The sequence below is a fragment of the Peromyscus californicus genome, unplaced genomic scaffold, assembly GCF_007827085.1.
Source record: "Peromyscus californicus insignis strain IS unplaced genomic scaffold, ASM782708v3 Scaffold_14__1_contigs__length_90479793_seg_1, whole genome shotgun sequence".
NCBI classification, from domain to species: domain Eukaryota; kingdom Metazoa; phylum Chordata; class Mammalia; order Rodentia; family Cricetidae; genus Peromyscus; species Peromyscus californicus.
In genome coordinates this window covers 1,749-145,927 of record NW_026294435.1, presented here as the reverse complement: position 1 = coordinate 145,927, position 144,179 = coordinate 1,749, and the positions used below count along the sequence as shown (strand labels likewise).

Sequence of the window (144,179 nt, the reverse complement as noted above, 5' to 3'; positions counted from 1 at the left end):
GGCCTGAGCTAATGGTCAAGCAGTTTTAATTAATATAGTCCTCTGTGTTTACTTGGGTCTGAGTGGTTACAGCACCAGGTTGGACATAGAAATTTTTTTTTTTTTTTTTTTTGGTTTTTCGAGACAGGGTTTCTCTGTGTAGCTTTGCGCCTTTTCCTGGAACTCACTTGGTAGCCCAGGCTGGCCTCGAACTCACAGAGATCCGCCTGGCTCTGCCTCCCGAGTGCTGGGATTAAAGGCGTGCGCCACCACCGCCCGGCTTGGACATAGAAATTTTAAAAGTGCCTGTGGGACCTTGGTGTCAGGCCAGCACAGGAAAACTTCAGCTCCAAATGGTGCCAAAACATAGGACCTAAAACCTGAGAAAGCTTTAAAAAAAGATTCTAAAATTGAGCTAAAAATAGCTTCCTAGTTGTGTCCCTCAGGGCAGCTGTGAATTACTATATGGCAGGTTTGTAGTGGCATGTGCACTTGAGTGCGCCATGGCGGGTTTCTGCCATGTAATGGCATCTCCAAGCCACACAGTGCACTGCATCATGACAGATTTAGCTTTTTGCTAGTACAGAAAAAAAAGAGGTTTCTGGGCTACAGATTGCTAAATGGAAGCATAGATCAACTGCATTACATAGTTCACAGTGAGCCTGGTACCAAGAGCTATCGGTAACCTTAGTTCTGTCATGTTGGGAAGCTGAGGTGGGTGGAGCCAACAGCTCAAGCTACCATTTCAGTCCTAGTAATATTGCAGTTTAATGAAATACATTCAAAATAAGGCAAATTCAGATGGAACAAGACTTTAAATGGTTTACAGTGTGTGTAAAAATGTACATAGGCTTGACAGAGAGAAGAAAATGAATATAGATAGTTGTATAAAGAAACAGTTTTAAAAAGTAAAGTCTTTAAAGAGACATTAAAGGTACTTTAAAAAATAAGCCATGTAAAGATGGGCATTACACAGAGAATCTGGATTGCATTGTCTTTGATATTTTTAATGGCAGGAAGACATTTGTTTGTAAAGGCTGCACAGTTAAACCAATACATATATTTTAAAGGTATTTTGACTTCAAAATTTGTACCTAAGGATATGTTGCTTTGAAAAGAAGGCTATGCTTTTGTTTCCACAGGAGGCAAGAGGCTATGGATTTGTTCCAGGTTAAGATGGATCAGATTTGATTAAGCCAGACTTACTGAATCTTAACAGATGGTACCTATCAACAAAGGTTATAGCTGGTCTTCCCAACACTTGACCATTATCTCCAATTTTTTCAGGATCACCATATCAGCACCCCCTATCAGCAGGAAGTAGCCTAGAACACTATGCCCATATTTCCCCCAAAAATAGATTATGAATGCTCGTATTTGTATAGAGATTGGTTATGATGTTATTGGTCATAGTCAATAACTTTCTAAAAGAAGTAAGAGGGACATGATATGGAAATATAGGATATAGATATGATAAAAGGGTACATTGTTGAGCCTACTTTTAAAGAGAAATTTGTTTAAAATGTTATACATTGGTATAGATTTTATTTTATTTTATTGATACAAATTTAAAGTTAATTTTGTTACACTGTATGTATATTTCTACTCTTGTTTGTGCAACTCATTTGATATTGTAGTGTATAGTTGAGAAAATCAGATTAATAATTAGTCATCTATGATAGTAAAACTCATAGTCATATTGTTTTCTAGGTATGCACAGATACAATTCACTTAGGTAGGTAATCTTCAAACACTTCAAAGACCTACAGAATATGGCATTTAAAATATTTTAAATACTTTGACTTTCTGGACAGTGAGACACATCTGCTCCCAGCAGCACTGATTTATTTCAAAAAGAAAGGTGGGTGTTAAAGACACTCCATATGGAGTTTATCTTCTTGGCAAAAATAGTTATTTGGGCAAGAAGCTGTTCTGACCTGGACTACTTGATAAAATGTTGTATTGACTGGACATGCAGGATTCATAGAAAGGAGACCACTGAACTTTGCAAGGCAAGATGGTCCTTAAGGTTCCTGCTTCACAGATGAGACTGCCAGACATTCTTCCATACACAGAGGAAAAAAATGACAGAGATTAGGCCTATGGGCTAAAGATGGATGCCCCAAATTTACAGAGTAACTTTAGGTAAATGTCCAGATGGGCAGCTGTCTCTGTCATTTCCAGAATTTTGGAGGTTGCTTACAGTGAATTTTCTGTTTATTTAGTTAAAATTATATCCTTCTGTGGTCTTTGATGTAGTTGAAGACTAGATAGTTATAATTATAATTTTCCTTGGTTATGATAAAAAATAAATTAGATATGAAACTTTAGACTCAGAAATATTGAATAAATAGAATGTTTTCTTTGAATTTGCCAAATAAAAATAGACTAGATATTGCAACTGTAATTCTTGCTTGATAACTGTTTTGTTATATATAATTTTACAATGTTAAAGTTATAACTTTCCTTTTTAATTAAACAGAAAAGGGGAAATGCTGTGGGATGATGCTTTTGTACACTGGTTTAATAAAACACTGAATGTCCAGTAGCCAGGCAGGAGGGATAGGTGGGATAAGCAGACAAGGACAATTCTGGGAAGAGAAAAGCTGAGTCAGGAAATGCCAATCCACCATCCAGGGAGCAGTATTTAATGGCACACAGGTAAAACCACAGAAAACATGGTGACATATAGATTAACAGAAATGGGCTGAGTTTAAGTGTAAGAGCTAGTCTGAGTGCTAGTCAGTGGTAGGCCTGAGCTAATGGCTCAGCAGTTTTAATTTAATTAGCCTCTGTGTGTGTACTTTGGTCTGAGCAGTTACATGACCAGTTGGGACATAGAAATTTTATAAGTGGCTGTGGGACCTTGGTGCCAGGTGAGCAAAGGAAAACTTCTTCAGCTACAGTTAAAAATTATATTTCAAGATTTATATGTTAGCAGAATCCTGACAACTAAATGTAGTAGATTCACATTTTATTATTTTTAAATTTTAGATTAATTAATGGACTCTCTCATGAAAATTAAAATAAAAAAAAACAGGAATAGCTTCTAAAATAATTAACATAAAATTTTTATTGAAATTCTAGAAAAATGTACTGTCTTTTGCTTTGTAGAGCTAAAGTGTATAATGATATCAAAATATTAAATATTTCCCCTTTTCAAGTACTTTGATCTCACACTTCAGTGCTATGGATATTGCTCTGTATGCTATGAATATGTTGCTCTGATTGGTTAACAAATAAAGTGCTGGTTGGCCAGTAGCTAGGTAGGAAGTATAGGTGGGACAACGAGAGAAGAGAATTCTGGGAACAGGAAGACTGAGTCAGGATTTGCCAGGCAGACACAGAGGAAGCAAGATGTAAAAGTACCAGTAAGACATAAACCACATGGCAACTTATAGATTAATAGAAATGGCTTGATTTAAGATATAAGAACTAGACAGCAAGAAGCCTGAAATGGCCATATAGTTTACAGGTAATATAAGTCTCCATGTGTTTACTTGGGTCTGAGCAGCTACAGAAGCCAGGTGGACACAGGAAAAAATCAGCTGCAAATGGCACCCAATGGCTCGAGTTTCCACCTGAAACCTGGAAATACATAATAAATAATTCTAAACATAGCCAAAAAACAGGTTCCTGCTTCATGTCTCATGCAGGTTGCAAGATGCTTCAACATGCAGGCTTGAGCTACTCTATGGCAGGTTTGCGGCATGCAGACTGATGCTAAACCATGGCACATTCCTGCCAAGTTACACAGAGTTTTCTGCAAGCTGCACAACATGGTGTGTGTTGTATATAGCTTTTGCTACTAAGAAAAAAAGAGTGGTTTCTGGGCTACATGCTGCTTTGATAGAGGCATAGACCCACTGTTTCTGAGAGTTGATGGTACATATGGCTCCCAGAGACAGAGCTGGCAATAAATGTACCACCGCCATGTTGGGAAGCTAAGGTGGGTGGAAAATGCTGCAGTTTAAATCAATAGATTCACAATAAGACAAATTCTGATGGGATTAACCTCTAAATGTTTTACAATGTGTGTAAAAATGTATGTAGGCTTAGAAAAGAAAAAGTTATACATACATACATATATATATATAAAGTTATGTGAAGAAATAGTTTTTAAAAATTAAATCTTTAAAGATAAAATAAAAGTAATATAAAAAAAAGCCACATAAAGATAGATATCACACAGAGAATCTGGACTGAGTTGTCTTTGGGATTTTTAACTGCAGAAAAACATTTGATTGTAAAGGCTGCTCAGTTAAACCAATAAGCATATTTTAAAGGTACCTTGACTTCAAAATTTGGATCTAAGGATATGTTGCTTTTGAAAGGAGGCTCTTCTTTTGTTTCCACAGAAAGCAAGAGGCTATGGATTTGTTCCAGATTAAGATACATCAGGTTTGACCAGCCAAGACCCCCTGAAAGGTCTCCGATGACACCATGGCCCAGAGGATCCAACATCCAGAATAGTTTCAAGGCAACTAGCTCAGATGATACAGCCTTATTGACTACTACATAATCCTAAAATTTTTCTTTGTGTCCCCATAAGAATATAGTATGAGAAGCTATGCCCAAATTCTCAAATATACCAAGCTGGCTTTGGAGATGGAATTGGCTCACTCCTTGTCTAAACCCAAGCATATTGCAAAAAAAAAGGTTGAGAGAGTCTTCTGTCCCATATCAAAAGAGCCCTCTGGTGTGGGACAGAGAAAAACCAATATTTTTATTTAAAACAGGTTGGTTATAAATGTGATCTCTTTCTAAAGAAAAAAAGGGGATCATATAGATATGATAAGATGAAAAGGTAGATTAATGAACCTACTTTTAAAGAGCAACAACTTGTTTAGAAATGTTTTACATTGCTATAGATTTAGTTTAAACTTAATTTTGATATACTGTATATATATTTCTACTCTTGTTTGAGGTATTATGTTCATGCAACTCATTTAGATTTTAATGGATAATTAAAAAATAATTAGTCTTCTATGATAGTCAAACTTATAGTCATGTTAAGTTTTCTAGGTATACATAGATATAATCAATTAGGTAGGTAATCTTCAAACAATTCAAAGTCCTACAGAATGTGGCATTTAAAATGTTTTAAATATTTACTTTCTGGACAGTGAGATATGTCTGCACCTGGTGGCACCAATGTACTTCAGAGAGGAGGATGGGCATCAAAGACACTCTATATTGAACTTATCTTCTTCTTGGCAAAAAATAGCCATTTGGACAAGAAATTGTTCTTGCCTGGACTGCTTGACAAAATGTTGTATCAAGTGAACATCTCACTTTTTACCTTTGATCACCATTAGACACTATCAACCCCCATACTTGAAAAAGAATATTCACCTTATTCGGATACTCTTTGACCATGCTTACCTTTTCCAGATTTCAATTGAACATGCCTCTAAATTCATATAATGAATCAAAAAATTTGCAATACTTTACTGAATCCAAATAAAATACGTACTATAGATTTAAATAATAGCTGATGTCCAAGAACTTTAAACAAGTCTTAGTGCATTGGATCCTCACAGGTGGAACTGCTTTTTCAGGTTCATGGCACATTGAAAGAGCATGTGGACACTGTGTAAGTAAGTTTCAGAACTTTGGTCCAATATACTTTCCTTTTAGAAATTCACTTTGGTTGAATTATCCATTCTAATTTGTTAGATGTTAAGTGATAATTTATGTGTAAAATAAATTTTATCCAAATAAAAGCATGCCTATCAAATATTTGTTTCATTCATTGCTCCAGAGAAAGTATGGCCTAGACCCTCATTTAATCTTCCTTACCAGGGTTTTGTTGCTGTATGAGCTAAAGGAATGTAGCTGATTGTTAATTAGTATCCTGGAGTCTGATTATAGTGGAGAGTTTTATTTGTTTTGAATTGTCTAAAATATCCCTGTAACATCCTCTCTATGCTCTATCACTGTCACATTTTATCTAAAATGTCCCTCTTGCTTTCCCAGTAATAGATGAGCATTTTAGCCCTGAAACAGTCTGTTACAGGATGGGGAAGAATCCACATGAGTCTCTTCTACTGCTTTTGTTACTTTTTGCATCAGAGTCAAGAAACACAGGTTTTACTTATAAATTTCTTATTTAATTCGTGCTTCTTCTCAATTCGTTTTCTGGGCTAAAATTCTAAATCTAAAGGCCTGTAGACAAATTTCTAAATGGTCTTATTAAATACAAAACATGGAGACAGATATAGGGGTGAAAACGTGAGAGACCAGAAAAATAGGGAAAGACACAGCTAACCTCACCTCACCAACTCCATAGCTTCTAAAGGCAAGCTACTTCCTGTCTATACACATCTATATGCCTTTTTGTTCTGCCATCTGATTGCTCTCAGTGTCCAGCTACATCACTTCCTCTTCCTGCCCAGCTCTGTCAATTCTGATCTGGAGTCTATATAGACTCCAGACCTGCATGTTTAACTAGTGTTGGGATTTAAATTATGTGCCACCATACCTGGCTTTTCCCTGTGTGACCTTGAACACACAGAGACCCAGACAGATCCCTGCCTCTCAAGAGATAGGATTAAAGTTGTATGCTACCATTGCCTGACTTCTATATAGTAGCTGGCTTTTTCTTTTCCTTTTTAAGTTTTATATCTAATTTATTTTTTATCTTAACCAAGGGAAATTATAACTACCTAGTCTGCAAATACATGAAAGATCCCATAAAGATATATTACCTAAGTAAATAGCAATTTCTTTGTAAAGAACTTCCAAAATTCTGTAAATGTCAGAAACAGCTAGCTGCCTGGACAGTCACTCAAATTTCCTTTGCAATATTGGGGTATCCATATTCAGCCTATAGGCTTAGTGTCTCTCTATTGCTTCTCACTGTGTCCTGTAGAATGTCTGCCAGTCTCCTCTGTGAAGCAGGAACCTGAAGGTAAATTTCATTGGGAGACACAGTATTTTGGGGGACACAATACATCACCACATTTCACCTTTCTTGTCTAATAAAAAATAAAAAAAGTTATAACTAATACAAGAAAAACCATATACTATAAGTACAATAACTGTATACAATATATACAAGCAATAAATACATCAACAATTTCTACTCCATTTGTATTTGACAAAATCAGCAAAAATATTCCATTATCTATCCTATTTTGGTGAGTCCAAAATGCACCTAATTCACTTTCTATCCTAACTTATATTACCAAGAGAAAATTATCTTATGATGTCTTTCAATTTTATACACTTTCCACCTCTTAATATGTTTCTTTTCTGACATTTCTTAACCAAGAAAACTATAACTACAACTGTCTAATCTTGAATTCTCTCAGAGACCTGAAGGAAATAATATTGCCTAGTAAAATAGGAAGTGTAAATAACAACTTCCAAAAAATGTGAGTTATGACAAAAAACAACCAGTTTCCTGGACAGTCACTCAAGTTTTCTCTGCAATGTTGGGGCATCATCTTTTTCAGCATTTTATTTATACAGAGCGATATCCACAGCAGCCTACAGGCCTAGCATATCTGACAAACTCATTTGTGAAGCAGGATGTATACAAGCCTACATACACCATGCACCAGATAAACTTGAACTCTGCCAGTGTCCTGTCATTATTCAGGATTTTAAATTCTGGAAATTGCTGGTATTTTTGGAATTTGACTTCCCATTCTTCTTGTCTTGTCAGCTACTGTTGCACTGCACACCATGAGCCGTCTGCACACTCTCTGTGCACATGCCTTTGAAAAAAGGGGCACTATACCTTATCTGGATTGTAAAAGCATTTCAACAATGGTGTTATATCAGAGGATGCCCATTGACAAAGCTGCAACCCCACTTGTTTTGGCAAGGATCAGTAGTCTTTTGTTTTGTGTCCTGCATGTTTATTTTGGCAAGTTATATATGATTAAATTAAAAACATTTATTAGTGGTATGAGTTAATTTTAAATTGGATGATCATGCTGGTTGATGAACTCTCACCTCTTATAATTAAGAGATTTTTCTGTTCAAATTGAATCTTTTTTTTTTTTTTTTTTGGTTTTTCGAGACAGGTTTTCTCTGTGTAGCTTTGCACCTTTCCTGGAACTCACTTGGTAGCCCAGGCTGGCCTCGAACTCACAGAGATCTGCCTGGCTCTGCCTCCCGAGTGCTGGGATTAAAAGCATGCGCTACCACCGCCCGGCTCAAGTTGAATCTTTATCAAGTTTGATGGTATCCACAGCCTTTCTTATTCTCTAGAAACAAAATCAAAACATTGTCCCCAACCTAACACATATCCTGGTTTCAATTCTGAGGTCAGCACATTTTTTAAAGTATATAGGCAGATTTAATTTCATATTTTTTTTACTATTATCCAATGTCTACTCACAGCTGTTGTTCCTTTCTCATTAGCATTGAGAAAATTCAAAGTTAATAGAGCATTATGTGATCTATTTCTGGAGTTTTCTGTCATCCCTTCCTGTTTATTTAGCATATACTTTAGAGTTCAATTTTATCTTTCTATGACTGCTAAGGCTATGGTATTATGGATTATGTGGTAGGTATACTTGTAAAATGCTTTATATTGCAGTATGCAAAAAAACTGTTTCGTTTCATCAGAGATATATGCTGAAGCACTGTCACTTTTAATTTGTGCACACATACCCATGATGGCTATAACTTCTAGCAAATGCGTGAATCAGACTTTTCAGAACTCAAAGCAGTTGCCAACTGAAATCCTGAATATGTATCAAAGGTGTGGTATACATATTTCAGTTTTCCAAATTCTGCAAAGTGAAACATATCCATCTACCATATTTCATTCCTCTGAGTACCCTTTAGGTTACATCTTGCTGGTAGTGGTGTTTGGTTATACAAATAACAAGTAGGACATTTCCTTAAAATTTCCTTGGCTTGTTGCCAGGTTATGGAAAAATCCTTTTTAGACCCTCACTTTTGACATAATGTTTTTATGTGATTCTGAGGTCTCCAGCACATTTCACATCAATAGTTTATCAATCTCATCATTACTATGTACAGGAGGGCCTGAAGGCCCATATGGGATCAGATGTGATTTATATATAAAGGGTGCTTCCTATTCCTGATTGTAGCTTGTAATTGAACATATAACAAAGTTAATTCTGACTTGTCAGAGATAAATTCTGCAGTCTCAATACATAAGACCATGCTTTCAGCATACTGAGTCAGTAACTATGTTGAGAGTTTCCAAAAAATCCATTAATACCAACAGGATAGCATACAATTCTGATAACTGAACCCAATTATAAGGACTTTGAACCACTTTACTTAAATTTTCTGATTTGTAACCTGCCTTTCCTTGTTTGTTTGCATCTGTATAAAATGTACGGTCTCCAGACATGTGTGTTTCCCATGCAATGTGATCAAAATTCAATCAGATCTCTTTATAAGTTGAATTCTATCACTTTTGGGATATTTGCTGTTAATCTCTCACCCCAAAATTACTGCAAGCTCTTTGCTAAGGTTTACTTTCTGCCCATAATTTGTCAATGTCATCCTTAGTTAAAGGTATGACTATTTCTTCTGGGTCTATTCCTGCTAATTGATGAGGACTCAATTTTCCTTTTAAAAATCCAGTCAGAGGTCTTTTCCACATAAGTTTCTAATTTTTTACTCTGTTTATTTGATAGAAATATCCATTCCAGTATAATATCTCCCTTCTGCATTAAAATTCCTTTAGGAGAACCTAAAGGACATGAGTAGTTGTGGGGGATAGACCAGAATCTCGTTTTTGTGCAAGGTGGACCCACCTGCATGGCTGGGATTGCTAAGGGTAGCAAAGGCCCTGGCCATGGTGGCATCTTCAGGACCCATCCCAGAATCCAGCTGGTTTTTATGGTCCATTTGCCTCGTGTAGAGGAAAACTTCCTTGGAAGATGACAGTGCAAGGGACATCATCCTTGACTCAGGGGCAGACATAGAGGAATCAAGCATGTTGCTGCTAGTAGCCAGGGAACAGAGGCCAGGGGCAGGACATGTGGAGGTGAGGCTGACAGGATGGCAACTTAGCTCCTCCTGGTACCCCTCACATCCATAGAGTGACCTGGGGAACATAACCAAACGATGTGCCTTTGGTAGGTAGAGGCCAGGGCTGGGAGGGAGGAGTTGGGAGGTGATGCCATCTAATGTTGGAAATGTGGAATGTGGCAGACAAAGCTGTGGAACTTGGCACATCACTAATCACCCTGCCTGCTCATCCCTGTGGCTTCCAAGTCTGGGCTCTGACGTGCTTATCTTTATATAAATATAAAGTCTATTGCATGGAACTCCAAAACAGAATATGATTGACAAGACTTTAATATTATGTGAATAAATGATGGTTAGTATTAAAGGAACATCAGGCAGAAGCTGACAATAATCTAATGAAAATTCCATCAGTGCTAATGTGCCTCAAACATGAACAGAGCTTTTGTTCAATATCCCCTCAATCTCTGTGACAGCCTGTGTGGCAGGCCCTATCACACCCCCATTTCACAGAAGAGAGGTCACATGAACCGTCACCTAGGCATACACCTGGCCAGTGTCCAGCCTGGCACTGCTCTCATGACTGATCAATGTTGGGATGTATGCAGGAGGTTCGTGCCTTGCCACAGGGGGCAAAGTGGACGGAGAAGATCAGGAGTGAGAAACATACCAGCTGCTGCTCACTCCATGAAATAAAAGCCTGACCAAATAGTCAGAAAAAAAAAGAATACAAAATCAATCCACAATGTCAAGACCCAGCACACAAAGGACTAAGGTTAAGGTTAAATTATACTCTTCTCTCCACCCAAAGATGGATGGGACCAAAGAGGAAACATGTCCCATGGACTGAGTTGATGGCACTACCTGAAAGCTGTGACTGTAAGGTTGTGCTGTCTTCAGAAAAGTTCACAGCCAAGGACTGCAATCCATGTGATTCTTGGGTGGTCTCTGGGGACTGTAGAGTCCCACTTCCTTCATATCCAGCTAAAAGTAGAGCAGAGAGAGGGGTGCAGTGGGTCTTAGCCTCCTTCCCAGCTGAGAGCAGCTCCACAGTAGCTTGTCCCTTGGTCTGACTTCAGTACAAACCAACAATTCCAAACCTGGAGATTGATTCACTTCCCAGATCTACTCATTGTCCCCTCCTCACTATGTCAATCCCCACCTTCAGACACCCACAGCCATGCCATGGTCAATCCCGAGTCAGCTAGATCTTATAAAAATCAGCCCTCAAGAAGCCCTTGGGCTCCTCACCTGACCGCTGAGACACAGTTGCAGACTCGTGGTGGTGTTCTGAAAGTGGCAGTGCTTCAGGACCACTCTCATTTGGACTGGAGACTTCTGATGTGGCCTCCTGATTTTCAATGCGCAGGACACAAGCCTTCTGACGTCGCCGATAATTGGCGAACCACTTGTACACTTGCTCAGGAGTCAAGCCGGTCTCCAAAGCCAGTTCCTTCTGACCCCCAAATAAGACAATCATCCTTGAGTTACAAGGGTGCACAGAGGTGACTGGGACAGCTCATATTCACTAAGGAAGCACAGCCCAGCCTTACCCCTGGAATGGTGGCAGAGATGGTGATCAGTAAACTGATACACTGGAAACAGACTGTCTACTTAGCACATGCTGAAGAAGTAGAGAGCAATACACACATGCCCCACCTCCTGCACCCACTCCTTTCTAGGTCAGCTGAAGCTCTAAGACCCAAGACCCTAAGACAGGAAAAGGGCTAGATTGATGCTACCATGAATCAGTGCCTGCACTGCTCTCAACCGGGAGCCATCTTCCTTGCCCCATTGTGACCTTCACTTGGGGTCACAGAGCACAGGACTGGGGAGCATCTGAGAATGAACCAGGGTGAGAACTAGGCAACCACCATGAGAAAACCAAGCTTGGCAAAAAAAAAGAGGTCAGGAAAAGGTGGAGTCCACCAGCACCCTGGGAGAGGGCTGGGGATCCCACTGAGCTGAGGAGAAAGAAACAAAGACAGCTAAAGGAGCTACATAGTGGAGGGGGACACCTGAAAGAAGAAGGACCTGCCTAGGAGAAGGACAAGAGTACCTCAGGGAAGATAGAAGGGAAGTCAGCTGGAGAGAAGTAGGAAAAGCTGCCTGGGAAGAGAAGAGAGTTACTCAGGAGGAGGTGAGGAGACTTAGTTATTGGATGAAGGAAGGCTTCTGGAGTGTGGCAGAGAAGCCACTTGGAGTGGGCTGTTGTCCTTACCAACTGGGCCTTCTTGGGATAAGTGCTCACACCTGTGGCAAAGTTCTGCAGATGGCGGCGGATCTTTGGGAGGAACTTCCGGCTCTTAAGGCCCTCAGGGCAGAGGTTAAGAGGTGGGGGGTTCCTGGATAAGGAGGGCCAGGAGGAATTATAACGTAAGCTCCACCTGCTCCCTTCTCAGGTCCTGGCACTTCACAGAGAAGGGGTTCTGAGATGCATTCTCCAGTCCACCCCTGCCTCCCATTCCAAGTCACCTCAAAATGCCTAATTCCTACTTTCTGGGAGGCCACTCGGTCTACCACACTCTGCAGTCCTCCAGTGAGAACAGGATACCCCAGAGCTCAGCTCAGCAGGAACGCTGACTCCCTGTACTGCCCTGTTTACAGCAGGTTTAACAAATTTCTTCCAGCATTTCTTCTTCAGGGTCATCCCCATGAGCTCTTAAAGCTGGGACTCTCTCACCTTATACATGAATCCGTCTATCTGCCTCTCCTGGCTCACTCCTTCACAGCATAACTTCTCAGAGAATAAGAACCTTCCATATACTGATGCTGGCTTCCCCTTGGCTCTCTCACTCATCCCCTGAACTCAGCTTCCTAGCCCCTTGTATCCTCCATTCTCATCCTCCCGCCACACTTCCCCTTTTATGCTCTGTGTGCAGAAGCTCCTGCACCATGCAGGAGGACCATCATTATTCCTTCTTCTCTCGGCACTGCATGGGGATTTCTGAGTCACTGAGGGGACCCTGTAGCTATCTTTCTCTTATGTCTAGGCTGATTTTCCTGATCTTTCTTTGAATTTCTTCATAAAGGACATAGGACATGTATAAATGTCACCTATCTGTGGAAGAGATGATATCCAGATGTATGGCATGTGTGCACAGCCCAAGAGTATCTCATCTAACACATCCCAAATGCAATCCACCTAGGACTCCAGAGCCTCCACCAGGCCAAGCACATCCAGAATGAACTACCCTGCTCTGGGCAGTTCCTAATCAACAGAGAGCACCTCCTTCTTACACTTCAGCTCTGGACCATAGCTGATCTCCAAGACACTGCAGTGCTGACCAGCATATTCGCAGCATATCCATGTTCTGGTCACTGCTCACATGCTCCTGAGGTTGATTGTCTGTCTCCAATGACTGATTACCTACTGAGCTTCCAAGGACTTATCTCATACTGTCAATATTTTTTAGATTGTAATTAACAATAAAATAAAACAAAAAACAAAACCCAAAAAACTCTGTTCTTCCTACAGTGAGTGGACCCTGTGACTCAGAAAGCCCAGATTACTTGGAGCAGCAAAGGGAAGCCTGCAGCCCTCCTTCTCCACTGAGAGGCCCCAGATGAAGAACAAAAGCTCCACAATCTCAGTGTCTAGGCATCCCTGACCTTGTATCTCCCATGAAACTCCTCAGGCATGGGACTTGACTATTTCATGCAAGATTTCTCCTCCATAAATGATAAAGATGAGACTAATATTGATAACTTTCTCATCCTGCAGCCCCCTGCCCCATGTCTAGCCTAGCACCTAGATGTGGGGAATAGATGATCTGAGAAACAGTTGAGCAAAACTCAGTTGCCCTTCACACTCACTATTCTCATCCACAGGCTTCTTGTCTAGTGATGACGGGAAGTACAAACAGTCAGGATGTGTCAAGGTGCACACAGCAATCCACTTCCAGCCACCACAGCACTGTGCTGTCAGGCTTGGTGATGGGCACACAGGGGTTGCAGTCACGATGTTCATTACATTTCAATAAATACTGCTAAGGTGACTTCCTATCCTTGTTTCCTCAGCTCTGTTGGGTGTAGTGGGTAGCCATTCCAGCTTTGATCTGGAAGTTCTAACCTCCATTGAGGCTTCAGTAACTGTCACGCCTACAAGGCGGGGCCAAGAGAGGACCCTGAAGACCTGAGATCCAGATGAGCCGGCTCTCTTGGTTCCTGGACCCTGGACGCTGGAGGTAGACCGAGCAGAGTTCTCCAGAGAACACCGCTGGACTGCGCCACGCCTTCCCCAGACTCTGTAAACTATCCATTCACTTGTAAGTTACCCCACAAAATAAACCTCTCTTTTAACTACGTGGAATGGCCTTAATAATTTCACCAATAGTTGGGTTTTGGATGACACATCTAGCTCCTGGAAGACCCAAGGATCCAGAACAGAGGAGAATTAGCAAGTACCTCTTCCTGCAGCGAAACTTCTGCCCTTTGCTCAGCATGGTGACACCCAGCTTCTTCATGGTCAGGTGGTAGTGAATGTCATTCCAGTGTTGTATCAGCTCCTTGCTGCCTCCTGGCACCCGACACCCCTGTAGGGAAAGCCTGCTGAAACCCAGTCACCCCTATAGGCCCTGGAGTGTGTGGAAATCTGTCATCCACACCAACCCAGCCTATGGGAAAGGCAGTCATCTATACTTGAACCCACTGGTCAACAAACCACTAATGTTAGCCAAACCTACAAGCCCTCCAATTCCTACTAGTCCCTGAGGAAGTGTGACCCTGGGCCAGCCAGTTACCTCAGAGGCCATGGTAGACATTTATGCCAGCAACAAACAGATCTAGGGTCTGGTTTCTGATCTTAAACCCTTCGGCCCTCCAAATAAATAAGTAAACCCAGTCATCCAATGAATCATACAAGTACAGAGAGCAAATATAGCAGTTCACTATGTGCTGGTTCTCCTTACCTGGCTCTGGGCAATAACTCCCTAAATGAGTTCCTAGTCCCACTCCAGAGTTTCTAATCACCAATGACACTAATTGCTACTGATTAGTCACCTCAGTTCCAACTATGTGCTCCCTATTTGTTGATCTCATTTTTTTCTGAATGGTTTTGTGTTATCATTTTGACACAGGCTGGTCCACAACTCGCCATTGCCTTTCCTCTGCCTCCTGAGTGCTGAGATTACTGCTATACACCATTTTATCAACGCTTTATGCCAGATATCTAGGTGTCTATGTCAAAGGTGCTACACAGCATCACATCAACACATTTGATCACTGCCTGGCATAGGATCACCATCCAATAAGGATTTTCTAAAAGGTATTTGTCAAGGTCACCAAGGAATGTCTTGGTCAAGTGAGAGTGGGCCATCCTTCCTGAGCTTATGACATCTTGGGGATGGTGGAGGCTGCTGTGTCCCTACTACTCTCTATCATACCTCTAGTATCTGGAGGGCTGAAAACTGCTGCTCCTGCTGGATCAGGACCTGGGTGCACACCAGTGCCACATCCGCATTTTCTAGAAGATGCCAACGATGCCGGCTGTCCAGAATGGCTTCCACCAAAGATAGCACTTGAACAAGGTCGTGTTGGAAGTCCCGACATAGCTTGCCTGCGAGAGTCACCAGCTCTTGTGGGGGAGAGGGGGTGTCCCCATGCTCCCTCAGCAGCCTCAGGAAGTTCTCCATCCTGCAGGAGGAACTCTGTCAACACAGAACGTTCAGAATAACATCGATACCAACTGTGTTCCTGATTCTTCAGACCAATTCCAGGAGGCAGGTGTTACATGAGCCCGAGACTTTATCACTTCCAAGGTAGAATAACCCACCTGAGAAAAACTAGGGTGTTGCCGGGCGGTGGTGGCGCACGCCTTTAATCCCAGCACTCGGGAGGCAGAGCCAGGCGGATCTCTGTGAGTTCGAGGCCAGCCTGGACTACCAAGTGAGTTCCAGGAGAGGCACAAAGCTACACAGAGAAACCCTGTCTCGAAAAACCAAAAAAAAAAAAAAAAAAAAAAAAAAAAAAAAAAAGAAAAACTAGGGTGTCTCACACATCCTTCTTCTAATTCACCCAAATAACTGTGTCCCTAAGGAAGGCAGCTGTGCACAGACCATTGAGCAGGGCACAACCATCCAATCTCACCTTTTGGAGCCTTGACCCTTCTCCCTGGACTGATCCTTGCATCTCTTTTTCCTCACTATGCTCCAGGCTCTGATATAAACTATGATCAAGTTTCTCTTTGCTCTTTGCTGTGGCCCCAGAGTTTTCCAGAGACCCTTGCTGGCATCTGCCACATGGGTAACAAGGCACTCATCTAACCACAGGCAGTTGCTCCTTTCACAGAGCCAAGGGCACAGACTTCCAGGATGAAATGCTGAAGCATTTGAAAACAGAAGGAACCCACTAAGGGAGAAAATACAATGATTTGTCAGTGAATTCACAAGCTCTAAGAGCTCCCACCTTAGGGCATTGGCACAGCATGTTGATGATACATTTTTCAGGTATAAAACCTAATCCCGCCAGCGGTGGTGGCGCACGCCTTTAATCCCAGCACTCCGGAGGCAGAGCCAGGCGGATCTCTGTGAGTTCTAGGCCAGCCTGGGCTACCAAGTGAGACCCAGGAAAGGCGCAAAGCTACACAGAGAAACCCTGTCTCGAAAAACCAAAAAAAAAAAAAAAAACCTGCCGGGCGGTGGTGGCGCACGCCTTTAATCCCAGCACTCGGAGGCAGAGCCAGGCAGATCTCTGTGAGTTCGAGGCCAGCCTGGTCTCCAAAGCGAGTTCCAGGAAAGGTGCAAAGCTACAGAGAAACCCTGTCTCGAAAAACCAAAAAAAAAAAAAAAAAACCTAATCCCAGAGATCTCATTTCTGTGGAACACGGGGCACGAGTGAGAATGAGTACTGGCTGTGCCTTGCAGTCAGCTTACTGGGCTTGCTACCAAGAACCTCCCTGCAATTGGTTTCTGTGCACACTGGGGTCTTCATCATGTGCCTCAACAGCTCCCAAGAGAAAGTTCAAGGCTCTCGTAGATGAGGAAGAAAGCTATCTTAGGACTCCCGTTTTGTCCAGTACTCTAACTCCCTGCTGGCTGGGACCAAGGTCCATTCCTGATGAGACCCTTACCTGAGGAAGAAAAAGGCTCTCTGAATCCCCCACCCAGGCTGGAACCACAGGCCAGCAACACGGTGCCGGGTACCTTTTCAAAACACTGTTCTTTTTCAGGAAGAGGCTGGCAAATGCTGGACTCCAAACACCAGAAGTCGAGACAGAACTGCGCGGTGCTCAGCCCCACAGCCCATCTGGCTTTCCGGACACCACCACCCACCCACACACCGGAGGCGCCTTCCAACAACACCCTCCCACTGTGTGCTCTTCCTCTAACTCCTGGCTGACATGCTCTTCCCACCCCCCACGCCCCACCTCCCACCTTCCACCCCACCCCCGTGTGCCTACTTTTTGTTTTTCCCAACCGGTGCCCCTGGGCTGTAAGGTATAGCTACAAAGTATCCAAACTTCAATCTCTGCACTGCCCAGGCCAGAGGCCCATATGAATATTGAATGTTGGGGCAAGAAAACAAGACCTGTGCTTTGGGCTTTCTAGCAGGATGGGAGAAAACTGACCCAGGACATGCCCTGTAGCAGCATCCTCACAGTGCCTAAACCATAAGCGAAGTCGGGGCTCTTTGACTTGTCTCTGGCCACATGGGAGTGTAGGCACCCTGACACAAACTCTGAAGACAAGCAACTTTGGGGGCCTTGCAGGGATGGAACAGAGCCTTTACTAGGGTTCCCAGATATTCAGAGGGTTCACACTCCATATTCACACTGTGGGTGTGGGATGAAGCAAGCTTGGGGGCTCTGGGCAAAGGTGACTCCTCCAGCCAGTTTTCAAGGGGTGGCTGAGCCTGGTGGGAGAAAAAGATAGTTTAGCAAGTACATAAATGGCATTCAAAAGCCAGGAGGAGGAAAGTGGTCTATCCAGTCAGCCGGAGAGTCCAGCCCAGGCACACTGTATGTTGACAGCCTCAGAAGAATTCCCATATCCCACCTCTTATGTTAGATTTGCATAGTAGAATTCTGAGGGTGGGATTCTGGTTATCAGTTCTCATGATCAGGACACTTGACCATGCTGTATGGCACAAGCAAATGGATGAGTGTTGTGAACCCCTATGGAAAGCAAAGGTGAAATTATACACAGCACATTAAACCATATTGATACCTGCTTTGTTCCTTGCCCTCCTAACATCAGATGGCTAAATCTCACTTGGCAGGTTTTAGACACCCATGGAAAACCTGGTCAAGCAGATCTCTAAAGCCATCCAACTGGGGATATGGTTTCCTGACATTGTTTTTGACATTTGTAAAATAGCAGGCCCTCACTGGAAAGATAAGCCTGGGATATTTGGTGTACAACTACATGGGCACCTGATCATTTAAGGAGGGCATGTTTTTATGTCTGTCTAGGCTGGGAAAAATTAAGAGCTAACAAATTGGGGGCCCATCTGACGAACTTTGTAAGGTTTGGAGTTGTGAGTCCACTGAACACATGTGGTAGAAGCACCCGGTCACAACAGACCTCATCTCACTCCACCAAAAACCTAATAGTGTCCCCACTGATCCTAAATCTGATACCATTGTGACATAATTTGCCCAGGACCTGTCCCACACCTCTGTAAGCCTGTAAAAATAACCTTCAGAAAACAAGGTAAAAAGGCAAAAGATTGGAATATCTGTAAAATATGGGGCATTAGACTATGTGAGTCTGGATATGATGCAGGGGCTCTAGTCACTCTTCAGTTTGTAGCCTTAATCCCTACCCCACCCCAGGAGGGCTGGATCCCCAAAAGATAGGGCCCAACAGAGTGCTGACACCACCTGAACTGGCCCTTCTCCCAGAGAGAACACACTGACTAGTCCCATGCCATCCCAGCTCCCCTATCAGATTGTGACACCCCTCGGGCACCTCACCTCCCCACTATGCTGTCTGCTCAGACCATACCAGAGCCAGTCCCTCTCTTAAAACTGCTAGAGGCCCCTACCAAGTCCTAAATGCTTCTAAACAAAATCTCTCTCATTCTTGTTGGTTATACTTTGACACTAAGGCCCCCTACTATGAAGGAATAGCTGCTATGGGAAATTATGCTGAATCTGTCCTACCTTCTCAGTGCTGTTGACAGCAGAAAGGAGAGGGCAGGCTCACTCTATAGTCTGTTGTGGGAATGGGACTCTGCCTAGGAACGTGGCTGCCTCTAACAAGCCACTATATAATTAGTCAATTCAGAGCTTCCCACAGATATCTCCTTCCCCCGGAGGACGGTGGTGGCCATGCTCCTGCAGGTTGGCCCCCTGTGTCCACTGGCAGGTATTGAGTCAGACAAAAGACTTTTGCATATTGGTATGTTTGGTTCCAAAAATAATCTATCATCAAGAAAAGACATATGCCAAAGGCTAGAGTGGAACCAGGCTTGACTAAACTGAGAGCCCATGACAGCCCTCATGTTAGGTGACCTCCTAAACCTGGGACTGGCAGCTGCAGGGTCTGGGATATCATCTTTAAAGGTACAAGAGAAATATTACAATGACCCACGAGCTGCCATCAACATAGACATAGAAATGCTTGAAAACTTTATTGCCGACCTACAAGCCTTGCTGTCTTCCATTGCTGAAGTGGTGTTACAAAACAAATGTGGGTTGGACCTCATATTCTTACAGCAGGAGGGGCTATGTGCAGCTCTTGGAGAAGAACGTTGTTTCTATGTTGACCTTATGGGGTGATAAAGAGTCTTTGGCAAAGGTCAGAGAGGGGTTGGCAAAAATGTAAATGGGAACAAGAACAAACACAGCGCTGGTGGTCACTGTTCAACTCATTCTCATGATTGAAAATCTGATTTCCACCTTGCTGGGTCCCATACTGATGGAGTTACTCTTTCTCACACTTGGTCCCTGTATCCTGAACAAATTAGTTTCCTTTGTAAAGGAATGGATAAATACAGTACAGGTGATGGTGCTGAGGTCTCAGTACCTTCGCTTAGGGACCCTCAGAGAGAACCCATGATTGGGTCCTCTTAAGTAACATCTAGAGGGGGAAATGAGGAGCCTAGGCCCTTGCCCAGACCTTGCTTTGGCCATTCTGCAGCCATGGCAGACTGCAGAAAAGACCCAGCAAGATGTAGGCCCCTGGTTCAGCAAGATGTGCCCTTGAGCCACTGACCTTGGGCCTAGTTCTAGTTACTAAAGAAACTCCATCACATGTCCCCATATGGTAAAACTAATTAAAAATTACAACTAGCAGGCTCAGGACAAATATAAAACGTAGTAACAACAGCAAACCCTGTAAGAGATAATAACTTTCCTGCAGCTGCAACTGACCAATTAAGCCAAGGTCAGCACCTCTGGCTGGGAGGTACGCCAATCCTGAGTTTGTTCCTATGCAGCCCAAAGACCCCCAATACTCCCTTGCTTTACTGCTTATAATTACCCTGCCCATTGCTATTCAGGGTCTCCCCTGCTCTACTGCTCTAAAAGATGGAGGGAGAGGACCAAATTAACTTTCAATAAAAGACTATTTGCTTTTGTATTGGATCTGGTTGCTTGCTGGTCTTTTGAGGTCCAGACTTTAGGAGCACCACCACCATGTGGATCCCAGGCTCAAACTCAGGTTGTCAGACCTGGTAGCAAGTGCCTTCATCTGCTGAGCCATCTCCTCAGCCTTCCTCCCATTTAGTTATTTGTTGTTTTTTTTTAAAGATTTATTTATTTATTGTGTATACAGTGTTCTGACTGCACATATTCCTGCGGGCCAGAGGAGGGCGCCAGATCTCATTACAGATGGTTGTGAGCCACCATGTGGTTGCTGGGAATTGAACTCAGGACCTTTGGAAGAGCAGCCAGTGCTCTTAACCCCTGAGCCATCTCTCCAGCCCTATTTGTTGTTTTTTAATCCTGGTCTTGTACATGTATGATTTCAATTCTGAATTGAAGTTCTTAAATCAAGAAACTTCTCTAGTTCAGACTCAATGGAAATTATTATTTTTATATTTTTTTCTTGGGCCATTACTAAATGTTCTATCTCCATTTAACTAAGTTTGAAATCAATAAGTTTCTGCAGAGAAACCTAAATATATTTTTATCTCCTTTGGTGATTTGGACTCAACTCAAACCTAAGAGAATTTACGATGTGTCCATCTAAACCTTAACCTGTGAGTCTTAACTAACAGCAGTGACATATTAGACATCCTGAATATCAGATATCAGTTATGAAGTATCAGATATCAGTTATGAAGAAGCAATGCTGTTTAAGGAAACAATTTACAAAAATGACATCCACTGCAAAAGCTGAAGAATAAAGTGGAGTGATAGGTGGATGTAGTCTTGGAAAAGGCAACTAACAATTGCTCAATTGTGTCAAGTTGTTGCCTTTGTTAGCTGCTCTTCGAGAGCATTTAGATGGCATTAACTCAGGGGAGAGAGGCATTTAGATGGCATTAACTCAGGCTGCTTTCTCACATGCTTCTCCTGTTAAAACAAGAGTAACCATGAGTTTCATAAGTGGGAAGCTTGCTATGCCCACTCTTTTGCATCCTGTGATAGTGGACAGGTGTGCCTGTGTCTGTGAGTTCTGAGGTGGCCATTTGTGGAGCAAGTGACAAGGGACAGTGAGAGACCTACTCTGGCTGTGGGGAATTTCTTTTTGCAGGAGATGCACAGTTCTATAGTTAGATTCTAAATCAATGGTTCTCAACCTGTGGGTCAAGATAGGGCTCAGCCTTGCATGAAGGAATATTTAATTGTTATGAGATGGTTTTTGGTTCTAGCTTGAGAACTTGAGCACCATTTAGGGCTTAGATTTGATGATAAAATGAATTCTTTTCAAAGGGTGACCAGTGTTCAACAAAATACCTATGACCTTGACAGCCATACACTTAAAGAAATGGCCTCCCTGCACCCTTTCCTAGTCTCCTTTTTTTTGGCTTCTTGATAGCCTTGGGAGGCATCTCTAGGCTAAAATATGGGTTTGCTCTCTTTTTAAAAATATTTTATGTGTATAGATGTTTTGTCTGTGCACAGTATTCATGCCTGGTGCCCAAGAGGCCAGAAGTTGGAGTTGGATCCCGGGAATAGGAGTAACAGATGGTTTTGAGCAGCCATGTGGGTACTGGATTCAAACCCAGGTACTCTGGAAGAGTAGTCAGTGCTCTTGCTACTGAGCTGTCTCTACAGGCCCAGTTTTTCTCATTCCTTTCCCTGTCTGGAAGGATACAACTACAAGTCCAGCTTGAAGATTATCTGTGTGCATGCTGTTAACACGAGGGTTGTGGTTACATTGTTAAAAACTAACACTATTATTTTCAGGTCAACTTTTACCATTATGTCTTGGAACCAGAGATGTCTTTCTCTTGAGGCAATAGCTTTGCTAAGGGTCTAATATTAATTTGGGGATGTGCCCACATAATGTTTTGGTTTGCATTTGAACACCTGAGAGGTGAACAGCAGAACCAGTCGGAGCACTGTTTGATCTTGATAATGTTATGTAGCAGATGTAAGAATATCATTGTTATTAATTACCCAATGATGTATAAAATCTGCTTATGATGCAGTTAATGGAGACTGACATCTTTGTTCACTTGTAATGTGCTCTGTGCACAGGAGTTGTGTTCAGTAAAGTTTGCTCTTTCAGAGTGTTGCATGAGAAGGTGTACTTTTTTCATAGATCTGTGCTGCTGTACCTTTTTAGTTTATTTTCATGGATTCAGAAGACACCCTCTACCTGTTTTAGTCTCTTTTCTTGTTGCTCCAACTGAATGTGTGACAAAAAGCAATATACTTACCAAGAACAGTGTGTGGAATTAGATATATAAGTAGGTTTCAGTAGGACAAGAGTCATGACTTGTAAGTACATCCAGAGTAGACAAATAAATAAAACACAAAGGTGCAATACTATTTAGTCCTTTAAGCTCTGGAACTCCATAGAAAAATAATACAACTTATGCATACTGCAGAATGGTATTTGACTGTTGAATATATGGTTTAAAGCAAAGGTATTGACAGAGAAGTACATTTATATATAAATACAACAGAGACTACCATTAAATATTTTTTTACAATTTTTCCTAAAAATGATAAATATTCTAAGCATTATTCAGAGAATTCTCTGAAGTTATAGGTTCATGACATTTTATTCTTTTGTTCTTTTTTTCCTGATGTCCTGGTCTTATAATAGTAAGAAAATAATAAAAGTTTTGTGCTAAAAAGTACTATTAAAATTTATCATGGAAGTGTGACAGTTAGAAGCATATTGAGGAAGTAAAAACGATACAGTAAAAGGATCCAAGCATTCTTATGAAATGATATGTCTCTGTGGTGAAGGTTCTGTCTTAGTGAGTGTTCCATTACTGTGAAGAGATACCACGACCAAGGCAATTCTTATAAGAGAAAGCATTTATTTGGGTCTTGCTTACTGTTTCAGAGGTTTATTTATCATTATCTATTTTCATCATGGTGGGGAACATGGTGGAATGCAGGCAGATGTGGTGCTGAAGAAGTAGCTAAGAGTTCTTCATCTGGATCACAGGCAGCATGAAGAGAGAGAGAGAGAGAGAGAGAGAGAGAGAGAGAGAGAGAGAGAGAGAAAGAGAGAGAGAGACTGAGCCTGGCTTAGGCTTTTGAAACTTCAAAGCCCACCACTAATGGCACACTTCCTCCAACAAGGTCACACTTACTCCAAAAAGCCAAACATCCTAATCTTTCTCATGTAGTCTACTCCCTGATGACTAAACATTCAAATATATAAGCCTATGGGGACCATTCTTATTCAAATCACCACAAGTTCTGAGCACAGGAGCCAACTTTGGCTGCCATCAATCAAAGGGTATGTTATAACTTTAATAGTGATTTTCAGGTGAGACAAAATCTATCACTAGATTATAGATGAAAACTCTCATGTTCAAGTATCACAATGTAAAATGAAGACTGTCTTTATTCAAACAAAGATGATATTATCAATGCACATTAAAAAAAAATCTGGGTGGGTAGTGGCACACACCTTTAATCCCAGCACTCAGGAGGCAGAGGCAGTTGGTTCTCTGAATTTGAGACCAGGCTGCTCTACAGAGTGAATTCCAGAATAGATAGCGTCTTGAGAAAAAAATATTATCAAATATTATCAGAGGCTTTCCTCTGCTTCAGGATAAAGTGAAACCTTAAATGTTAAGTAGAAGCATTTCCAGAGAATGAATGAGATTCCAAATAATTCTTTATAATTTTTATATTTTAGTTGAAATTTAATTACATCTTTTCTCCAATTTCCAATTCTCACCCTCTCAAGTTGATGGCTTCTTTTACTTTATTTCATATACATATATATATATGTATATGTATATGTATATATATATATATATATAATAGTGTGTGTGTGTGTGTGTGTGTGTGTGTGTGTGTATAAATACAGCTACCTGAGTCCATTTAGTGTGGCTTGGGTGTGTATGATTTCAGAGCTGACTACTTCACATTGAATAGCCAATTATGGAACAAATCCCTGGAATAAACTAATTATTCCTCCTCACCAGTCATTAATTACCTCTAGTTTTTTTTATTTATGAGAGGGGTTCTGCAAAATTGTCCCCTTTCATATTAATATGTTTATTGATATTACTATGGTTTACATCTTGTTTAGGTAGCCATACTTTTGTGGTTTCTAGTGGAAATAACTTTCCAATCATTTCTAGGAGACACAGTCTTACAGTAGATTTCTTGGTTCTCTGAACCGGAAGTGCAGAAGTTATGTTGTAGATGTCGCCATTAGGACTGGGCACCTCACAATCAATTCATATCTGCATTTTGACTAGTTGTAGTTTTCTATAATCAGCTCAGTTTGTTGCAAAGAGTAGCTTCTTTGATGTGGGGTGATACCTACACTAATCTCTGAATATAAGGATATGTTTTAGAAGCAGTTAGGAAATATGTTGCTCTAGTGACGTGACCACAGTACTTTCTCCTCTAAGACTCATGACCTCACTAGGCATGGGTAAATGCCTAGGATTCCAGTACTAGACATGATTTTCTTCCTGTGAAGCAGGACTTGAGTCCACTTAGACAGCTGTTGGTTACCACAAAGACACGAGGCAGGCAGATCTCTGTGAGTTCGAGGGCAGCCTGGTCTACAAAGTATGTTCTAGGACAGCTGGATCTGTTACATGGAGAAATTCTGCCTCAAAAAATCAAATACGTAAATACATAAATAAATGAATCCACTGTCTTGTGACACATCATTATGGCAGCCATTTTTCTTTTTCTTTATGCTGGTGTCCCTTTCTGCACAACAGCCTATTAAAATTTGCTTCACTTTTACTAGTCTCTTTCATTTATTGAAGATTGAGTAGTCTTGTTCCCCACATGCTGGGATTACAACTGACCTGTGATGAAATGCCCAGCTGATTTGCATCTTCTTAGCACTTCATTAACATTTAGGGCCTTTTGTTAACTTCAATGATATTTTAAGCCAGCTTGCAGAGACATGTATTTCTCTTGTCTTGGTTTACATGTCACTAAATTTTCAATAACAGCTTTGAGATAGAGGTACTCTCCCTACCTCATATAGAGGGTGGGGGATGTGGATGCAGGTACATATTTTGTATATTCCCTTGTGTGTGCATGTGTAAAAGCCAGACTATTAGCGTCCAGTATCTTCCACTATTTCTCTTATGATTTTTTAAGAAAAGGTCTCTTAGTGAACCTGGACTTTATCATTTAGGCAGGACTAGATTGTAGACAAATTTCTAAATGGTCTTATTAAATAAGAAACACAGAACCAAATATAGGGGTGAAAGCCTTAGAGACCAGGGCAATAGAGCCACCAGCTAACCTTAACTCACCACACTGCCGTAGATTTCTAAGAGAGCTAATTCCTGTCTAGCCAAGCTTGTATTGCTTTGCTGTTCTGCCCTCTCATTGGCTCCTAGCCCAACTACCTCACTTCCTTGTCACTGCCTGTCTGTACAGACCTCCAGGTCTCTATGTTTGATACTGGAATTAAAGGCATGTGTTACCACACTTGGCTGTTTCCTTGAACACACAGAGACCCTGCCTACCATGTAATCGGATTAAGGGCATGTGCTACCACTGCCTGACGTTTATGTTAATGGCTGGCTATTACCTCTGATCTCCAGGCAAACTTTATTTATTAACGTACAAATAAAATATCACCACATTTCAGCACAAATAAAATATCACACTAGATGATCAAGAAGACCCCAGGATTTGTGTCTATATCTACCTCTGTACTTCAAACATAGCAAGTGCCTTACCCACTGAGCAATCTCCTCAGCCTACATTTTCTCTCCTATAAGTTTGATTGTATGGTGGAAGTGCTTTGGATGGGATAACAAGGATGGATTGTTAATGTAGAAAGATGAGCAAGAAGGCATTTACAACATGTCTTTTATTGTAAGTGGCATTTCTAGTGAAATTATTAAGCTGTTAGTTAATAACTGGGAAAGGAGAAAGGTCTTAGGCAATAGTTAATTGTACTGGAATTATTGACTCTCAAATAGAGAGAGAATTCAAGCCAATTCCTGGATGAAGGGCTCCTGTCTCTTCCCATGTCCTATATTTCCCTGATTCTTTGTCTTATCTCATATGCAGCTGTCACCAAAAAAGTTGATCTGGAAGAGAAAGGACCACAGAATGTCCATTACTTAGAGAACAATCAGATCTAGTGTGTCCATATGTTGTGCAGGGTCAAGTTTATGACATTTGGAGGACTCTAGTTGCAACTTCTGCTTTGAACCATGCTCTCTTGCAGTCTGTATATCCAGAGTCTCCCCAATATGCTAGCATTTCAGTGACTGTAAGAATATAGGTTTTCAGTCTCAATTCTCAAAAATGTCCAGTTGCCCTACTGTTCACTCAATTCCTGCCTCACCATAAATGCACTGCCAGGCTCCTCTTCTAGCTGCCTTCCTTCTTGTGGGATAATTCATCTTCCAGGGAGAAAGAGCTAATCACCAGTCTTACCATGTCCCCCTTATTCTCAAGAAACAGGGACCCTCAGACTATTGACTGAATCCCTGCAGCTACAAGTGTGCTGTGTAACAATTTCCTATGAGTTCATACATCCATTTCTGGGAATAAGACTCAGGAAGTACTATTTGAAACATTCTCTTCAAGACAGAGGTTCTCAATCTTTCGTATACTGCCATCCTTCAATACAGTTCCTCATGTTGTAGAGACCATTAACCATAAAGTTATTTTCCTTGCTACTTCATAACTTTAATTTTGGTAGTGTTGTGAATCATAATGCAAATATATGATATACAAGATGGTCTTTTTTTTTTTGAGGATCTTGTAAAATTCACCAGGGAACCACTCCATTTATACTCTCACTTTTTTTTTCTTTTTTTTTTTTTTAATTTATTTTAATTTATTTTGCAATACAATTCAGTTCTACATATCGGTCACGGATTCCCTTGTTCTCCCCCCTCCCGTCCCCCTCACCTTCCCCCCAACCCCCCCCCCCCATTCCCATCTACTCCAGGGCAAAGCCTTCTCCACAGCCACAGACTGAGGTCAACCTGGTAGACTCAGTCCAGGTAGGTCTAGTCCCCTCCTCCCAGGCCGAGCCAAACAATCCTGCATAGGCCCCAGGTTTCAAACAGCCAACTCATGCAATGAGCACAAGATCTGGTCCCACTGCCTGGATGCCTCCCAAACAGATCAAGCCAATCAACTGTCTCACCCATTCGGAGGGCCTGATCCAATGTGGACCCCTCAGCCATTGGTTCATAGTTCATGTGTTTCCATTCATTTGGCTATTTGTCCCTGTGCTTTATCCAACCTTGGTCTCAACAATTCTCGCTCATATAAACCCTCCTCATTCTCGTTAATTGGACTCCCAGAGCCCGAACTGACCTACTCTGGTGATGGGATGGCCAAACACCCTAATTGTTGTGCTAGAAACCTCATCCAACTACTGAGGGATCTGGATGCAGAGATCCATGACTAGGCCCTGGGTACTCTCACTTTTTTATGTAAGGAGATTTAAAAAAATTACTCTTTCGCCCAGCGCCGGGGACACGGCGCTCGCGCTCACGCCCGAGCCGCGGGGAAACGGAGACAAGGAGACGCCGCCGCCGCCGGCGCCCCGGCCCTGCGCCCGCAGCATGCCGGCAGCGGAGCCGAGCGCTGCCCTCCTCCTGCTGCTAGCGGAGGCGACGCCGCCGGCCTCCGGGCCGCCGCTGCGAGGGTAGCGGGGCTGGAGTCGGCTACCCAGGCACCGCGAGGTGGGCGGAGCTGGAAGAGGAGCAGGCATCCTCTGCGGCGCGGCGGCGGGCGGCGGCCCTGCTGCCTGGCGCGCCCATGGCCCCGGAGCACGGAGAATAGGAGCCGTGTTGCGCGGCCACAGCCCAGCTCCGCGCCGCTTGCCCGGAGCCCCCCAGAGCTGCCCGCGTCGCCGCCGCCGCCGCCCCCCAGCTGCGGGCGCCCGGCCGCTGGCTGCGCTAGGGACCCACGGCCGCTGGCCGCGCAGGGGTGGTGGCCCGGGAGCAGCGGGAGCCAGAGGAGGGCCCGGGCGCCGGCTGGGGTGCAGCGCGGCATGCAGCTGCGGGCTCCAGTGCCGGCGTGAGGGTTGTCGGCGCGATTCACTCGAGTCCCCCGACGCCCCCCAGCTGGTGCTGCCGGCCAACATCGGGGACATTGAGGTGCTGAACCTGGGGAACAACGGCCTGGAGGATGTGCCTGAAGGTCTGGGGTCGGCTCTGGGCAGCCTTCGCATCTTGGTCTTGTGCAGGAACCGCTTTGCCCGGCTGCCCCCTGCGGTGGCGGAGCTAGGCCATCACCTTACGGAGCTGGACGTGAGCCACAACCGGCTGACAGTCCTGGGTGCCGAGGTGGTGAGCGCCCTGAGGGAGCTGCGCAAGCTCAACTTGAGCCACAACCAGCTGCCGGCGCTGCCTGCCCAGCTGGGTGCCCTCGGCCACCTGGAGGAGCTGGCTGTCAGCTTCAACCGGCTAGCGCATCTGCCAGATTCCTTCTCCTGCCTCAACCACCTGCGCACCCTCGACGTGGACCACAACCAACTCACCGCCTTTCCCAGGCAGCTGCTGCAGCTGGCTGCCCTGGAGGAGCTGGACGTATCCAGCAACCGGCTGCGAGGCCTACCTGAGGATATTAGTGCCCTGCGTGCCCTCAAGATTCTCTGACTTAATGGGGCCGAGCTTGGCACCCTGCCCAGCGGCTTCTGTGAGCTGGCCAGTTTGGAGAGTCTCATGTTAGACAACAACGGGCTGCAGGCTCTGCCCCCCCCCCCCGAGTTCAGCCGCCTGCAAAGGCTCAAAATGCTCAACCTCTCTTCCAACCTCTTTGAGGAGTTTCCTGATGCGCTGCTGCCCCTGGCTGGTCTGGAGGAGCTCTACCTTAGTCGGAACCAGCTCACCTCAGTACCATCTCTTATCGCCGGGCTGGGCCGGCTTCTCACCCTGTGGTTGGATAACAACCGCATCCGCTACTTGCCGGATTCCATTGTGGAGCTGATGGGCCTGGAGGAGCTGGTCCTTCAGGGCAACCAGATCGCTGTTCTGCCCGACAACTTTGGCCAGCTCTCCCGGGTGGGCTTGTGGAAAATCAAGGACAACCCCCTGATTCAGCCCCTTTACGAAGTCAACATGAAGGGGATCCCCTACATCGCAGCCTACCAGAAGGAATTGGCTCATTCCCAGCCAGCTGTGCAGCCCCGCCTCAAGCTGCTCCTGATGGGCCACAAGGCTGCAGGCAAGACCCTGCTCCGACACTGCCTCACTGAGGACAAAGTGGAAGGAGACCAAGGAGGAGGGGACAAGGAGAAGAACTACCTGCTTTTCCCTCCCCTTGGGAGCAAGGGCATCGAGGTGACCAGCTGGACTGCGGATGCTTCCCGGGGCCTGCGGTTCATTGTGTATGACTTAGCCGGTGATGAAAGCTATGAGGTGATCCAGCCCTTCTTCCTCTCCCCAGGAGCCCTGTATGTGCTGGTGGTCAACTTGGCCACCTATGAACCTTGCTGCTTTCCTATGACCGTGGGCACCTTCTTGCACCGGGTGGGGGCCCGGGTGCCTCACGCCGTGGTGTGCATTGTGGGCACACACGCGGACCTGTGTGGGGAGCGGGAGCTTGAGGAGAAGTGTCTGGACATTCACCGCCAGATCTCCCTCCAGGAGAAGCACGATGCAGAGGGCCTAAGCCGTCTAGCCAAGGTGGTGGATGAGGCCCTGGCTCGGGACTTCGAGCTGCGCTCTGCCAGCCCCCACGCAGCCTACTATGGTGTTTCAGACAAGAACCTTCGGAGGCGCAAGGCCCATTTTCAATACCTGCTCAACCACCGCCTGCAGATCCTCTCCCCCGTGTTGCCCGTTAGCTGCAGGGACCCCCACCAATTGCAACGCCTCCGTGACAAGCTGCTCTCTGTAGCTGAGCACCGGGAGATCTTCCCCAACTTACACAGAGTCCTGCCTCGGTCCTGGCAGGTGATGGAGGAACTCCACTTCCAGCCACCTCAGGCACAGCGACTGTGGCTGAGTTGATGGGACTCGGCCCGCCTGGGTCTGCAGGCAGGGCTGACGGAGGACCGGCTGCAGAGCGCCCTTTCCTACCTGCATGAGAGTGGCAAGCTCCTCTATTTTGAGGATAGCCCCGCCCTCAAGGAGCATGTCTTCCACAACCTCACCCACCTCATTGACATCCTCAATGTCCTTTTCCAGAGAGATGCCTCTTTGCTGCTGCATAAACTGCTCCTGGGGACCAGTGAAGAAGGGGAGGGGGAGGGGGAGGGGGAGAGCTTCCTCACTCCGGCAGTGCCCACCCCGGGTCAGGACCCACTCCGGGCCACTCAGCTTCATCATTATGTGGAAGGCTTTCTGCTGCATGGGCTCTTGCCGGCCCACGTCATCCGGTTGCTGCTGAAGCCTCACGTCCAGGCCCAGCAGGACTTGCAGCTCCTCCTGGAGCTGTTGGAGAAGATGGGGCTCTGTTACTGCCTCAATAAACCCAAAGGCAAGCCGTTGAATGGCTCCACGGCTTGGTACAAGTTCCCCTGCTACGTGCAGAATGAGGTGCCCCAAGCAGAGGCCTGGATTAAAGGGACCAACCTGGCTGGGCAGTCCTTTGTGGCCGAACAGTTGCAGATTGAATATAGTTTTCCCTTCACTTTTCCACCTGGATTGTTTGCGCGCTACAGTGTCCAGATCAACAGCCATGTGGTGCACAGGTCGGATGGGAAATTTCAGATCTTTGCCTATAGAGGGAAAGTTCCCGTAGTGGTGAGCTACAGGCCCGCCAAGGGGGTCCTGCAGCCAGACACCCTGTCCATCGCTAGCCATGCATCGTTACCAAATATATGGACGGCATGGCAAGCCGTCACCCCTTTGGTCGAGGAACTGAACGTGCTGCTTCAGGAATGGCCTGGACTGCACTACACCGTGCACATCCTCTGTTCTAAGTGCCTTAAGAGAGGGTCCCCCAATCCACACGCTTTCCCAGGGGAGTTGCTGAGCCAGCCCAGGCCAGAAGGGGTGGCAGAGATTATCTGCCCCAAGAATGGCAGCGAGCGAGTGAATGTGGCCTTGGTTTACCCACCTACACCGACTGTGATCAGCCCCTGTTCCAAGAAGAACGTTGGTGAAAAGCACAGAAACCAGTGACATTCGTGGCTGTGGAATTTCCATGGAGTCAACAGAGCATGGGAACTGACTGGGACATCTTTTGCCCCTGGTGAGCCCGCCATGCTCCCAAGCGCCTTTGGGGCCCAGGGTGAGACCATGCACCAGGTGCTTGCAGAGGACCGTTGGAGGGAGGTTGGAGGGGGCTGGGAAGATGGGAGCGAACATTGGAGCAAACGATTCACAACCTGAACCTCAGAAACTGTGATCCTCCAAGGAGAGAGCTACTTGAAGAAAAGTTAAAAAAAAAAAATTTCGAATGGCTTCTCAGGGATTTTGTTTTCCGTGTACACATAAGCCATAGTTCCAGTCCAGGTGGCAGCGTCCAGCACACTCAGATTTCAGTTTTGTTCAATGTGAAGGAGGGATCGACTGATGTTCATTGCTGTTCCGTCACGAGTGTAAAATATGTATATGTTAATCTTTATTTTTATAATATGCAAATACATTTAAATTTATACAGTTTGACGCTTCTAGCATTGGTTAACACTGGGTGCAATATTCTGCATGAGAACTGTGCCAAGATGGGGCTGGTGTCTTCTTTTAGTGTTAGACCTTTTGTTCTTTCGTCGTCCCTTAGAGCTAACCGCCTTCTCAACTGAAAAGGAAAGGGAGAGCTAACCTCTTCCTGTTAGTTCATGGATGGATTCAGTGTTGGTTCCTAGAACTCTGATAATCACCGGGAACGTGCAGCCCATTGAGACAGAGCCCCTCCCATCTTTTCATTACACCCCCTGCCTGTCAGTCACCGGACATGATGGTAGATTGGTTAGTTCTCTCTCCCTACACATCGCCACAGCTGGAGCAGAGGGAGGCCTTCCTCGGGGCCAAATGAGGTGAAGAATCCGTGAAAAATCTGAGTCTTGGAACAACCTGAGATAATCCGAGGTCAGTTCTCAATCTTGCAGTGATTCTGTTATGCACCCTTTCCCCCTGGAACAGTGTGCATGATTTAGCAGAACCCCATGTGAACTTCCACATCTGCCCGTGGACCTGCAGGTAGGAGCGTGCTTTCACGGAACTCCGTGCCTCGTGGGCTGTTGATTCATTCAGAGCCACTTGGAAGACATCTGCTGCCAAGATCTAGTAAAGCCCTTGTTTTGAAATCTCCGGAAGGTAAACACTTAAAAACAAGCCCCCCAAATCGCTCTCTAGTGTCCTCCTAGTTGGGGCCAAACGGCATATGCTGTCGTAGTAACACATTCTCTGCAGAACGTAAAGGATTCTGTTTACATCTGCCTCCTCCGTGTGTTGACAGGAAGCATGTAAAACTAACTGTTCCCCATAAGAAAAGTGAGTCAGCTGGTCCTACTCTTTGGCTTGTTTATAAAGTATTGACTCTTAGAATGCCACAGCACACGCAGTCACCACGAATCTTTAAGAGAAATGCAAGCAGGCGGCTGCACCGTGAGAAATTACTCATCAATTTGTGTAGAATCTGTTCCGTTGACTTCCCTGTCCGCCTCCCTCCCCCAGCCTGTTCCACGACCATGATTTCTTAGAAATCAGAATTGAGTGGGAATCTTCTTTTTTTGTGTGTGTTTTGAATACTTAACTATGACAAGTCCAGTTGGAGATTTCCTTTTAGAACACAGTCACAGGATGGATCAGAATTTGATCTTTTTTTTTTTTTTTGTCACAGTTCTCATGTGTGTGTATGTGTGTGCAAGTATAAACTGAAGGGTTAACGTCTTGTTGCTTTTTGGACCACTGAATTATTTGGGCCATAGGTTTTTTTGTTTTTTTTGTTTTTTAATTGGCACCAGTCAATTCTGACACTGTCTATCAAGAAACTTTGACCAGTCTTATAATGTTGTGTATGACTTTGGGCTTACTCCCCAGAGGACCGTGTTAAATAAAAATAAGGCTCCGCCGGGCGGTGGTGGCGCACGCCTTTAATCCCAGCACTCGGGAGGCAGAGCCAGGCGGATTGCTGTGAGTTCGAGGCCAGCCTGGGCTACCAAGTGAGTTCCAGGAAAGGCGCAAAGCTACACAGAGAAACCCTGTCTCGAAAAACCAAAAAAAAAATAAGGCTCCTTGGGGAGCACACCCTGTAAATGGTTGCTATTTTCATAAACACAGATGCCCACGTTCTGAATATCTGCTACGTTTTGACAAGTGATGTTTTTGTATTGTCATCTGAACCCTAGAGAAGCAGCGGAGAGGAGAGAGCCTTGGTTGTCACGTGTGTTGTGGCCAGGGTCGACATGCTCAGAGGGTCATGGGCCTGAAAAAGCTCCAGCAAAGGATGAGAATTTGCCTCAGTGTGGGGGGGAGGCTTGGAGATACAAGAGCCACTCCGCTCAAGAGGAATTTCAGTGTCTGCGTAGGAAATTCTGTTTCCTCGTTTCAACACCTGGGAAGACTCAGCGGCCAGCAGCTGAGGGGGCCGTCCACTAAGCACAAGAGGCATCCTTCTACCCAAGGAGCCCCTTGCCTGTCAGATGCTCTCCAAGTTTGTTATGGTTTCTATTCCTGCAACTATGGTGGTATTCCAAACCACTTCCTGGGATTGTAAAAGTGATGCCAGAATAAATGTTTTCCCCTTCCAAGGAAAGGAAAAAAAAAAAAAAAGACAGCGCTCATATTTGACATATGTCCTGGACTCTTTCGAATGAATAAAGAGGAAAGGCTTGACGAGATTCCAATGGAGTGTGTGTTTTTCATGCTGCAGTCTGTGAATTGTAATTGTGGTTTCCCAGTTCATTGTCCTAACAGGGCAGAAATTAAAAAAAAATCAATAAAAATACAATGAAATGTTTAAGCCAAAAAAAAATTACTCTTTCAATCTTACCTCTTCTTGTTTCTGATCTATTCTAATTACTGCTTTCATTATGGTATATAAATGTTTCTAGAAATCCATACTTTGTAGCATGAATATTAATGGTACTTATTAATAAAATCAAACCTGAGGCCAGTTATTGGGGTGAACTCTGGAAGATCAGAGAAGCAGAAAAAGCCACAGCCACCTCACCTTGCCAATTCCTCAGCTGATTCTGTTTCCTCAGACTGGAAGCCTCTGAGTCCTCATCTGAATGAATCTCAGCTGAACTGCTGCCAGAAGCCTAAAAGCTTAACCAGCCAAATGCTTAACCAGCCAAATGTTTCTAGTTTCTGGTCTCCACGCCTTATATATCTTTCTGTTTTTGCCATCACTTCCTGGGATTAAAGGCTCGCTTTCTGGGATTAAAGGCATGAGTCACCATGGTTGGCTGTATCCTTGAACACATGGATTTCTGCCTCTGGAATGCTGGGATTAAAGGTGTATGCTACCACTGCCTATCCTCTGTGTTTAATATTGTGGCTATTCTGTCTCTGACCCCAGATAAGTTTATTAGCATGCACAATATTTTGGGGAACACAATACCACCACAATACTTCTTTTCTCAAATTTTGAATTTAATGAAATAACATTTTTCAGATTTTCTTCATAATTATCTGGATTTTATGTTCCTGGATCTTCATGATGTCATTGCCATCTCTAGTTTATCAATTTGGGCATTTTCACTTTCCTTTGGTGGCTTTGTCTAAGGGTTTATTGATGATGTTTTTCCATTCAAAGAACTGAATGTTCATTGATTCTTGGTATTGTTTTTCCCCAATTACATTTCATTAACTTTTACCTTCCACCTATTTCTCTCTTCCTTTTTATTTTTCCTACTGATTTGGTGTTTGTTATGGTTTTTCCAGTGCTATAAGTTGTATCATTAAGCCATTTATTTAAAGCCTCTGTGACTTCTAAATTTAGGCACTTAGAAGCATAAATAGCCTTCTTAGACTGTGTTCCCAACATACCACAAGTTTTCATATTTTTTTACATTTATTTCTTTATTTTTGTTTCATGTGTATGGGTGTTTTATCTGCATTTATGTCTGTGCACCACATGCATGCATTGCCTACAGAACTTGGAGTTGCAGACGACTGTGTGCCTCTATGTGGGTGCTAGTAATTGAACCCAGGTTCTCTGCAAGAGCAGCTAGTACTCTTAACCCCTGAGTATACCTGTTATTTATAATAAAGATTTATCAGCACTTATGTTCTAAAAACTCAACCCAGGTCCCCTATAGGCAAACTGCAAGTGCGCACTCTTAATCGCCAAGCCACGTTTTCATTCCTCAAGGAGTGTGTATGTGTGTGTGTGTGTGTGTGTGTGTGTTGTTCACATGTGTTTGTGTTGCTTGTGGGGAGAGGTGCATTTGCATATAAGTTGGCATGCATTTGTATGCCCAAGGTTGGCATCAGAAAATTCCATCCATCATTCTTCACTTTATTCACTGAGGTAGAGTCTGTCAGTTGAACTGAGAACTTGCTTGTGCAGGCTAATTTGCTCTGAAGATGCCCAGTCTCCTCTTTCTATGTTGTTGAATTGTTGATGGGCTATCAAGCCCACCTAGCATTCTGGGTTTTCAATATCTGAACTCAAGTTTTAAGAAACACCTGGAAAGTACACTATGCATCATTCTCCCTAGCCTTATTCCTGCCTTTGCATCCATTTTTATAAGTATGTGTGTTTAATTTTTAATTTTATATGCTTGTTTTATGTGAATGGGTGTTATACCTGCATGTACATCTATATACCACTTGCACTTCTGATGTCCATGGAGCACAGGAAGAGTATTGAAACTCCTGGAAATGGAGTTACAGATGGTTGTGAGCTACCATGTACATCCTGGAAATGGAACCTGAGTTCACTGGAAAAGAAGCCATTGCTCTTAAACACTGAGCAATCTTTGCAGCCCCTGATTAGTCCTAGATGGGGCAATTGAAAATAATAATAATAGTTGTTGTTGAAAGTTGTATAATTCTTTTGTGGATTTTGTTTGGTGTTATCCTGCTCCTCTCTTGCTTAACTTTCACTCATGTGTAGTTTATTCTTGCCAATGACCTAATGGATGTGTTTACATTTCTCTTCAATGTGAAGGGTACCTTCCAGAATCTTATGTAGTTGTAGCTTAGTGGATTTGATATCATTTTTATAGAATGTTTTCTCTTCTTTCTCTATCATGACTGAACAACATCTGTGTTTGTTATAATAATCTAGTTTCCTAGTGTGTTTCAAAAGTTGAAATGCTCAATCCCAAACTTTTCTGGATTAAATTTTTTCCCTTGAGAATTTTGCCCCTCTCTGGAGTGTTAGTGCCTACATTTAATCCCAACACTTGGGAGGCAGAAGCAAGCTCTGTAAGTTTGAGGCTATATTGATCAACATAGTGAATTCCAGGCAAGTGAGGGGTACATAATGCCACTCTGTCTCAAAATTAAGGGAGAAAGGGAGAGGCACTGGAAGGATGGCTCAGAAGTTAAGAGCATTTGCTGCTTTTTCAGAGGACCCTGGTTTGCTTCCCAGCACCCACATGGGTAAAAGCCCAGTCCCTCTCTCTACTCATTGAAATGTTCTAATTTTGCTATCTTGTCTTCAAGTTCAAAGTCTGCCCTGATACATTTTATTGGCAAGGCTTTCCACAAAGCCCTTTGTTACACTGAATGTGTTCCCTTCAAGCATTTCAGTATGCTCTTCACTGAATTCCTCTTTCACGTTTGTTTAATTCACTTTCTCCTTTTCATTTAACTGTTTCTTTGTGTCATCATGTGATATATTGTTGGGTTAATTTTCTTCTTTAATTTTGTTGGCAATACATATAATCATTCATTTGAGGACTATTGTATTTCATCTAATCCATTCTGATTGGAGGTCATTTTGGGGAATGGATAATTTTGGGAGGAATTTTTTGTAATATTTGTTTCTCCTGTTATCTTGTTTTTTTCCCCTAATTTCCTGGTGATGAAATCGCTCCGTTGTAACACATCAGGGTTATTTGTAATACCTTCCCTACATGAGTTCATGAGCTCAGTTAACCCACACTCTTGTCAAGGCTACGTGGTGAAATTGTTGGACCTGTGAGCACATTCTGTTTGTAGTAACTTTTAATGAGTGTGGGAGTACTTGGGCAGAGTGCAAGTAAACGTGTCCTAGAAAACTCTGGTGCCTCAGAGAGTTACTCTTCTGATCCCTGATATTACGCAAGTTTTTCCCTGTTAGAATTCAGATTTATAAGCACGCTCCCCATTTCTTGGTTTAATGGCTTCATCATTTTCAAAAGCTTCTTCCAATGTGTCTGTTTTCACATCTTTAAAGTAAGAATGAAAAATAGTACCAGCACTACTTATCCCACAGATGTGATATATGGAACTCTTTTTTTAACTTTTCAATTTATAAAAAGTTTTTTTTATTATTTTAAATATTGTGCTCATGTGTTTATGTGTAGGTGCATGCACATGTGCCCACAGAAACCAGAGGTGATGAATCTCCCTGAAACTGCAGTTACAGACAGTCATAAGCCACCTAATGTGTATATTAGGAACCAAACACTGTGCCCTTTGCAAGAGCAGAATAGTCTCTTAACCAATGACTATCTGTCTAGCCCCTGTACTTTCTTCCTTTTTGTTTAATGTTCATACATACTATATAAAGTGTTTTGAACAAATCCTCACCCCATTCCCTCACCTCCAGTTCTTCTACTATATCCTCCATAATGCTTTCCTCCACATTTCATGTGTTTTGTTGTTGTTGTTTAATATCCACTGATTCCATATAGGCCTGACTGTGTGCCCATGGGTACGAGATTTGGGTAGTACTTTAGGACTCTACAATTTTATATTACTACAAATCCCTAAGACTAAAAGATCACCAAGGAAGAGGGGATAGAAGGATTGTTGAGCCAGAGAGAGCAGTTGTTTGCAGAGAAACAGAGTGCAGTTACACACATGAACTCATGGGGATTGTGACATAAGATCAAGCATGCCAGTACCTCAGCATGGATGCAAAAAGGGCTCATGCAGTCCCATCTTTTTCTTATAATTTTGTATTATTAAGAAAATTTCTATTCATTTTACATACCAACCACAAATCCCCATCCCTTTCTTCTCCCATCCTCAGCTTTCCTCCCTCCCATTCTCACCTCCTTCAAGACAAGGTCTCTCGTGAGGAGTCATCAGAGCCTGATAGACTCAGTTGAGGCAGGTCCAAGGCCCTCTTCTTACACCAAGGTTGGGTAAGATGTCTCACCATGCACACCAAAACACTCCAAAAAGCCCACTCATGCCCTAGAGATAGATCCTGACCCCGCTGCCAGGGGCCTCCTTAAGCAGATCAAGCTACATAACTGTCTCACCTATGCAGGGGGCCTAGTCCAATCCCATGGAGGCTCCACAGTTCATGAGTTCCTACTAGTTTGATTTAGTTGTCTTTGTTTATCCATCATGATCTTGATGCCCCTTGCTCATAGAACCCTTTTTTCTCTTTGCCTGGACTCCTGGAGCTTGGCTGTGGATCTCTGGATTTGCTTCAATCAGTTACTGGATGAAGGATCTATGATGACAGTTAGGGTATTCACTAATCTGATTACCAGGGTACCTAGTTCAGGCACCCCCTCCACTACTGTTAGTAGTCTCAGGTGGAGTCATCCTTGTGGATTTCTGGGAACTTCCCTAGCACCCAGTTTCTCCATATCCCCATGATGTCTCCCTCTGTCATAGTATACTTTTTGTTGCTCTTCCACTTCATCCCTATTTCTGCTCGACCATCCCATTCCCTTATATTCTCATTCCCCATCCCCTACCCTCAATTGCATCCCCTCACCCCCAGTCTACTCATGAAGATCTCATCAATTTTCCCTTCTGAGGGCAGTCAATGTGTTCCTCTGGGGATTCTCCTTGTTAGAAAGCCCCTTTGGAGCTGTGGGTTGTAGTCTGATTATCCTTTGCCTTTCATCTATTATCTACTTACAAATGAGTACAAATCATGTTTATCCTTCTGAGTCTGGGTTACCTCAGTAAGGATGATATTTTCTAGTTCCATCCATTTTCCTGCAAATTTCATGATGTCACTTTTTTTCATGCTGAGTAGTATTCCATTGTGTATATGGACCATATTTTCTTTATCCATTCTTCAGTTGAAGGGCACCTAGTTTGTTTCCAGGTTCTGGTATCATGATCAATGCTGCTATGACATAGTTGAGCACGTGTCCTTGTAGTATGATAGACCTTTCCTTAGGTATATACCCAAGAGTTATAATGCTGTGTCCTGATGTAGATAGACTCCCCATTTTTGAGAAACCACCATACTGTTTTTCAAAGTGTCTGTACAAGTTTGCACTCCCACCAAAAATGGAGAAGTGTTCCCCTTGCTTCACATGCTCTCCAACAAAATTTGTTATCAGTGTATTTATTTTAGCCATGATGAGCGATGTAAGTTGGTATCTCAGTGTTTTGATTTGAAGTTCCCAGATGACTAAGGATGTTGAGCAATTCCTTAAATGTCTTTTGGCCATTTGTGATTCTTCTCTTGATAATTCTCTGTTTGCTTCTGCAGCCCATTTTTTAATTGGATTGTTTGGTATTTTGGATGTCTAGCGTCTTAAATTCTTTATATATTTTGGAGATAAGCCCTCTGTCAGATGTGGGATTGATGAAGATCTTTTCCCATTCTCTAGGCTGTCCTTTTGTCTTATTGACCATGTCGTTTGCCTTATAAAAGCTTCTCAGTTTCAGGAGATCCCATTTAATAACTGTTGTTCTCAGTGTCTGTGCTACTGGTGTTCAATTTAGGAAGTGGTCTCCTGTGTCAATGCATTCAAGGCTATTTCCTTCTTTATCTTCTGTGAGATTCAGAGTAACTGGATTTATGTTGAGGTCTTTGGTCCACTTGGGCTTGAGTTTTGTACATGGAGATTGATATGGATCTATTTGCAGTCTTCTACATGTTGATATCCAGTTATACCAGCACCATTTGTTGAAGATGTTTTCTTTTTTCAACTGTATAGTTTTGAATTTTGTTCAAATTTTGTTCATATGTGTGTGGATTAATGTCAGGGTCTTCAATTTGATTCCATTGGTCCACATGTCAGTTTTTATGCCAGTATCAAGCTGTTTTTATTACTGTAGCTTTATTATAGTAGAGCTTGAAGTCAGGGATCATTACGCCTACAGAGGTTGATTTATTGTACAGGATTCTTTTAGTTATCCTGGTTTTTTTTTTTGTTTTTCCATATGAATTTGAGTATTGTTCTTTCCAGGTCTGTGAAGGATTGTGTTGGGATTTTGATGGGGATTGCATTGAATCTGTACATTGCTTTTGGTAAGATTGCCATTTTTACTATGTTAATTATACCTATCCTTGAGCATGGGAGATCTTTCCATTTTTATATCTTCTTCAAATTCTTTCTTCAGGGACTTAAAGTTCTTTTCATACAGGTCCTTCACTTTCTTAGTTATAGTTACCCCAAGGTATTTTATATTATTTGTGGCTATTGTAAAGGGTGATGTTTCTCTGATTTTTTTTCTCATCCCATTTGTCATTTGTATATATACACGAGAGATACTGATACTTTTGAGATAGTCTTGTATCCTGCCACATTACTGAAGGTGTTTATCAGTTGTAAGTGTTCCTTGGTCGAATTTTTGGGGTCATTTATGTATACTATCATGTCATCTGCAAATAGTGAAAGTTTGTCTTCTTCCTTTCCAATGTTTATCCCTTTAATCTCCTAGCTAGAACTTCAAGTACTATATTGAATAAATGTGAGGAGAGTGGACATCCTTGTCTTGTTCCTGATTTTAGTGTAAGTGTTTTGAGTTTCTCTCCATTTAATTTGATTATGGCTGTTGGCTTGCTATAAATTGCCTTTATTATGTTTAGGTATGTTACCTGTATTCCTGATCTCCCCAAGTCCTTATCATGAAGGGTTGTTGGATTTTGTCAAAGGCCTTTTCAGCATCTAATACAATGATCAAGTGGTTTTTTTCTTTCAGTTTGCTTATATTGTGTATTACACTGAAGGACTTTTGTATGTTGAACCAACCTTGCATCTCTGGGATGAAGCCTACTTGATCAAGGTGGATAATTGTTTTGATGTGTTCTTGGAGTCCTTTTGCCAATATTTTATTGAGTGGTTTTGCATCAGTGTTCATGAGGGAGATTGGTCTGTAATTCTCTTTCTTTGTTGCATCTTTGTTTGGTTTGGGTAGCAGAGTAACTGTAGCCTCATAAAAGGAGTTTAGTAATATTCCTTCTGTTTTCATTGTGTGGAACAATTTAAAGAGTATTGGTATTCGCTCTTCTTTGAAGATCTGGTATAATTCTGCATTGAAACTATCTGGTCCTGGACTTTTTTTGGTTAGGAGACTTTTGATGACTGTTTCTATTTCCTTAGGGTTTATTGGTCTATTTACATAGTTTATCTGGTCTTGATTTAACTTAGGTATGTGGTACCTACCCAGAAAATTGTCCATTTCTTTTAAATTTTACAATTTTGTGGAGTACAGTTTTTTGAAGTATGACATGATCATTCTCTGGATTTCCTCATTGTCTGTTGTTATGTCTCCCTTTTCATTTCTGATGTTGCTAATTTGGATGCTCTCTCCCTGCCTGTTGGTTAGTCTGGATAAGGACTTGTCTATCTTGTTGGTTTTTGCAAAGAATCAATTCTTTGTTTTATTGATTTTTTGTATTGTTCTCTTTTTTTCTTTTTATTGTTTTCAGCTCTTCAATTTGATTTATTCCTGGCATCTTTTCTCCTGGGTGACTTTGCTTCTTCTCCTAGAGCTTTTCAGGTGTGTTGTTAAGTCACTACTGTGAGATATCTCCAACTTCTTTATGTGGGCATTTAGTGCTATGAATTTTCCTCTTAGCACTACTTTCATACTGTTCCAAAGTCTGGGTATGTAGTACATTCATTTTCATTGATCTTTAGGAAGTCTTCAATTTTTTCTTTATTTCTTCCTTAACCCATTGGTGACTTAGTTGAGCATTTTTCAGTTTCCATGAGATTGTAGGCTTTCTGTAATTTTTGTTGTTGTTGAACTCTAACTTTAAGCCATGGTAGTCTGATAGAATACAGGAGGTTATTCCAATTTTTTGTATCTGTTGAGATTTGCTTTGTTACCAAGTATCTGTTCTATTTTAAAGAAGATTCCATGGGGTACTGAGAAGAATGTATATTCTTTTGTGTTAGGGTGGATTATTCTTTAGATACCAACTAAGTCCATTTGAGACACAGCATCTGTCAGTTCCCTTATTTTTTCTGTTAAGTTTCTGTCTGGCAGATCTGTCCATTGTTGAGAGTGAGGAGTGGAAGTCTCCCACTCCTAGCGTGTGGGGTTTGATATGTGGTTTAAGCTTTAGTAATGTTTGTTTTACAAATGTGTATGCCCTTGCCTTTGGACATAAATGTTCAGAAGTGAGACTTCATCTTGATGGATTTTTCTTGTGATGCATATGTAATGTCTTTCCCAACCTCTTTCAGTTGATTTTAGTTTGAAGTCTATTAGATATTAGGATAGCTACACCAGCTAGCTTGAGTCCATTTGATTGGAATGTCTTTTCCCGGCCTTTTACTCTGAGGTAGTGTCTGTCTTTGAAGTTTAATTGTGTTTCTTGTATGCAGCCGAAGGACAAATTCTGTTTTGTATCCTTCTGTTAGCCTGTGTCTTTTTAGAAGTAAATTGAATCCATTTATATTAAAGGGTATTGATGACCAGTGATTGTTAATTCCTGTAATTTTTTGGTGGTAGTGTTGTGTGTTTCCCTTCTTTGGTATTTGTTGGTGTGTAACTATCTCTTGCCTGTGTTTTCGTGGGTGTATCTGACTCCCTTAGGTTGGATTTTCCCTTCTAGTGCTTTCTGTAGGGCTGGATTTGTGGAAAGGTATTGAAAGTTCAGTTTTATCTTGGAATATTTTATTTACTCCCTCTGTGGAGATTAAGAGTTTTGCTGGGTATAGTAGTCTGGGTTGGCATCCATGGTCTCTTAGCATCTGCATAATGTCTGTCCAGGACCTTCTGGCTTTCAGAGTCTCCATTGAGAAGTCAGGTGTTATTCTAATGGATCTGCCTTTGAATGTTACTTGGCTTTTTTACTTTGCAACTCTTAATATTTTTTGTTTATTCTGTATATTTAGTGGTTTGATTATTATATGGCGAGGGGACTTTCTTTGGATCAAGTCTATTTGATGTTCTGTAAGCTTCTTGTATCTTCATAGGCATTACCTTCTTTAGGTTGGGAAAGGCTTTTTTCTGTGATTTTGTTGAATATATTTTCTGTGCTGGTATTCTTATCCTTCTTTTATCCCTATTATTCTTAGGTTTGGTCTTCTCATAGTGTCCCAGATTACCTATACATTTTGTGTTATGACTTGTTGGCTTTAATATTTTCTTTGACTGACAAATCTATTTCATTTATCATATCTTCAATGCCAGAAATTCTCTTTTCCATCTCTTGCATTCTGTTGGTTATGCTTGTATCTGTAGTTCCTGTTCATTTACTCAGATTTTCTATTTCCAACATTCCTTCAATTTGTGTCTTCTTTATTGTCATTATTTCAGTTTTTAAATCTTAAACTGTTTCCTTCACCTGTTTAATTGCTTTTTCTTTGTTTTTTGGCTTTCTTTAAGGAATTTTCAATTTCTTTCAAAATTTTGTTTGTCCTTTCCTCAATTTCTTTAAGGGAATTTTTCATTTTCTCTTTGAAGACCTCTATCATCTTGTTAAAGTAATTTTTAAGGTTGATTTCTTCTGCTTCTTCTGCATTGGGATGGTCAGTTCTTGCTGATGTACAACCACTAGGTTTTGGTGGTACCATGTTTGTTTTTATGTTTCTGATTGTATTTTTGCACCAGCATCTGCCTGTTTCTTCCTCCACTTGGTCTAATTAGTGTCAGTGTCTGAGGGGGCCTCTCTTGCTCCAGTCAGAGCTGTTGGTCCTCTTAGTCCTATGGGCTCTGGTTGGCTCTGTCTCAGGGAGAAGCTGTGGTCTTGGAGTGTTGGTGGGTTTGGAGGATGGGTTGGGTGATGGTGGTAGTCTGGCCTGCTTGCAGGAGACCTGCCTGCTGGCCTGAGACTAGGTCTGCCATGGGTGGTGGTGTGGAGCACAGGGGTTGTGCCTCTGGGCCCAAAGCCTAGAGGTTGAGCTGATAGGCTAGGGGAACAAAGATTCACCTTAGTCCAACCAGTGTTGGCAGGCTCTGTGCAGTTCCATCATTACCTGAGGAACTTCTGCAATTGATTGCTCCTATGGGAAAGAGTCTGTTTTCATCAGGAACTTTTTAAAGAGTTGGAAAAATAACTCAGGATAGTCTGTGAAATGCTAGAAACATGTTAGTGGTTGCCTGATCTGGAAAGAGATGCTGGGAATAATGATCTCCTTTGCTACAGAATTGACAGAAGGTTTTATCATTTGGTGCCTGGAGAGCAGAAGGAATGTTCCTTCTTATCACCATCACCCTCATCAATGAGCTTTCTAAAAATTATCACTTTCTCCCTATGAAGCAGGCCATGTTGGTGACACCATGTATACAGAAGGTCTAGGCTGAGATGCTGTTCTCCCACTTACCCTGTGTGGTCTTGGGTGAAGATTGTATCTGGGGCTAGAGTGTGGAAACTTCAATGCTAGCTATACTTGCACTTAGTGCTGTAGTATTGGATCAGAGAACTAACCTTTCTTTGACTTAGTATACCAATGTTAAGCAAAAGTTTTGAAAGTTTTTTTTTTTTTTTTTTTTTTTTTTGCAATACAATTCAGTTCTACATATCAGCCACGGATTCCCTTGTTCTCCCCCCTCCCGCCCCCCTCACCTTCCCCCCAGTCCACCCCCCATTCCCACCTCCTCCAGGGCAAAGCCTTCCCCACAGACTGAGATCAACCTGGTAGACTCAGTCCAGGTAGGTCCAGTCCCCTCCTCCCAGGCCGAGCCAAGCGATCCTGCATAGGCCCCAGGTTTCAAACAGCCAACTCATGCAATGAGCACAGGACCCGGTCCCACTGCCTGGATGCCTCCCAGACAGATCAAGCCAATCAACTGTCTCACCCATTCAGAGGGCCTGATCCAGTTGGTGACCCCTCAGCCATTGGTTCATAGTTCATGTGTTTCCATTCGTTTGGCTATTTGTCCCTGTGCTTTATCCAACCTTGGTCTCAAGGAATAGGAGACCATGGTAAATGAAGACCACATGAGAATAGGAAGAAGCAAAGTGCTAGAGAGGCCCACAGAAATTCACAAAGATACCCCCACAACAGACTGCTGGCAATGGTCGAGATACACCCCGAACTGACCTACTCTGGTGATGGGATAGCCAAACACCCTAATTGTCGTGCTAGAAACCCCATCCAACTACTGAGGGATCTGGATGCAGAGATCCATGGCTAGGCCCCGGGTGGATCTCTGGTAGTCCAATTAGCGAGAATGAGGAGGGTTTATATGAGCGAGAATTGTTGAGAAAGTTTTTTTAAAAAATTATTTTAAAGAAGATCTATTTGATAAGACTCTTGATTGACTTACATCAGTAATTATGTCAAAATACTTAAAAAAATAAACCTTACCTTTCATTTTTGGAGTTTTTTCTCTGTCTCTTTCTGTCTCTATTGCTCTGTCCCCTGTTTATGTCTCTCTCTGTGTCTCTGTCTTTTTTCTCTGTTTTATTATCTTTCTTTCTCTGTTGTATCTCTGTCTCTCTGTCTCACTCTCTCATACACACATGAGTTATTAGGTAACAGACTAGTGTGGGGTCATTGACATCACAGTCATATGCATCCACAATTTTCATGGCTCAGGTGAAGAGTTACAACTTTTCTCTGGCATGTCTGGCATGTCTGGTAAGTTATCGGGTTTGGTTTCTCTGATTGGATTTCAAGATGCCCATGTGCCCTGTAGTCTCAATTCCTCATGATAAGTTTATAGGTGACAGCCCTTCTAATTCCTGGAATAAGCCATTTATTAGTCTGTGCCACATGGGCGGTACCCAACAGATGGTTGTTATCTGAAGATTCACCTTGGGGTATAATTGTCCTCTACCCTCAAACTGGAATGAAAAGCTATCTGTAAAGTGGAGTATCTCAGGTCGAGGTACGGTGTGGAATAACCTAGAGCAGTGCATATCTGATTTCAATAAGGAATTCTTTTTTTTTTTTTTTTTTTTTTTTTTTTTGGTTTTTCAAGACAGGGTTTCTCTGTGTAGCTTTGCGCCTTTCCTGGAACTCACTTGGTAGTCCAGGCTGGCCTCGAACTCACAGAGATCCGCCTGGCTCTGCCTCCCGAGTGCTGGGATTAAAGGCGTGCGCCACCACCGCCCGGCCTCAATAAGGAATTCTTAAGTCTCATACATTCACAGTGTGCTTTGGTTTCTGAAGATAGAAGTCATACAGTCTATGTTAATTTCCTCACCTTGTGACCAAATTGTTGACAAGAATCAACTTAAGAACATAACAATCAATTTGGTATAACCGTTTAAGAAAGGACAGAGTCCATTACAGTGGAGAAGGCAATGAAGCTGGGGCATAAGATGACTGATCACATTGCATCTACAGGCAGGAGATTTGACAGACACAAAGTGCAGCAAGAGATAAAGCACATCCCTATACACCGCATCACCAGGTAGGATGAGATCATCAGAGTACACTGGAGATACTTCACATCTAATCTACAATATTCTGCCACAGGCCCCATAGGTTCAGGATTTTAACGAGAACTCCTGGAAAGGAGCGATGTCTACAGCGACTGATGGACTGATTAGAACTGTCATAAGATGAAGATGTTGGAATGTTGCAGGTCTGGAGCCTAATTACTCTATCTTGGGAAGTTTTACCTCCCTGGACAGCCATTCCTTGACAGTCTCTGTGTCAGAACTAACTAATAGATAAAACACATTTGGAATCTATTAACCTAGCTTCCACTAACCCCAAAGCTAAGGTTGTTATAAGACGGCATCTGAGGCTTATATGGGAGATTTCCCCATCTTGCTTTAACCACCTCTATGAGGTACCAAAAGTAATTTTAAATTGGCTTGATTTATGGCTTACTTTGTTCTGTTGCTATAAAAACTCCAAAAAACTGCTTCCACACAGGAACATTATATATGAAGGAATCTAAATGTATGTTTGCAGGCCATAGTCACACATATATGTTCCAAAATAAAACACGTCTTTATTTCTTTTGAGGTGAGAGGTGTTTCTTTTGATGACAATGGCTATTTCATAATGCAGAATTCATTTGTTACTACTTCTACACTCTTCACAGTCCCCACAGTCTCCATAGTCACCATAGTCCCAGAGTTGCCACAAAAATGTTCAAAAGTCCATTGTCTCTTCTGAGACACAAAACAAATTCTGGATTCTAAATCCTTGAGAAATTTAAAAATGAAACAAAACAATGTTACATGGATCCAATATATAATGTCACTGATTTAGTGTCTCCATTCCAAAGAGATAAATGATGTTATAGCAAGGAAGGTTTAGATTGTAGCTTGACCAAAATTACAAAGGATAAACATGACATCTTTCAACTCAATTTTCAGCATCAGGCTTGTGATGGAATCCTGTGGTCTCTAAAAAACTTGGTGAAGCCTTCCCCTCAAATTCAGCAATCTACAGTGTGTACATCTCTCTTGACTCAACTCCTTCTTCTTAATTTAGTATGCATCATATGGCCATGACATCTCCAAAGTTCTGGGCTCTCCAGCTTCATAACTTCATGCAGTGTCCCTCCCCTAAGGGTCTCCTTTCAGGAAATTCAGCCTTTCTGCACATTGTTTGGCCTCAGCAACATTCAGGAATCTCAGTGAAGTTTCCATGCTTTCTCACTCTTGTATTTTTATTCCCTCAAAAGCAGAACCATGTGAATGACACATTCTGCTTCCAGCTTGAGCTGTTCTCTAGCCTCCATGGAACATAATTGCAGTGGACTCTAGGTTTCTCAATAGACAAATATGTGAAAAGACTTTTCTAGGTTTCTGCTCCTGTAGGATGCTCAGATTCAGGCTCTCTATCTTTAGAGTATGAATATTCTCAGAGTGGATTCTGGGTCTTGTCCTCAAGGCATTTTCCTAGTATCCAGGGGAAGAAGCTATGTTACTTTCACACAGGACTCGTACATCACTTCCACCAGTTACAGGTACTTTGGAAACTAGTTCATTTGAAACTTTAAATGCATTCATGTTCCTCTTTCTTTACCCATCTGCATGCTTGTCTGTGTCTCACTGCTTCATTTATTTCCCTTTCACTGTAGACCTGGATAGGAGAAATTAGAATGAACCACAGTGAAGCCTGATTGCTATACTCTATTGAAATTTGCTCTGCAAAAAATGAGTCCATTTCCATAGAGAAGTCAGAAAACTTCCTACCGACCATTTAGCTTTCATACTGCCCAAAGGTGCTGTAGGCTGTTGCAGGAGAAGAGACAGCAGTGATCTTATGCAGTGTTGGAGTCTGCATGCTGCAATTCCAACCTGTCACACACAAAGTGCCTACTGGTGCAATAATGGTATGATAGTTATGAGGTAACTAAATGCTTTATGACATATGATTGCCTAAAGCAGTGTTTCTCAACCAGTGGGTCACAACCTTTTTGATGGTTTAGCAAATGGGAGCCACACATCAGATATCTTGCTTATCATATATTTTTTTGGTTTTTTTGAGACAGGGTTTCTCTGTGTAGCTTTGTGCCTTTCCTAGATCTCACTCTGTAGACCAGGCTGGCCTCAAACTCACAAAGATCTGCCTGGCTCTGCCTCCTGAGTGCTGGGATTAAAGGCATGTGCCACCACTGCCCGGCTGCTTATCATATATTTACTTTATGATTGACAAGAGTATCAAAATTACAATTATGAAGTAGCAACAAAAATAATTTTATGGTTGGGGGTCACCACAACATGAAGAACTGTATTAAAGGGTCACAGCATTAGAAAGGTTGAGAACTCTAATCTAAGAAGAGGTAAAAGCATTCCATTCTACAGGGAAACTGCTAATTTCAGGAAGCAAACTACTCAAAGTCCTCAAGAAGTCCCTGAAACTGACAAAATTCACCATACCCCTCCCTCCTCAAGCATTTATAACCCGTTAGAACTTCAGAGAGACACTCATAGACAAGAACAGGTGCCTAGAATAGACACTCTAACATGTCAGGCTGTCTGATAGCTGTGCTGTATGCTCCAGGTTTCCAGTTTTTGTGAGCCATCACAGATGTTGAGGTGGGCTTTGGGTATTGTATCTGTCTTTGAGTCATTTTGCCCAATAAAAATTATTGGTTTATCAAGTAGAAAGTCGGTGGTATTCTTACTTTGGTTTCTCATTGCTTCACTGTCTGGAGTGAGTAGATGTTGTTTCACATCATCCCAAATATAGCGTCACACAGCAGGTCCTACATTCTAGATTATCTATAGGAAATTGTTGAGGTTAAAGCCATGGTAGATAGAAGAATTCAACAGATAAGTGTTTGTAGTCTTGTATCTGTATGTTTCTTATGATTCTTTCTTTAGAATGACAGCTGATGAATATTGATGTACTTGAGCACCAAAGAGAATTTCAACTTGCTTTCACGTTAATTTTACATATGAGAGTCTGTTATGATCTCTTACGATCTATGGCTATTGAGGAGCACATTTCAATCACTGAGCTTCAGTTTCTCCCTCTGCATGCCAGAGACAGTAATATAACCATATTAAGAAGTTAAAGTCAATAAAACAAAACAGGAATGCATTAAGATTTCCTGAGCTACCAATCCTTCTCTTCTTGCACACTGTATCCAAGATTTTCATTAGCAGACAAGTTCTTTGCCACAAGTTTTCTTTTATATTTCTGATTATTCCTCAAGTGCATTAGGCATGTTCTCAGAACAAGACTGCATGAACATGTCTGCTTCTTTCTCACCCCCCGGGAGGCAAAACCTGAACAAGGAACATCTGCAAGTCAACCTGCACACTACACAGGAGACCCCAGATGACATTACTTCATTTGCATTGAGTCTATGCATAGATGCCTGGCCAATGGCAATTTTTAGGGAAAACTGTGAATTTTATAAAATGAGTCTTGGAGGAAAAACTTTTTAATGTACAAAAAATGAATCTAGAAATGTTACATCGCCTGATAATAGCAAAAGAAAAACAAAGTCATCACACCACCACCAACACAACAACAACAAAAATATTGAAAGATGAAAGCAAATAAGCAGATGAAGAAGTGACTATGTTGTACCATGAAGACATCCTCCTACTATAACCAGTGTCTTGCAACAATCAGAGGTGTGTAGGTAAAAAAATGGGATGATTTGGTGAATGGTTTTTGGTAATCTCTGGACATAATAATAACACTGGTCCTGTTGCTCAATATCCCACAGATAACAGTTCCACTGGAGTTAAATTAGGAGTGTGTACACAATTATTTTCCAACAGTCCAAACTAGAAGATGCCTCACTCCTTCAGGGACAGGAAATACACAGTCTGTGGATTACTGTGAAAAGGAGACAAGACACTTCAAAAGGGTAAAAAGGAAATATGTACACAAATATAACCTTATTTTTATTTTCTAAACAAGATTTATTTTTATTTTAAGTATATAAGCATTCGGCCTACGTGTATGTGTGTGCCATTTGTGTGCTTGGTGCATGTGGATGTCAGAAGAAGTTGTCAGATCCACTGCACCTGGTGTTACAGATGGTTGTGAGTCAGTATCTTTTTTTTTTTGGTTTTTCAAGACAGGGCTTCTCTGTGCAGCTTTGCGCCTTTCCTGGGACTCACTTGGTAGCCCAGGCTGGCCTCGAACTCACAGAGATCCACCTGGCTCTGCCTCCCGAGTGCTGGGATTAAAGGCGTGCGCCACCACCGCCCGGCCGTGAGTCACTATCTTAATCAATGTCCCAGCTCTGTGAAGAGACACCATAACCAAGGCAATAATTACAAAGGAAAACATTTCATTGGGAATTGTTTACAGTTTCAGAGGTTTAGTTCATTATCATCATGCTGGGAAGCATGGAGACATGCAACCAGACATGGTAGCTGAGAGCTCTACATCCTAGTTTATAGACATCAAGAAGAGAGAGTCACAGGGCCTGGCTTGCCCTTCTGAAACACCAAAGCCTACCCTCAGTGACAAACTTCCTCCAACAAAGTCACACCTCCTGGTCTTCTCAAGTAGCACCACTCCCTAATGACCAAACATCCAAATATATGACCCTTGGGGGACCATTCCTACTCAAATCACCATAGCCACCATGTAGGTGCTGGGAACCTAACTGGGTCCTCTGCAAGAGAACAAAGACTTCTTAACCATGGAGTCATATCTCCAACCTCTCTTGAGAGATTCTTAAAAACTCACTTGTTGGAGCTCTCCCATCAAGATTGTGGTATAGGTCACAAGAGACAGTTGCAACCAGTACAGATTGATATGTGTCACACCATATTTCTATTTCAGGTATTGGCTGAGCATGCGTGCATTGTCAGTGAACCCTTCTGTTAGGTCATTCACACAGAGCATAACCTTCAGTGGACCATAAGGAAGTCATTTGTGAACTACACTGCCTCTTCAACTCAACTTAACCAACCAATTTGGATGTCCAATTTGATATTGTCTGTGTATTGATACAATATTAGATACTTTACAGTCTTATCATCAATTACCTTCATAGAGATTGAGCTTTTTCAGGACCTGACAGCTAATTTAATAATATACCTTGAGATCACTTAAAATTTATGCTGATACCCTACTACATATACTGTTTTGATTAAAAAACCTTTAAGACAACAATGTCACAAACAACTTCACTAACTTTTGATTTCCCATGTAATGTGCTTTTACAACCTAAGCTAATGCACAATTTTAATCTTAAATTATATATCCTTCCATGCCCTTGATTCAGTAATGCATGGGTGTGTTGTGGTAATCATTTGCTGAGAGCAGCCCATAGGTTGGAAGCAACTCTATAAATAAATATCGCCTATTAATGTTGCAAATAACACACAGATATAACTTGGTAGTGTATGCTTGCTGTACTTTTTTGGTATTCTGAGGGTTTCAGTGTTTGTCGGGGTCAGGAAATTATTTCCTCCCCTCCATAAAACTCTTCTAAAGATTTCTGTAAAGAGTCCTTCATCCATTGTCCATGCCATGCTTTCTGTGCTGTCCAATAAATACAGAGCTAAGTCCTTTGTTAGGGACACATACACAAGCAGTAGGTACACACAGGTTCACAAGTACAGATGACCAACATACCATCACATACCACAGAGAGAGGGAAGGCACAGGGGAAGAAGTGAAAAATTCAAGCTTGGGCTTGTGACACTAACATATTCTGGTCCTATGGGTATATTTTTAAAACACTTCACTGACACTGGAAATACAAAAATAATAGTGAGCAATGCCCATTAATAATAAAGTATAAGGCAAATATATACAGAAACCAAAAATGCTGCAAAAATGATAATAAAAGAAATACATGGGAAATTTTAGTTTATCTAGGGATGATGTGATTTATTTTCTTCATCAATTTTGTTATTAAATGTGATCATTCATATTCTAGGGTATACACAGGGTTCCACAGAGAGAAATATGCATGTTTATATATTTATAAATGGGGTTTGTGTGCAAAGATTCAATGTGTTTTGCAATATAGACAGCCCCATAAACATCAAAGGACATTTAATGTCAATCACTATTGCATTTCTGACAAACATCTATGACCTCTGGTCTTACCAAGAACATTGGTTTAGTTACTTATTAATTTCCTAGGGAAAAGAACTAAAAAGAAGTCAAAATGTGGTTTAACATAAACTATCATGAATTGTCAACTGGAGAGTTCACTCATATTCTCCATACACCAAGAAGATACATAGTTGATCTTTCTACTAGCACTAGTAACTGCTCCACCCCCTTTCCTAGCACATAAATACTGCAGATTGTCTTCACAGATTCACACCTGAACTCAGAAGGAGAACTCACATCCTCACCTACTAGGAAAAGAGAGATTTCTTGAAGAAAAAGAGCAATGGACCTGATTCCAAACTTTTCCACGGAGACGTGGGCACTGCTGGCTACCATCCTGATGCTCCTCTACCTGTGAGTAATTGACTGGATGTCTCCCTTTTGTGGGCTCAGAGATGAATAATTCTCAGGCCCCCTTTCCCTGTCAGAAAATCAAAAGGTATAATCCAATGGAAATTCGTACTCCCGCAGCTGAACACATTTCTCCTGTAACCTAAATAATTTAATTCACTGTGCTTTTCAGCCAAGTGTTTTTTCAATAATGTTAAAAGTCCAACATTGGGAGACAATCTGGAGCAGGCTGAAAATGATTGCAGTCTGCTTTTTCTCTTGTTGTTTTCTGTCATTAGTTTGTCACATTGGGATAGGAAGGTGTGCAGAATATTGAAGCCACAATGAGGGAAATAACACCTGGGATGTTACTTAGACTCAGGCCTGTCTGTCCAGAGAGTATTGTCGAGAAATTATTGTATTACTGACAGTAAACTAAGTGCCTGTGGCTGATCATCTAAGTACAGAAAACAGCCGTTGTGCTTTCTAGGGTCTAGGAAGAAACAGAACGGAGAGATTATGCTTTCTGTAGTTCATTGCCTCATTAGTTTATTTGGATAACACATTGAGCTATTTGAGTTTTCTGGGAAAGATGGGAACAACTATCCTTTGACCTCAGTAGGGCACAACTGACAGATCAATGTAGCCATTCCTCCAAAGTCTACCCTGGAGAGACCTGAGTTTATGAAGTTATTACAGGAGTGTGTTTGAAAGGTTACTTGGAGGAACATGAATGGTTCAAAGACAACTGTAGCATCAAAACCCCACACCTGAACAGAGGACTCCCAAAATTGGTACCTTAAAAATATATTTTTATATTGCCCCTATGAATGTTTTGCATGAATGTATGTATCTGTATCACATGTATGCCTGATGCCCATGTAAATTAAAACAAGGCATTGGATTCTCAGGGACTGGAATTATATACTGTTGTTAGCTCTCATTTGGGGGCTAGAACGAAACATGGGCCATCAGCAAGTGCAGAAAATGCTCTCACCTGCTGAGCCATCTCCCCAGCCCAAAAACTGCACTTGGGAAGTTCTGCACACATTTCAGTCTGAGAAACAGGATAGGATAGAGAGTCTTGTCATGGGGCTCTGCTGGTGGACAATCTTCCCCCTCTGAACAACCACACTATTTACTGCTTACTAATGTTGAGGATGGATCATGTGCATCTTGCATTGCAGGTTACTCACACTGATAATATGTGACTACTTCCTAAGTCTAGTGAGTCCTTTAGCAACATCCAAACTCAAGGGTATAAAGTTTTATTACATACTAACTCTAAAACTGGGACCATCAAGTGTTAACCTAAAAGTTTATAGTAAGATGGTATATGAAGGAGATTAGTTCTCTGAAGTTTTATGTTGTGTTCTTCCCACTTGTTACCTCACTGAAAAATTCTGGTAATTGTCAATATTTGCATCCAAGAATATATATGTCGTATACATATATCATATATATATACTCATATATACATGTATATCTACTCATATAATACATATTGAGTCAATAATATACATGAATTAGTGTATTTATGTAGACATAAATATGTATATTTTTATATTGCAAGTGGGAATATGTGTATTTATGTATTGTATGATTATGAATATTTACATGTATCATTAACAAGCCCATGATCTGACTGACTTTCTCCTCCATGTTTTAGGTATGGAACCTCTTCTCATGGACTTTTTAAGAAGCTGGGGATTCCTGGCCCCAAACCTCTGCCTTTTGTTGGTACGATGCTTAACTATAAGATGGTGAGTGCTGTTGGGTTCCCTACTTTGCTTCTGGTGACAGTGTCACTTACACAAATATTAAACCCATGTCATTTGATCCATTCTAATGGACATTGGGATCAATTGTAAGGCTTTCAGCTGGCAGAATTGTTTTTGTCACACCCACATCATTGCCAGGTTACCCTTGGGTTTTACTAACATGTGTTTGTGACCTCAGGTTTGCGGCAGGTCAGGTATGACTTCAGGTTTGTGTCAGGGCAGGTGAGAACCCTGGCTGTTAGCACACTAGGACCTGAAGTTAAATGCTGATGTGTAGACTTTGAGAGCATCAAAGATTTTGTTTCCTTTTTAGTATAGATTCCAGAAAAGTACAGCTATTCTTAATTAGTATTTAAAGAAATACATGTAAGGCCACTGAGTAGCACCTCATCAAACTGAGTGATTTATTCAAATCTAAGTTAAGTAATAATATTTATACTCCTTGCTGGGTATCTGTAGAACATACCTATCAAGAAGCAGATAGTTACTTTTGGGGAATATGCACATACTTGAATCCTCAATTGAACTATTTAATCCCATTATTACTTCCAAAGCTCTAGCCAAGCTTTTGCCACCTACAAGAAGATTTTCCAAAAACAAAAAACAATTCACTTGAAACCATTGGAGGTAGACTGAAAGCACAATGATAAAAGGTACATGTTGTAAAATCTTCAATGAAGATGAAGCAGGAATAGCTGATTCTCTCCGAAAATCAACATAGTGAGAAGCCTAAATATGAGGCATGAACAGGAACTGTCACAACAGACATCAGGATGTTAACGGCAGAGCACTGGACTTCCTTAGCATTTGGCCACTTAGCCAAAATACGACACTATTCAAAAAGACATCAAGTTCCTGAAGTTGAGCCACAGGAAATGGATAATATGAATAGCTCCTAACAACTAAGAATATTGAATTCATCTTTTTAAAAATATGCAAAAGAAGAATATTTAGGCCTAAATAGTTTCACTGATGAATTAAATTTTACACTGTTTCTTTCTAGTTAATTTTGTAAACTTATTACAGAGATTCCCAAACATACAAAAGCGGCACAAAACCCACATTGCCACAACTCTGGTGAACATGGAACCAAAAGTCCTTCATGAAATTATTAACAAACAAATTTCAGAAAAAAAAAGAGGGAGACTTATAGATCATGATAAAACTGAGTCTATTTCAGAGATGCAAGCCTGGCTCACTATTAAGTTCATCAATATAATTAAAAAGTTAATCAATATAATCTATCCCATTAGCAGATAACAAATGATAATCAATAAGGAAAAAGCATTTAACAAAATTCAACGTTGGTTTATGAAAAGTCTTCCATAATTTAAGGGAACTTTTTCAACTTAGTAAATATCAAGAATATAAAACTCCACCACTTGCCAGTGACTGGCTGGGTGGGCTACTTGCTGCCAAGCCTGAAGACCTGAGTTCCACCCACATGATAGAAGGAGAGAACTAACTCCTACAAGTTGTCCTCTGCCTCTCATACTAGCACCATGGTACATGCACACCTGCCAACATGCACACATGGACACACACACAAATAAACTAATGTAAAAAGCAAAGCCCATAAAGAATATTATACTTAATGATGAAAATCAACATATATTCCCTAAAATATTACGAAGTATCACAAGGATTTCCAACATGGCCTTGGTTCTGACTAGACCGCTAACCTGTTGCAGCTCCTCCCACTAGAGCTTATAGACACTTGTATAGGATCAAGAATTCACATTGTGATGAAGAGTGATAAAGAAATTCTTGAAGCAATTCTGGAATTTGGTGGCTTTGTCAATGTGGTGATGAGAGATATAATAAGAGTTTGGAATGCCACTAGAAGGAAGACAGGTTCCTACATGATGCCAGATTTTGCTGAATAGAAGTAATACAACAAGGCTAGTTCCTAGAGAAGGGCCTGATGCAAGCATTTATTTCTTTGACTTATGATAGATTCTGACGTTTGAAAAAACTTTTAATGTTTCAATTTTTATAAAGCTAATTTCTATGGAAGGGAAATGCTTTATAGATATTCACCCATTTTTTAAGCTAATCATGGCTATTTTGGAAAAAGAAGAGTCTGATTTGTTAGAACACGAAAGAATAAAGATGTTTTGGGTAAAAATGAAGTGAAATACCAGATATCTTCACTGCTATTCAATATTATTCAGGGAGTTCTAATCAAAGCAGTAGGGAAACAAAGGGGATAAAAGGCAAACAAATAGAAAGGAAGCAGAGGAAACATTGGTATTTGCCAGTGACATGATTTTCTACACAGAAAAATTTAAGTGATCTGCAAAGAAAAAAGGACACACAAAACTAAGTGCTAAAGGTAGTAAGTGAGCTCAGTTGGGTTATGAAGACCACAGGATTAAGAAGACCACCATGATTCTGTGTGGCAGCAATGACTGTGGACAGTGAAATTAAAAATATAGGACAATTCACATTACAGCCATATATGGGATGTTCTGGCGAATCTAATGAACTCTTCATAAAGCTTGTGTGCCAAAACTATTCAATTCAGATGAAAGAAATAAAAGGAAATGTAACCAAATGCAGGAGTACGTTATGTTCATGGTTTTAAGTTCTTAGCATAGTAATGATGGCAATTATGTCCAAGGTTACATGTAAATTCAATGCCTTTTCTTTTAAAATATTATTTGTAGATATAGGCAAGATTAGCCTAAAAGTTATTCGCAAACAAAGTGTCTTAGTTAGGGTTTTATTGCTATGAAGACACACTGTGACCATGAAAACTCTTATAGAGGAAAACATTTAATTGGGCTTTGTTATCATCATGGTGGGAAACCTGACAGTGTGCAGCAGACATGGTGCTGGAGAAGTAGCTGAGAGTTCTACATCTGGATCTGCAGGTATCAGGAGGAGAGCAAGAGAGCCACTGACAGCTACTGGGTCTAGCTTGACCTTCTGAAACCTCAGAGCCCACCCCCAGTGACACACTTCCTCCAACAAGGGCACCTATCCAATAAGGCCACACCTCCAGTAATGCCACTCCCTATGAGTCTGTGGGGGCCATTTTCATTCAAACCTCCACACAAAGTAATTGAAGCAGCTAAAACAGTGTTAAAGAAGTACAATAAGGGGCTGAAGAAATAATTCAGTGATTAAGAGCAGTGGCTGCTCTTCAGAGGACCCGGGTTCAATTCCAGTCTCTCACATGGCAACTCACACCTGTCTGTAAGTCTAGTTCCAGGACTTCTGACACGCTCACACAGATATACATGCAGATAAAACATCAATGAACACAAAATAATGAAAAATAAGTGCAATGAAGTTGGAAGAATTGGTCTACCCCATTTTGAGACTTAGTATGTAACTATAGCATGAGTATTCATAAAGAAATAGACACAAAAGTCAATGGAACAGAATAAAGAACCTCAGCATAGGCCCAGACTCATAGGCCCCACTAACTTTTACAGGAATGCAATTTCCTTCACTGAAAGGAACAAGGCCTTTTAACAAATGATCCCAGATCAACTGACAAAAACTGGAATCTTGAACTGTGCTTCCTACCTAATATAGAAATGAAGTAAAAATATAAAACACAGAACCACAAAGCTTAGAAGACAACATAAGAGGAAGTCTTTGGGATCCAGAACCAAGTCAAGAATTCTTAGGCTTGTTGCAAAACACAACCCATATGAAGGGAAGAGAGGCATGCACTGGACTGCACCAGAGCTGAAGCTCCCTCTCTGAAAGCCCTCTCAAAGGTAGAGGAGACAAGCTACAGAGTTAGAAACATCTTCAAACTGCGCTTCTAAAAGCAAACAAAATACCCCTGTATTGAGAATACAAAAGCACTCCCAATATCAAGAGCTGAAAAAAACTGGAAAATGGGTAAAATGTCTCAATATATCCTTGCGAAATCTGCCCACTAACCCAAAACAAGACTGTGGTCCATTAATCTAGTGGCCAAACAAGCAATGCATTCCTCCTGTGGGTACTACTGAGCAAGGAACTTGATACATGTAAACAGTTGGTTAAATGCTCAAGAACGTGGACCGGGCAGAGAGATGCAATACCGGATTACACACCATATCCTTCCTTTTGTATAGCATCCTTGAAATAACTAAGCTTTGGAAGTACAGTTTAGGCTTATCAAGTGCTAAGGAAGGATGGGTGAGAAGGAGGGGCTTGGCTACTGAAGGGCAACAAGGTGATCCTAATGGGAAGGGCAATACCATGTTGCATATGTCAGAATCCTGGGTGTTGTCATTTTTACAAAATATCACCATTATAGGAAACTGGGTAAATGGTATTGTAGCTGGAGTTTTTCTGGTCCTGCCTGGCTCACAGTCAGGACAAATCTCTCTCACCCACCAGTCCCACAGCCGCTCAGACCCAACCAAGTAAACACAGAGACTTATATTGCTTACAAACTGTATGGCCATGACAAGCTTCTTGTTATCTACTTCTTCTATCTTAAATTAACCCATTTTTATTAATCTATACTTTGCCACATGGCTCGTGGCTTACTGGTACCTTACATCTCTCTTGTCATTGCGGCTGGCAGTGTCTCTCTGCCTCAGCCTTCCACTTCCCAGAATTCTCTTCTCTGCTTGTCCCACCTATACTTCCTGCCTGACTACTGGCCAATGTTTTATTTATTAACCAATCAGAGCAACACATTTGACATACAGACCATCCCACAGCAGGGTATATGGAGTCTATCTGTGTTTCTTATTACAATCTGCATGTGGTTGTTACAATTATTTCAAAACAGAAGGCCTTCTTTAAAAGACAGAAGGAGAATTAATTAAAATAGAAGGAAAAAAAGTAATAAAATCAACAGTCATGCACTGAACTGTGACATTTTGATTGGGAGATTGCATAATCTGACCAGGGTCCTGTAAGATGATGTTGCCTGGAAATGCTGTAGCAGCTGAGTTTGCATAAGTGCGCTCTGTGTTGTGCAATGCTGATGAAGTTGTCTAAGAAGAGTTATCAGAGGTGTCCTGTTGTTAGGCAACGGATGACTATAATTACAGGAGCAGCTTCAGAAGCCGGAGGAGGGGCAGTGTAGGCAGTGAAAGCGCCATTCCAGAAAGAAGCGGGAATTGTCGCTGCGAAGTCAGTGGGAGTTAAGCGAACCACGAAAAGATTCTAAACAGCTGTTACAGCGCCAGGGGCCTTGCCTACCTGCAGAGCTGGGACTGGCCCTCTCTCTCCCTTCAGCCTCAGAAAGAAGGCTAGAGAGTGAAGGAGAGGCATGCAGAGGTCAGCAGAGCCCGCATGAAAATGGGAGGCTTCACTGAAAGCCTCTATATGGGATCCTGTTTGTTATAGGTCTAGACTGACCCCTTGGTAAGGAATCTGTCCAGCCCGAGAAAAGAAACCTAGAAATACCAATAACCATGGCTCTTCCAAGCCACTCACTATAGGAATGTGTGGTCCACCCCTAATATCTTTATGAACTAGTACTAACTCTAGCTACTATTGACATGTGGACTCTCAGTATTCATAGGTACTATGATCTCCAATTGGCCATAAAGTACACTCTGAATCTTAAATGCTTAACATAAAAATTTCAATATATCATAAATTTTATTACATGTTGAAATACTTTTGATCTATTGCATTAAGTAAAATGTATCTTAAAAAATAATTTCTTAAATGAATAAGAACAGATTTTTACTTTAGTTAAAGTAGGAAAACCAGATTTGTGCACCTCAGAACAACATCATATCAACCCAAAAGCTACCCAGGTAACCATCAAGATACTAAGCCATGCAGCAGGTGTATGTGAGCTGTCTGTTCATGTGTGCTTTTTTGTCCTCGTCCTTTGTGATCGTGTGTGGCATCAGAGGACTCCCTCGGGTGTTAGTCCTTGCCTTCCATGTTGTTTTAGAAAGTCTTTTATTGCTGAATGCACCAAGCATGGTGGCTGGCCCCTGGGCATCGGTCGTCTCCCTGCCTCTGCTTCCTGTTTCGCCTTGGGTGCACTGAAGCTGTGCCACACTGCTCCTGTGTTTATGTGAGCTCTGAGGGTTTGACTCTGGTCCTCACTCTGGTGTGACAATAGCTCTACTCGCTGAGCTATCTCTTTAGTTCTGGGGCTGCTTCTTTGTAAAATAATAATCATAATAAATGATTTTTATATTTATATCTGTATGTATTCTGAATGACAGTAGGCAGGGTGTCTTGATATGTATATAAATTCTTTCATTTTCTGCATTAAATTAACCTGGACATTGGAACATAGGAAAGATGTCATTTGAGTATCACTGTGAGTTCATCCAGTGTACTTGAGCCATTCCTTCAGAAAGTGCTCCAAAGGTCCATGTAAATATCTCATGGTTCACTGTGGGAAAGTGCTTAGAGAGTGCCGGGTGCAGAGCAAGCCTTCTGTCAATGGGCTAACAACTGCAGTCTCTATAGCCATGGGACAGCCTGGAAGGTAAGTACAGATGGTGTTTGACTTAAGATGATCTGGCCTAATGATTTTTAGTTTGATGAAGGTACAAAACAAGTATGTATTCAATGGAAAACAAACTTCCAATGGAGATCTTTCCCCAGGCCAGTGAGCATGTACACTAGGCCACAGGAGTGAGCCTGGGTCCTGTCAGCCACAAGCCCACGAGGGGACTGTGTTGCTAAACTCCAAGTCAGCCATGAGACCATGAGCAGACTCTATTGCTAAGCTTGGGTGCATAATAAATGCATTTTCTACTCACACAGCATCTTCAACTTGTGATGGCTTTCCTGGAACCCAGGCCCACTGTAAGTCAAGGAGCGTCTGTACTAGTATCCAATGCTTAGAGAAGAAACTACCCTGGACCTTGAAAACCTCCAATACCGAGATGTTCCCACTGTACTATCATACCTCATAAATCTTAGCCCTTGATTGTTGGAAGAAGCTTTCTAGTTCATCTCAGGAGTTTATTACACTGGTGTGTACCATGTTGCTAAGGGCTGGGTTCTGGTAGGAGTCTTGTGCTTGAATCCTGACTTCACCACTTCAGGATTAGTGGACGTAGGGAAGCTGTTCATTACAGCTGTCATTTAGACTGTCCTCTCAAGATGCATGGACTTCAGTTTGGTCTGCAGTCCATGGTTCTATTTGGCTGAGTACTGGAGTCTTTAGGATGTGAGGTCTAATATGAAGAAGTTAGGCCATTAAGAATATGTCTTTGGAAGGAATATGGGCATGCCAGCCCCTTCTTGTTTTTGCTCCTTGGCCACTGCAGATGAAGTCCTCCTTCACCATACTTTCCCACCGTGGTGTGCTGTACTGCCACTGGGCCAGAGTAACGGAGCCAAGTGACTGTGGACTGAAGCCTCTGAGGCCAGGAGTCCTTCAGGTGACTCAGATGTTCTGTCACCATCGCAAAGCAGACTAGCATGCCCTTGTCTGCTTTACTGTCACATGGTGTCATGGAGGTTCTTCTCCGAAAGGTTATTATTCAGGAATGAACTAGCTGCTGGAAAATCCTCGGAATACAAAATGCCCTGTAATTGTTCATTTTTATGCTTGTTACTTTTTACCATAAATATGAACTAGACCTCAGAGCTCCTTCCTTAGTGCGAGCTACAACTGTAACTGTAGGCCTTTTTATTCAGTACCTTCTCGTCTCTTCTTTGGTATGTAATTGCTTAGTTCTCATTCATCTTTTCAGAGCGTAAATGTATAAAGTCAGAGTTGTTAGTGAAGATTTTTAGAAGAACATTTTCTAAGAAAAAAAAAGTCAGCTGCCAAGTCCGGGGATTTAGGTTGTGGCTGGTGCTGAAGTAGTTGGCTCTCTTAGTCTTGCATTAGGAGAGGTTCTTTTTCAGAGTGTGAGATTGAGAAGGAGGAGCGGAACTCTCCCATGCTGGTAATTGCTGTAAGGGATGACTCACCTTTAAAAAACACAGGTTCCCCAGCTGCTCCTCCTTCCCCACTTGCTGTTTGAGAATCCTCAGATGCGTTCACCACTCTCTCTTCTGAGTTCCCCTGTAACCAGTAGCTGTTTGCTCAAGTGCCGTCCTTAATGTTCCCTGTGCAGTTTTAATCAACTAGCTGGGGGAGTGGTGTATACTGGTTAACACTGGCCAGTTTCTTGGGACAATACAGAATTGATTTAATCATAGAGATTTTGTGCCTGTCAGAGAATCGAGACATGGAAGCTAGTTGAAGCAAACCGTGACTGCTTATGGTGCTGTATCTCTTCAGCCCATGTAGACTGACCACACTAGGGTGACCACAGATTAATTCAGAACGTCCCATGACAATGCTGAGTGTGGCTCAAGGATGAGATACTTAATACTTCCTTAATTGCAGTGTGTGTTTGCGTGTGTGTGTGTGTGTGTGTGTGTGTGTGTGTGTGTGTGTGTGTGTGTCTGGGTGTGTTGGTGGTGGTGGTGTGTCTGTGTGTGTGTGTCTGTGTGGTGTTGTTGGTGGTGTGTCTGTGTGTCTATGTGTGTATGTGTGGTATTGTTGTTGGTGTGTATGTGTGTGTGTGTGTGGGTGGTGGTGGTGTATGTGTTGTTGTTATTGGTGGTGGTGTGTGTGTGTGTGTGGTGTGTGTGTGTGTGTGTGTGGTGTGTGTGTGTGTGTGTGTGTGTGTGTGTGTGTGTGTGGTGTGTGTCTGTTGTAAACTGGGTAGATTTGCTCATGAAAATAGAACCCTACAATGTTCTGGTATTGAAAAAGCATCTTTTAACTTCACTTCTATCTTCCTGATATTTAACCAGACAGAACATTTCATAGTTTTGTTTTCCCCGTGCAAAGGAAACAAAAGAACAAGAAGGGTTTTCCTTTTCTTTTTCTTTTTTTATTCCCTCCCCAAACCAAGAAAACATTCGGAAATTGTGAATATATTTCATTCTGTCATAGCAAAGCTTGATGTTTTCCTCCGTCAGGCTCCAGTTCAAACTCTGACCTTTCTCTTGCTTTTTCTAGCACTAGAGTAACAAAGTGGAATATTCTGATCTGAAGACTCATTTCCAGACACTGATGAAGCTATCTTAACACGCAGTCACCTCTCTCTCATATTTGTCTCTGGCTCTTCAGGGGTCATTGGGGTATTAAACAAAACTCATGCTAAACTCTTTAGCTACTCTGCATTCTCTCTCATAATTGGGAACATTGGTGAGTATATGGAAAGAGAAAGACTTTCTTCTTTATTACTTTAGTATATGGCTGGAACAGACCCTTCCAACAAAGGATCACTGAATGGGGAAAAAATAAAAGAAGCTTAAATATATGTGTCTATCATGTATACATGAGAGATGCTCAGAGATGGCTTTGAGTTCAGGTTCAGACACCATCACAAACCTAACCAATGAAGGCCACTTGTGGGCAGATGCCAGGAAGGCCATGGGAAGCAACGTAAGATTTGCTGTGTAGATTTCTTTCTGTGGTTTCAGATGGTGTGCATCTGAAGGGATTTAGAGGAAATGACTTGAACTCTGAGTTACTCTCACAATGTGAATTTCTCCTACAAGTGTTCTATTTGCTTATAAACTCCACTGCTGTGGGATGTTCTGTATGGCAAATGTGCTGCTGATTAGTCAATAAATAAAACACTGATTGGCCATTGGCTAGGCAGGAAGTGTAGGCGGGACAAGGAGGAGAATAAAGCTGGGAAGTGGAAGGCTGAGTCAGAGAGACACTGCCAGCTGCCATGATGAGAAACAGCATGTGAAGATGCCGGTAAGCCACAAGCCATGTGGCAAGGTATAGATTAATGGAGATGGATTAATTTAAGCTGTAAGAACAGTTAGCAAGAAGCCTGCCACGGCCATACAGTTTGTGAGTAATATAAGTCTCTGTGTTCACTTGGTCGGGTCTGAGCGTCTGTGGGACTGGCAGGTGAGAGAGTTTGTCCTGACTGTGGGCCAGGCAGGAAAACTCCAGCTACACTCCACAGTGGCTAATCTATCACTGCAGATAAATCTTCGCATCAAAGAAGCATCACTATAGGTCTCCTGTAGCCACATTTGTGGTGGGAATTTTGGTCTCATTAGGTTTCCCCATTCCTATTACACCTGAGTTGGACCAGGAAGCTCATATTTTTCACCATTCATCACTGAGCAACTACTGTGAAACTGCAAAAGGCACATTGGAGCATTTTGCCCTATGCTAGGGCCTAGAGTATAGTAACACATGTGCTCCTGTGCTTCTCCCCTCCCCTCCCCTCCCCTCCCCTCCCCTCCCCTCCCCTCCCCTCCCCTCCCCTCCTCTCTTCTCCTCTCCTCTCCTCTCTTCTCTTCTCCTTTGCAAAAATCTGTGGCTGTTACATGCATATGTCATTTATAATACTGTAATTACCTGGGAAATATAATTGTGACTGCCTAGCAGTGTAAGTTGTTAGGCCCATGGAATGAACTAAATTTGCTACAGATATCTTGGCCAGGAAGGCATTATTTGTCTTGTGAAGCATCCATGTCTTAATGAAGAAAATATCTCAGCATTTTTTTTCTCTTTCTTTTAAATTGCTGCAAGATCTAGGACACTCTGGGCTGCATAGTAAGTTCCAAGCTATCTTAGACCACAAAGTGAAAACTTTCTCTCCAAAAATTATAGTGAAATAGAATAAATAGAAGGTGGGCTTTATTGATTATAAAATGAGTGCTAACTGTAGCATACTTTTCAAGCACAGGATTAGGTATTGAGAAGTAAGAGTGAGCCAAGTTTGGTATCTGTCTTGATTGGTTGCCTTTGTAAATGAGCAGAGCCTGGCTCATACTAGGTGTTTGAGATAAAGTTCTATTAAGTCTGATGACCCACTGGATGGTTTCTACCGACTTTGAGTAACAGTGAGGAGGGCTATGTTCGTGTTTGTTTCTTAGAAAGCCATCCCCCTGCCTCTTGCTTGTCTCTTTCTTATGTATCTGTTCCAGGTCTAAGGCAGCTCTTTGTTTGTTTGTCTTGGACCAACAAGCTCTTTTCCTCCATCATTCATTCAGCTTGAAAAGATACGATGATGGTCACAGTATTTGACCAGTGTTTGCTTGAACAGCTCTCCCGAGATTTTTTACCATCTTAGAGCCCCAGGCCCTAGCGTAAAGGCTGACACGCATTATGTACTCAGTAAATACTTCATTAAAAGAATGAAAGTAGGCCGGGCGATGGTGGCGCACGCCTTTAATCCCAGCACTCGGGAGGCAGAGGCAGGCGGATCTTTGTGAGTTCGAGGCCAGCCTGGTCTCCAAAGCGAGTTCCAGGAAAGGTGCAAAGCTACACAGAGAAACCCTGTCTCGAAAAAACCAAAAAAAAAAAAAAAAAAAAAGAATGAAAGTAGCCAGGCGGTGGTGGCGCACGCCTTTAATCCCAGCACTCGGGAGGCAGAGGCAGGAGGATCTCTGTGAGTTCGAGGCCAGCCTGGTCTCCAAAGCGAGTTCCAGGAAAGGCGCAAAGCTACACAGAGAAACCCTGTCTCGAAAAACCAAAAAAAAAAAAAAAAAAAAGAATGAAAGTAATTAATTACTAAACACTGCAGTGAGTGGCATTTTCCGTGAACGTTGAATGGCAATGAGGACGATGGGTCAAAGTGATGATCTGGTTGAGCATAGTCATGATGGTGACAGAGATGATTGTGATGTCTGTCCCAATTCTGGCCCTGTGGCAGCCCTATGCATCAATCACCTCGTGGAATCCCCTAACAACTCTGTTGTGAAGGCAGAATTACAAGCCTTACTTTCCAGTGGGGATGTGAGTGTGAAGACTGGTGGCCTGGGGAGAGGCCTGTACCTGTCTGACTTCTAAATCCCAGGATCCAAATCCATATCCTTAACCACAATGCAAAATAATTAGATCCTGCTTTGCTAAAAAGCATTTCCAGGCATATAATCTGGCTAATGGTGTCTTTGTGTTTCCCAAATAAGTGACAGTTTAGCTTGTGACAGCTCAAAATAGCTTCATCGTGCATCATTTCACTCTGAACCTTTGGCTAGGTCTTGATGCAGAAGGGAGAACGTGAAACTAAAGGCCACAGGACTCTTCACTTTCTTGGGGTTGAAAAGCACCATCCTCATCAGCCATCTTGTTAGGGAGGACGACCCCTTGTGAGTGGCCTCTGCTGTGCCTGTCTGTGTGGATGAAGCATGGACTTCTCAGTGTTGATCACAGCACACAGCAGCTGCGTAATTACAAACACCCAGGCAGACAAATCAAACTATTCTGTGGAGAAGTCGCTCTGAAAAGTCTGTTCTATGTGTGGAATCATGTTTAGCATTGTCCAAATTCAAAAGCACAAAATAACATACTTACATCAGGAACTTATTCATAAATTCCCCCTCTGCCTTGTTTGTTTTCCTGTTGGAAACCAATCCAAACCAGTTTTACAAAAGATGATATACAAAATGATGATACTTAAATATCAAGCCTATGACATGGACCAAACAGTTGAGGCAAATCCAGCCTATGATTGTTGTCTTCTGCTTCCGAACTGCCTGTGTGGAAAGACTGGGAGGTCAAGGCCTTAAGGGTGTGACCACCTTTTCAAAGTTTTGAGCTAAGTCTGCTGAAGTGAGCATACATAGATTGTGTTTTCAAACAAATGGTATCAGCTCAAAATCGAATGCTCAGGTCAGGCTTTCATTTTGTAATGGGGAAATTTCCTGTAAGCTTTCTCTACTGTATAGTCCCCTCCAGGAAGACAAGAACCCCTCTTCATAAATACAGACCCTTGGACAGGTGACCCCTTGCTTCAGGGAGGATCTTTTGATTATCAGTGACCAAAATGAATTATCCTAAAGCAATCTCATTTTTGAAAGCCAAGATCCCACTCCATGAGAAGAAAACCTCCAACCCTAGAACATATAAGGTTAATGATGAACATGCTGCAAGGAGAGAGATTTGAAAAAAGCAAAATTGTTAAGTCTGCCGAGGACTAATCAAGCACATTGTTCCCTGGAGTCCAGAAAATTGAAACAAGTGCTTCAGAAAGGTTGAAAAGATGTCCACGTCATACTTTGGTTTACTTTGTCTGCAAACCTGTGTTTCCCTCTTCCCTGTGCTATCAGTGGCTCCAGAATTCAGGGTGTGGGGGAGGTAGTAATGATGGCTACTGCTAGTCTTCGGAGGCCACTGCCAGAGGGCTCTTTGTCCCTCCAAACGGCACTTGTTTCCCTCTCCTGGCTGATCTCCCATGCTCATCTGCAGGCTGAGGCAGCCCGGGACAAATCAACCTTGGTCTCACTGATGACTGGAGCAGGACTTCTGGGATGGGAGTGTTAGGTAGTGGTAGAACCCTCACCTAGCCTACCTGAGGTCCTGGGTTTGGTATCCAGCACGATAAACAAAATGAACTTGCAAATGTCTACGGTCTATGCCACTGCCTAAAGTCAAGTTTAATACCTGAGGGCCATGCTGCAGCTGGGGGCCATGCTTCAGCTGGGGGCCATGTTGAGGTTTGTGGCAGTGGCCTCTGCTGCCACCTGAGACCATGGTGGTGGTCACTGGTCCACAGTTCTGCTGCTCCAGAGGGCCGTGGTGGGTTCTGTGGTCCTGCAGCTAGGGTCATGTTGATGTCTGGCCTGTGTTACACCAAAGGCCAGGCAGAGGTCTGTGGTCTGTGCTGCAGCCTAAAGTCATGTATACGTCCATGGGCCATGCTGCTGCTGGGGACCATATTGATGCCCATCACTCATGTAACCCCAGCAGCCATGTTGGTGTCCTTGGCCTGTACTGCTGCCACAGAAAATTATGTGTCCATGGCCTCTGCTGCAGCAGAGGTCTGTGTTGATGTCCATGGTCTATACTGCCACCGGAGACCAAGCTGCAGTCCATGGAATGTGCTGAGACCAGAAACCATGTGGAAGTCCATGATCTCTCCTCCTGCTGACTATAAAGGGCAAGGAAGCTACTTCTGCAGTGAAATCAATGACTGCATGTAAGATGAATTGCTAAATGGTCTTATTAATAAAAAATCTGGAGCCAGATATTAGGGTGAAAACTGAGAGATCAGAGGAATAGGACAAACCACAGCCAACCTCATCCCACCAACTCCTCAGCCTCCAGAGAGAGCTGCTTCCTGTATACTCACACCTGTATCCTTTCTGTCCCTGCCCTCTCACTTCCTCTCTCCGCCCCGCTACATCACTTTCCTCTCTCCACCCAGCTCTATCACTTCCTGTTTGTCAGTACAGACCTCCAGACCTCAATGGTTAACTAGTGCTGGGAATTAAAGGCATGTGCCACTACACCTGGCTCTGTTCCCAGTGTGGCCTTGAACTCACAGAGATCCAGAAGAATCTCTGCCTCTCAAGTAATAGGATTAAAGGCATGTGCTACCACTGCCTGACCTCTATGTTTAGTATAGTGGCTAGATTTTCCCTCTGATCCTCAGATAAGCTTTATTGGGATGCACAAATGAAATATTGCCACATTTTCCCTTTTTTTGTCTAAAATAAAAAAGTTTTAACTAATATAAGAAAAACTATATACAATAAGTACAATAACTATATACAATATATGCAGGCAATAAATACATCCACAATGTCTAGTCCATGGTTCTTCAGGTTCCTGCTTCACAGAAAGACTACCAGATATTCTACAGAACACAGGGAGAAGCAACTAAAAAGCTCTAGGCCTATTGGATGAAAAATGGATGCCCCACACTGTCCAGGCAGACAGATGTCTCTGTCATTTCTCATATTTTGGAAGTTGCTTGCTTGCACTTCCTGTTCAACTAGGTAATATTATATCCTTCTGGGGTTTTTGATGGAGTTGAAGACTAGACAGTTATAATTATAATTTTCCTTGGTTATGATAAAAGATAAATTAGATATGAAACTTTAGATTCACAAATAAAGGATAGATGATAGAATATTTTCTTTAATTTAGTCAAATACAAATAGACTAGATATTGTAACTATAATTATTGCTTGATAACCATTCTATTATATGTAATTTTACTACATTAAAATTAAAACCTTCCTTTTTGATTAGACAAAAAAGGAGAAGTGCTGTGGGATGTCTTTCTCTATGCTGTGAATATGTGTTGCTATGATTGGTTAATAAAGCTGCTCTGGCCTATGGTGAGTCAGGTTATAGCCAGGCAAGAAATTCAGAGAGTGAGACAGGAAGAGGAGAGGAGAGGTGAGAGAGATGCCAGCCTGCTGCCCAAGGAACAGCATGCCAGCAGACCGGTAAGCCATGGAATGCGTGGCAAAATGTAGATTAATAGAAATGGGTTAGTTATAAGAGCTAGCTAGCAAGAAGTCTGCCATAGGCCATACAGTTGTAGACAATATTAAGCATCTGGATGATTATTTTATAAGCTGCTGAGGGACCACAGGGCTGGGCAGGACCAGAGGAATTAGGGACTGGAGAAACTTGGGACTGGAAAAAACTTTCAATACAACTGCAGACTCACAGTTGAGAAAGAGGGACATAGAAGGCTTCTGTGGTGGCCTCTACCCTCCCCTTCCCCCTTCCCCCTCCCCCCAAAGTAACAGCCTAGACAGAAAGCCACCGAAGAGAACTCTTAAAAACTGTGATAAGGGCCGGGCGGTGGTGGCGCACGCCTTTAATCCCAGCACTCGGGAGGCAGAGCCAGGCAGATCTCTGTGAGTTCGAGGCCAGCCTGGGCTACCAAGTGAGTTCCAGGAAAGGCGCAAAGCTACACAGAGAAACCCTGTCTCGAAAAACCAAAAAAAAAAAAAAAAAAAACTGTGATAAGGATGCTGAAGTATATAGCTTTCTATAATTGATGGCTTGTGGTGGGGGTGGGGGAGGTTTTTCTTTCCTGCCCAGTCTTGTAGCCATTTCTAAATAATCACTCAGAGGCTTAATAATGCTTATTAATTAATAATTAGTTACACTTATTAATAATAATTAATAAATGTTTGGCTGATGGTTTAGGCTTATTGCTAGTTAGCTCTTACATTTAAATTAACCCAATTCTGATAATCTAAGTATTGCTACATGGCTGGGTCTTCTGGCATATTGTTCCTTGGGCAACTAGATGGTGTCTCCCAAACTCTGCCCTTTTTCTCCTGTATGTTTGCTTGGATTTCCCACCTGACTTTGCCCTGCCTTGCCATAGTCCAAAGCAGCTTTACTTATCAACCAATGAGAGGAACGCATATTCACAGTGTACAGAAGGACATTAAACATCATTTCCCCTTTTCTATCTATCAAAAAGGAAGGTTTTAACTTTAACATTATAAAATTACATATAATAAAACAGTTATCAAGCAAGAATTACAGTTACAATATCTAGTCTATTTGTATTTGGCAAATTAAAGGAAATACTTTATCGTTTATCCTATCTTTGTGAGTCTAAAGTTTCATATCTAATTTATCTTTTATTATAACTAAGAAAAGCTATAATTATAGCTATTTAGTCTTCAACTCCATCAAAGACCCCAGAAGGATATAATATTACCTGAGTAAACAGGAAGTGCATTGCAAGAAACTTCCAAAAATCTAGAATGACAGAGACATCTGCCTGCCTAGACAGTCATCCAAAGTTTCTGTGTACTGTTGGGGTATCCATCTTCAGTCTACAGGCCTAGAGTACCTGGAAGACTTTTTAGTGAAGCAGGAAATTTGAAGGATTGTCTCACCTATATTGGCAAAGTCTGTCAGCCACTTTCCTCTGTGTCCTGAAGAATGCTTGCCAGTTTCTTCTATGCAGCAGGAACCTGAAGGACCATCCCACCTTATTTTGGCAAAGTTTAGTGGTCACTTTTCTGTGGGTCTTACATATCCAGTTTATACAGCATACTGTCAAGCAGTCCGGGCAAGAGTAGTCTCTTTCTCAAATGACTAGCCATGCCACATTGTAAGGGGTTTCTTTGATGCCCAACATCCTTTTTGAAGTAATTGGTGCTGCCAGGAGCAGACGTGTCTTATTATCATAAAAAGCCCAAGTTATTAAAACATTTTAAATGTCATGTCCTGTAGGTCTTTGAAGTATTTTAAGATTACCTAATTTTCTGAAATATATCTCTGCATACCTAGAAAACCTAACTAACATGACTATAAGTTTGACTATTATAGATGACTATTAATCTGTATTTCTTAATTATGCATTACATTTTTAAATGATTTGCATAAACATAATATTTAAAACAAGAGTAGAAATATACATACAGTATAAAAATTAACTTTAGTCTATTTGTTTCAATTAAATTTGTATCAATAAAACAAATGTAAAATATGTAAGATTGATAGTTGTTTTTTGGATTAAAGTAGATTCAATAATCTACCCTTTTATCCTATCATTTCTATATCCCCCCTTTTCCTTTTACAATGAGATCTCTGAATCTAATCTTCTTTGTTCAGCTTTTTTCTGACCATTACCAATACTAACTTGTAACCAACCCCCTAAACAATGACAAATATCCATAATTTATTTTGGGGAATGTGGGCATAGTTTTCTAGACTACTTCCTATTGATTGGGAGTGCTGGTAATCTTTGGGGACCCAGAGAAAATTTAAAATTATGTTCAAGTCCTAATTGGAGTAGTCTGTGAGGCTGGATCATCTCAGTCAGCAGCCTTGACCCTCTTCTGGATGCAGAACTCAGAGGAAACTGCAACAGAGGCATTTTGAGATGCTGGATCATCTGGGCCATTTGTTTTCATTGGTATCTGGTCTCCTCATCCTGAAAATGCATACAGTTTTAAAGGTAACATACATATCTGCATTAATGCAAGTATAGATTATACATTGTACATAAATCAGCCAAAGAAAATTTCTTGTCATGTGTTTGAGCAGGTAAGATACATATCATGTGTCTTGTAGTTCTTTCAGGTTTTTATGTCTGTAGTCAAAATTTCAGGGGGTCTTCCTCGATCAAATCTGATCATCTTTAATTTTGAATGAATCCATTGCCTTTTATTTCCTGTAGAAACAAAAACATAACCCCTCTCCCAAAGTGGCATACCTTTGACTTAAATTTTGGAGTCAAGATATTCTTTAAAGTTATGTTGGTTTAATTCAGCAGCTTTTATAATCAAATGTCTCCTAGTAGTCAAAAATTTTAAAGACAGCACAATAATACATAATCCAGACTTTCTGTGCATTTTCCATCCTCAAGTGGCTTGTTTTCTTTGTATTACTTTACTCCCCTTTCTAAGGACTTTATTTTACTGTTTTAAATCTATATTTTAATTTAAGGCTGTATATATATATTTTATCTTTTCTCTCTCAAGCCCAAGCACATCTTTTAAACACACCATGACCAATTTAGAGGCCTTTCTATCTGAATCTGTTTTTACTGTGTTTCTTAACCCTATTTTCTGTATGAACAAAAGCTAAATCTGCCCTACAGCATGCTGCCAAAGCTTGTGCTGATAGCTTAAGCATGCAGGCATTGGCTGGGAGAAGCCTCTCGGTACTGTGGCCCCTATGAGAGGCTCCTGCAGAAACCCAGCACATGACTTGGCTCATGGTAGTAGTTGGTGGCCAGCTCCATTTCCCAGGCACCACAGCTGGCATGAGAGTCTAGGAAGCCCAGTGTGGCTCTTTTTTTTGTTAAAGCTTTCTCAGATTTTATGTGGATGTATGGGTAGCACGTTGAGCACCAAATGTAAATGGAGACTTTTCTCTGTCCTGCCCGTTCCTGTAGCCATTTCCAAATAATCATTCAGAGGCTTAATGTTACTTATAAATGTTTGGCCAGTGGCTCAGGCTTATTGCTAGCTAGCTCCTACAATTAAATTAACCCATTTCTATTAATCTATATATTGTCACATGTCCATGGCCTTTACCAGTCTCCTGGCACGTTGTTCCTTGGGCGGCTGGATGGCGTCTCCCGACTCTGCCCTCCTTCTTCGGTAGCTCTACTTGGGTTTCCTACCTGATCCCATCCTGCTTTTACCATAGGCCAAAGCAGCTTTATTTATCAACCAACAAGAGCAACAGATATTCACAGCATACACAAGGACATCTCACATCACTCCCTTCTCCCCTCTCTTCCCTTTTTTCTCCATGCCCCCACTCTTCTTTCCTGCATTCTTTTATTTGAAAAAAATATGTAATGTACAAACAGGCACAAAAAAATAGAACAAAAAACTCTGAATTTTCAATATCCAAAACAAGCACCTGTCTCATTTGGTCAGATTTGCTCTCAGAATTCTAATTTGTTTTCTTTCCCTTTTCTTTTCAAAAAGCTGGTTGATAGGATGAGACTCCCAATCATTCTGGCATTTTCTTCACTCTCTGCTCTCTGATGTATTCACTTCCTGCCAAACCCCTGTGCTGTGAAACTGGGGTGTGTCTCTGAACAGTTCATTCTTTGTATTTTCACATATGTATATGTACATCCACAAGATACACATGACTGTGTTAGTGTGCTTTAAGTGTTTTTTGTTGCTTAGTGATTATTTATGAAGAGAAACATGTGTACTGATGTATGTGTATAGAACCAGCGGATTTCTTTTAAGGGCTGTGCACTGTTCCATGGTACAAGTGAAGCAGACTTCCCTGACTCATTCCCTTTTCAGGGTGAGCTTTTAGGTCATTGCTAAGTTTTGTGATACTAAAACAAGTGTGAAGATCCTCTTCCTAGCATGTGCCTCCTCCTCATATGTATGTTCATTGAGCCCTGCACATCTACCTGGTAGAATCAGTACGGATAGACTCTGCAGTGACGTTTTGACAAGTACAATAAAAGCTCTCACTAGAATAATGTACCAGTTCGTGATTCTTCCAGGAGTAATCGGAATATTACATTATTTTCCTCACATCTTAGACAACATTGAATTTTGCCAGGCCTTTTCATGTTAACTACTTGGATGGAAGGAAAATGAAATCTTATTATTTTAATTTCCTTTTTCTTCCTGACCAGTGACTGATCTTCTTACATTCATGATCCACTGTCCTTTCTTCTTTGAATAACCCCCATTCCTCTGTTGTGCTCTGCTGTCTATTTCTTTTTTTTTTAACTTTAGAAGGTTTCTTATATGTTCTGATTTCTTGTTCCCTGTCTGCCAAATGTGTGCCCTGTGTCCACCAAGGCATGACTGGCTCACAGGAAGGTCACTCTTCAGATGCTGAGATTGTCTTACTATCTAGCTTAGTCCTGCATCGTTGAGAAGTCAGGCGTAAACCTCTGCTTCCAGGGTGTTGCCAGTCCTTTGGATCTGCTGTCCGGTCCCCACTGTCTCCACACAGACTGGCTGCAGTTTTCTTCTTCAGGTTTCCTAGAGAGGCTACTCAGTGACTTACCTCCAGTTTATTCTCACCAAAGAGTCAGAGAGACCTTACTACAATGCAAGTCAGCTCTTGGTTCACCTCAAGGCAGAACCTTACTTTACACCTTGCACTAAATAAAAGCTTGGGTGACAGCAGGGGTCCAGACCCCAGCTGCTGGACCTTGCCTTCTCATCCCACCTCTCTTGCCTCACTGTAGCAGTCATACTGCTTTCTCTCCCAGTACATCAACATTCCCGGGTGCATTCTGCACCCTCTGCTTGGAAAGGTCTTCATCCCAAGCTGTCTTTCTGTTTTCTGTATCTCATTCAGGTTTTGCCTGAGATATTCATTCCCAGTGAGATCTTTCTTAATTTCCTTGTTTAAAAAATGCAGACACCTCCCCAAATTCACTGTGCTTATTTCTTAGGGTGGCATTCAAAACATACTGCAAATTGAGAAGCTTACAACAGAAATGCTTTTTTGTCTGGTGGCTCTGGAGACTGTCACTCTGAAATCTGGACCATGCCCCCACCCCCGGGGGGGGGATCTCCCAGGGAATGGCTGGGGGTGGGGGTGGGGTGGCCTCTTGCTGACTTATTGTGACTTGCTAGCAAACAGCATCCTTTGCCTTGCAGCAGCCTCACGCTAGTCCCCATCATCATAGGGCATTCTCCTGCTGTGTGGCTGTCTTCACATGGTATTCCTCTTAGATGTAAACACTCCTACTAGATTTGGTCCATCTTATTCCAGTGTGACATCATCTCAGCCTTTGTCTTCAACTACTCTACTTCGCTCTCTGGAACTGAAAAATAGGAATTCAGTCTCTCCCTCCCTCCTTCCTTTCCTCCCTCCCTCCCTCCCCTCCTCCCTATCTCCTACCTTGGGCAGGGAAGAGGGAGGCAACAACATTCTGCAGAAGACTCAGTGACATATAATCCACCCAGGAAGTTGCCATCCTTACTTTATCTGTCTGTTTTCCCTTATGAGATATCTGTAGAATGTGAAGCTATTGTGTTCAGTGCTGTAGAGAACACTGCCTGGGGACTCTGTAGTCTGTAAGTGTTTGCTGATGATGGATGACTGATTTCAGTCACAGTGTGAGCAGAACAAGTAACATGATAAGGAGCAAAATAATTGGATTTTAAAAGAGGAAATAATGACCCTTATACAAAAATCACAGAAAATGAACTAGTGTCTGTGACTATGGCATGTTTTATTTCAAAAAAGGGCCCATGAAGGAAAAGCCAAGGTGGAGATTACAGCAGAGAGGGGGTGACCAGTTGGGGATGTCATTGAGTCATTTGTGGGCAGCAGAGTCTGTTGACCTCTTAGTCACTTTCACACAATGAAAAACATCCTGTACTAAATGCATCTCTCGTATTATTATGCCCATTTGACAGGGATAGAATGAAAAGATCAGGTAGACTGAGCAGCTGTGCAGGACCTAAACCTAGTAGCTGTATAAAATGCCTGTTCTCCTTCGTGCTGGCTAGTTTATGTCAACTTGACACGAGCTAGAATCATCCCGAGGAGAGAAACATATCCATAAGACCTGTAAGATCTGGCTGTAGGCAAGCCTATAAGGCATTTTCTTGATTAGTGACTGATGTGGGAGGACCCAGCCTGTTGTGGGTGGGGCCACTCCAGGGTTGATAGCAGGCCAACAAATTATGAGGAGCAAGCTAGTAAGCAGCACTCCTCCTGGTCTCTCCATTAGTTAACGCCTTTCGGTTCCTACCCTGCTTCAGTTCTGGCCCTGATTTTCCTCAGTATAAGATGAAATGAAGCTTTTCTTCCCCAAGTTGATTTTGGTCATGGTGTTTTATTACAGCAATAGAAACCCTAGTAAGACATCTTACTTGTAATCAGTTGCAGTTGGTACTAGTATTTCAAAGGAGAGGAAGTTAAATGATCCACAAGTGACTCTTCAGTGGATTTGACATAGAATTCCACAAAGCTAGAGAAGTATTCTCCTGACTGTAACCTGGGTCAACCTCATTGTTTTGTACAATAGAAATTCCAGTATTAGGACTGTCTAATTTGTGAGGAGGCCAGATGGTGCATTTAGGAATGCCCAGGGGTGGGAATCAGAATATGGACAGCTAAAGCACCATTCCGACCCTGCCTTTGTGTGGTACTACGTGAAACAGCATCACTCCTCTGAGCCCTATTCTCCTGTAGAGTAATGACAATGGTATTGAAGCTGCATTATGCCTTTCTAGACCTTTAAACAGTTCCTGATGCAGCCATGCCAGCTCAGTGTTCTTCACGACTGTTTTCATGACGTGCTGTCTAGAAGCTGTCCAGCTTGCTGCTGAGTGATTATCTGAACTTCTTCATCTAGGTAGGCTTCCTGGGACAATTTGCTCGGTCACTCCTGCAAAAACTTTTCATCTTGCACTGAGGACACCAAGGAGGCAGCACTCGTGTGAAAGGTAGTGTTTGCTTAATTTCATTTCTTTTTAAAAAAACGTGGTAAATTGACTTACTGTAGGGATGTCCTTATGGTATTAGTCACGTTCTTTTTCATATAAATAGAACTTTTATGATGGTGTTTACAGCTAGATTTCCTTAGAGAACCTACCCTCTCTCTGCTTCTATTTGTAGGGGCCATTTTAAAATAGGAATATAAATATTATGTCAGCTAAATAAAAGAATGATGGGTTGCCTTTCTGAAGGATAGTGTTGCCCCCGCTTCCTATGAAGTGCAGGTGAACTGTCACCTGACTGACATGCCATTAGTTGTTCTTCACCCATTCTGTTGGCACACATATTTAATAATTTTTATGTATGAAAAGAAAGGCTAAATAGTCACAAAGCCACATTTTAATGCCTTGTGTGACTTTGACGTTCAGGCAAACTCTTCAGTAACTTTTTCCTAAAGCCTTAAGTCTGTGTAGTTGTTGTTAGTTTTATGAATATCATTTGGACACTGGTTTACAGTTTCTAAAATGTTTTCATGTGTCTTATTTTCTTAATTCATAAAAGAGTATATTATAAACTGTGCTCTCGTATCAGAGTGGTCTTGAAATTTATTTGGTTAAATAAAAGGTAGCTTAGTTAAGAGAGAGAAACTACAAATAAAGCTCTCAGCCTTCAAAGAAACTAAAACCAGAACTTCCTAGTAACCAAAGAATGTTTCATCTTAAACCCCAGCATGTTGTAAAACACACCTTTGACCTCTTAATTTCCCTGTTCTACAGAGGGAGAAGGGAATTAAAATTGAAAAGAAACACAATTGAGTTTAAATACATTCTAATAAAAAGAAACTGGAAATGGGGCAAAGGACACTAGGTCAAGCAGTTTTCTTTAGCTTACTATACTTCAATTAACCTCAGGGTGGATGGATGATGGATACAGGTCACAATGTGTAGCCTAGGCTAGCTTCAAAGCTATGGTCCTCTTCCTTCAGCCTCCCAAGTGCTGGGATTACAGGCATGTACCACTAGGCTTTGCTTCACCTTTATTTCCTTCCTTCCTGATAGGGCCTTATGTAGCCCAGGCTGGCCTGGTACTCATATGTACCTAAAGATGGCCTTGAGCTCCTAATCCTCCTACCTCCCGCCCAAGTGCTAGGATTACAGGTTTGCACTACCATGCCAGGCTTTTGTAGTCCTGGGAGTCAAATCCAGGCTTCCTTTCATGTTAGACAAGCACTCAACCAACTGAGGTCCATCTCTAGCCAGCCTCAATTCTTAAATGAGTTTACAATCATATTTTCCCTGTTTCCTTCTTTGGATTACCTTAAAATGTACATAGAAAATGGAAGAACTTGGTTGAGAATTACTGATACTCTCCCAAAGTGTTGGACATTTGTTATTTGAAAAATACTCCTCTGATAATAGAAACAGCAGTTTGTTGGTTTGGCTTGGCTTTTTTTTTTAACTATAAGTACACAGCACTTAGTGCATTTGTATTTGGCAGTACTTGGGCTATTACAACTATGGCTGACTCAACCTGTCCATATGCTGGCCCAACAAGAAATGCTGGTTTTCTGTTTTTGTTAGGATACTAATTTCAAAACAAAACAAAACAAAAATATATCATATCCCATTTCCCAGCCAACATATATAAACTATCTTCTCTGTATTCCCTAAATTCTTGGTCATTTGCCAACTACCCTTGTAAGTAGTTCAGTTAATAGCAACCCACTACCTTGATTCTACTCTCCTAGAAAGGAGATTGGAGGGGTTGCTTCCTGTTTTGTTTGTTTGATTGGTTGATTGCAGTATTGGCAATTGAACCCAGGACCTCACACATGCTCACCAGACATTCACCCACTTGCTACACTAGCCTGAACTCACCACCTTAAGAGAACTTTTTCTATCCTCAGAATTGTTAGAAACTAAACTTGTGTGTAGTTCATTACTATGGGAAATGCGGTGACACTCTTGCTTCTCTCAAGCCTTCTCTTCTCCAATACAGAGCTCAGAAGGACAAGGTGGTGTCCCCCTTCAGGTCACTCCTCATAAGTGTCCTTCAAATGTGGCTCTTTGGAAACTAAAAGCTTCCCTCCACTGTTCACTCAGGGGCTCCCAAAGTGTGTAAGTGTGTGTCCTGTGATGACATTTTTTTTTTTTTTTGGTTTTTCGAGACAGGGTTTCTCTGTATAGTTTTGGTGCCTGTCCTGGATCTCGCTCTGTAGACCAGGCTGGCCTCGAACTCACAGAGATCCACCTGGCTCTGCCTCCCGAGTGCTGGGATTAAGCCTGGCTTAATGATGACATTCTTGGTATGAGAACTTTGAGGTCACCTGTGCATCACTGTCTACCTATAGCCTGTGGTGGGTGCTATGTCTCCTGTAAATACTACCAAAGACTCTTGACTACACTTTGAGAGGAAGCCGAAGCAATTCCAGTCTCCTTCACTTTTGGATGACAAATACAGCCAGCCATAGGTCATTTACCCACAGCATGAGACAGAGTTGAAACACACCACATTATTCCACTGAAGATTACCACTAATACATAGCATTTTCTTTGTAGTACCTTAAAAGATAAGACCTGAGCTAGGTGGTGGTGGCACATGCCTTTAATTCCAGCACTCAGGAGGCAGAGGCAGGTGGATCTCTGTGAGTTCAAGGCCAGCCTGGTCTAAAACATGAGTTCCAGGACAGCCAGGACTGTTACACAGAAAAAAACCTGTCTCAAAAAATAAAAGGCAAGACCTGGTTTCCATACAGTTAGCATATGTCTGGTCAGTGATCTCTGTAAATGTAATTACTACCTGCTGTATTCTGAATTACAGGATCTTGTACTGGGAAACAGATGGGTTAAATTTCCCGCCAGAACATTTTCTGAGTATTTGGTGCCAAGGAAATGGTCCTAGTTGTAGAAGACCCTAGTTTAAGTCCATTTTTTTTTCTGGCTGTGTTACCCTCAGCTTGTTATTTAATCTGAAGTCTACAAGCTACCTACAAAGTAAGAGTACAACTCCTATAGTGTTGGGAGAACAGTGAGATTATATGGCAGGCTTTCATAAGTTGAAAGCACCACCCAAATGTAAGGTCCCTTAATGGAAACTCTTTCAAAATTAAAAATAAAAGCATACCTATATTAACTAATGTGTGTGTGTGTGTGTGTGTGTGTGTGTGTGTGTGTGTGTGTGTGTGTGTGTGTATTACATATTATATATTCATGTCAAATGAAGTTTTATACCTAGTAAGGTTATGAGGAAATACATTGAAAATTTTGAACGTTAGGTTTTGATTCATGGGTAAATGCTGTATACATGAAAGGGAGAATCAGTTATTTCAGGGCAGTGGCTCTCTGTGGCTTTTCCTTTAAAGTCTTTCTGAGTACTCAGTTCAGGTCAATAAACTTTTATTGACCACTCATTGGGCCACACCCAGTAATGCACTCTCTGGATAGAGATAACTATGAATGCGCACTTGTAGCATGAATTCTAATTGGTCTTAATAATAAAAACCCAGAGTCAGATATAGGGGTAAATGCTGAAATATCAGAGAGACAAAGGAGCAAGCCACAGCTCCACCAACTCCTCAGCCTGAAAGGGGGTAAGCTCCTGTCTCCTCCAGCCTTGTATTCCTCTCTCTGCCCAGCCATATCACGTCCTGTCTCCACCTCCCTAGTGCTGGGATTAAAGGCATGAGCCTCCACTGCCTGGCTCTGTTTCTCTTTTAGACTGGATCAATCTCATGTAGCCCAGGGTGGCCTTGAACTCCTGGTCTTCCTACTTCTTCCCCCCAAGTGCTAGGATTGAAGGTATGTGCCACCACTTCCTGGCCTCTATGGTTAACTAGTGGCTAGCTCCACACTCTGATCTCCAGGCAAGCTTTGTTAGAGCACAAGCAAAATATCACCACACCTGCTCATCTTGGGGACTCCCAGTTCATACAGTCTTTCTCAGAGGTTATTGTTTAAACTGATTGAGTATGTCTGGGATAGAACAGCCCATAATTGTAATTTTCTGAAACAGTCATCTCAAGTAACTAGTGAGTAAGAGTTTAACTCTGCACTGAGAAAAGTTCAGAGGGGTTTCGAGTCTTTGTGTGTATAATAAAGGATACTGAACTATACAAATGTCCTACTCAAAGAACATAATAGTGGATTTGTCCTCTGCATTCTCTGTTGTTGCTGTTGTTTGAGACTTGTTCTTCCCATGCCAGCCAGGACATATAGACCAGGCCTGCTTCAAAACTCGGGGCAACCTGCCTCAGCCTCCCACTTTCTGGAACTAGAGGCATATGCAACCTTGCCTATTTGTTCCCTGGACTTTTAAACTGATTTTTATGTACCTATGTGAAATATGGGAAAGCAAGCCTGCAGAATGATACCCCCGGGGACCCTGGCATCACAGCTTGCAATAGCTCTCACCCCACTTTGCTCTTCCTCCAACACTTGTCCCATATTTCCTCCTCTCTGTGTATGTGTTTTTCTCACACTCTGGTTCCTCTTAGACTAGCAGTGCATCAGTGTCCAGGTGCTTCCCCTTCCTTTTTCCATTGCCAGCACCCCTAGACATGTCAACTTTATTCAAAACAACTTCTATCATTTTTCTAGGTACTAACGAGTACCAGTTAGTATTTTAAAAAGCCATAATGGGCTGTTGGTTGATTAATGACCACACACACACCAAAACAAAACAAAAAACCATAGGATCAAAACAGAAATCGAAAGTAATATTGGAGTCTGGGAGTGTGGCTCAGTTGGTAGAGTACCTGCCTAGCATACTTGAAACTCTGGGTTCAATCTCCAACACTGCATAAACCAGGTATAGTAGTACATTCCTATAATCACATCATTTAAGAGGTGGATGCAGAGGAATGAGAAGTTCCAGGTCATCCTCAGCTACATAATGAGTTCAAGTCCAGCCTGAACTACATGAGGCTCTCTAATTTAAAAAAAAATACGTTTTTTTTGGTGGTATATGCCTGAAATCCCAGCACTCGGGAGGCTGAGGCAAGAGAATAACTAGTTTGAGGTTAACCTGGGTTTCATAGTGAGATGCTCTCAAAACAGACAAAAATCTGGAGGTTCAACTAATAGTCTGTCTTTATGATCTGTGTTTCTAAAGGTGATTTCTGTGACATCTCTCCTAGCATTGCTTCTTGAATACAATGACTTGGCAGGTGACTTCTCAAGAATGGATCTGTACTGCTTCACCATTATATCCCCAGGGCCTAACAATGTGCCATGCATATGGTATTTGGTTGATATCATCCAGCAGAAAGAAATTCAGAGGCAAACTCAGAGGGATTGGGATGAAATTGCTGAGGCTTTTCTGCTGTGGATATCGCTCTGTATAAATAAACACTGATTGGCCAGTAGCCAAACAGGAAGTATAGGCGGGACTAACAGAGAGGAGAGTTGAGGGAACAGGAAGGCAGAGAGGGAGACTGCCTGGAGCCACCGCCAGGACAAGCAAGCTGTAAGGTACCAATAAGCCACGAGCCACGTGGCAAAGTATATATTAATAGAAATGGGCTAAATATAAGAGTAAGAGCTAGACAATGATAGGCCTGAGCTAATGGCCAAGCAGTTTGAATAATGTAAGCATCTGTGTGTTTATTTTATAAGTGGGCTCCGGGACTGGCGGGACTTGGTGGGACCCAGAGAGAAAAGCTCTCCAGCTACACTTTTCAGCTTATGATTTTCTCCAAGCTTACTCTAATTCTAGACAAGTTTCTTGCCTCCTGTTTAAAGCGGTTACTACTTAAATCATCTAATTCAACACATGTCCATTGGCTGCTCTGCCTGTCCATGTTGATGACTCAAAAGCGAGTTGAAATGTGAGTTGATATGTCTTCCGTCCCCATGGAGGTGGTGAATAACTGTTGGGGAATGTCTGGAGGGGAATATGACAAGAATGCATTTAAGTTCTGGATCCACACGATCCACATGTGCTTCTCGAATTGTCTTTTCTACTAGAGCCAATTCCTTCTCAGCTTCGGCTGATAATTCTCTTGGACTATTTAATTCTTTGTCCCCTTCTAGAGTATTAGCCAAATTTTGTATTCCATCTTTGGGTATTCCCATGATACCCAGTAAGTTGGAAATGCTTCCTAATAACTTTTGAAAATCATTAAGAGTCTTCAACCGATCTCTCCTTAGCTGTACCTTTTGGGGTCTAATTTTTTGTAGCTCTATCTTATATCCTAAGTAGTTAATAGAATCTCCTCTTTGTATTTTTTCAGGAGCAATTTGCAGTCCCCAGCGAGGCAAAATTTTTTTTTACTTCTTCAAACATGCTTTCTAATGTATCTAACTTTGGATCAGCTAATAGGATATCATCCATATAGTGATAAATTATGGATTGTGGAAACTTTACACGAATTATCTCCAATGGTTTCTGCACAAAGTATTGGCACAAAGTAGGGCTGTTTAACATTCCCTGTGGGAGGACCTTCCATTGATATCTCTTGACTGGCTGAGAATTGTTATAATTAGGTACTGTGAAGGCAAATTTTTCTCTATCATTTTCTTGTAAGGGTATGGTAAAGAAACAGTCTTTTAAGTCAATAACTATTATAGGCCATTCTTTAGGTAGCAGAGAGGGCAAGGGCATCCCAGTCTGTAGGGAACCCATTGGCTGAATTACTTTATTAATAGCTCTCAGATCTGTCAGCATTCTCCAATTACCAGACTTTTTTTAAATAACAAATACAGGAGAATTCCAAGGGCTGGTAGATTCTTCAATGTGTTGAGCATTTAACTGAACTGCTCTTGAACCAGCTGTTCTAAAGCTTGTAGCTTGTCTTTTGTCAAAGGCCATTGTCCAACCCAGACAGGTTTATTAGTTAGCCATTTTAAAGGTAAGGCAGTTGGTACTTCTGAGGGTTCAATAGCAGTTGTGCTCTGTTTGTGAACAGCCTGAATGGTTGGTGCCTGATTTTTATAGCATGTGATATTATTCCTAGAAACATGCATTTGTCTGTATTCTTTTTCTGAAAGTGTAGGAATTTTAATCTGGGTATTCCACTGTTGTAACAGATCTCGTCCCCAAAGATTTACTGCTACATTTGCTACATATGGCTTCAGCCTTCCTCTCTGTCCTTCTGGCCCTATGCATTCAACCCATCTCGAACTCTGTTTTATCTGAGATAGGGTGCCAATCCCTAAAAGTTGGACATCTACCTCTTGAAGAGGCCAATTTGGATGCCATGATTTTGGTGTAATTATAGTCACATCTGCACCAGTGTCTACCAGTCCCTCCATAACCAGGCCATTAATTCGAATTCTAAGCTTTGGTCTTTGATCATTTATGGAAGTCTGCCAAAATATTTGTTTTATAGTGTTCTTTGTAAACTGTGATCCATCCATCAGAGCTGTTTTATCATCCATTGCAGTATCGGTTTTTACATTAGGCATTGGTTTATTCAGTTGTCTTGGAGAGGAATTTCTTCCACAGTGGCTGGGAATGTTCATACTACATTGGATTTGGGGGCCTGCAAGAGGCCCCCTGAGGTGTTTCCCGCCAGTAAAGGGTTACCTCGTATATCTATTTTTGATCTGCACTCACTGGTCCAATGTCGGCCTTTGCCACACCTTCTACATAATCCGGGAGGTGGTTGGGGTCTCCTGTTTAGGCTATTCCTAAAAGGAATATTACTCCTAGGAGTACCCCACGTACAGTTTTTACTTATATGACCTGGGGTACCACATTTAAAACATTTGGTAACACGGGGCCTTCTTTCACCTCTGGGATTTGTCTCTCCTATCCAAGCCTCATTACTGTAGTTACGAGACTCAACACCATTAGTATACTGAATCCATTCTTCCAAAGGAGCTGATCTGATCTTTAATGGTGTAAGTATTCTTCTGCATTCTGCATTAGCATTGTCAAATGCCAAGGACTCAGTTAATACTTTTCTTAATTCTTTATCTGATACAGCTCTTGTTATAGCTGTGTTCAGTCTTTGTAAAAAATCAGTGAAGGGTTCGTGTGGTCCCTGAAATATCTTTGTGTATACCTCAGTTGGTTTTCCAGGTTCTGGAATTTTTTCCCAAGCGTTTAGAGCTGCTGTACGGCATAGGGATATGGTATGCTCATCATAAATGGCTTGTACATTCCCGTCAGCAAAACATCCCTCACCAAGTATTTGATCTTGAGAGATCACGAAACCTCTGAGTTTGCCTTGTTGTTCTAAAATTTTTGCCTCTTCTCTCAACCAGCTTTTCCACTGTAGCTGCTGGCTATATTCTAGAACAGCTGAAATTAACTGATGCCAGTCATCTGGGATGATTCTATGTGAGGTAGACCACGAATTTAATATCTGTTTTACGTACGTGGAGTGTATCCCATATGTAACTACTGCTTCCTTTATATTTTTAAAGTCCCTTGTTGAAATTGGTTGTAATGTATATGTATTATATGGCTCAGGGTGTGTGTCATCCGCTGGCTTCTCATGGATGATAACAGGATAAGCCATTGTGTGAGAGCCATTTGGAGATGTTACAACCTCTATGGTCTTGCCCTTCTGCTTATTAGGTCCCTTGTCATGTTTACTGAGAGTTTCTTCTAAGGCCTGCAAACGAGCACCTAGGGTCTGTTCTATGGAGTGAGCCTCCTCTCTGGCAAGGGACTCCAGATTCCTCATGGAATCATAGAAGTTTTTATGTTCCTCAGAAACACATGATTCCATGGACCTTATCTTATCAATTAATGATAATCTTTCTTCCTTATATAGTGTCTGGAGAGTTAGTGTTCTGTCCATTAAATATTCACATTTATTATCAATAAGATCAATTTTTGGTACAAGCCTGTTTTGTAAATCCTGATCAGCAGATTCCAGAGAAAGAATCTTTCTCTCTAAGGTCTCATTGCTATCCCTTAAAGCAGATTCCAGAGATAGAATCTTTTTCTGTAAGCCTTCATTGCTCTCGCTTAAAGCCTGTATCAGTCCCAATAATGACTCATCTTTGTTCTTGTTATTAAACCAGTGTTTGAACACTGTGTGGATTATTACAATGAATGCCAAAATGGTACAGGCCAGATATGCCTTAGGAAGGTCGTATATTTCCAGGAAGATGTCATTCATCATACAAGCAAAAAGGTTTTCGAATTCTTGTGAGGTAATGTTGTCAGCCATATTACAAGAATTACCCAAATTTGTTAGTCAATTTTAAGGTGTAAAATTATCAGGTGCCTTTGCTTACCTTTCGTGGTTTTGGGGGGTGTAGTAGTACTTTTCAGCCAGCAGGTGGCGTTGGTACAGCTCCAAAGCAGGGCCTGCTGGTGATCTTGGCTGACTGCAGCTCGCTGGAGTCAAGATGGCGGGAGCCGGAGCCGGCGCCGGCACTCGGGAAGCCTGGGAGTGCCTCTTTCGCTGGTCTCGGGGCTAAGCTAGGGAACTGAGACCGGACTAGCTGCTCCCTCTTTAGAGAATGGAACCCTGTAGGTGTTCCCTGGTTATATGGAACTTTGCAGGCAGGTTTAGGTACCCCGCCAGCTGGGGAGGAGGCTGAGGGTGGGAGCCACCCAGGCCTTTGGAATTTGCCCCACGTGAGCGCCAGATATTGGTGAAATTATTAAGGCCACTCCACGTAGTTAAAAGGAGATTTATTTAATGGCGTAACTTACAAATTAAGGGATAGGTAGGTCGCGGAGTCTGGGGAAGGTGTATCGCAGTCCAGCGGTGTTCTCTGGAGCTCTGCTTGGTACACCTCTCCAGTCCAGGGTCCCGCAACCGAGAGAGAGCCCGCCGATCCAGATCTCGGGTCCCCAGGCACCTCCTTTCGCCCCGCCTTGTAGGCGTGACAGTTGCCGAAGTCTCAATGGGGGTTGGAACTTCCAGATCAAAGCTGGAATGGCTACCCACTACACTATTGTGCTCAATTGGCCATACACAGTTCAGATAGCACTCGCGTCTGTTCGCAGCAAGTGCAGTGTATTGGACGCAAGAGATGCTACTGTTCTTGTCAGTTTCCTAAGCAGAGTTGAACTATATATGACCCGTGTGTGTAGAAAGCACAGTTCTTTTGTTCTGAATAAGCTGACTGTTCTGGCTCTGTAGGACACACAGTAGAGTAGAAGAGTGCTGTTTTCTTAAAAGAAGAGTGTGTTTCTTGTTAGGTGAGCTAGAGTTGAATTCCCTTTCATAAAGGGTGTTGAATCACATGCAGTTTCTGGTCCTAGCAGCAAGATTTGTTTTCTGGTAAGGAGAGTCACTATTGTGCTCAATTGGCCATACACAGTGCAGATAGCACTTGCGACTGTTCCCAGCAAGTGCAGTGTAGTGGACGCAAGAGAAGCTACTGTCCTTGTCAGTTTCCTAAGCAGAGTTGAACTAGATATGGCCCGTGTGTGTAGGAAGCACAGTTCTTTTGTTCTGAGCAAGCTGACTGTTCTGGCTCTATAGGAAACAGAGTAGAGTAGAAGAGTGCTGCTTTCTCAAGAGCAGAGTGTGTTTCTTGTAAGGCGAGCTGGAGTTGAATTCCCTTACACAAACAGAGTTGAATCACATGCAGTTTCTGGTCCTAGCAGCAAGAGTTGTTTTCTGGTAAGGAGAGTCACTATTGTGCTCAATTGGCCATACACAGTGCAGATAGCACTCGCGTCTGTTCCCGGCAAGTGCAGTGTATTGGACGCAAGAGAAGCTACTGTTCTTGTCAGTTTCCTAAGCAGAGTTGAACTCGATATCGCCCATGTGTGTAGGAAGCACAGTTCTTTTGTTCTGAGCAAGCTGACTGTTCTGGCTCTATAGGAAACAGAGTAGAGTAGAAGAGTGCTGCTTTCTCAAGAGCAGAGTGTGTTTCTTGTAAGGCGAGCTGGAGTTGAATTCCCTTACACAAACAGAGTTGAATCACATGCAGTTTCTGGTCCTAGCAGCAAGAGTTGTTTTCTGGTAAGGAGAGTCACTATTGTGCTCAATTGGCCATACACAGTGCAGATAGCACTCGCGTCTGTTCCCGGCAAGTGCAGTGTATTGGACGCAAGAGAAGCTACTGTTCTTGTCAGTTTCCTAAGCAGAGTTGAACTCGATATCGCCCATGTGTGTAGGAAGCACAGTTCTTTTGTTCTGAGCAAGCTGACTGTTCTGGCTCTATAGGAAACAGAGTAGAGTAGAAGAGTGCTGCTTTCTCAAAAGCAGAGTGTGTTTCTTTTAACGAGCTACAGTTTAATTCCCTTTCATAAACGGAGTTGAATCCCATGCAGTTTCTGGTCCTAGCAGCAAGAGTTGTTTTCTGGTAAGGAGAGTCACTCACTATTGTGCTCAATTGGCCATACACAGAGCAAAGAGCACTCGTGACTGTTCCCAGCAAGTGCAGCGTATTGGACGCAAGAGAAGCTACTGTTCTTGTCAGTTTCCTAAGCAGAGTTGAACTAGATATGGCCCGTGTGTGTAGGAAGCACAGTTTTTTGGTTCTGAGCAAGCTGACTCTTCTGGCTCTATAGGAAACACAGTAGAGAAGAGTGATGCTTTCTCAAAAGCAGAGTGTATTTCTTATAAGATGAGCTAGAGTTGAATTCTGTTTCATAAACGGAGTTGAATCACATGCAGTTTCTGGTCCTAGCAGCAAGAGTTGTTTTTTGGTAAGGAGAGACACTATTGTGCTCAATTGGCCATACACAGTGCAAATAGCACTCGCGTCTGTTCCCAGCAAGTGCAGTGTTTTGGACGCAAGAGAAGCTACTGTTCTTGTCAGTTTCCTAAGCAGAGTTGAACTAGATATGGCCCGTATGTGTAGGAAGCACAGTTCTTTTGTTCTGAGCAAGCTGACTGTTCTGGCTCTATAGGAAACACTGTAGAGTAGAAGAGTGCTGTCTTCTTAAAAGCAGAGTGTGTTTCTTGTAAGGCGAGCTAGAGTTGAATTCCCTTTCATAAACGGAGTTGAATCACATGCAGTGTCTGGTCCTAGCAGCAAGATTTGTTTTCTGGTAAGGAGAGTCACTATTGTGCTCAATTGGCCATACACAGTGCAAATAGCACTCGCGTCTGTTCCCAGCAAGTGCAGTGTATTGGACGCAAGAGAATCTACTGTTCTTGTCAGTTTCCTAAGCAGAGTTGAACTAGATATGGCCCGTGTGTATGGAACCATTACTTAGAGTAATGAAATAGGCCTACTTTTTTCCTATAAAGAGCCTTATGCTAGCCAATTTTATTATTGTTTTAATGTTTTGAGTAGGCAATGCAGTCATTGCAAAAGGATCAAAAGGAATGTATTTCTAGCTCTCGCTGGTCCCTCTGTTTCCTTTCCTACTCTTCACCTCATTCTCTGCTTCCACTCCAGATCCTTGATAGTGCCTTGTAGATACAGGTAAACGTGATAATATAGCTTGACTTCTTTTTTCCCTTAGGTAACACAAAACAAACACTGTTTTGGTCACTTGATTTTGCAAGACTTGGTTGTTACTGTGGTAAAAGTCTATTAGAGAGAAGATATTGGGATGATTTAATTACATTTCATCTTTGAAGAGATTTTTTTGCAGGCTGAGAGTTCAATTTGTTTCAATGGTAATTTTGTATTGAAATAGACTTGGGGCCAAACTACAGCCTTGCCAAGGCTTATATAACTAATAGAAGCTGAGCCTTCAGCCGTTGCCATATGCTGTGAGGAACAAAGCCAGAGAACAGTCAGTGCATGTAGGTCTTGAGCACTGAGTTCTGGAGCCTTGAGAGCTGTCTCACAAAAAATGTGTTGTGTGTGGTGTCCTGTTTTGTTTTTCATTCAGGTGCTAGTTCTTTATTACTTTTAGTTTTTTCATTTCTTTATTACCATATATTAATTGCACAGCATATTGAGTTTTATGACGACATTTCCATGCATGTATGTAATGTATATTGATCCTGTTACTCTCTGCTATCCACTCATCATCACCCCCAACACACACACATACACACTGTGCTGGTCCCCTTCTGTTTTCCAAACATGTGTAACATACTTCTCTTCTTAGTGCTCCTTGAGGGGGAAGTAAAGGACAAGAGCTGGGAGATATGGCTTGGAGTTATATTGCCACCAAGTAGTATCTCTAGAGAGAACCTGTGCCCCTCCCAAAGCCACGTACCCTGAACATGCTGCTTGTGTCTTGCCTTTCTTCACCCTAGGTACTGGCGGAGGACACTGGGTATGCAAGTCCGCTATGTACACCATGAGGACTATCAGTTCTGTTACTCCTTCCGGGGCAGGCCAGGACACAAACCGTCCATCCTCATGCTCCATGGATTCTCTGCACACAAGGATATGTGGCTCAGTGTAGTCAAGGTACACTTCCAGACTCTTCTCTCTTAAAAGGGGTGGACCACAGTTCAAATTCATCTTTAAATTAATGAAATATATAATATATTACTGAGACTCTTTTTTTTGCATTACAGAATTGATTGGGTAGTATTTTAAAAACTGTGTCTCTGGAATCTTCTTACCATGGAGATATTTTTAGGCATGGGGAGGGTTGGGGATGTTTCAGCACAGCTCTACCTCAGAACTGCCATGATGGTGGTCAAGGCTGGGCCTTTTCCAAAAGTGTTTGTTCTTAAACATTCTTTTCCTTTCCCTGCCTACCCCCAAAATCCTCTTCCTTCTGCTATTTGTTCTTTTTTCTTTTCCTTAATCATTTAGAGAAATGGTCTTGATCTGGCAGCTTTTTAGAATCCTTTTCCAAGTCACTTTTTGTACTGTTGACTTGTGTGGCCTCTCACTGTACTTTGGAAGAGTGGCCAGCTAATGGGGGACAGGGGGCGGGACTGAGGCTGGTGTTTGTCTTGAGAGAGCAGCATCCCAGGTTCCTACTTCAAATGGGACAATATCTGAAAGATCGTAAGTGTCACTAGGAGGAAAAGTGGAAAAGTGCACATGTCATTGGGTTATTTGTGTTCTTTCCAAATGCCACCATGAGGACAGCCATCTTCAAGCCTTAATCCTTTTTGTCCCCTCTTCAGTAAACATCTTTGATAACTAATGTTTCTCAGACTCATGGCTAAAGTTGGTGCATCTTTTAAACATAGAGGAAAGGTGATTTGGGAGAATCATCATCTCAATAATTAGACCCTGATGAAGGAAAAAAGAAAGTTGAAACCAGCCTTATGGCTTTGGGGAAAGGCATTGCTCCTTTTGGCTCTGGACCTGGCCAGGGCTCTGGGAACCATCTCTTCTAGTTCCAGGACAACACTTCCTCCAGCCATGTGGCTGTTGTCCTGGAACTAGAAGAGATGGTTCCCAGAGCCCTGGCCAGGTCCAGAGCCAAAAGGAGCAATGCCTTTCCCTAGGAAGTGTAGCATGGAAGGGAAGGAAATAGTACTGAGCAAACAGTATTAAGAAGTTTTCAGATGTTACCTTGGAGGGAAAAGCACTTGCAGTGCAAGCCTGATAAGCTGAGTTTGATCCCTGGAACCCACATAAAAGTGGAAAGAGAGAATGGATACCTAAAACATAATGGTAAATATTTTAAAAAATTAAGTGCAAGATGTAAGCCTGCTAGCCTGAGTTTTGTATCCTCTCTCCTGTCACCCACTGAGCCTCTTTTCATCTGTGCACCAGTCTTGGGGTCCTCTTCTCCATATGAGGCTCTGTTGATACTTTATTCACATGTATAAGACACATAGAAACATAATCTCAGTGGCTGTCTGAGTCATTGAGTAGGTGGCAGCTTCCTCCCCAGAGAAATGGGTAGACATGTTTTTCTAGATCACATACTGACTGTCTGGCTCTGGGTCTTCAGTTCCTTCCGAAGAACCTGCACTTGGTCTGCATGGACATGCCTGGTCATGAAGGCACCACCCGCTCGTCCCTGGATGACCTGTCTATAGATGGGCAAGTTAAGAGGGTACATCAGGTAAGCAGGAGGCTTTACCCAAACTGCCCAGATTGTATCTTCTCAGCACATGGAAAGCAGGCAAGAGTTGCACACTAGCTCATGGCCAGTCCGTAGTACATCTGTCTTTAAGTGATTGCAAACAGAATGGCAGCCTAGGGATATCTTTGGTCAGTTTTCCTTTAAGCCTATTGTATTTTTTGTTTTATTTTTTGAAATAGGGTATCATGTAGTGGAAGTTGCCTTAAACTTCTGATCCTCCTGCCTCTACTTCCCAAGTGCAATGATTACAGTAATGTACTACCATTTTATGTGGTGCTGGGAATCAATAACAAATCAAGGAATCAGTGCATGCTAACCAAGCACTCTGCCCACTGAGTTACATCTCCTGCCAATTTGTACATGAAGAAATGTAATCTGGGCAGTTTCTCAGCCCTTTAAAAAGGCATTTAGAATTCTACAAAACTGTTCCCCTGTGGAGGTCTGTTTTTCTCCTTCTGTATGGTTGGGGCGAACTCTTTGCATGTTGTTGTGTTTTAGTATCCATCTCTGGCTCTCTCCTAAGGTTATGTATAAAGCCTTTTCTTAACAGAATAGTTTGTAAGTTTCACGTTCACATTGATGTTTTTTTTCTAAATAAGAATATTTAGGAGTCGGGCAGTGGTGGCACACGCCTTTAATCCCAGCACTCGGGAGGCAGAGGCAGGCAGATCTTTGTGAGTTCGAGGCCAGCCTGGTCTACAGAGCGAGATCCAGGAAAGGCACAAAGCTACACAGAGAAACCCTGTCTCAAAAAAAAAAAAGAATATTTAGTTGATAATTTCTGCCTCCACCATTAAACTATATATTTTAACGAGGGCTTATTGTCTGGCTCCTCAAGGGCTAACCATAGTTACTTGTACCTAATAAATATCTAATAATATTTTTCCAGTGAGGGATAAATATGTAGATGGTTGATTGGACCCATGTCTAGCCAGATAGGGCTTCAAATGAAGCAGGAGTCATCAAACTATCGCCCCAGAGCTGTCAACCTACTTTTGTAAACTAAATTTTACTGGAACACATCCATGCTTACTTAGCTTACTTAGGTATGTATTGCCTCTGGCAACTTTTGTGACGCAGTAACCTAGTTGAATAGTTACCACAGAGACCAGCCGACCCATAGAGAGAGGAAAAAAAACATCGATGCCTTGGTCCTTTATAGAACAGTTTATGACTTAAGGGGATCATTGTTGTTTGATTTATACTTATAAATGACCCTACAGCCACATGTGCCTTATAAAGCAAAGTACACATATGTCACAGGGCTCAACTAAATGTTGGGTGTAATAATCAGTGTCAGACCCAGTAGAGTGTTCAGTTTTACTGAGGGGAGGGGTCTCTGCTCTGCTGACATCTCAGCTGTAATCATGCCTCCTTTTCATTTCTCTTCCTAGTTTGTAGAGTGCCTTAAGCTGAACAAAAAGCCCTTTCACCTTATAGGCACCTCCATGGGTGGCCACGTGACTGGAGTATACGCTGCTTACTACCCATCTGATGTCTGCAGCCTGTGTCTTGTGTGCCCTGCTGGTGAGTTACATTACCAGAACAACCTTCCAAGTAACTTGAATTTAAAGAAGCATCCACACAGCTTCTGCTATGACTCCTTTAAAAAGTTACCCTTCTGATATAGACCTCAGAGATAGACAATGCTTTGTGATAACTCTGACCAGATAACAGTTGTGTGATGAGAACCATAGCCAGACTGACTTAATTGGAGCCAGACCTGGTTCACAGAGAAGGAGGGAGGCAGTGGCCATGTGCATGGTGCTGTGTGGCTCCTGTACTTAACTGTGGAACCTGTCCTTCTCCACAGAGAAGGAGGGAGACAGTGGAAATTTAAGATTGATTGTTTGCATGTGAGAAGGTGGAAACAAGTTAGGATCACATCCTACCTACATTTTTCCATATAAGTTTTGTCTTAACTTTGAAATAATTTTAAATTTATAGGAACATTGCCAAGGTAGTGCAGATTCCCATATTCCCTTTACCCAGTTTTGTCTATGTGAACAGCTCACATCCCCACAGTGACCCTGTCACAACTAAGGAGTTGAGCTTGGTGCCTTACTATCAACTGAATCCCAAGCTTCATTTGAATTTGACTTCATTTTTCCACCCGTGTTGCTTTTGAGTATCAGAATCCAGTGTAGGATACCACAAGATATTAAACCTAAGATTAATTTTTTTCTTAAAAAATATATATGGCCGGGCGGTGGTGGCTCACGCCTTTAATCCCAGCACTCGGGAGGCAGAGCCAGGCGGATCTCTGTGAGTTCGAGGCCAGCCTGGACTACCAAGTGAGTTCCAGGAAAGGCGCAAAGCTACTCAGAGAAACCCTGTCTCGAAAAACCAAAAAATGTATATATATATATATATATATATATATATATATATATATATATATATATATATATAGACTTTGGGGGGGCCAGTGACAATATAAATTAAAAGAGAAGAGATGTAAAGGCTAACAGATAAAAAATGAGTTTTATTATTTGATCATCTGTCAGGGTGTGACTTTTTATCAAAACTTTCATTTGAATGCAAAAACAATGACTTTTTTTTTCCTTTCTATGGTGCTGAATTTCAAACCAGGGCCTCATACAGGCTAAGCAAGGGCTCTGCTACTGAGCTGCACGCCCACATCTTAAGTTAGTTTGTTTATAACATAGATGTTATCTTAGCACAACTTCTAAAGGCTATTACAGAAAGTTATGAGGCCATTTTTGAAAGCTTTTAGGACTACCTCATGAAATTGCCTGTGCTCTAAAAGGACATATTCTGTGATTAAAATTAAAGAGAAGTCACTGTGAAACAGTATTGGATATGGACAATTCTGGACAGGTTCTATGTATCCCCCCATCCCACAGGTTAGGTTCTTGCTATGGCTGGCTTTAATTCCCTGTGTATGTAGCCTAGGCTGGCTTTGAACTTGCAATCCTCTTGCTTCAGATTCTTGTGTGGCTAGGATTATAGGAGCATACTATCTCAGCAGACTTTTCAGGACATAGATACATAATGTGTGGTTTTCTTTATGGGTAAGAGACAAAGTTGAAGCTGAGTATCTTCTTGGTCACTGTCCACTTTATTTGTTGATGTGGGGCTTCTAGCTGAACCCGGAACTTGCCAGTTATGGATGGTCTAGCTAGCAAGCTGGCCACAGAGTCTCCTGTTTATCTCCAAGAGTTGAGATTACAGGTGACTGTTACAGCTTCTGCATGGGTTCTGGGGTTCTGAACTTCCATCCTCATACTTATGCAGCAAGAGCTTTACCAGTGAGCCATTTCCCTGGTCCTAACATGTTGTTTTCTATAGGATGGCCAGTATTAAAGATGCAACTGCCTGTTTGTTTTTAAGACAAGGTCTCATGTAGTCAAGACTGGCCTTAAATTCATAATCTTTCCACATCTACCTCCCAAATTCTGGGATCACAGGCCATGCCTAGCATAGTGTTAGCTATCAGAGCCTCTTGTGTCATGAGACAGTGGGCAGTCTCAAAAGGAGTCTCACCCCTCACCTAATTTTCTTCTGGAGGAAGAGAGCCTTTGTGCTGCACTTACACTCTCTTGTGTCTTATGCATTGGCCACAGAGGGGAGGGCATCCAGATCAAGGGAGGGAGCTGCAGTCATGGCAGCTCCATGCTTTCTTTCCATCTCTCACTTCCTTCAATCTCCTCGAAATAACACAGGCATGAAAACAGCTCGAGTGAGGCACCATCTGGTACTCCCCATACTCTGCCATTCTCACCCCCTTGCAGCTTGTGGAAATGCAGGTTCTGGCTCAAGAGGCTTGGGGACAGCCTCCGTTTCTGCGTATCTTGCTAGTCTGTGGCCATGGTATGTGCAATCAGCCCTAAAACATAATGCTGTTGTTTTAATCTGGACTAGCTTAGAATTTATTATGTAAGCCCATGATGGCCTTGAACTTGTGATTCTCTTGTCTCCACCTCTTGAGGCATGTATGTACCACCATGCTTAACTCCAACCCTAAAATATCTTAGATGATATATTTTTTCTATAATTCTCAGAATACGATGTTTACTTTGAGCAAGGGTGCCAGTACCAATTAAAAAGTGATCTCTTAGCCAGGTGGTGGTGGTGCACAACTTTAATCCCAGCACTCAGGAGGCAGAGGCAGGCAGATCTTTGAGTTTGAGGCCAGCCTGGTCTACAGAGTGAGTTCCAAAGATGGCTAGATCTACACAGAGAAACCCTGTCTCAAAGAGAAAAAAAAAAGAGGATTGTCTCCTGGTGAAAGAAACCTGACATGTTAACCTGAGTCCCTGGGTTTTCATTGAACATTTCCTGCACATAGGGGCACAATACACCTGATAGGTGTATCATTGGGCTCTTTTGTTTTGCATCCCAGGCCTGCAGTATTCAACTGACAATCAGTTTGTACAACTCAGCTGCCATTCAGAAAATTCCCTTGATCCCATCCACCCCGGAAGAGATGAGTGAGATGCTCCAGCTCTGCTCCTATGTCCGATTCAAAGTGCCCCAGCAGGTACAGTGTATCAGTGCCACACCCTTGCCCTCCATGCAGCCTCCCCCAGCATGGCCTCTTGTATCTACTCTCTGACTCCATTCTGTCTGCTCCATTATTCAACATGTAGCTTACCTGTGATTATGTTAGACACTGTGCTGAACACTATGGTAAATATAAACACAGGGAGTTTCAACTGAGCAGATGCAATCCAATGCAGGAAGCAGACAACTAATAGACAAAAATTTACAAGTTGAGACAAATTTTAGAGGTAAAATGAAGATGGTATGAATATTTAAAATGGGGAGGGAGGGATAGCTCTGATAAGGTAATTTGAAGGGTCATGTGTAGAGTGGAAAAAACATACACAGATTGATGGCAATGGAAAAAAGCAAGTGGCTGGAGCCTAGAGAGTGAAGGAGAAAGGAGTTGGAAATGGAGTCAGGGGCTAAATCACATTCTCAATTTAAAAAAATTAAGACTCTTAGACTTGTACATTTAAAAAAATTATTTTGGATGAACCCGGAGGGCTTTTTATCTATGAGGGTTATATTTATTGATATTGAAACTCAAAAAAATTAAAAAAACAAAGATAAACATTTGCCATAAGAGATGATATTATCTTATCATATATAGTATGCTTTTAAGAGAATGTAGGTGAAAGGCAATGATGTTGAGTGTCATTGAGTATGATCACAGTGTGACCTCATGGTTTCCTAAGAGCTGCTCTGGAGAAGATCTTGTATGTCCTTGTAGTTTATGGGAGTGAGTCTGTTTTTTCTAAGCATAATGGGAGAGCCACTGAAAGACTGTAGAGGACACAAATAGAAACAGAGGCTACTTGGGATATACTGTGGCTTAGAGGTGATGCTGGTACCAACTGGGGTAGTAGCACTAGCTAAGATGTGTTGTGAGGAAGAATGGACAGGACTTAGGGCAGGTTGGAAGTAGAGGTGAGGAAAAGTGAGTGGTCATAGATGACTTCCAGTTCTTGAGACTGAATGGGTAAAGGTAGCATTTTCTGCACAGGGAAAGGAGAGGAGGAATTTCAGGTTTGGGACATATGCTGAGAGTTCCATTTTTGGATATATTAAGTTCAGATTGCTTTTGAGGCTTCCAAGGGATGGGCAGTTGGACATTTAAGTGGTGCAAAGGGATTTCTGGCCTAAACATAAAGCAGGAGCCATAGACAGAGGAAGATATTGAGGGTCATGTCTGAATGAGGTCGTTTGAGGAAAAGGTGTAGAGAAAAAAGTCCACAGCTGCGGCCTTATGAACCCAGATTATCTTCCTATGTTGTAAGCAATGAACCCTGCCTCAGAGTGAGGTGAGGTCCTCCTAAGCTGTGAGAATGGATGCTACACAGACTTTGTGACCATGACTTAGTTAATAAGTGCAGTACGTTTCTGGAGAAGAATCCAAAATCTGTGTCTGTGGTGTAATCTGTCCTTGATATCTTTTTAGTCATAAAGTGGCACTGTCCTCTTCCAGCTATAATACCTTTAGAATATTGTGACCAAAGAAGACTCCTTGCTTTTAGTTGTCAGGGATAAGAAAACACTGGGAGAAAATATATGTTGATTTCAGAAGCCTTTCTTTCCCAGTAGGGTAGGGCCACCTACCATTGAGTCCATTAGGCCATCTTGTGGTTTCGTTTGTTCATGTGTGTCTTCTGCTCTGTTCTCTGTCAGGGCCTGCCTATCTCCAAACTTTAGCAGTGCACTTTCATGAAGAAGGTCCTACTTATATAGATTGCATGGATGGTGGATATTATAGGATGTCTTAGTGTCAGAGATAGAGAATGGATAGTTATATAGGTACAAGATAGATAAATGAGTTAATGCATGTTATGCTTATATGGTTTAAGGCTGCAGGATGGAACCATGGGTGGATGGTTGGTTGGTTGGAGGGATGGGATGATGACTGGATAGTATAGGGGTGGAGAAAGGATAGATTAGCAAATACAGACATAAATAAATGATTCAGGGAAATAAGATAAATGGATGAACTGATCCATCAATTAAGCCAGTGGTTCTCAACCTGTGGGTCGCAACCCTTTTGGGGGTTGAACAACCCTTTCACAGGGGTCACCTCAAACCATAGGAAATAATCAGATATTTACATTACAATTCATAACAGTAGCAAAATTATAGTTATGAAGTAGCAATGAAAATAATTTTATGGTTGGGGGTCACTACAATATGAGGAACTGTACTAAAGGGTTACAGCATTAGGAAGGTTGAGAACCACTGAATTAAGCAGAGTTGGAAAAGGATAGATGGATGCATGGATACTGGATGGATAGTAGAAAGAAGAAAATATCTGTCATGGAGCACAGTGTTTATTAAGTAAACAGTCATTTCCCTCACCTCTGTGCTGCTAATTTCAGAACCTCTGGGATTCTAAAGAGCTGGTTTCGCCGGGTGGTGGTGGCACATGCCTTTAAATCCAACACTCGGGAGGCAGAGGCAGGCGGATCTCTGTGAGTTCGAGGCCAGCCTGGGCTACCAAGCGAGTTCCAGGAAAGGCGCAAAGCTACACAGAGAAACCCTGTCTCGAAAAACAAAAAACAAAAAACAAAAAACAAAAAACAAACAAACAAAAAAAAGAGCTGGTTTAGTCAAAAGCAGTCATGGTTCAATATATTAGTGAGCTTTCTATCACTGTGGGAGAATACCTGACAGTGCCATGGGTTCTTGGCCCCTTCATTTTGAGCATATAGTGAGGCAGAACATCATGGCAGGAAGCATGCAGTAGAGCAGAACTGCTCATCTCATGGTGGACAGGAACCGGACAAGGATGGAGCCAGGGTCCCAATATATCATTCAATGACCTCTCCAAGTGGGTCCCACCTCCTAAAGCCCACCCCACAGGCTGAAGACCAAGCATTCAGTACATGACCTTTTGAGGAACATAACACTAGTCTTCCCAACTTTGGTCTGCATAAGACTCCTGAGAAGGTATGTTGAAGGCGTCTAGACCTGTTCTCTGGTGAATGAGAGGAATGACAGCTATCTTTGTGAACCCTCTGCTTTGACTTAGAGTCCTGAGGCAAGGAACTGCTTTACAATTGCCATAGCCACCTATCTGGGTTAGTAGCCCAGGGCCTACCTATATTTGCTGCAGCCCTCAGCAAAGAAAACAAAGGCAATGTCAGACAATAATCTGGGCTCTCTGAAACTATGGGGTTCTCACCAGAGTTTTCTTAATAGTTTATTTCTTCTCCTCTTCCTCCTCTTTTTCCTCTTCCTCTTTCAAGAGGGTCTTTTTATGTATTACAGACTATCCTGGAACTCACCAAATAACTGAAGATGAATTTAAACCCTCAATTCTTCTGCCTCTATCTCTAGAGTATTAGGATTATAGGCATGCTGTACCACACCAGGTTTATGTGGTGCTGGAGATGGTCGAGGCTTGGTGCATGATGCTAGGCCAGTGTTTATAGGATCATCAATCCTGATGGTTCAATCTTGTTCTGCATTTAGATATCATTGAATAATGGCCTGATATTTTGTTTATCCAAATTTTTGTCTTGAATTAAACCAAGAGTTTCTCAAGATGCCATGCTAATGTCTTTATAATGTCTTTAACATAATATGCAGACCTCTGGCTTCACAGCATTTCCCAAGTTCCCCCCTAATTTTTTATTATTTTTTAATGTGAAAAGTGTTTTGCCTGTATTTTGTGCACCACATGCATGAAGTGCCTACAGAGGTTAGAGGAGAGCATCAGAGCCCTTGGAACTAGAGTTACAGATGGTTGTGAGCTTCCTTGTATATGCTGAGAATCAAACCAGGTCTTATGTAAGAGCACTGAGCTATCTCTCCAGCTCAGTTTGTTTTTTAAAGCCTCCCAATTATATTCTACATTCTGGGGATTCACAAGCCCAACCCTAGGCAGTGCTGCCCCCGAGCTATAAGACGCTGGAGGATGTGGGACTTCTCTTGTTTTCTAACCTTGGATTATTCATCCTCAGATCTTTCAAGGCCTTGTTGATGTTCGCATCCCTCATAACAGTTTCTACCAGAAACGTAAGTAGCCCTGCTCTAGTTTGCGGCTTTGCGGCCAGCTGCCTTGTAGTTTGTAAACCTCTGTACATGTCCTGTTTTCTGGTCCCCTGAAGAGAAGTAATGGCCTGGACTTGAAGCTCTGACTTTTGTGGTACCTATGTGCAGACCCTGCATATACTCACTGTGTTTTTCTTTTCTGACAAGTGTTTTTGGAAATTGTCAGTGAGAAATCCAGATACTCTCTGCATCAGAACATGGACAAGATCAAGGTCCCAACACAGATCATTTGGGGAAAACAGGACCAGGTATGTCATAGGGCCCTGTGGAAAAAAAGCAAGTGGTGATCTTTAAAGTGGGCCTCCGTGGTGGGTTTATTGTGTCAGGTGCCAATGTCTGCTGCCACAATTCTTTAAGCTGGGAACAATGACATTTGACTTTTAACATGAAAGGAAATTTATTTGTTTGTTTATTGAGATAGGTAGCCCAAGCTGACCTTGTACATAGGATCTTCCTGGCTTCAAATCTGGGATCAACAGGGCTGATTCCTCTAGGAACTCTGAGGGAGACTCTCCCCATTTTCCTCCAGCTTCTGTTGCTTGCAACCATCTTCTTATAGATGTATTCCCTGGGTTCTACTTTCATCTTCACATGACATTCTGTGGTGTGTGTGTGTGTGTGTGTGTGTGTGTGTGTGTGTGTGTGTGTGTATCTGTATTCACAATCCACTTTTTAAAGGACACCAGTCATATGGCTTAGGGCTTCCCTGCTCTCTTATGACATCATCTTAACCAGTTACACCTGCAATGCACTATTCCAAAACAGGCCAATGCTGAGTACTGGAATTAGGACTTCAGCATAAGAATATGGGGACTCCATTCAGCTCATAACCAGCTCTCCAAAGACACACCAAGTTTATTCCCAGAAGTACCTTTGTAACTGCCTCTGAGAAATCATGCCTACCAAAGATTTTTCATAATGTTTAAAGCAAGAGGAGGCAGTGAGAAATGTATAATGCAAACGAATGACAGTGTATTATAAAGGGTACACAAGAATCTTTCATTAAGGAATATTGTAAGAAAAAGATATTAAAAACAGGCTTTTTTCTGATTGTTTTCTGGTGCCATAACAAAATGTCTGAGACTGAGTAATTTAAAAGGACTAGACGTGTAAAGGTTAATGTTTGGTTGGCTGGGAAGTCCATGTGTAGAGTGCCAGCATCTGCCAGCATGTAGTGAGGGGCTTTCTGTTCCATATTTGGTTGAGGACAGCATGATAGTGACATTAATCCATTCCTGAGGGCAGAGATCTCAATGATCTATTAGTCCATTTAGGAGGGCAGAAGGATAAAGTTTCCAATGCATGAACTTATAAGGGACACCTTCAAGCTCGGCAGACCTGAGTTCTGATGCAGCTGAGGAAGTAGAGGAATCTTTACAGAAAGGGAAAGAGAACTCAGGAATAGTGTCTTCCCTTTCTCTGTCTTATTTGCCCTCTCAGCCCCTATCTATGGAGCCCCTGTTCACATAATGATACAGTCATCTCTTGATAGTTCTGGCTCCCCCTCCGGCTTAACCTCCTTGCAGACAGGAACTCTGTCTTTTCTACCTGGTTATCATTGGCAGTGTTGTACTTCTATTACCACATTTCAGAGTCAAACAGGAGACATGCCAACGGCTTCCATTTACCCCATCTTCCTGACTCCTGCCAGGCCTCAGTGGTAGAAATTGTGCACCGTGCTCCCAGACCCTTCTGGCAGCACAACCTATACCTCTTCTCTCTGGATTGACAAGGGTTACTACCCTCACTGCACAGCCTTGTGAGGCCACTTTGAAGAGAATATTAGGAGAGAGAGTTGCACAAGGCAGCCTGCCTTCCTCTGTACCATCACATGAAAGATTTTCTCCATCCACCAAATCTATGTTTTAGACTGAAAACTCCTCTGCACCTGAAAATTTTCCCAAACAACTACACCAAGTCTTCATGTTTTCAACTGTAATTCAGCAGAAACTGTTGTCAATAATTTCCCATCAAAACATTATTCTAGAAATTAAAATGAAAATTTTATTTAAAACAAGAATGAATTACAACATTTCTAAAATTAGGCTGATTTTGAATAGGCAATATTAGGGGAATCTACTATTGGTATTTTCCTAAACCACCATAATCTAGCTGTGTTCAAAACGCTCATCCTTCTACTCACGAGTAAGTGCAGCCCTCCCCCCTTTCCAAAGAAGCTTCTTTTTACAACAGTAGAGACTATCACTGCACTACAGTGGTAAACATAAAGGGATGCTCAAACCCAGCTGCTACACCTACAATGCAACCCTTGTACTTAAGGCTCAGGAAAAACCATGAAGAGGAGATGGAAGTGTAAGCCAGAGAGCCAGTGTTGCTAGACAGTGTCTCCTAGACACGACAGGCTGTTCCCAGGGAATTTCAATGCTATGGTTGCTTAAATAAGACCTGCATAATGACAACACTAATGAATATGTCAACGCAAGAGGGGAAATTTCACAAGGCCTTATTCCTAGATGAAGAGCTATAGGCAATCTAAGGTTGCTGAGAGAAGGAGAATCAATTTTCTCTGGAGAGGAGCTGCTGCCTGATAGCTATCAAATTCCAAGTCATCAGCCCTAAATGCATTGTATATACAAGCAATGCTAAATGGATTCAGTAAATTTTGTGTGTGAGTCTGAGTGTCTATGCATACACATATAGGTAACTAATAATTAAAGAAGAGGTCTTGAATTTGAGAAGGAATAGAAGGGACATGGGAAGAGTTGCACCATGGACAGGGAGGGAAATGTTGTAAATATAGTACTCAAGTATGCAATTCTCAAACTAATAAATTTAAATTAAAAAAGGATTTCTAAAGTTCATCTTCAAGTTAAGCTTACATTATGTACTATGACTGTAATTACTGCTTCTCTGTATCATCCTCCCTGAGTGATAACAGACTAGGTTAAAAATTTATTCTAGGAATGTAAGCGAAAGTTGGTTTGGGATAGGCAGACTAAGTAGAACAGATCGCCTACAGAATGTAGGAGGCCTCAGCTCGTCCTAGGGAAGTGGAGTAGGGGAGAATTTGCTCTTTGCCTGTTTTTGGATGGGGCATCATTCTTCTTCCTTGGGACTTGGAGTCAAGATTTGAACTAAAACTTCAAATGACAGCTTTCCTAGTTCCTAGGTCTTTCAGTCATAGTATATCACCAGCCCTCCAGATTCTCCAGCTTGCTTTGTATAACTTATAGGACTTCTCTGTGTCCATCACTATATCCTGTAAGTTTATAAGCCAAAGTCAGAAGCCATATAATAAATATAAAACGTACACACACACAGTTCTGTTTCTCTGGACAACCTAGAGTCATATAATTATTATTTTTATGGTAATTTGTTGGCTATAAATGAATCAAAACTATATTTACTTATACTAGTTCTTTCCTCAGTAACACCAAATTTTGTTTTATTTGCTAAGCAATAAGGATCATTTTCAAACTTATTTATATATTTTACTTACTAAAAACTGTTTTGTTGTTTATACCCAAACCAACAACCAAACAACAACAAAAACAGCAACAAAGCTGTTGTTTTAACAGATGTGGCTTATTCCAATTGTAACAAATGAGAAAAAAGCTGTTACGAAGAAAAATTTTATTTACCTTATTAACATATCTTGAATAAGTTTCTCAGGCCAGGCTATATAAATATATTTACTCGCTGCCTACTGTATCCTAGGCCAAAGAAACAAATGACAGCAAAAGTTGGTCTGAAACTGTCAACTACTGATCTATAAAGACGACAAGGAGCTAGTCCCAGAGTGGTGGCGTACGCCTTTAAGGACCTGGAGGGTGGTACATACAGGCAGAGACGAGGCAGTCACATGATTGGGTTTACAACCAATGAGAAGCCAGAACAAGGAGACTATAGAGACAGACACACAGGAAGTAGGGCTCTCTTTTTGGAGAGCTCTCTGGGCTGAGGAGGATCCCTGAATCAGGAAGGGTGAGGCTCTTGGCTCTGACTTCTTGGCTTTCTTCTCTGAATCGGCTCTGTGTTTCTTGTTTGATAAAACCGTTGGCTACATCTACACTGAATTACATCTACATTACACTGTTGAGAGGTATATGCTGGGCTGTTATAAGTTTTTATGCTCCAAGTCATTCCCATGACCATCATAGTGTTTTTTAATGCCTTGATTGCCTAGGAGGCTTTTTCCCCAGTCTGTGATAGGGAAAAGGTAAATGAGGAGTATGTATCTACTATTACATGTTGTATTTTAAGTTACCAAAGGGTGGGTTGTGAGTAATATCCATTTGCCACAGTGCATTGGGCATTAGGCCCCTGGGGTTGACTGTTGCTCCATTTAGTGGTCCAAAGGGTGCTAGGGAGCACAGGTGGTACAGATTTGTGCTAGGTGCTTACAACTGGACAGGGGCAAGACAGGCAGAAGTTTATGGAGGTTATGAGGTGACAGGTGGAACTGTTGGTGTAAGAGCCTGGACTGCTCTAGCACTGGTAGTCACACTGTCATGATCATTTTATGTTGCAGCCAGCATTTCTGGCAATCCCAAGTGTGATTGAATATGAGATATATACCATGGATGCCTTCTGTTCTCTAGCATGTCTTGTATTGTTTTCATGGTTATGGAGATGGGATCTCTAAGGCTCCTTAGCAAAGGATAACAGCTTACATGCCTGGATCGTGTATTGGCTGTCTGAAAAAATGTTGATGGGCATTGAGTGGCTCAACTCTAATACTTTAAGGATGGCCAAAAATTCTCCCAACTGAACGGAGTCTGGGTTGAGGTGGGCGTGAGTACATTTTTTTTTTATCATCAGGCATGGTTATTATTAAACCAAAATTGGTCTTATTGGCATCTGTATCTTTTCTGGGGCAACCTTGAGGTGAAGTGCTCCTTGGTCTTCAAGGAGTGGGGGCAATAACTCCTGAGGTCTCTGTCTGCTTAAGTGGGCCAAAAGAATACCATCCATATAGCAAATCATTAATATCTCATCAGGGACTCAAGCCAAGGCCTGTTGAACATACAACTGACAGATTATTGGACTGTTTTTCATACCCTGGGGTAACACTTTCCTGTGATAACAGGAAAAAGGTTTTTGAAAATTGGGCTCCCAGACAATGAACACAAAGCCCTCTCTGCCCTCTGGAGCCAGTAGCATTAAGGAAAAGCAATTTTTAATATCTATTATAAGAATATGCCACCCTGGTGGAATAACACCTGGGTATGGTCACTCAGCTTGAGGGGAGCCCATTTTTTCCATCTGTGCATTGATTTGCCTTAAGTCTTGCAGAGACAATATTTTCCCAACTTTTGCTTAATTACAAAAATGAGGGTGTTAAATCTACTTGAGGAAGATTCAATATGGCCTAATAACAATTACTCTTCAACTAATTTTCTCAACTCTGATAGTTTGGGTTTCATAATAGGCCACTGGTCTACCCACACAAGCTTCTGCAATGTCCAATATAATGGTAGGGGCCTTGGAAGGTTTATATCTGTGGGAAGGGCAGTGGCCCTTAGAATTAGGGGTGAAGGCTAGAGTTTCTACCAGATTGACCTGTCATGTCAAGTGTTACTATATCTTCATAAAAGGTTTTATCATCTGTGGTAAGCATAGCCCCCATTTCTTCTAATAGGTCGCAACCCCGAAATGTACAGGTGTATCAGCTATAATAGGTCAAAATCACCCCTGATTGCCATCAAGATCCTTCCAGTGAACCAGGTGAAGGGTTGTTTTAGAAGGCTTATCTCCTCCTACCCCAGTAACAGTTGGGCCATCTTTAAGTTTCCAGTGTGGGAAGGCTTGAGCATCATTAAGAGTTATCACAGTGGCTTCTGCACCAGTGTCTACCAGACCCTTGGTGGGTCTGCCATCCAGTTAGATGGTCATCATGGAAAAATGGGGGAATATTGGAAGGGTCCAGAACAGTCTGGGTTTGGAGGGACCTCCTCTTTCTTGCTGGGTGAGGGATGCCCCTCCTTGACTTTAAAGGAACTTGTGAAGAGCTCCTGCAATCACATGCCCAGTGAAAGCATTTTTGGCATTTGGGGCATTTAGTTTTGGGCCTAGCTTTGGGACAGTCTCTAAGAAGGTGTCCTGATTGACCACATCCCAAGCAAGAATGGTCAGGTGGTTGGAGGGGGAGGACTGTCCATGATCATTATCTTTGGAAGCTAATAGTGCATTGAGGGAAGTTGTAAGGGCAGCTATTGGTTCTACCTAGGGGTCGAGATCTCGAGTAGCAATGACCTATTTATGGATGTCCTCATTACAAACTGCTGCACTTGCATTGGAAGTAGGGGCATTAAGCCATTCCCATGTTAATTACTTAATGATCATTTCCCTGGTTGGGCCAGAATCAACCTGTTTCTCCACTGCCTCATTTACTGGGCTAAGAAGTCAGTAAACATTTCCCCTGGCTGCTGTATCAGATTACAAAAGTACCCGATTGGCTCCTGAGGAGTATAGGACTTCAAGGGTTTAAATGCAAGGAGAGACTTGGTGAAAATAGGCATGCAGGGTAATCTGGGCATGGGTTGTGGGACTAACATATTGGTCCCTGCCAGTCAGCATGTATAGGGATATAACAATATTACATTGAATATTTAGGCTTACCTGTGTTTCAGCTTCTTCTTCATAAGCAGCACACCAATTAAGAAAAACTTTGGGATCCAATACAGCTTTCATTAAATGCAACCAGTAATAGTAGGTTTGTAAATGCATTGTCCATTGTCCTAGCACTTGTTCGAAATATGACCTGTCAGGACCTGATTCATTAGCAGCTTTGTGAATCAAAGACAGATCTGTAAGAGAGGTGGGTGCCCAGGTCTGGGTGGCAGCATTTAGTCCTACATTACCTGGATTGGTAGAGTGATACTTCATTGTTGGAGCTTGCATAAGGTGCTCAGGTACCTGAGCAAGGCAGGCTTTAGTTACTGAGGTTGGTTTTGCCTTAAGGGAATCACAGTGATGCTCTTCAGGGCATGAGGATGAAGGCAGTTTTGCTCAAGGATAGAGACTTTCCTCTTTGGGAGGTGAGGCAGGAAGGGACTGTTTAGGAGGTTTCTTTGATGGGTCAGTCTCATCCTCTGAATCTGGCTCTACATATGGAGGTGGGAATTCAAGCAAGAGGGTATCCATCTTCTGTGTTTTACAGTGGTCATTGAAAGCTTTAAGAACATCATCTTGGTACCTTCTTTTATACAAGCTATAATACCTAATAAAACAGGAATAAATCATGTGTGTGAAGATTTACCTTTCCAAACCTCTTTTTTTTTGGCTAAGAATAAGATCTGCATCCAAAGAGCTGGATCCCAGATTATCAGGAGATATCCAGGGTGCTATGGCAGAGGCTTCAACTCAAAAGCTAACCACGTTTGCCCACTTAACATGAATATCCCTGGTCTATAGAGATCTTTAAGTTTTAATATCTGAGCTTCTTTTGCAGTAGCAGGAAAGTTACCCATTGTTAGTCCAAGGGAGGGTAAAATTACACTCGCCTGGGGTACTTGAGAAAGCTGTCAGCAGGAGTTAAAAGTTGCAGCCCTCTCCTGATCAGAGCTTCAGCCTCTGAATGGGGCTGGGTGCTTCTGAAGCATGGGCATGAAAGGCTGTAGAAACTTGGGGCCCAAAAGCCCCTTAGTGATTGTAGCTGCAGCCACAACCTGATGCTTGGAGACCTGGTGGGAGGGGCCTGCCTTTTCTCCTGCCTGTGTACCAGGCAGGCATAAGAGAGTGCTCCGATTTTAAGAGGATATGCCATCTCTCTGCCTTTGCAACCAGTGAGGGGCGGGGGGCAGGGGGAAGTGCTCAGGGTTCAGTCAGACCCTCCTTCTCTCTGCCCTAGGACCAGCAGATGGGAGAAAGCCCATGGGGTTCAGGCAGACATGCCCTCTCCTTAGCAGGGGGAAACAGCTCATGGGTTTATCTGAGGGTGGCTGGGGAAAAAGAGCAGGCTTATCTCAAAATTTGGTGGGGGTAGGACAGTGCTCCTGAACAGCTGCCTGATGAGTGGGGTGGGACAGGGTAAGTCTGCTGCCTTGTATGCCTGGCCCCTCTGCCCCCCTCAATTATGGCCCGAGTCTCCTTTCTCTGGGGCATGGGGATCATGTCTCTGGCACCCTGTTCAAGGTGGCTGCAGCTCCCCACAGCTTGAGTCTTGGTCGTGCCACCATTCAAATACTCAGACAGCTGCGGTGGCACTCAGTGGCTCTGAGGGGGTCATTGAGGTCCATAATAAGCACTGCCAGGAACAATGTAACACCAACTTATGTATCACCTTCATTCTGTCCATGACTGATATTCCTGTGCCTCTGCTGACAAGGAAATGGATGAGAATAGGTGTAAAGAAAAGGTAAAGAAAGAGAGAGGAAATGCTTGCAGCAGCACCTAAGCCTACACCAGAAACCCCTCTCTCTGTTCCTCCATGCCTGGAGTGGCTACCCCCCACTGCAGTATCCATGGAGTGATTTGCCTGGATGTCTGCCTGCCAAGCCAGCTGCTCCACATACCTCCCAGCCTATTTCACCTATGGTGCCCACATGCCCAACCATGGCATTTCCAGTTAATGTGGGCCCCAATGTGGCTAACCAGCCATGGTTACCTACTCTTCTTTCAGATTTGTCTTTGGTCTGTAAGGCTGCTAATGAATCACGTCCTGAATTGCCGTATTCTGAGCAAGTCCTATAGCAATGTACAATGCATTCAGAGACTTATTATGACTGATAATCATTTGATGAAGGATATGTTGGAGCCTGTGGTCTTCCTTAATTGGCAAACTGCCTATGATGATCATGTTGAGGCTCAGGCTCATTTTAATATACAGTATAACATCACTGTTTCTCTTGAGATGCTCATGGGCTGAGAACCATATGTTAACCCTGTCACATAAGCCCAAATTGATCAACACACCTATTTACTTGCCTCATGAGACACCATTGTGCTTGGTGGGTTGGAAAGATCCCATCACCCTTCAGTGGCAAACCCCTGCTCCCCTATCAACCTGAAGGCAAAGATATGCTTAGATTTTTTTCCCCAGGATATCACCATGCAGATATGAATACCCTCCAGATATGTGTGTCCAGCAACAGACCAAGAGACTTTGGTCAAAGAAGAAGCTTCAGAGGGGTAATGTATGATTTGCCCCACTACTATGGCATTAGTAAAAGTTATGTCATTATTGGCATGTGAACCTAGATATAAAGCAATTGCCTCACCCCCTACATGGTTGCTAATGCATCACCAGAAAGACTTCAATTGGTACAATAAATATGACTAGGGTCCCATCCATGTCATTTAGACTGAATTTTTTTACTAATCCTTTTCTTGTTCAAATATCTTCTGCAACAGGTTCAAGAACAGAAGGTGGCCACAAAGGTGACACTACAGATTTTATTGGCTTTCAGACACCTAACACAAAGTCCTACTAGAGAGCTAATGCATGCATGGCTCACTGAGATACAGAAGGCTACTGCCTAAACCCCACCACCTGAACAGCTATCCAGGATTGATGCTCTTTGAGGGCTGGTAGTCAATGACAGGTATGAGCTTATTTGGCAAGCCAACCTAAGGTAGGCACAGTCCATTATGCTGAGCTCTCCTAAAGTGGGATAAATAAGGTAAGGGCACTGCACCCTAGCTCCCACTGAGCATGTCCTATAAAATAATAAAAGGGGTGGATATGTGGGATCACTCATCCCTAACAGGCTTTAGGGCCATCCCAAAGTTACAGCACAAACCAGTAAAAAAGATACTTTCTGAGAGCCAAACCTGGGTCTACTGAAGGGCCTTAGCAACAGCAGCTGAGACATGATCTGGAGTTTACCTGGACCAATGAGAGGCAGCCAGGTCACTCCAGCAGATGTATATTCATCAGACCCTCCCCCAGGGTGGGGTGGAGGGTATATAAGTCTTGTCTCTCCCTAAATAAACTGAGTTTGTTGTTTTGATATTCTCCCAGAGTCTGTGTCATTGACTCTGTGCCTACTTGGCCCCCTCCCCCAAAGGGAACAACAGCACAGTACCCTGCTGCACAAGTGGGTCAAAGACCTCAACATAGAACCAGTTACATTGAACCTGGTAAAAGAGAGAGTGGAAAGCAGCCTTGAATGCATTGACACAGAGAACAATTTCCTGAACAGTACATCAATAACACCAGTACTAAGATCTACAATCAACAATTTGGACCTCATGAAACTGAAAAAATTCTTTAAGGCATGTTTTTCACCAGCACCTCTCCATATTCTTGGATGATGGGGAACATCTAAGCACAAAACACAACACAGTCTCATGGTAAATGGCAACATCTGAGTCCCCAAATAACAAGCAAGTCTTTGAAGTTATAAAAAGATCATCATACTTTCAAAAGTGCTATATAAGACAAAATAACAACAACAAAGACCATTATTAGCAATGTAATGCTCAAAGGAACTTCTCTTTAAAGAGTATAATATTATCTCTACCAGTCCTCTGATAGAGTATATTACATTTATAATAAAAAGTCCTCCATTAACTTACATCCTTCAGTTTTCCACTACTAAAGGTTGGTGTCAGCAATGATTGGATTCTTCTCCATTCTTCATTCTCAGATCTTGTTATACCGTTTTTCATTATTCCAGGTGGACCAAAAGGCTATCATACAAAGAAAATAGATTATTCCCTCTATTAGATTGGTTATCTTAACAGTTATAAAATCTGTATAAATAGAAAACATTTGTTAATAGCTACTAACCCTCTTATAGGTGGCAGGTTTTATGCTAGCCTCTAACAGTTCCTCAAACTAGGGCTGGAGCAATGGCTCAGTGGTTAATACCACTTGCAAAGGACTCTGGTTCAATTCTCAGTATCTACATTAGGTGGTTCACAACTGCCAGTAACTCCAGTTCTGGGTGTCTGATGCCCTCTTCTGCTCTCTGTGAGTACCTTCACACATGCAGTACACATACATACATTCAGGCACACATTCATAAAAAATAAAATATGTAAAATACCCCCAAAATTAAATAAGGATACATATAGCCACCTGTGTGGGATAAAGCTGTTATATTACAATCTTCATTTCAATATGATTTCTTCTATAGAAAAAAAACTGTCTTTCTATGTGAAAACATAGGTGGGAGAACAAAAGTATTCTCCAAGTCAGTACAGAAAATGTTGGTTACTTAGATAGGTTTCTATTGATATGATGAGGACTATGAATAGAAGAAACTTGTGATGGAGAGGGTTTAATAATCTTACAACTCTCAGGCCACAGTCTGTCACTGAGAGCACTCAAGGCAGGAACTGAAGGCAGGAACCTGAAGGCAGGAACTGAAGCAGAAGCTTTGGAGGAATGCCACTTACTAGCTTTCTCACCATGGTTTGCTCCCCCTGTTTTCATATACAACCAGGACTAACTGCCCAGGGGTGGCACCAACTACAGTGAGTTGCGCACAGTCACTAATGAAGAAAATGCCCCACAGCCTTTCTACAAGTAAGCAGATGGAGGCATTTCTCTACTGAAGTTTCTCTTCCTAACTATGTCCAGGTTTGCTTCAAGTAGCCAAAATGCAATGAAAACGATAGGGTACATATAAGAGGGCTATATTAGCAAACTTTTCCTTAGACCAGTTTTGCACTTACAAGTATCTTCAGGTTGAGCTATTTTGAAAGGAAGTGACATGACATAGTAACCATTAAATTATCACAAATATGAAGGACTAAGTATTATTAGCCTAAGCATTAATTGAATATAATGGCAATATTTCTCCTTGATTTTTTTATACTGAAATATAAGCAAAAGAACACTATACTTCTCTTTTCCTGATAGAATGTTTCTTCTGCCATATGCCCCTGTATTTGATTCTGACTTGGAATATTTCAATAGTTCTTAATTATACTTGTTAATAGTGAGAGGGAAACTTCATACATGTGATAAAAACTACATCACACAAAACCTTCATCTAGCACCTCACTTTGTTAAGAAACACTGATTTTCCTATTAAGCAACAATTTTAAAAGACCAGTTCTCACCTCTTACTACATCCTAACCTGGTGTCTAGCTATTGAAATTAGAGAAAAAAAGATACACTCAAAGGCACACAGACTTCACTGGAAGTGGAAATATTTCCATATTCAAGTTATGTTATTAACTATGTGGAACAAATAAGATTATACAAAAAGAATTAAGGAAATTGAAAGTGACAGAATACCTACAACCACTCACACTCAAGGCTCAGGGAACTTTCTGGGAGATGTGGTGAAAAGACAGCTAGAGCCAAAGGAGTGCCACAAAGGGCTTAATTCTGGGAGTGACATGGGTATGATTCACATTTACTCACAGTTGCTATGGTTATCCCCACTAGACATCTAGAAGAGCAATCCAATGTAAAAATCCAGCACAGACGGGAAAGACGCTTGTGATGTTATCATCCCCATCTGTAGAGTTATTTTTTCTTAATGTCTGAGCCATCTCTCCACATGCAGTATTTTAAAACATATAAAAGCATGTCATAGGCCCTAGTGCAGAAACTACTGTTGTTGCTACTAAATGAAATGTGATGCTTATCTAATTGGCTTTTAGATTCTTATGTTTATACCCTCAGATTATTGCTGTCAATGTTTGTCTTAAAAGTTCATTTGTCAGGTGGTGGTCCACGCCTTTAATCCCAGCACTCGAGGGGTGGATCTCTGTGAGTTCGAGGCCAGCCTGGTCTACAAAGCAAGTTCCAGTAAAGACACAAAGCTACACAGAGAAAATGTTTCATTTTACCATGGGCAAAGATTTATACAGAAATTTTTAACTAAACAAAGTAAAAAAAAAAAGACTACAGAATGCTCACTCCTAAATATGACATCTAAATCACTCTCTCAAAGGCTCAGGGAAGATTTACAAAAAAGGGAAAGGAGCAGAAGAAATATAAGGTCTGGACTGGAGAAGAGGCTCACTAGTTAAGAACATATACTGCTCTTGACAGGGACCTGGGTTCAGTTTCCAGAACCCCTATCACTTTGGGCAGTTGCCTGTGACTCCAGAACCAGGGGATCCAACACCCTCTTCTGGTCTTCATGGACACTTTACCCATATACACAAACACATACACATTTTAAATAAATAAAGTTTCTTAAACATTTTAGAATCTATAGGAAAGGTAGAGACATATATAAAGTTCACTTCTGGGCATGAAAAGCTCATTGCACTCTTGAAATCCCAGAAATTGTGGTTAATGACCCAGGACCATTCACAGGATAAGACCTATCAACATTCCGCTATGGAGAAGGGTAGGATTCATGAGGTTCTGTCTCTCCCTGAGGATCTATGTGAGTCACCAAATTTATTTAAAGACATTAGAGTAGAAAAAAATGATATAGAAGAGGGATAAGAACAGTAAGAGTGGGAGAGAGACAAGATGAGGCAATAGGATGTGATTATAAGCAAAATACATATATATATATACATATATATGCATGTATTATATGTCCGTATGTTAGAATGCATTCTATATATTGCAATAATATCATAAGAAAATTTATAATACACACATATATGAAAAATAGAGACATTAAAAAATAAGAATTACTATCATTACTCATGTGCGCATACCCATATACTGATGCACAGGCACACACATAATTTTTACATTAAACATAAAAATTATGAAAATAAAAAATAAATGATTAAAAAATTCAACACACTGTTGCTGTATGCTTTAAGCTCAGCACACAGGATAGAGAGGCATTTAGATATCTGTGAGGTGAACATCAGCCTGGACTACGTATTGAGTTCTAGCACTGGCAGAGATAATTTTGAGACAGTGTTTGAAATAAAAAAAAAGCCCTCATTTTAAAAGTTCTAGAGAGACCAGGAATGACAGAAGCATACATCAAATAAAATACATAATTCACATCAAAATAACAAATGCTTTATATTACAAACTCACAGCCAACATTATCCTCAATGGAGAAAACTCAAGCAATAACATTGAAATAAATTAAAATCAAGAGTGAGACAGGGCTGTTCACGAACTCTCTTTCAGTACAATCTTCAAATCACTAGCTACAATAAGCAACAGAAGAATGAAATTATAGAAAAAGAGAAAGTCATATTTTACAGAATACACACACACACACACACACACACACACACACACACACACACACACACATATATATATATATATATATATATATATATATATATATATATATATATATATTCTACCAGAAAACTTGTTGAATGATGAACAATTTCAGTAGAGTCAGGATACAATTCAGCTTACAAAAATCAGTAGTTTTTATGTACACCAGCAGGCTAAGAAGGAGATTGTTTCCTTTTAAAATACCTTCAAAGTATATAATAAACCTTGCAATGATCCTAATCATGGAGGGGAAAGAATTCTACAGTGAAAGCTTTAAATCACAGAATAAAGAGACTGACATACTACAAGATGGAAAGACATCCTTTGATTCAGGAATGGTAGAACTGACATTGTGAAAATAATGATCCTACCAAAAGCAATTTATAGATTCAAGGCAACACCAAGAAAATCACCATGACATTCTTTAAAGAACTAGAAAAAATTCCTAAAATCTATATGGAATCACACAAGATTCTGGATAGCCACAGCAATCCTTAATAATAAGAACAATGCAGAAATACTTATTCCAGATTTCAAAATATGTTCTAAAGCAGTATTAATAAACATAGTGTCCTACAGTTGCAAAAACAGATATATAGATCAATGGAAGAAAAAATATGACACAAACATGAGTACACATGACTACAGTCACGTGATATTTGACAAAGATCCAAAAATACACACTGAAGAATAGACAGCATCTTCAACAAATGTGCTGTGATAACAGGATGTCCACATGTAGAAGAATGAAATAGACCCATATTGATCATCTTGCAGAAAACTAACTGCAAATAGACCAAAACCGTCAGTGAAAAATCTGAAATTCTAGATCTTCCAGAAGAAAACTGAAGCAGGACCCAAAAGAATATGGGTGTAGGAAAGGATCTCATGAACAGGACTCCATTTGTCTGGAAATTAAGGTCAACAATTGACAAATATTGCCTCACAAAATTAAAAAGCTTTGTACAGCAGAGAAGGCAGTCCATTGAGTGAAGGCAAACTCTACAAAGTGAGAATCTTTGCCAGCTATATATCTGATAATAGTTTAATATCAGAATCTATAAGGTACCCCAAAAAACAAAGACTTAAGAAAACAAATGACTCAATTTAAAAATGAGATATGAGAGACGGGCATAGTCTCACACCTTTAATACCAGTACTCCAGATGTAGAGGAAGGTGGATTCTAGCGATTAGAAGAACAGCCTGGTCGACATAATGAGTTCAAGGACAACCAGGGCTATGAAGAGACACTATATCTCAAGGAAGGTGGGTAATGAAGTTGAAAAAAATTCTCAAAAGAAGAAATAAAAAGTCTAAAAATATCTACCCAATATTCGTTACCTATAGAAATTAGGTAAATAAAACTTAGAACAACTTTGAGATTTCATATTACCAATCTCAGAATGGCTAAAATCAAGACAACCAATAGCAACAAATACTTGTGAGGATGTAGGAAAATAGAATCATAATCTACTGTGTGATTGCAAACTAGTGCAATCTGAGAATCATTGTGATTAGTTCTTCAATAAACCAAACATACATCTAATATATAACCCAGATTTACCACTTCTTGACAGTTCTTCAAAAAGACAACATCCTACTCCACAGATGCTTGCAGAGATATGTTCACTGATGCTCTGTTCACAATTACTAGGAATGAAAACAACTTATATATCCTTCAATTAATAGATAGTGAATAGATAATGAAAAATGTGGTATATGTATATAACAGAATACCATTTAGCTGTAAAGAAAATTGAAACCATGCAGTAGATTAGTGGAACTAGAAAATATTATATTGAGTGAGATAACCAAGACCCACAAAAACAAATACCCCATGTTATTTCACACCTTTGGTTCCTAGCCCTCAATCTCCATATATGTGTATACAACAAAAACTGATTACAGAAAGGAGGTAACTAAAATGGGGCTATGACAAGGGGAACCCCTAAGAGGGAAATAGGAGGACACAGGTAATATGAAGGAGAAATGGGGAAAATGGGAGGGACTTTTAACTGGAGAAGAAAGAAGGAGGAAAATACAGAAGGAGAGGAAGAGGGAATGATGAATAACACTATGGATGGTTGAATGAGACAGGGATTCAATATTTTATATTATTTAAAGGGAGTTGGGGAGTTTTATATTATCTAAAGGGATGACCAAGAGAAAAAATAATATATTTGTATTTTAACTAAAAAGTTTTAAAAGTACCATTCAAAGCTGTTTATACAAGGAGATATGTAAATGTGGGTAAATTATGTTAGCTCTATCATCAGATCAAACTGAGTTTGAATGCAAGCACTGACACTTACTAATAAAGCTTAAACACACTGCCATGTAAAATAAATAAACTGTCTAGGAAAAACTGAAGGAGAAAGGAAAACACCAACTTGAACCTTATAAATAAGATTACCAAGCTTCCTTAGGGACTATGGGTTGACACAAGTATAAGGAGACAGTAACAACCAGGAAGATTTGGGGCCCAACAACAACAATTCCACGTGGACAGTAATAACATCACTAAGCTGACAAACATCATCTACAGATCAGCTTTGAACTACAAAGTGCTCAGAGCAATTTTGAGAGAGCTAGCTGAGATGCTCCAGTCTCAAAGACTACCTGAATAAGGATTTGAGATAGACCCTGAACTTTGGCACTATACACAGACTGGATAACGAAGGATATAGTTACGTTTCCTAGAATTTGACAATTAACCTAAAATTTTCCTTTTCAGGATAAAGATACCTTCGCCCATACCCAGCAGGAAGCGATTTCAAGAATGTGACGCCCACATTCCCAAAGAGGTGGTGTGTGGGGGGGGTGGTTTTTTTGGTCTTTTAATGGGTCTTGGGTCTGGGATAATTTTCATTGATTGGGGGGGTTGGTTACAAGTTGTCAAGGGTTAGGAAAAGGGCTAAGCAAAGGAGATTAGATTTAAGGTTCTTATTTTAAAAAAAAAAGAAAGAAAGAAGGAAAGAAAAGAAAAATGTAAATACTTTACATTGGATTGGATCGTTTTATATTGTATACAAGTTATATACATTGAAATTGATATTGTTAGAAAATGCTATATGTATATTTCTAATTGTACCGTTCATTTAACAATGTAATGCAATTTTCTGATCCTTGAATGTTGTTATTACCAACTATTAGGATATAAAAAAATGAAAGTTAGTAGTTAGACATTATAATAGAACTTGTAGTTATATTAGGTATGTTTTAAAGATTGAGTACATATATTTTAGATAGACAGGTTATCTTCAGACCCTTCAGAGATCTACAGAATATGACATTTAAAATGTTTTAGTAACTTAGAAAACTTTTCTTTTTCGTTATGACTATGAGACATGCCGGCTCCTGGCAGTACCAATCTACTTCAGAGAAAATATGGGCATTGAAAAAACTGCAGTTGGAGTTAACTTCCATTGTGGCAAAAGTTAGCCACTGGACAACAAAGTATCCTCAAATCAACTGCTGACAAACAGGACAGACAGGACACGAAACAAAGGACTACTGATTCTTGTCAAAACAAGTGTGGTTATGGACAATATGGCACCATCCCTGAAGTGGCCTTCCCAATCCGGGAAAAGTACAGTGCCCTTTTCTTCGAAGGCAGCTGAACAGGCAGTGGGCCGATGGCTTCTGATGTGCAATGGGACAGTGGCTGAAACAGTTATTCTTCAAGAGTAATTAAGCGCACGTCTCTCAACAGTAGAATGGCATTTAATAGAGGGATGTGGAGAAGAACGGGATGCTGAGATGAAGCCACATACACACATAGCCAAGAAGAATGGACAGCTGAATTCAAAAAAACATCAACAATTTCCAGAATTTAAAATCCTGAATCATGACATGACACTAGTGGAATTCAGGTGTTTCTGGTATATAGACTGCTCTCACACCAATGTGAGATTGAACTGTTGACCTTGTGTACATCCTACTTCCCAAATACGCTAAGATACACTAAGCCTATAGGCTGAAGATGGTGCCCCGACACTGCGGAGAAACCTCAGATGATTGTCCAGGCAGCTGGCTGTTTCTGTCAACTCACAATTTTTTGGAAGTTGCTTGCATATGCTTCCTGTTTTTATTTTTTTGTTAGCTAATATTATTTCCTTCCTGGGTCTCTGAGAGAGTTGAAGATTAGTTAGTTATAGTTGAAGATTAATTAAGATAGAAAGTGAATTAGATACAATAGGGTAGATAATGGAATTATTTTCTCTGAATTTGTCAAATACAAATGAACTAGACATTGTTTAGGTATTTATTACTTGTATATATTGTATATAGTTATTGTACTTTTGTATATAGGTTTTCTTATGTTAATTATAAGCTTTTTCTTTTTTTCTTTTTATTAAAATAGAAAAAGGGAAATATGGTGATATTTTATTTGTATTAAAATGTTATTTGTATGTTAATAAATAAAGTTGCCCGGGGGTCAGAGCTATTAGCAAGCCATAGGAAAGCAGGGCAGTGATGGCATACGCTGGTAATCCCAGCACTTGGTAGGCAGAGCTGGGTAAGTCTCTGTGTGTTCTGGGATACAGCCAGTATTGGATACACATGCCTTTAATCTCAATACCGATCATGGAAAACCTGGAGGTCTATACAGACAGGCTGTGATGAGGCGGTCATGTGGTTGGGTTTACAATCAATGAGAAGGCAGAACAGGAACTCTATATAAAGACTTTAACACACGGGAAGCTCTGGTTCGGAGAGGTAGGACCACCGCAGGAGGAAGGGTAAGGTTTTAGCTCTTAGCTCTGACCTCTTGGCTTTCTTCTTTGCATTGGTTCTGTGTTTCTTATTTAATAAGAAGGTTGGTTACATCTACTCCCAGGGCCTTTTGCTTGCTAAGCAAGCGCTCTACCACTCAGCTAAATCCCCAAACCCAATCTGATATTTTTTCATCCCTCCTATTTCAAAGAGTGAATGGTGATGTCTCATACAACCCCCCAAGTATTCGCTTTTGACTCATATGGGACAAATGTGCATAATCCAATATTCTCCTTTCACTAACTCTGAACATATGAGACGGACAACAATGGAGAGAGGGTTTCAATTTCCCATCACACACAACTTCACTGTGGGATTTGAGAGAGGGTTTCAATTTCCCATCACACACAACTTCACTGTGGGATTTGATACTGGTAGGTAAATGGTGCGATTCTGGCAGAGATTGGCTACACTGTTCCTGTAAGTATTATTTGGAATCTGCCTTCATATATCTAATTGGTGTGCTTGTGAATTCTTTGAAAAACAGAGTCATTACACCAAAAAGAAAAAAAAATTACCCACCTGTAAAGATGGTTAGTATAGTGATAGAAGGGGGGGGGGGGACACCAATAAGCTATAATGTATAAATATCTTACATTTAAAGTAAATTTGCAATGAATCAAATTATAGTTCCTAAAATTAATTCATGGCAACAATTTTGAATGTCTGTATGGTATAAATACAAAAACCCATTCGTTATTAGTCAGTGTTTGGGGGTCTGAATAAGAATGTAATGTCACAACAACTCCATGCCAAATAACACTATGTTTTATTTGTATAGATAGGAAAAGAAAACCTTATGAGGTTTGTAGTCGACCATTCATTTCCCTGACATGATGCTGTTTGATGTGACATAACCAAGGTCCCAGTGGCCAAATTGGTAGACTACTCTTATACTTTCAAAGTTCAAAACAGCGAGCAACAGAAAATCATCTAGTACATTTAGTTCTAGTGCACTAGGGTTTGGGGATACAGGTTACTTTAGGTATGAATCAGTAGTAATATTCTATTGTACAGATTTGTGTAGTCATAGCATCTCTGTTTATCCCTCAAACTACTTTTGAATTCAGATTATATCTTGATAGAAAGAGATGGGGGGGGGAGTTGGTGAGATAGCTCAGAGGTTAAGGGCACTGGCTGTTGTTCCAGAGGTCCTGAGTTCAATTCTCAGCAACCAAATGGTGGCTCACAACCATCTATACTGAGATCTGGTTCCCTCTTCTGGCCTGCTTATCATAGTTATACACAAGTTTCAATGGTTAAGAAACCTGGTATTTCACATAGCTGCATATAACCGGTGAGGGGACAATCCTAGGCAACGATTTGCATTACATTGTCACTTCAAGGCATACAGGACTTATGTGAAATCATTTTCGGCAAACCATTGTTGATGTCTCATCCGCTTTTGAAAAACAGTGATGGAACAAGAGAAAAATTTGCCTTTGCTTAACTAATTCTCTCTTCTCGGTTGCTTTCCTATAGAAAACTGATTAAAAAAAATCACAGGGTGTAGTGCTGCTGAGGTCATTCACTACCATGGGCCTGACATAAGCTTCAGCCTTGGCGGGTGTGGCTGCAGGTTGTTGCATTTCCAACCTGTAGATCTCATAACTTATGAACAGTCAGTCACTCGGTAAACACACAGCATTTTACTTGATCTATGTTGACCACAAAAGAAAAAAACCTAGCTGCCATTAACTGACCTCAGCCCTAGCCCCCTAGGCCTAGAACAGAGTTAAAGCTGGAAACCTCTGTTGCATTAAACACTGAACAAATAAACACATATATAGAATTTCAACTTCCAGAATGTAAACGTGACTTTTCAAAGTTGCTTCTATTTGTTTTGTCTGTCTGTCTGTCTGTCTGTCTGCCTGCCTGCCTAACTACCTACCTACTCTAAACACAGAACAGTAGCTTCTCTTCCCTCCAATTGACTGTCCTTGCTGGGAACAGCCGCGAGTGCTATTTGCACTGTGTATGGCTATGGGAGCACACTAGTGACCCTCCTTACCAGAAAACAACTCTTGCTGCTAGGACCAGAAACTGCATGTGATTCAACTCCGTTTATGAAGGGGAGAGCAACACTACCTCGCCTTACAAGAAACAAGCTCTGCTTTTGCAAAAGGAGCACTCTTCTACTCTACTGTGTTTCCTATAGGGCCACAACAGTAAGCTTGCTCAGAACCAAAGAACTGTGCTTCCTCAACAAAGGGCCATATCTACTTCAACTCTGTTTAGGAAACTGACAAAAACAGTATCTTCTCTTCCCTCCAATACACTGTCCTTGCTGGGAACAGACGCGAGTGCTATTTGCACTGTGTATGGCAATGGGAGCGCAGTAGTGACACTCCTTACCAGCAAACAACTCTTTCTGCTAGGACCAGAAACTGTATGTCATTCAACTCCGTTTATGAAGGGGAAAGCAACACTAGCTCCCCTTACAAGAAACACACTCTGCATTTGAGAAAGGAGCACTCTTCTACTCTACTGTGTTTTTTCTATAGGGCCAGAATAGTGAGCTTGCTCAGAACGAAAAAATTGAACTTCCTACACACACGGGCCATATGTAGTTCAACTCTGCTTAGAAAACTGACAAGAACAGTAGCTTCTCTTCCCTTCAATAACTGTCCTTGCTGGGAACAGGCGAGAGTTCTATTTGCACTGTGTATGGCAATTGGAACGCACTAGTGACTCTCCTTACCAGAAAACAACTCTTGATGCTAGGACCAGAAACTGCATGTGATTCAACTCCGTTTATGAAGGGAAAAGCAACACTAGCGAGCCTTACAAGAAACACACTGTGCTTTGGAGAAAGGAGCACTCTACTGTGTTTTCTACAGGGCCAGAACAGTGACCTTGCTCAGAAGCAAAGAATTGTGCTACCTACTCACACGGGCCATATCTAGTTCAACTCCGTTTAGGAAACTGACAAGAACAGCAGCCTCTCTTCCCTCCAAAACACTGTCCTTGCTGGGAACCGACAAGGTGCTATTTGCACTGTGTATGTCAATGGGAGCACGCTAGTGACTCTCCTTACCAGATAACAAGTCTTTCTGCTAGGACCAGAAACTGCATGTGATTCAACTCCGTTTATGAAGCGAAATGAAACACTAGCGTGCCTTACAAGAAACACACACTGCTTCTGCAAAAGGAGCACTCTTCTGTTATACTGTTTTTCCTATAGGGCCAGAACAGTGAGCTTGCTCAGAACAAAAGAACTGTGCTTCCTAAACACACGGGCCATATCTAGTTCAACTCTGCTTAGGAAATTGACAAGAACAGTAGCTTCTCTTCCCTCCAATACACTGTCCTTGCTGGGAACAGACGCGTGTGATATTTGCACGGTGTATGGCAATGGGAGCTCACTACTGACTCTAATTACCAGAAAACAACTATTACTGCTAGGACCAGAAACTGCATGTGATTATACTCCGATTATGATTGGGGAAGAAACACTACCTCGCCTTACAAGAAACACACTCTGCATTTGAGAAAGGAGCTACTCTACTGTGTTTCCTATAGGGCCAGAACACTGAGCTTGCCCAGAACCAAAGAACTGTGCTTCCGAAACACACTGACCATATCTAGTTCAACTCTGCTTAGGAAACTGACAAGAACAGTAGCTGCTCTTCTGTCCAATACACTGTACTTGCTGGGAACAGACGTGAGTGCTATTTGCACTGTGTATGGCAATGGGAGAGCACTAGAGACTCTCCTAACCAGAAAACAACTCTTGCTGCTAGGACCAGAAAGTTCATGTGATTCAACTCCATTTATGGAGGGGAATGCAACACTATCTTGCCTTACAAGAAACACACTCTGCTTTTGATAAAGCAGCACTCGTCTACTCTGTGTTTCCTATACAGCCAGAACAGTCAGCTTGCTCAGAACCAAAGAACTGTGCTTCCTACACACACGGGCCATATCTAGTTCAACTCTGCTTAGGAAACTGACAAGAACGGAAGCTTCACTTCCCTCCAATACACTGTCCTTGCTGGGAACAGACGCGAGTGATATTTGCACTGTGAATGGCAATAAGAGCGCACTAGTGACTCTCTTACCAGAAAAAAACTCTTGCTGCTAGAATCAGAAACTGCATGTGATTCAACTCCGTTTATGAAGGAGAAAGAAACACTATCTCGCCTTACAAGTACACACTCTGCTTTTGAGAAAGGAGAACCCTTCTACTCTACTGTGTTTCCTGTAAGGCCAGAACAATGACCTTGCTGAAAGCAAAGGAACTGGGCTTAATACAAACAAGGGCCATATCTAGTTCAACTCTGCTTAGGAATCTGACAAGAACAGTAGCTAATCTTCCGTCCAATACACTGTCCTTGCTGGAAACAGACACGAGTGCTATGAGCTTTCATATAAGGAGTTGAATCACATGCAGGTTCTGGTCCTAGCAGCAAAAGTTGTTTTCTGGTAAGGAGAGTCACTATTGTGCTTACCCAGTGCAAATAGAGCTAGAGTTGAATTCCCTTTCATAAACGGAGTTGAATCACATGCAGTTTCTGGTCCTAGCAGCAAGAGTTGTTTTCTGGTAAGGGGAGTCACTATTGTGCTCATTTGGCCATACCCAGTGCAAATAGCACTCGCGTCTGTTCCCAGCAAGTGCAGTGTATTGGACGCAAGAGAAACAACTGTTCTTGTCAGTTTCCTAAGCAGAGTTGAACTAGTTATGGCCTTTGTGTGTAGGAAGCACAGATCTTTGGTTCTGAGCAAGCTGACTGTTCTGGCTCTATAGGAAACACAGTAGAGTAGAAGAGTGCTTTTTTCTCAAAAGCAGAGTGTGTTTCTTGTAGGGCGAGCTACAGTTGAATTCCCTTTCATAAACGGAGTTGAATCACATGCAGTTTCTGGTCCTAGCAGCAAGAGTTGTTTTCTAGTAAGGAGATTTACTATTGTGCTCAATTGGCCATACACAGTGCAAATAGCACTCGCGTCTGTTCCCAGCAAGTTCAGTGTATTGGACTCCAGAGAAGCTACTGTTCTTGTCATTTTCCTAGTCAGAGTTGAACTAGATATGGCCCGTGTGTGTAGGTAGCACAGTTCTTTTGTTCTGAGCAGCTGACTGTTCTGGCTCTATCGGAAACAGAGTAGAGTAGAAGATTGTGGCTTTCTCAAAAGCAGAGGGTGTTTCTTGTAAGACAAGCTAGAGTTGAATTCCTTTTCATAAACGGAGTTGAATCACATGCAGTTTCTGGCCCTAGCAGCAAGAGTTGTTTTCTGGTAAGAAGAGTCACTATTGTGCTCAATTGGCCATACACAGTGCAGATAGCACTCGCTTCTGTTCTCTGCAAGTGCAGTGTATTGGACGCAAGAGAAACTACTGTTCTTGTCAGTTTCCTAAGCCGAGTTGAAGTAGATATGGCCCTTTTGTGTAGGAAGCACAGTTCTTTGGTTCTGAGCAAGCTGACTGTTCTGGCTCTATAGGAAACACAGTAGATAGAGTAGAAGAGTGCTGCTTTCTCTAAAGCAGAGTGCGTTTCTTGTAAGGCGAGCTAGAGTGGAATTCCCTTTCACAAACGGAGTTGAATCACATGCAGTTTCTGGTCCTAGCAGCAAAAGTTGTTTTCTGGTAAGGAGAGTCACTATTGTGCTTATCCAGTGCAAATAGAGCTAGAGTTGAATTCCCTTTCATAAACGGAGTTGAATCACATGGATTTTCTGGTCCCAGCAGCAAGAGTTGTTTTCTGGTAAGGAGAGTCACTATTGTGTTCAATTGGCCATACAAAGTACAGATAGAACTCACTTCTGTTTTCAGCAAGTGCAGTGTATTGGACGCAAGAGAAACAACTGTTCTTGTCAGTTTCCTAAGCAGAGTTGAAGTAGATATGGCCCTTTTGTGTAGGAAGCACAGTTCTTTGGTTCTGAGCAAACTGACTGTTCTGGCTCTATAGGAAACACAGTAGATAGAGTAGAAGAGTGCTGCTTTTCTCGTTTCTTGTAAAGCAGAGTGAATTCCCTTTCACAAAAGGAGTTTCTTGTAAGGCGAGCTGTGAGTTAGAGTTAATTCCCTTTCATAAACGGAGTTGAATCACATGCAGTTTCTGGTCCTAGCAGCAAAAGTTGTTTTCTAGTAAGGAGAGTCACTATTGTGCTCAATAGGCCATAAGCACATTGCAAATAGCACTCGCGCTTCTGTTCTCAGCAAGTGCAGTGTATTGGACGCAAGAGAAACTACTGTTCTTGTCAGTTTCCTAAGCAGAGTTGAAGTAGATATGGCCCTTTTGTGTAGGAAGCACAGATCTTTGGTTCTGAGCAAGCTGACTGTTCTGGCTCTATAGGAAACACAGTAGAGTAGAAGAGTGCTTTTTTCTCAAAAGCAGAGTGTGTTTCTTGTAGGGCGAGCTAGAGTTGAATTCCCTTTCATAAACGGAGTTGAATCACATGCAGTTTCTGGTCCTAGCAGCAAGAGTTGTTTTCTAGTAAGGAGATTCACTATTGTGCTCAATTGGCCATACACAGTGCAAATAGCACTCGCGTCTGTTCCCAGCAAGTTCAGTGTATTGGACTCCAGAGAAGCTACTGTTCTTGTCATTTTCCTAGTCAGAGTTGAACTAGATATGGCCCGTGTGTGTAGGTAGCACAGTTCTTTTGTTCTGAGCAGCTGACTGTTCTGGCTCTATCGGAAACAGAGTAGAGTAGAAGATTGTGGCTTTCTCAAAAGCAGAGGGTGTTTCTTGTAAGGCAAGCTAGAGTTGAATTCCTTTTCATAAACGGAGTTGAATCACATGCAGTTTCTGGCCCTAGCAGCAAGAGTTGTTTTCTGGTAAGAAGAGTCACTATTGTGCTCAATTGGCCATACACAGTGCAGATAGCACTCGCTTCTGTTCTCTGCAAGTGCAGTGTATTGGACGCAAGAGAAACTACTGTTCTTGTCAGTTTCCTAAGCCGAGTTGAAGTAGATATGGCCCTTTTGTGTAGGAAGCACAGTTCTTTGGTTCTGAGCAAGCTGACTGTTCTGGCTCTACAGGAAACACAGTAGATAGAGTAGAAGAGTGCTGCTTTCTCTAAAGCAGAGTGCGTTTCTTGTAAGGCGAGCTAGAGTTGAATTCCCTTTCACAAAAGGAGTTGAATCACATGCAGTTTCTGGTCCTAGCAGCAAAAGTTGTTTTCTGGTAAGGAGAGTCACTATTGTGCTTATCCAGTGCAAATAGAGCTAGAGTTGAATTCCCTTTCATAAACGGAGTTGAATCACATGGAGTTTCTGGTCCCAGCAGCAAGAGTTGTTTTCTGGTAAGGAGAGTCACTATTGTGTTCAATTGGCCATACAAAGTACAGATAGAACTCACTTCTGTTCTCAGCAAGTGCAGTGTATTGGACGCAAGAGAAACAACTGTTCTTGTCAGTTTCCTAAGCAGAGTTGAACTAGATATGGCCCTTTTGTGTAGGAAGCACAGTTCTTTGTTTCTGAGCAAGCTGACTGTTCTGGCTCTATAGGAAACACAGTAGAGTAGAAGAGTGCTGCTTTCTCCAAAGCAGAGTGTGTTTCTTGTAAGGCGAGCTTGAGTTGAATTCCCTTTCATAAACGGAGTTGAATCACATGCAGTTTCTGGTCCTAGCAGCAAAAGTTGTTTTCTAGTAAGGAGAGTCACTATTGTGCTCAATAGGCCATAAACATTGCAAATAACACTCGCTTCTGTTCTCAGCAAGTGCAGTGTATTGGACGCAAGAGAAACTAGTGTTCTTGTCAGTTTCCTAAGGCGAGTTGAAGTAGATATGGCCCTTTTGTGTAGGAAGCACAGTTCTTTGGTTCTGAGCAAGCTGACTGTTCTGGCTCTATAGGAAACACAGTAGAGTAGAAGAGTGCTTTTTTCTCAAAAGCAGAGTGTGTTTCTTGTAGGGCGAGCTAGAGTTGAATTCCCTTTCATAAACGGAGTTGAATCACATGCAGTTTCTGGTCCTAGCAGCAAAAGTTGTTTTCTAGTAAGGAGAGTCACTATTGTGCTCAATAGGCCATAAACATTGCAAATAACACTCGCTTCTGTTCTCAGCAAGTGCATTGTATTGGACGCAAGAGAAACTAGTGTTCTTGTCAGTTTCCTAAGCCGAGTTGAAGTAGATATGGCCCTTTTGTGTAGGAAGCACAGTTCTTTGGTTCTGAGCAAGCTGACTGTTCTGGCTCTATAGGAAACACAGTAGATAGAGTAGAAGAGTGCTGCTTTCTCTAAAGCAGAGTGCGTTTCTTGTAAGGCGAGCTAGAGTTGAATTCCCTTTCACAAAAGGAGTTGAATCACATGCAGTTTCTGGTCCTAGCAGCAAAAGTTGTTTTCTGGTAAGGAGAGTCACTATTGTGCTTATCCAGTGCAAATAGAGCTAGAGTTGAATTCCCTTTCATAAACGGAGTTGAATCACATGGAGTTTCTGGTCCCAGCAGCAAGAGTTGTTTTCTGGTAAGGAGAGTCACTATTGTGCTCAATTGGCCATACCCAGTGCAGATAGCACTCGCTCTGTTCTCAGCAAGTGCAGTGTATTGGACGCAAGAGAAACAACTGTTCTTGTCAGTTTCCTAAGCAGAGTTGAACTAGATATGGCCCTTTTGTGTAGGAAGCACAGTTCTTTGGTTCTGAGCAAGCTGACTGTTCTGGCTCTATAGGAAACACAGTAGAGTAGAAGAGTGCTGCTTTCTCCAAAGCAGAGTGTGTTTCTTGTAAGGCGAGCTTGAGTTGAATTCCCTTTCATAAACGGAGTTGAATCACATGCAGTTTCTGGTCCTAGCAGCAAAAGTTGTTTTCTGGTAAGGAGAGTCACTATTGTGCTCAATAGGCCATAAACATTGCAAATAACACTCGCTTCTGTTCTCAGCAAGTGCATTGTATTGGACGCAAGAGAAACTAGTGTTCTTGTCAGTTTCCTAAGGCGAGTTGTAGTAGATATGGCCCTTTTGTGTAGGAAGCACAGTTCTTTGGTTCTGAGCAAGCTGACTGTTCTGGCTCTATAGGAAACACAGTAGAGTAGAAGAGTGCTTTTTTCTCAAAAGCAGAGTGTGTTTCTTGTAAGGCGAGCTAGAGTTGAATTCCCTTTCATAAACGGAGTTGAATCACATGCAGTTTCTGGTCCTAGCAGCAAAAGTTGTTTTCTGGTAAGGAGAGTCACTATTGTGCTCAATAGGCCATAAACATTGCAAGATAACACTCGCTTCTGTTCTCAGCAAGTGCAGTGTATTGGACGCAAGAGAAACTACTGTTCTTGTCAGTTTCCTAAGGCGAGTTGAAGTAGATATGGCCCTTTTGTGTAGGAAGCACAGTTCTTTGGTTCTGAGCAAGCTGACTGTTCTGGCTCTATAGGAAACACAGTAGAGTAGAAGAGTGCTTTTTTCTCAAAAGCAGAGTGTGTTTCTTGTAGGGCGAGCTAGAGTTGAATTCCCTTTCATAAACGGAGTTGAATCACATGCAGTTTCTGGTCCTAGCAGCAAGAGTTGTTTTCTGGTAAGGGGAGTCACTATTGTGCTCATTTGGCCATACCCAGTGCAAATAGCACTCGCGTCTGTTCCCAGCAAGTGCAGTGTATTGGACGCAAGAGAAACTACTGTTCTTGTCAGTTTCCTAAGCCGAGTTGAAGTAGATATGGCCCTTTTGTGTAGGAAGCACAGTTCTTTGGTTCTGAGCAAGCTGACTGTTCTGGCTCTATAGGAAACACAGTAGAGTAGAAGAGTGCTGCTTTCTCTAAAGCAGAGTGCGTTTCTTGTAAGGCGAGCTAGAGTTGAATTCCCTTTCACAAAAGGAGTTGAATCACATGCAGTTTCTGGTCCTAGCAGCAAAAGTTGTTTTCTGGTAAGGAGAGTCACTATTGTGCTTATCCAGTGCAAATAGAGCTAGAGTTGAATTCACTTTCATAAATGGAGTTGAATAACATGCAGTTTCTGGTCCTAGCAGCAAGAGTTGTTTTCTGGTAAGGGGAGTCACTATTGTGCTCATTTGGCCATACCCAGTGCAAATAGCACTCGCGTCTGTTCCCAGCAAGTGCAGTGTATTGGACGCAAGAGAAACTACTGTTCTTGTCAGTTTCCTAAGCAGAGTTGAACTAGTTATGGCCCTTGTGTGTAGGAAGCACAGTTCTTTGGTTCTGAGCAAGCTGACTGTTCTGGCTCTATAGGAAACACAGTAGAGTAGAAGAGTGCTTTTTTCTCAAAAGCAGAGTGTGTTTCTTGTAGGCCGAGCTACAGTTGAATTCCCTTTCATAAACGGAGTTGAATCACATGCAGTTTCTGGTCCTAGCAGCAAGAGTTGTTTTCTAGTAAGGAGATTCACTATTGTGCTCAATTGGCCATACACAGTGCAAATAGCACTCGCGTCTGTTCCCAGCAAGTTCAGTGTATTGGACTCCAGAGAAGCTACTGTTCTTGTCATTTTCCTAGTCAGAGTTGAACTAGATATGGCCCGTGTGTGTAGGTAGCACAGTTCTTTTGTTCTGAGCAGCTGACTGTTCTGGCTCTATAGGAAACAGAGTAGAGTAGAAGATTGTGGCTTTCTCAAAAGCAGAGGGTGTTTCTTGTAAGACAAGCTAGAGTTGAATTCCTTTTCATAAACGGAGTTGAATCACATGCAGTTTCTGGCCCTAGCAGCAAGAGTTGTTTTCTGGTAAGAAGAGTCACTATTGTGCTCATTTGGCCATACCCAGTGCAAATAGCACTCGCGTCTGTTCACAGCAAGTGCAGTGTATTGGACGCAAGAGAAACAACTGTTCTTGTCAGTTTCCTAAGCAGTGTTGAACTTGTTATGGCCTTTGTGTGTAGGAAGCACAGATCTTTGGTTCTGAGCAAGCTGACTGTTCTGGCTCTATAGGAAACACAGTAGAGTAGAAGAGTGCTTTTTTCTCAAAAGCAGAGTGTGTTTCTTGTAGGGCGAGCTACAGTTGAATTCCCTTTCATAAACGGAGTTGAATCACATGCAGTTTCTGGTCCTAGCAGCAAGAGTTGTTTTCTAGTAAGCAGAATCACTATTGTGCTCAATTGGCCATACACAGTGCAAATAGCACTCGCGTCTGTTCCCAGCAAGTTCAGTGTATTGGACTCCAGAGAAGCTACTGTTCTTGTCATTTTCCTAGTCAGAGTTGAACTAGATATGGCCCGTGTGTGTAGGTAGCACAGTTCTTTTGTTCTGAGCAGCTGACTGTTCTGGCTCTATAGGAAACAGAGTAGAGTAGAAGATTGTGGCTTTCTCAAAAGCAGAGGGTGTTTCTTGTAAGAAAAACTAGAGTTGAATTCCTTTTCATAAACGGAGTTGAATCACATGCAGTTTCTGGCCCTAGCAGCAAGAGTTGTTTTATGGTAAGAAGAGTCACTATTGTGCTCAATTGGCCATACACAGTGCAGATAGCACTCGCCTCTGTTCTCTGCAAGTGCAGTGTATTGGACGCAAGAGAAACTACTGTTCTTGTCAGTTTCCTAAGCCGAGTTGAAGTAGATATGGCCCTTTTGTGTAGGAAGCACAGTTCTTTGGTTCTGAGCAAGCTGACTGTTCTGGCTCTATAGGAAACACAGTAGATAGAGTAGAAGAGTGCTGCTTTCTCTAAAGCAGAGTGCGTTTCTTGTAAGGCGAGCTAGAGTGGAATTCCCTTTCACAAAAGGAGTTGAATCACATGCAGTTTCTGGTCCTAGCAGCAAAAGTTGTTTTCTGGTAAGGAGAGTCTCTATTGTGCTTATCCAGTGCAAATAGAGCTAGAGTTGAATTCCCTTTCATAAACGGACTTGAATCACATGGAGTTTCTGGTCCCAGCAGCAAGAGTTGTTTTCTGGTAAGGAGAGTCACTATTGTGTTCAATTGGCCATACAAAGTACAGATAGAACTCACTTCTGTTCTCAGCAAGTGCAGTGTATTGGACGCAAGAGAAACAACTGTTCTTGTCAGTTTCCTAAGCAGAGTTGAAGTAGATATGGCCCTTTTGTGTAGGAAGCACAGTTCTTTGGTTCTGAGCAAGCTGACTGTTCTGGCTCTATAGGAAACACAGTAGAGTAGAAGAGTGCTGCTTTCTCCAAAGCAGAGTGTGTTTCTTGTAAGGCGAGCTTGAGTTAAATTCCCTTTCATAAACGGAGTTGAATCACATGCAGTTTCTGGTCCTAGCAGCAAAAGTTGTTTTCTAGTAAGGAGAGTCACTATTGCGCTCAATAGGCCATAAACATTGCAAATAGCACTCGCTTCTGTTCTCAGCAAGTGCAGTGTATTGGACGCAAGAGAAACTAGTGTTCTTGTCAGTTTCCTAAGCCGAGTTGAAGTAGATATGGCCCTTTTGTGTAGGAAGCACAGTTCTTTGGTTCTGAGCAAGCTGACTGTTCTGCTCTTTAGGAAACACAGTAGATAGAGTAGAAGAGTGCTGCTTTCTCTAAAGCAGAGTGTGTTTCTTCTAAGGCCAGCTAGTGTTGCTTTCCCCTTCATAAACAAAGTTGAATCACATGCAGTTTCTGGACCTAACAGCAAGAGATGTTTTCTGGTAAGGAGAGTCACTAGTGTTCTCCCATTGCCGTACACAGTGCAAATAGCACTCGTGTCGGTTCCCAGCAATAGAGTTTATTGGACAGAAGAAAAGCTACTGTTCTTGTCAGTTTCCTAAGCAGAGTTGAACTCGATATGGCCCGTGTGTGTAGGAAGCACAGTTCTTTTGTTCTGAGCAAGCTCACTCTTCTGGCCCTATTGGAAACACAGTAGAGTAAAGAATGCACCTTTCTTAAAAACACAGTGTGTTTCTTGTACGGCGAGCTAGTGTTGCTTTCCCCTTCATAAATGGAGTTGAATCACATGCAGTTTCTGGTCCTAGCAGCAAGAGTTGTTTTCTGGTAAGGAGAGTCACTAGTGCACTCCCATTGCCTTACACACTGCAAATAGCACTCGTGTCTGTTCCCAGCAAGTAGAGTGTACTGGATGAAAGAGAAGCTACTGTTCTTGTCAGTTTCCTAAGCAGAGTTGAACTAGATATGACCCGTGTGTTAGGGAAGCACACTTCTTTTTTTCTGAACAAGCTCACTGATCTGGCCCTATTGGTAAACACAGTAGAATAGAATAGTGTGCCTTTCTCAAAAGCAGAGTGTGTTTCTTGTAAGGCAAGCTAGTGTTGCTTTCCCCATCATTAATGGAGTTGAATCACATGCAGTTTCTGGTCCTAGCAGCAAGAGTTGTTTTCTGGTAAGGAGAGTCACTAGTGCGCTCCCATTGCCATACACATTGCAAATTCCTCTTGCGTCTGTTCCCAGCAAGTACAGTGCATTGTACAGAAGAGATGTTACTGTTCTTGTCAGTTTCCTAAGCAGAGTTGAACTAGATATGGCCTGTGTGTTAGGGATGTACAGTTCTTTTTTTTTGAGCAAGCTCACTGTTCTGGCCCTTTAGGAAACATAGTAGAGCAGAAAAGTGTGCCTTTCCCAAAAGCAGCGTGTGTTACGTGTAACGCAAGCCTGTGTTTTATTCCTCTTCATAAACAAAGTTGAATCACATGCATTTTCTGGTCCTAAAAGATAGAGATGTTTTCTGGTAAGGAGAGTCACTAGTGCACTCCCATTGCCATACACAGTGCAAAAAGCACTCGCGTCTGTTCCCAGCAAGTAGAGTGTATTGGACAGAAGAGAAGCTACTGTTCTTGTCAGTTTCCTAAGCAGAGTTTAACTAGATAAGGCCCGTGTGTGTAGGAAGCACAGTTCTTTTGTTCTGAGCAAGCTCACTGTTCTGGCCCTTTTGGAAACACAGTAGAGTAGAACAGTGTGCCTTTCTCAAAAGCAGAGTGTGTTTCTTGTAAGGCGAGCTAGAGTTGCATTCTCCTTCATAAACGCAGTTGAATCACATGCAGTTTCTGGTCCTAGCAGAAATTGTTTTTTTCTGGTAAGGAGAGTCACTAGTGCTTTCCCATAGCCATACACAGTGCAAATAGCACTCCTGTCTCTTCCCAGCAAGTAGAGTGTGGGGCGTTTACCCAACCACCCCCACAATTCCCCAGAGTTTTCTTGAGTGCGAGCAGCAGGAAATATTAGATAGAAGGATTTATTGTGGAGAATATCGCGGAGATAAACAGATAGAAAATAAAGGATAGCCTCCAGAGGGCCTGGAACCTATTCCAAGGGGCCCCGACTGTCCCTGCCCCAGGGTTTTTATTGAGACGCCAAAGGTTGGAGCAAAAGACCTCCTTCCCCAGCACAGCCAAGTGCAGACCATCCCAGACACTTGCTCTTAGGCCCGTGGTCCTAATCATCCTCTATACGGACCTGCTGGGTAAAGCCACGAGGAACCGGAGAACAGGCTCCCACAGGTCCCCCTTTCTTAATATATAAAAAAATAACTATTAATGGCTTATAGCAATCTCCATAGCTGTTACACCTCCCAATATGGGAGTAGAGGATGATAAAGATGGCATTTCTCTTTTGAATTAGGCCCAAGGTGACTACAGCAGTCTTAGCTGCCTCAAGCCCTTTCTAAACCTAACTCTTAAGGCAACTACAAACTTGAAGAATCCCTTAGCTTCATCATTACCATTAACAGATTAACATAAATATCACTATACATAGTCACAATTCTCTCCATCTTACAACTCAAAGCAAACTCTTAACAGAACCATTTGAATTAGCATATATGATGCTAAATATACTTAATAATTTTCTCCGTCTTTCAACTTTAACTCTTAATCATTTGAATTTTCTTGCTAACAGAACATAGGAAAAACTTCAATGTATTCACATCAAACTTAAATATTTCCTTAACTCCACAAAACCAGGGTGCATTAATATCAATAGGGTAAATATAATTTCTGCAAACATAATTCAACCTCATAACTCCTCCTTTTCTTTATAATTTTTTAAGCAAAATCTCAAACCTTGTTAGAAGAACCCAAACTCATACAATTCCTACAAACCCATATTGAAAAGCAATCTTCTCAATCTAACCATTAACACTTTGAAAACTTAGCAAAACATCCAAAAGCAGTTTCTTAATAAAACTCTTTACACTTTAAAAGTAGTCTCTTAATATACCCCATTTGCATTTCTTACTAACAAAAACATGACATTAATCCACTCAAACAACTTTTGAAATTAGACTAAGAAATATTAGTCTAATTTCTAACTCCCCCTTTTTTTTTTTATAATTTTTAAGCAAAATCTCAAGCCTAGTTAGAAAACCCAAACTTTTCCATTTAAACAGTTCCATTTATAACACAAAACCAGTTCTGTAAGTAATTTCATTTTTACATAAACAGTTCCACAAAACAATTCATGAATCACCAATTAATAAAGCATATATGCATACACAAAATTGCATCTTGATTCTAGGTAGAAATAATAAATTTCTTCATTTAAACAGTTCCATTTTTAACCCAATTCCAGAAAACAGTTCCTAGGTCATTACTATAAGTAAACTCAAAATTGTCCCATTGCAATGAAATCTCTACTGTTCATTTCATTTCTTAAGTCCCAGAATTCAAATAATAAATTCTGGTACGAGCCTTCCAAATATGAAGAAATCCATAACCAAAATCTTTTTGTAGTTTTATCTCATTTTAAGTTCAAAGAGTTCAAACAAATAAATTCTGGTATTAGGCTTTCACTTTAAAATATGAAGAGACGTTTTTCAACCAAAACTTTTTGCAGTTAACAATTTTTGTTCAAACAAGCGTCTCTGAACTTATTCTTAAGCCAGAGACCTTTTTCGGTACAGTAGTATTTTAAACTGCACCGTTTTTGATGTTAGCTCAGGTTTTTCTGTGTTGCGTCGATTTTCCACAGATCTCAGCTGCGGATGCCTTGTGCTGGTTCTGGCGTCTGCCATTCTTAGCTTCTTAGCGGCTTTTGGAACTTTTGAAAACCGCTCAGACTGCCTGCTTTGCAGTCTTCTAGGACACTAACTTCTAGATCTCAGGTTTTTTCATCATATACATTAAGCATAGACTCACACTTAACATTTACACTTTTTTTTTTACAAACTCACATATAACATTTTTTGCCTTGCAAAGCATTTAGACTCACATTCAACATTTACACATTTTTACAAACTCATAACATTAACATCTACTTATTTATACTCCTTAGGGAAACTATAGAACTACTTTAGCAAATATATTTCTTATTACTTCTTATATATTTCTTATGTTCATTCCATCTTATTTCTTATTTAAACTTACATTTACAACTAGCCTCTTTACTTCTTACAAGCTTTTTACTACATGCCTTAAGACTACCTTAGATACTTTTTGCAAGCTTATATTCTTAAAGGAACTCTATAGATCTATTTTACAAACTTATATAGGGCTACCATTAGCATATATTTAACTTAGCAAATACCTAAAGATTTCTTAACACAGATCTAACAAGAGAATTTTTATAAACTCACATATCTTATTTTTATCTTTTTCTATTTCTTACTCTTAATTATTATCACTATCTCTATTAGAAAGATTCTCTTAACTAGACAGTAAGTACGTACATCATTTCTAAAGTTTAGAGTTAATAGTCAGCTTTGTTATAAAGCACTGGGATTTAGTGAGTGTTGTTGTTATAGAATTGTGATAGTTGCTAGGGGACTGTAGCATTCTCGGGACAAAGCCACAACCCAAAGTTGCCAGTTCTCTCAGCCTTTCAGAACCGGTAGAAATACACTGTCAGCGGTAAACGGTTTTTAACTAGAGGCTGCCCATTCACCCAAATTCATAGTAGTTCCCCTAAGTGCTTCAATTCAGACAAACGTTTCTATTACAGCAGTACTTTTGGTTTGTTCTACCGAAAAACTTCACTTCACGCTGAGGGTGAAATAGTATTTTCACTTCATTAGCTTTAACTCCTGATGTTATTAGCAGCTGTAATATTTAGCATTGATTTTTTTTATATGGAACTTTCAGGTGAAGCAACTCTTTTGTAAGACAGCTAGATTTTCTGAAGTTTGTTTCCCATCTATAAAGCAGTCATTTCTTTTTGAATGCCTGTTTCCTTGTCTCCTTATTAGATTTGCAAAGGAATTACTCATTGCAGGCAGTTTGTTCAAAAGGCAAAGAACTTTAATTTCAACATAAGTTTCTTCATATCTAAGACAACATTCAGTGTATAAACTGCTTTCCCTTGCTTTCTTAAGGATTTTAAAGTGGCTTGTTTGCTCTTAAAGGTAGCTTTTTGTCCTCCAACTACCGTAAAAATTTGCACAGCTATTAGGGTAAATAAGGCATTTTACCAACAGAGCCCCAAACCGCGAAGCACCTAGTTCCGTAGCCTTTCAATTTTTCATTGGAACTGACACTTAAACTCTTAGACGATTTTCCTCCTTATTCTTTTAAAAGCTGTGTTTTAAATTTACCATGAACGTATTTTCGAGCTGACAAAAGTTTCAGGGCAATGTCGCCATCTTTAGCGGAAAAACTACATTTCCCAGAATGCATTTCCCTTATATCAGTCCATACTATCAGTCCCTTATATCAGCCCCTTATATCAGTCATTTCCCATAGTTCTTTTTGGGTCTGAGAGTCACCTGGTTCTTTTACCAGACTTGCTTACAAATTCTTGCCCGGGAGGTTTGAACAAAGTTTTTTGCTTTTGCAACGGGAGGTTTGAACAAGCATTTTACATTTTCAATTATGGCACATTGGGAGTTTTCTACTCTCTCCTCAGCTGGCTTCAACAGGTGTCTCTCCTTCATTTGACACTGGCCCCCCAAATCAGAACTGCACCTGCCTCATTAGCGTGCATTGAGGCTGGCATTTCGGATAGCAACTTTCCTAGGGGCTTGTGTTTGTCTTAGCCAGTCAGTGAAAAACAAGATCATTTACAACAGCTTTTCCATAGCTCCTTCGGAGAGAGTTTCTCCCACTGACTTTATTCTCATTTTGCTTGCTCCTTCCCCCCCCGCCCCCCCAGATGCAGAGCTTCAGGTATCTGTCTGCGGCCTTTGGAGGTAGGGGCTTTTTTTTCTCCCTCCGAATCCGCCTCAAATTCTAGCAGCTTTTCACAGGTCATGTATTTTCTGGGGAGGAATATGTCCCTTCTCTTTCTTCAGAGTCTTTCTCCCTGACAGTATCCAGTTTGGTCTCAGTTTATCCCCTCTACCCCAGAAACAGTTTCTGACACTACAGTGACAGCTTTTTTGTTCTGAAGGTGGGGCTTTTTTGTCCGTTTGTTTTCAGGGTCTGCGTGGTTTGCGTACAGACTGAAAAATCTAACAAGGGAGGTTTTTGCCATTTCTAAACTCCCATTAGGACAGGTGTTTTGCTTCATCAGGCCTACACCTGGCCCAGTCCCCCAGTGGGTTGCATTTGCTTGTCTGGGTGCTCAAGGACAGAGCTTATGCCAGAGGCAATCACCCCTCAGGGCTACACTCCCTCATCTCAGGGAGTCAGTTGAAACAAAGCTTTTCTCAAAGAGGTGCTTTCTCTGACAGAAAAGAAAGCTTTACTCCTGGATAGTTCTGTTCTGCCCTGGCTGGGCTCTTTCCCTAGACAGTGTTCTGACTCAGCAGCACAACTGCTTCAGACACAGTTCAGCTTTACTGTTTTCCCAGAAAGGTCCTTACTCTGATAGGAAAGCTTTTTTCAGATTTCTTTCAGCTGTGGACCTATGAATCCGGGACTTGTAGGAAAGTGGACAACTATGCCGTTCCCACTGGCTTTAGTTTTGTTTGTTCATTAGCAATCTTCCCCTGGGTCCTGCACCTTCCTGCCTCAGCTCTGTGCTCCAGGAAGTTTGCAACTGCAGGAACCCTAGTATCCCCGAAATGCACTCCAACTCAGAGACGCTGGCCAGTCGCCTCTGGGTTTTTGGTCAGAAGCTAGGATACAATGCATCAGGGGATCTTTGCGTTAGGACGATTAGGAGCACCTTTTCATTCTGAAATGCTCACTCAAACAAAACCCTTGATGCCTCAGCTCGGCTGTAACTGAAAAGCTTGGCTTTTTTGCTTTTCTCAGGTAAGTTTCCAGCCCTTTTGGGCTCTCTGTAGCTCTTTACCCATTCTCTCCCAAGCGTTTCTCTCAGGGTACTCTGACCCACTGTCTTTTCCTGGCTTGAAGAGACAGAGCTTAGAAGAGTTTTTCAGTAACTTGTCCCTGCCTCCTGCATTGCAGGGAGGATTTTTAAAGCTTGAAAGAGAACTTGGAGAGGTTTTGCTGTCTTAAGAGGTTTATTGTTTTCCCTTAGAGCTAATCACAGGTGGTCCCTATACTAATATCTTCAGGTGATTCTAATTTTTGTCCTTTTGAGAAGGTTAAAGGCTTTAGTTTTTAAGTTTTTTAAGAGCTTTTGAGAAAGATTAAAGGTTTTAGAGAGTTTTCCCAAATTTTTTTAAGAAAAGCTGTTAGTTTAAGATTTATTTTTTCTAGGAGAAAGAAAGACCAACTTTTCCCAAAACTTCCCAACTTTAAACTTTGACTTCTTACACCCCCATATTTGTCTCAGGGAGAAATCACTTTCTCCTGCCACTTGGATCCAGCATTTCAGCTGTCCCCAGGTCAAGAAGCTTCCATAGGAAACTTTTTCTTTCCCAAAAGCTCAGAGAGGAGCTTTTTTACTACCCGAAAAGCCCAAAGAAAGATTTTTTTTCCCAGATTGCGTTCATAGCCGCCCAAGTTAGAAAATTGAGTTTTTCTGTCTAGTTGACTTACTTATTTTTTCCTACACAATCTTACACTTCTAAGTTTTTCCTACACTATTTTACTACCCTATGCCTTATACTTATTTTTCACAGATAGAAATTGAGAAAGGGATAGAAGATAGAAAATTTTGACAGGAGAGAATTGCGCTGCAGTATCGGACATCCTTCCAGTCTGCTTTCCTTTACTCTCGAGGATAAAACCCCTGCCTCTCAATATATATAAAAAATATATATTTTCCATAACACCGGCATGACTTATCCACTGGCAGGGCTGAACTCAGCACTTTCGCCAAAAACTCTGTAATAAAACTATTATTTTCCTTTATCTTTAGTCCCTGTTATTTTGTCTTTAGTCCCCTTTTTTTGTCCCCTTTTTTTTTAGTCCCCTTTTTTTTCTTTTTTCTTTAGTGCCTGTTCATGGCGCCATTCTGTGGGGCGTTTACCCAACCACCCCCACAATTCCCCAGAGTTTTCTTGAGTGCGAGCAGCAGGAAATATTAGATAGAAGGATTTATTGTGGAGAATATCGCGGAGATAAACAGATAGAAAATAAAGGATAGCCTCGAGAGGTCCTGGGACCTATTCCAACGGGCCCCGACTGTCCCTGCCCCAGGGTTTTTATAGAGACGCCAAGAGGTGGAGCAAAAGACCTCCTCCACCAGCACAGCCAAGTGCAGACCATCCCAGACACCTGCACTGGGGACCGTGGTCCTAATCATCGTCTATACGGACCTGCTGGGTAAAGCCATGAGGAACCTGAGAACGGGCTCCCACAGTAGAGTGTATTGGATGGAAGAGAAGCTACTGTTCTTGTAAGTTTCCTAAGCAGAGTTGAACTAGATATGACCCCTGTGTTAGGGAAGCACAGTTCTTTTGTTCTGAGCAAGCTCACTGTTCTGGCCCTATAGGAAACACAGTAGAGTAGATGAGTGTGTCTTTATCAAAATCAGAGTGTGTTACCTGTAAGACGAGCCTGTGTTGTTTACCCTTCGAAAACGAAGTTGAATCACATGCAGTTTCTGGTCCTAGCAGCAAGAGTTCTTTTCTGGTAAGGAGAGTCACTAGTGCGCTCCCATTGACATACACAGTACAAGTAACGCTCACGTGTGTTCCCAGCAAGTAGGGTGTATTAGATGGAAGAGAAGTTACTGTTCTTGTCAGTTTCCTAAGCAGAGTTGAACTCGATATGGCCCGTGTGTGTAGGAAGCACAGTTCTTTTGTTCTGAGCAAGCTCACTGTTCTGGCCCTTTTGGAAACACAGTAGAGTAGAAGAGTGTGCCTTTCTCAAAAGCAGAGTGTGTTTCTTGTAAGGCGAGCTAGTGTTGCTTTTCCCTTCATAAATGGCGTCGAATCCCATGCAGTTTCTGGTCCTAGCAGCAAGAGTTGTTTTCTGGTAAGGAGAGTCACTAGTGCGCTCCCATTGCCATACACAGTGCAAGTAGAACTCGCGTGTGTTCCCAGCAATTACGGTGTATTGGGTGGAAGAGAAGCTAGTGCTCTTGTCAGTTTTTTAAGCAGAGTTGAACTAGATATGGCCCGTGTATGTAGAAAGCACAGTTATTTTGTTCTCAGCAAGCTCACGGTTCTGGCACTATAGGAAACACAGTAGAGTAGAAGAGTGTGCCTTTCTCAAAAGCAGAGTGTGTTTCTTCTAAGGCCAGCTAGTGTTGCTTTCCCCTTCATAAACGGAGTTGAATCATATGCAGTTTCTGGTCCTTGCAGCAAGAGTTGTATTCTGGTAAGGAGAGTCACTAGTGAGCTCCCTTTGCCAAACAGTACAAAAAGGACTCGTGTATGTTCCCAGGAAGTACAGTGTATTGGACGGAAGAGAAGCTACTGTTCTTGTCATTTTCATAACAGAGTTGAACTAGATATGACCCGTGTGTAGAAAGCACAGTTCTTTTGTTCTGAGCAAGCTCACTGTACTGGCCCTATAGGAAACACAATAGAGGAGAGGAGAGTGCTCCTTTCCCAAAACCAGAGTGTGTTTCTTGTAAGGCGATTTGGTGTTGCTTTCCCCTTCATAAACGGATTTGAATCACATGCAGTTTCTGGTCCTAGCAGAAAGCGTTGTTTTCTGGTAAGGAGAGTCATTAGTGAGCTCCCATTTCATACACAGTGCAAATAGCTCTCGCTTCTGATCCCAGCAATTAGAGTGTTTTGGACAGAAGAGAGGCTACTTTTCTTGTCATTTTCCTAAGCAGAGTAGAACTACATATGGCCCCTGTGTTAGGGAAGCACAGTTCTTTTTTTCTGAGCAAGTTAACTGTTCTGGCCCTATAGGAATCGCAGTAGAGTAAAAGAGTGCGCCTTTCTCAAAAGTAGAGTGTGTTTCTTGTAAGGCGAGCTAGTGTTGCTTTCACGTTCATAAATGGAGTTGCATCACATGCAATTTCTGGTAGCAGCCAGACTGGTTTTCTGGTAAGGAGAGTCACAAGTGTGCTCCCATTGCCATACACAGTGCAAGTAGCTCAGGCGTCTGTTCCCAGGAAGTAGAGTGTATTGGACGGAAGAGAAGCTACTGTGCTTGTCAGTTTCCTAAGCAGAGTTGAACTAGACATGGCCCGTGTGTGTAGGAAGCACAGTTCTTTTGTTCTGAGCAAGCTCACTGTACTGGCCCTATAGGAAACACACTAGAGAAGAGGGGGCTTGTCTCAAAGGCAGAGTGTGTTTCTTGTAAGGCAATCTAGTTTTCTCTCGCCTTCATTAACGGAGTTGAATCACATGAAGTTTCTGGTCCTTGCAGCAAGAGTTGTTTTCTGGTAAGGAGAGTCACTAGTGTGCCCCCATTGCCATGCACAGTGCAAATAGCACTCGCGTCTTTTCCCAGCAACTACAGTGTATTGGACAGAAGAGAAGCTACTGTTCTTGTCAGTTTCTTAAGCAGAGCTGAACTAGATATGGCGCGTGTAGAAGAGTGTGCCTTTCACAAAAGCAGAGTGTGTTTCTTCTAAGGCCAGCTAGTGTTGCTTTCCCCTTCATAAACAAAGTTGAATCACATGCAGTTTCTGGACCTAACAGCAAGAGATGTTTTCTGGTAAGGAGAGTCACTAGTGTTCTCCCATTGCCGTACACAGTGCAAATAGCACTCGTGTCGGTTCCCAGCAATAGAGTTTATTGGACAGAAGAAAAGCTACTGTTCTTGTCAGTTTCCTAAGCAGAGTTGAACTCGATATGGCCCGTGTGTGTAGGAAGCACAGTTCTTTTGTTCTGAGCAAGCTCACTCTTCTGGCCCTATTGGAAACACAGTAGAGTAAAGAATGCACCTTTCTTAAAAACACAGTGTGTTTCTTGTACGGCAAGCTAGTGTTGCTTTCCCCTTCATAAATGGAGTTGAATCACATGCAGTTTCTGGTCCTAGCAGCAAGAGTTGTTTTCTGGTAAGGAGAGTCACTAGTGCACTCCCATTGCCTTACACACTGCAAATAGCACTCGTGTCTGTTCCCAGCAAGTAGAGTGTACTGGATGAAAGAGAAGCTACTGTTCTTGTCAGTTTCCTAAGCAGAGTTGAACTAGATATGACCCGTGTGTTAGGGAAGCACACTTCTTTTTTTCTGAACAAGCTCACTGATCTGGCCCTATTGGTAAACACAGTAGAATAGAATAGTGTGCCTTTCTCAAAAGCAGAGTGTGTTTCTTGTAAGGCAAGCTAGTGTTGCTTTCCCCATCATTAATGGAGTTGAATCACATGCAGTTTCTGGTCCTAGCAGCAAGAGTTGTTTTCTGGTAAGGAGAGTCACTAGTGCGCTCCCATTGCCATACACAGTGCAAAAAGCACTCGCGTCTGTTCCCAGCAAGTAGAGTGTATTGGACAGAAGAGAAGCTACTGTGCTTGTCAGTTTCCTAAGCAGAGTTTAACTAGATAAGGCCCGTGTGTGTAGGAAGCACAGTTCTTTTGTTCTGAGCAAGCTCACTGTTCTGGCCCTTTTGGAAACACAGTAGAGTAGAACAGTGTGCCTTTCTCAAAAGCAGAGTGTGTTTCTTGTAAGGCGAGCTAGAGTTGCATTCTCCTTCATAAACGCAGTTGAATCACATGCAGTTTCTGGTCCTAGCAGCAATTGTTTTTTTCTGGTAAGGAGAGTCACTAGTGCTTTCCCATAGCCATACACAGTGCAAATAGCACTCCTGTCTCTTCCCAGCAAGTAGAGTGTGGGGCGTTTACCCAACCACCCCCACAATTCCCCAGAGTTTTCTTGAGTGCGAGCAGCAGGAAATATTAGATAGAAGGATTTATTGTGGAGAATATCGCGGAGATAAACAGATAGAAAATAAAGGATAGCCTCCAGAGGGCCTGGAACCTATTCCAAGGGGCCCCGACTGTCCCTGCCCCAGGGTTTTTATTGAGATGCCAAAGGTTGGAGCAAAAGACCTCCTTCCCCAGCACAGCCAAGTGCAGACCATCCCAGACACTTGCTCTTAGGCCCGTGGTCCTAATCATCCTCTATACGGACCTGCTGGGTAAAGCCACGAGGAACCGGAGAACAGGCTCCCACAGGTCCCCCTTTCTTAATATATAAAAAAAAATAACTATTAATGGCTTATAGCAATCTCCATAGCTGTTACACCTCCCAATATGGGAGTAGAGGATGATAAATATGGCATTTCTCTTTTGAATTAGGTCCAAGGTGACTACAGCAGTCTTAGCTGCCTCAAGCCCTTTCTA

General features: G+C 41.8%; 2 protein-coding genes across 2 annotated transcripts; both read left to right on the top strand.

Annotated features, from left to right (window-relative positions):
• Positions 1–28,143: 28,143 nt before the first annotated feature.
• Positions 28,144–34,339, top strand: LOC128109259 (malignant fibrous histiocytoma-amplified sequence 1 homolog; the record flags this gene model as incomplete). Its single annotated transcript, XM_052736421.1, is given in 2 exon segments — positions 28,144–31,627; positions 33,726–34,339. A coding segment is annotated over 1 exon segment (3,414 nt), but the record flags the coding sequence as incomplete, so codon positions are not given.
• Positions 34,340–77,653: 43,314 nt separating this feature from the next.
• Positions 77,654–119,979, top strand: LOC128109277 (monoacylglycerol lipase ABHD6-like). The gene is given in 9 exon segments (XM_052736440.1): positions 77,654–77,740; positions 90,814–90,970; positions 92,424–92,537; positions 93,953–94,085; positions 96,925–96,958; positions 96,960–97,062; positions 101,018–101,072; positions 101,256–101,356; positions 117,925–119,979. Coding segments are annotated over 8 exon segments (726 nt in total). The 5' UTR covers positions 77,654–77,740; positions 90,814–90,835; the 3' UTR covers positions 117,976–119,979.
• Positions 119,980–144,179: the final 24,200 nt, after the last annotated feature.